This window comes from Diadema antillarum, unplaced genomic scaffold (genome assembly GCF_040938485.1).
Source record: "Diadema antillarum isolate AM-2024a unplaced genomic scaffold, OU_Dant_1.0 seq00000105_RagTag, whole genome shotgun sequence".
In the NCBI taxonomy this organism is placed as follows: domain Eukaryota; kingdom Metazoa; phylum Echinodermata; class Echinoidea; order Diadematoida; family Diadematidae; genus Diadema; species Diadema antillarum.
This window is the reverse complement of record NW_027271191.1, coordinates 999,893-1,144,071: the sequence shown is the minus strand read 5'-3', so window position 1 is coordinate 1,144,071 and position 144,179 is coordinate 999,893. Positions and strand designations below refer to the sequence as shown.

Sequence of the window (144,179 nt, the reverse complement as noted above, 5' to 3'; positions counted from 1 at the left end):
TAGTTAAGAAAAACATAAAGGGAAAATAACAAACCCAAAGACGTACGGAAATATATGCATATGATAAGTGAACAGAGAATGAAGGAAAATGGAGATGAGAGCGAGAGGAAGAAAAATGAAGAGAAAGAGGGGGAGAGTGAAAAGACACGTTACAGATAAAGAAGTCACAATCTGTTAAAAAAAAAAAAGGCTTATGCAGTAATTAAGAAAAGGACGAAATATAGTCATCTTAACATGTGTCATCTATAACTACAAAACTTAGTTTAACTAGAAAGAACTGCCCTCTTTTCATACTTTTCACAATTAAATGATCCACCTTCGTTTTGGGTATTTTTCTGTGTTATCTTATTAAGCAGGTCTATTTCTTTCGCTGTTCATTCAGAGGCTGCAATGAAAAGGTAATAGAATTCATAACCACTTTTATTCACACAATCTTTGATTTTAAAGTATTTGAATATCTTCCAGAAACTGCTGGGAATTTGTGATTAGCACAACGGAATTTGCATGAAAATTTCCCTGCGAATTATTCCAGTGTTGGAGGTATTTCTTAAAATGAAGCTCCTGCTTGAAAATTCGATAGTGCAAACATTGGGGATTAAAATGTCTTCTATACATCACTGAGCCACTCTTCCTTATAATTTTCATTTAATCTGGCGCTAACTAAATTTTTGCTTCTGCTAGAGTGAGATTTGATGCTTGATTGTACCAACTTTCCGTGAAACCTAGGTTGTCAAATATCTAGATTTTTAAAATATTTTGGGGTGTTATTTTCCGATATTTGTAATCGAATCAGGTCGTTTTTACATAGGGTAACGTTGTGTCTTGGAGTTTGCATTAATTAGGATTTCGGGGTGTCATTTTCCGATATTTGTAATCGATTTAGGTCAGTTTCACATAGGATAACGTTGTCTATTGGCCTCGGGGTGTCATTTTGCGATATTTAGAATCGATTTAGGTGGTTTTCAATAGGATAGCGTTGTGTTTTGGAGTTTGTGTTGAGTTTGCATTAATTAGTATTTCGGGGTGTCATTTTTCGATATTTGTAATCGATATTACGTGGTTTTCACATAGGATAGCGTTGTGTCTTGGGAATTTGTGTTGAGTTTGCTTTAATTAGTATTTCGACCTTCAAAGTAATCATTAATCATTCTGTTCTACATTTTCCACATTTTAAAAGCAAAATAGAATCTACGTGACATCTATTTGGTAAAAAAATATCTTAATATTTCAATACAAATGATTTTCCGCATTTTAGTTGACTGTTGAGATGAGATGCTTGAAGAACTGAAGTAAACGTGACGTTAGTCATTCGTAGATAGGATGGATTTACTTGATCGATATCTGTTTCGAGACGACTAAGTGGCCTACAAAGAGCCAGGTCCAGGTGCGGTAATTCTCCCTAATTTTCACCGCTAACGGTTTGTATTAGTTTGCATTAAAATATTAGTAATTTGCGTTAGTTTGCATTAACTAGTAGTTTGCATTGAGTTTGCCTTAGTTTGCATCAGTTTGCCTCAGTTTCCATTAGTCTGCGTCAATTAGTAGGACGGGGCATTCGGCTTTACAATGTTGTTTGTGAATATGGACAGGGAGGTGATACCTCCCTGTCCATATTGAAAAAAAAAAACCCACACTTTTATTAGATTTTTTTTATGAACAAACAAGTCAGATATCAATTGTGAGGCAATGACAATGTCCTCGTCACATATTTCTAATGTGCTTGAGACGGCCATTGCAGTTTTGGAAAATGCAATAAACTTCGATAGTCATAAGCTTTCCATTCTTTAATTTCTGGATTCAACTTCTACCAATATCTGCTTGTTTGGCCTTACTGTTCTGCCTAACAATACCACATTATTCGTAACAGATAGTTTATAGCGATGTTAGCACTCCCGAGGGCAAGCCGCATCACATGGTAATAGTATAGATAAATCTGACTTCAGAGCACTGTAGCTTAAATGACAGCCGTAACTGGGGGCTTCCAAAGAAGAACAAAAGCACTTTCAATGGGTTATGAGATGAGTCAGGTGCGTTGCAATGTCAGTGCATGAATTATCTTTTGTCAGGCATACTTGAAGCCCCCAGTTAGAAATTACCAGAAAAACAGTACCCAAACCGAATTGGTCTATACAAGTGCCTCACATACTGGCAACCGAGAATTATAGTGAGCATTGATTTCGCATGATATCAAAGAATCTATTCTCCGTATAGAATCTTTTATGACATTCGACATTGCAAGGGTTTATCTGACAGGGGGTTATACCATATACGTGCAGTTTATGCTGAGTAATGGAAAATCTTGCGGAATCGCTGATTCCTTAGCTATTTGAAAAAAGCAAGTACAGTAATTAGTCACTTATAAACTGTGGAACGATTTATTCCAAACCCTTATACACTGTAGTATAAATGGACGAATAGCAAATGGAAATAAATGGACGAGTAATAGCAAAATGGACAATTAGAAATGGTGTGTTTGATTCAAATGTTTATTGCAGACTCTTTATGTCTGGAAAAGTACCAAACATAGCATGTTTGTTAGGCATTATAGATTCAGGAATTCATGCATGCTGTTGGTATGTATATAATAAGACTGGTAGTAGCGCAGATATGTAGCTGTAAAGATTGGTCGAGATGCTTGCATCGGCGGAGAGTATGAAATTTTGTTTCTAGAGGTATTTTTGGGGCGCTGATTTAAAGAAAAAAAAATTGCCGGATCCAAGAGACATGACCACTGGGTCGGCCAGAATCCTGAATTCCAATATCATGGCCGCTATGAAGAAACAATTAGGGCTTAAAAATTTTTGTCTTGGCTTCTAAATGACTTGTGGCAATAATATTTCATGCACAAGGGCTTTTGGACATGCTAACTTCAAATTCATGTGACGGATGGATTTGAAATGTCTGACAAACATATCGAAAGGCAGCCATCTTGAATTTCAGTGTGCATGCCGCCTCGACGAAAAGTTGAAAATCCCCCTATCTTAAGTTTTATTTGACGAATGTCGCTCCGTGCAGGGAAGAATTAATGAGATCTATCGCAGGTGTTGATGATTTGCTTCGACGAAACACAGCGTTCCTGTTTAAATATGCATAGTTCCTCAATCACAGCAAACCGGACGAGCAGCAGTTCGAAGCCCCTTTCAATACCTTCGGCAGCAATGTGGATAGAGAACCGGACACGTGAACAAAAATCTGTTAAAAAAATTTAGGCATACTTCGGATTGTTAACTGTAACATGATACTTAAGTATACACATAAATCGGGTCATGCTTTAGCCAATTACATTTCATAATCAGAAAGATTTCACATTCAAGTTCTAAACTTCCCAAACGAAGCCATTTTGTGCGCAAGGTAGTTGATCGATTTTTTTATGAAGAAAAACTGAAGGGATTTGTTCCCTGCCATATTACCCCCAAGTCCCACACAGGATTTCCACATTTCTTTTGAACGGAGGTCTCCATGATATATTCAAACTCTGTAAAAGAGCGGCTTAGAGCACAGTCAAAGACAAGGACTGTGGAATGTCTGTAAGCATTCAAGAATTGTCATGCAATGAATCTACGAAAAAATTGCACAAAGTGCGAAGAGATTTCGCTCCTTCTCTAAAGGCATATCGAGATAACGAATGCCCAAACGAATTTAAAAAATGGAGATGCGTTCGGATCCGTTGCTAATGCTTAAGAATGGTTCGTAAAAATAAACCAAGTTTGACGCTCTTTATTTCCAGTAGCTACTTTCGCAGAGATAAGCGGGAGCAGGTGTTGTTGTTGTTGTTGTTGTTGACATGTTCAAAATAAAAGTCAGCTCCGGCGTATCTCTGCGAATCCCTGTACAGCAGAGCAACAGCCCCGAGCTTTACATGCATTATGCGCATGATATTCGACGGTCGAAAGGCTTCATTTGAATAAACAAACTTTACCCGCTTTGGCAAATTACGCATTACTTTACGAGCCGGGATTACCCGTCATTGACAGTAGCATGGGGGTGTCAGAGGAGAAGAAACGAGAATCTTTTCTTTTTCCCATGCTCCATGCCGCCGAGAAGTTATGCACTCTACCGCAGGTGTTGATAAATTGCTTTCACCTAAGACAGCACTTCTGTTTAAGTATGCATCATTCCTAAAATACAACATCCTAGCCAGTAGCAATGCGCTGCCCCTCCAATATTTTCAGCAGCAATTGTACAATGTGCAAAGAATATAAATCTCTATAGGACACTCGAAGGAATGTAGTAAAATATGTACTTCTTTAACTCTAAAATGCGACTAAACAGGCAGAAACACGCAATTGCCAAATACTAAATTCGAAAGATTTGATAATTGAGTGTTAAACCCGGCAAACAATATTATGCACTAAATATACGCAAGATTGTTGAATATTACCTTTTTATGAGATATTAATATTCAGTCCGGAGGTATTAATAACAAGGAGATTTGAAGAAGAAAAAAATATTATTCCATACACGATTACCACCAAGTTGCATACAAGATTTCAAAATTTCCTCTGAAATACAGTTAAAAATTCCCTAAATCAAGAACCTCTTCTTTGGTCTCCATATCCAAACACTATGGAAGAGCGGCGTGGAGCATGGAACATCAAAGCCAGTGAAATGCTAAAGCTGGTATTTCACTGAGCGGCGAACGTTTGCGAACGTAGCGAATTTGAGATTCGCCAACTTTTCTGACGAATGTTTGCGAAAAATCAAGGTTCGCTTCTGCCATTAGCGACAGTTAGCGACTTTTAGCGATGTTTAGCGACAATTAGCAACACTTCAGCGAATGTTTGCCAAAGTGTTTGTGAAACACCTAACTGCAGGTGGCGACTATTAGCAACTGTTAGCAAATGTTAGCGACAATTTTGCAAATGTTAGCGACAGTTTTGCAAATATTAGCAACTGTTTGCAAATCCTTTGAGACAATTTGCGAGTGTTCTGGGACCTAGAAAAGTACCAGGCGATTATGTATAGTCAGACCCATAAAACGAACGTACAACCTTCCACTGAATTCAGATCTCTTGTGACATCCGTTCAAGGTGGATTTCCATTATATGGAAATAAATTTCTTCCAAGAAGAGGCTCAACGTGTTGCTATCCTTGAAGAGCTGCTTTGTCAGGCTGCTGCTACAGCTATCGTGCAGCATAAGAGAAGGAAGATAAAGAAAAACAAGAAAGGAAGAAGAAAAGAAAGACTGTTTGGGTCAGAGAGTGATTGTTGCAGAGGACAGACTTTGGTCAATATGAAAAGCTTTTGTAGCAATTACATGATGGAGATGTCAAGAGCTTCAAGAACTTTCTTAGAGTGGAACCTTGTCTGTGTCAGAAGCTTTTTATAGGAACCATATGCTTACTTGTTCGCTAGCAGTGGCGAATCAAATTAAAATGTTAGCGACACCGTATTACGACCGTTTGCGAATTCTTACGAATGTTTTGCGAATGTTTGCAACTGTTAGCGAAAATATAAATTCGCAAAGGTTCGCAAAGAAATTTTGAACATGTTCAAATTTTGAATTTCAGTATGCCGCCTCGACCAAAAAGTTGAAAATCCCTATTTTAAGTTGTAAATGACGAATGTCGCTGAAATTGGTTGCACATAAGTATTATAACACGCTTGGTTAGGAAATGGAATAATGTGATCTGTCTGACGAACGGTTTGCCCGCCATTTTGAATTCCAATATGGCTGCTAAGACCAGTATTACGACTAATTACATAAAAAATATAATAGGAGCTGGGGGGGGGGGGACTGCTGATTCAATTTGCATTGGTGAAGAAAAGGATTTCGTCATGAGGGCAGGGAGTAGGTCTACACATCTTGCTCCTTTGGTTATGTCAACAGAAGTTGGTCTCAAAGGCAACAGGCGCCGATAATTGCTTGAGTAATCATAGAATTCCATTTCTCACAGTTTGCAGGATTCATATGACAGGCCCCATGTAAAGTACAAGCTGTGTTGATTGCGTAACATAGTGTATGAAATCTGCTGAATCTCTGGTTGTTAGCACTGGAGACGACAAGGAATTTGTCTTGAAGGAAGAGACTTGTTTACTTGTTTTCCTCCTTTGTAATGCTCACCGTTGCTTGCCTCACATAACAACAGGCAGTCAGAGTTTGCATGCATTTGAATAAAATTCAGCTTTTGAAAGCATTCACTTAACTAGAAAATGTTATCTGCACTCAGTTTGGTGGCGCAGGCAGGTGGTTACTAGAAAAGAAGTGACATCTCTTCGCGATTTTGCAAATTTATGCGTAGGCCTATTGTGTAGGATGACAATTGAAAAAGTAGCATTTTTCTGGCTTTCGTGTTTCATGTTCCAAGCCACTCTATAACGCCTCCCTGTTTTCCTTCAGTTATGTAGGCTGTCGGCGGTTATGATGGGATCCAAGTAGGAAAGCATGTTTAAAATATTATTGTAACGCTTTTGACAGAAACTGTAATTAACGGGTGATGAATGTCCATGGTCAAAGCAATTCAGTATAAAACCTGCGATAGAGCGTGTAACATCTGAACGATACGGAGCAATCTGGGGGTATAAAAAAGAAAGGATAGATTGTTTAAATAACACCTCTCAGACGGACGTAGTGATAGGCATCTTTCAAGAACGGCCGATTTCGATCGCACCAATGAAGACACGGGGAATTGTCCATATAAGGCACCCAGAGGACATCTTGTTCCTTCTGTATTGTTCATAGTGCCTTGCCTCACATAGCATCAGGTGGCGGGAGTTTGCATGCATTTAAATACGATTCAGATTTTGAAAGGAAACACTTGACTAAAAATGATAACCTCGCCCAGTTTGTATACTTGGGTGACTTTAGGCGTTTTCACATCAGCCCGATGAAAATCCAAGCTCGAGAAATTTTTCGCGATTGCGAATCAGAGCGCTATTTCATTTCTTATTCACATCAGCCCGAAGAGGGGGTAGCCCGAATAGTTAAAAATTTTAAAATAGCTAATTCGACAGCTGAGTATGTGCAAACAGCATCAGTAATGTGTGTGCCCTCTCAAAAATTCCTCATGATTTGTGTGCAGTTTGCCTCGATCGATCGGGTCACACACGCTAGGCATAATTGATTCATCGCGCTAATTTCTCGAGTCGTTTTCATATTATCAAATAGCGCGCTACTATCCCGCTATTTCAGAAATTTCCCGAGTTGGAGTCGAGAAATATTCTCGATCAGAGCTATACAATTAGCGCGCCAATTTGGGTTCACATTATCAAATAGCGCGCTATTTCGCTATCGGGAAAATTTCCCAAGTCAGAAAATAGCGTGCTATTTCGAAACATCGGGCTGATGTGAAAACGCCTATTGAGAAAGTGCTGATTTCGATAGCACTAATGAAGACACGGTATTTTTTGTCATTAGGGCAGTGAGTGATCAGGTTGTCCCTTCGTACCGTCCGTAGATAGGATCCTGCCTCACATAGCATCAGGTGGCGGGAGTTTGCATGTATTTGAATACGATTCATGTTTTGAAAGCAAGCACATTAATGTTAACCTCCTCCAGTTTGGATCCTTGTGCGACTCTTTTTTTTTTTTTTTTTTAGAAACTGCGTGATTTCGATAGCACCAATGAAGACACGGAATTTTGTTAATGAGGCAGGGAGTGGTCACATTGCCCCTTTTGTAATGTTAGTAGTAGCTTGCCTCACATAGCACCAGGTGGTGGGAGTTTGCATGCATTTGAATACGATCCAGGTTTTGAAAGGAAACACTTGACTAAAAAATTGATAACCTCGCCCAGTTTGGATACTTGGGTGACTTTGAGAAAGTGCTGATTTCGATAGCACTAATGAAGACACGGTATTTTTTTTTTTTGTCATTAGGGCAGCGAGTGATCAGGTTGCCCCTTCGCACCGTCCGTAGATAGGAGCCTGCCTCACATAGCATCAGATGGCGGGAGTTTGCATGTATTTGAATACGTTCATGTTTTGAAAGCAAGCACATTAATGTTAACCTCCTCCAGTTCGGATCCTTGTGCGACTCTTTTTTTTTTAGAAACTGCGTGATTTCGATAGCACCAATGAAGACACGGTATTTTGTTAATGAGGCAGGGAGTGGTCACGTTGCCTCCTGCTTGCCTCACATAGCACCAGGTGGTGGGAGTTTGCATGCATTTGAATACGATTCAGGTTTTGAAAGGAATCAACTGACTAAGAACGTTAACCGTACCAAGTTTGGGTCGTGTGATAGGCTACGCCTACTTTGAGAAACTGCTGACTTTGTTGGCACCAATGAAAGCACGGCATTTTCTCGATAAGGCATCGATCGAGTGGTTAGGTTGCCTATTTTGTGATGTTCGTAGTAGTTTGCCTCACACAGCATCAGTTAGCGAGAATTCGCATGCATTCGAATATATTTCGGCTTTTGAAAGGAATCATTTGACTAAGAATGTTAACCGCACCCAGTTTGGTTCGTGTGATAGGCCAGGCCTACCCTAAGAAACAGCTGATTTTGTTCGTAGCACCAATGAAGACACGGTATTTTGTCAATGGACATTTTGTCCCTTTTGTATTGTTTCTAGTATAGTCTGCCCCAAATAACATCAGTTGGCGGGAATTCGCATGCATTTGAATAAAATTAGACTTATGATTGGAATCCCTTGACTAGGAATGTTAACCGCACCCACTTTGGGTCGCGTGACAGGATATATTGAGAAACTGCTGATTATGTGAGCACCAATGAAAACGAGGGATTTTCTCATTTGGGCGTTGAAGAGAGTTTTTACTCCTGTCATTGGCTAGGGGGTAGAGTCAGTGAAAAGTATCAAAGGGGACAGCGTGGATAGAGACCAGCCTGTATCACCGCTGGAGGAGTCTATGCTACATGGAGGAGTCGTGCATGCTGAGGAACGAGTCATTTTTCCCTGCAGCAAGGCATCCGACATCATACCGGTGAGGAGCGGGGAGGACCACACGGCCGTTTCGTGGACATCATCTCTCCCAGGAGTCGGGCAGCTGTCTACTTTGGCTCCTTTGTACCGGCATTCAAAGCGAATATAAGTAAAACACATTTAACACTCTTCTTTATCTATCTATTTATTTGCTTCACGAAATATCTGTAGACGATATAGATCTATGGTCTTAGTGAGGAAAAAACTACACACAATGTGTGCATCCAATGCTTTTTTATGTTTACAAGTTATGTTATGTAACATTGTTTGTGTGGAAACTGTATTAACTGGTTACTTATACTTTTTATACCTGTCGTATCAAAGGTGAATGCTAGTCGACAAGCCCACCATGCCGAGTGTCCCAACAGCCTTTATGGGGGACGTGCAGCCAGTGAGACCAATCCAAGCTCGGACACCTGCTGGACCGACCACGGAGCCATCCCCGGCAGCAAACACCAGTCCACCTGTACCCGCCACGAATGGGCCATTAGTAGTTTGTCTGTGTCTTTTAAATCTATGCTTGCAATATATTGTCACTTGTGTTACGGTATAGGGCGTGTCCAATATGCCACTTATCTCTTTTATCTCTTGTACAGGTTCCGTAACCATTCATAGAATCTAGCAGTTAGCTCAAGTGGACATCATTTTAGCAGAATACGGTTTTAAGCGGTGATAATGTATTGGTTGTAAGCTCTCATTGCCTTTTGGTTTTTGAATTCCATATTTGGGACAGAAATCATAGAAAATTGTTATGCTACTACATGCCATGTGCCACCGTATCATCTATATCCTCGACTTCCGTTTGGTTTTCTTTTTATTTGAAAAAGTAAAACTAAAAAAACAAGTGAAAAGTAATACCGATTCTGATCAGTGTAGTGAGATGTAGATTGCGGAAAAGTTTATGATTGATATCATGTTTTTATGTCTCTAGTTAATACTTCTACGGGTTACTTGTCCAGTCTACGACCCAGAATGCCGAGCATCCCATTGCCTTAGTGGGGCATACAACCAACGAGACTAATCCACGCTCAAACAACCCATTACTAGAGCTGACCATAGAGCCATCTTCGACGGCCGGGGCCTCCCCTCCCACTTCGCATTGGTTAGCACGGTGGGGACGACTTTTACGATCCCGGGTAATGCATCTAAAGTTTTTAATAAGTGACTTTGCTGTCTTTTTGGGGACTGGCTGTTTCTTTGCTTCATCGCAGATAACTTTATTCCTTTGATAGAATCTGAATGATCTTAGAAGGCAAATGACTGCGAATAAGCTTCGCTTTTAATTGTAATTTTATATACTTTCGGGTGGAACTGCTGTTAAAACCATTTGTACATCAAGCAAGGTTAGATATTTAGATCAGATCCACAATCCATTTTGGCATTTCCTGACAGACGATATAAATCTACTAATATCTTAAACCATAAGACTGAATGGAGGCTCTCCAATAAACGAATTTAGACCCTATTCTTTTGGTTTTAATTCTCTTCCCAAGAAACCAACAAAATAGCTGTCGACGTGCTTTGTGATGCATGTCCTATAACGGTATTCACCATTGCCTCGAGACATTTGGCTGAATAACACGACTTACCCTCTAATAACGACAGCTTCACCTTAAGACTTGAAAATCGCTCAATCTCAAAGACCTGCTCAAGCATAAAATCTTTAGTGGAAATGCAGATTGCTTCATGGACTTCTTGTAGATATCTTGTACAGTTCATTGCAATAAAGATGAAATAACGTTACGAAATGAAAATTTAAAAGAATATTTTCAGAACCTGTTTGTCTTTATTTTCAGAGTGCCCAGATTGAAATGTGACATCCATCTCATTTTGTATGCAGAGTATATAAGATGAAATATGTCAAAAGTGCAGAGTGTACAGACCCCAGGGTGTGTGTTGTCAGAGTGCCTATCCAGTCAGCACTGTGACAGCACACCCCCTGGGGTCTGTACACTCTGCACTTTTGACATATCTATCTTATATACTCTGGCATACAAAATGAAATAGAAAATAAACTTCATTTATTCAGGCTTCTAATTTCGGGAGAGTTGTGAAGGTGTGAAATGTGACATCCACTTCACTTTGTATACATCACAGTATACAAAATGATTTCAAAATATATTGTGTGTTGGTGTGTTTGCGTGGCGTGTCCCATATCACGTAGTAAACAAGACTATACAAAAAGATATAGAAAAATATTAATTTCTTAAAGGACACAAAGACTCGACCGGACAACACCATGTCCCATGTGCCACATCCAGGGGGTGGAGTTTAAACAAGATACACTCTTGCTTACAACCATCCACTAAGTGTGGCAAATTTTTGATACTGGGTCATGTCAGCTCGAGTGTTTGTGTCTTTTAAGAAATTAATATTTTCTATATCATTTTGCACATCAGAGGGGGTGGGGTTCAGAGGAAAGAGTGCACAGACCCAGGGGGTGGGGTTCAGAGGAAAGAGTGCACAGACCCAGGGGGTGGGGTTCAGAGGAAAGAGTGCACAGACCCAGGGGGTGGGGTTCAGAGGAAAGAGTGCACAGACCCAGGGGGTGGGGTTCAGAGGAAAGAGTGCACAGACCCAGGGGGTGGGGTTCGGAGGAAAGAGTGCACAGACCCAGGGGGTGGGGTTCGGAGGAAAGAGTGCACAGACCCAGGGGGTGGGGTTCGGAGGAAAGAGTGCACAGACCCAGGGGGTGGGGTTCGGAGGAAAGAGTGCACAGACCCAGGGGGTGGGGTTCGGAGGAAAGAGTGCACAGACCCAGGGGGTGGGGTTCGGAGGAAAGAGTGCACAGACCCAGGGGGTGGGGTTCGGAGGAAAGAGTGCACAGACCCAGGGGGTGGGGTTCGGAGGAAAGAGTGCACAGACCCAGGGGGTGGGGTTCGGAGGAAAGAGTGCACAGACCCAGGGGGTGGGGTTCGGAGGAAAGAGTGCACAGACCCAGGGGGTGGGGTTCAGAGGAAAGAGTGCACAGACCCAGGGGGTGGGGTTCAGAGGAAAGAGTGCACAGACCCAGGGGGTGGGGTTCAGAGGAAAGAGTGCACAGACCCAGGGGGTGGGGTTCAGAGGAAAGAGTGCACAGACCCAGGGGGTGGGGTTCAGAGGAAAGAGTGCACAGACCCAGGGGGTGGGGTTCAGAGGAAAGAGTGCACAGACCCAGGGGGTGGGGTTCAGAGGAAAGAGTGCACAGACCCAGGGGGTGGGGTTCAGAGGAAAGAGTGCACAGACCCAGGGGGTGGGGTTCAGAGGAAAGAGTGCACAGACCCAGGGGGTGGGGTTCAGAGGAAAGAGTGCACAGACCCAGGGGGTGGGGTTCAGAGGAAAGAGTGCACAGACCCAGGGGGTGGGGTTCAGAGGAAAGAGTGCACAGACCCAGGGGGTGGGGTTCAGAGGAAAGAGTGCACAGACCCAGGGGGTGGGGTTCAGAGGAAAGAGTGCACAGACCCAGGGGGTGGGGTTCAGAGGAAAGAGTGCACAGACCCAGGGGGTGGGGTTCAGAGGAAAGAGTGCACAGACCCAGGGGGTGGGGTTCAGAGGAAAGAGTGCACAGACCCAGGGGGTGGGGTTCAGAGGAAAGAGTGCACAGACCCAGGGGGTGGGGTTCAGAGGAAAGAGTGCACAGACCCAGGGGGTGGGGTTCAGAGGAAAGAGTGCACAGACCCAGGGGGTGGGGTTCAGAGGAAAGAGTGCACAGACCCAGGGGGTGGGGTTCAGAGGAAAGAGTGCACAGACCCAGGGGGTGGGGTTCAGAGGAAAGAGTGCACAGACCCAGGGGGTGGGGTTCAGAGGAAAGAGTGCACAGACCCAGGGGGTGGGGTTCAGAGGAAAGAGTGCACAGACCCAGGGGGTGGGGTTCAGAGGAAAGAGTGCACAGACCCAGGGGGTGGGGTTCAGAGGAAAGAGTGCACAGACCCAGGGGGTGGGGTTCAGAGGAAAGAGTGCACAGACCCAGGGGGTGGGGTTCAGAGGAAAGAGTGCACAGACCCAGGGGGTGGGGTTCAGAGGAAAGAGTGCACAGACCCAGGGGGTGGGGTTCGGAGGAAAGAGTGCACAGACCCAGGGGGTGGGGTTCAGAGGAAAGAGTGCACAGACCCAGGGGGTGGGGTTCGGAGGAAAGAGTGCACAGACCCAGGGGGTGGGGTTCAGAGGAAAGAGTGCACAGACCCAGGGGGTGGGGTTCAGAGGAAAGAGTGCACAGACCCAGGGGGTGGGGTTCAGAGGAAAGAGTGCACAGACCCAGGGGGTGGGGTTCAGAGCTACAGTGTGCCACGCCCCGATATTACATTAATGCAACCTATGACGTCATTTATGTGAAATTAGTTAAGCTCCTGGCGTCATTATGAATATCAAAATTAGTGACGTCATTTATTACCCCTTTCACTCATCAATACGTCCTATTACATTATTTGTTTTTATTTCATTCCTCATTCATTTTAGTAATTTCTTTTTTTCTGTATCCTACATTCATGTTTCGTAACTCATCTATCATTTTCATGTTCATATTCCATATTCTATATTGTCTCGAACAATACCCACAAGTTATGACACCCGAGACATACTAATACTACTTCCCTTTCCCATCAGCATCATTGAAACGGATCGATGTCCCTGGGATCATTGCTTTAATTGACTGAAATCAAAAATATTGAGAAACACAATATCTACTACATTATATATGGAAATAAAAGCATATCTATTTACGTGAATAACAACTACAACAAAGTATTGATACCACTATGGTATTTTAAAAAAGCCAATAACAATAACAACTAAAACTAAAGCCCCGCTTGATTGACAGAAAATGTGATGGAAGGATAAGAAAGAGAAGGAATAAATGACACAAATTGAGATTACAAGGAAAGGAAGAGATGAAGAGGGGAGCGGATATCGAACAGAAGGATTTAACATTTTAAATATATCATTGTTGTGATATTCTATTCCTAAATTGTCTCTTAAATCAAATGATAGACTGTCGATGTGTCAAATAAGTTGCATATAAATTTGTTTAGTTTTATCTGTTGTTGTGAAGAAACATTAATGGAAGTACTAATATACAAAGGCAACTATTAATATAGCTAATGTGATTTTGATTGTTTCGGTACAGCAATTGTCAGTTATTTTGTGGGAGACATATTTTACGACCAACTGCGCTCAGGAGTTTGCATTTCAGAACCTGTTAATCGAAGACACCTTCCTTTCACGTGTTTGCAGTGCTGTGATTAGTGGAAAGTTAAAATTTTACTTCACTCAACAGCCCATATTCTTGGTATCGGAGTCCAATGTCAAGTCATATTTCACGTTATCAATTCAATAATGCAAACAGAGTTGCAAGTAACTTTGAAAATAATTATACATAATAACTATAATAAAGTAAATGAGAGTGAAATACGATTGATGAAAAGAACAAAGAAAATGTACAGAAATATAAAAAATGCAGAACTATTAAAACACGATACAGGGAACCAAATAAAAAAAGAGGAAAATATGACGGGGGGGGGAATATAAGGGAGGGGGATAGTGAGAAGGACCCAAAACTGATGACATGAGCACAGCTGTACAAATTTAGAATGAAAGAAATACGAGTCACATATTATAGTTGAGAAAAACAACGCGAAAAAAAAACAAACAAAGACGTACGGAAATATATGTATATGATAAGTGAACAAAGAATGAAGGAAAATGGAGATGAGAGCGAGAGGAGGAGAAGTGAAGAGAAAGAGGGGGAGAGTGAAAGACACGTTACAGATAAAGAAGTCACAGCCTGGAAAAGGCTTATGCAGTAACTAAGAAAGGGACAATAATCATCTAAACATGTGTCATTATATAACTACAAAACTTGGTTCAACTAGAAATGACTGCCCCCTTTTCACAATAAATAATTGATCCACCTTCATTTCGGGTATTTCCTGTGACATCTTATTCAGTATTTCTTTCGATGTTCACTATAGGAGGCTGCAATGAAAAGGTAATGAAATTCCCCACTTTTATTCTCATCGCAATGGGAAAAAATCTTTAATTTCTATAGGAATTTGATTCCTAGAAATTAAAGGAAAAATTCTTAGGAAAGTATGTGAATATATTGAGGGACCCCTAACACCCCCTTCATCAATGTTTTTGTTGGTTGAGATCTGGCAAACGATGGCATTCTGCAAAATGCAAGACAAACCGATATCTGAATTCTTTCATTCCATTTGCAATTAGACTTTTTAATAGTACCCGTTAACTCATTAGTAGCTGAACTACCCGAGGCCGCCCGTGAGGTTGCCCCCTTTAATGGGCTACCAGAGGCTGCCTGTCCGTTATCTGATAATTTTGTTTCCACTGTTTTCACGTGGAATACTACTGTCATTGAGTAATTTGAGTTAGGTTAGGGGTCAGCAGGAGTTTGTCGGAATTGTTTCTGTGATGAGCGGGTGTTTTAGTGGAGTTTTGGGCTTTCAAATGGACGAATTGTGATAGATAGGGGACAAATTTGCGGTGATTTATGGTTTGGAAAGTTGTCGGGTTGGGACGGTATTGTAAAACAGTGAAACTGCACTGAAGATCCCACGTTTGCTTGTTTTTAATCACCATCATTATCATCTCAACGACAACATTATCGCCACCTTCATTATCAGCTTCACCATCATAATCATTGTCATTTTTACAGTCATTGCCACAGACGGGTCATAATCATCATCACCTGGGATCACCATCTTGGGATTTTACAGTTTTTGGATTTATGATGTAATAGCTGATGATGTTTGATATAGATTATGTTATTTATGAGCTGTTATACCTCAGCTTCCTTTTCCATTCTTATTTTTCTTACTTTTCTCTACCGTTACTCCTCCCTTCATATTTTTTTTCTGGCAAATTGACATATAATTACAGTATATTTGTTATCTTGCATCTCTCAGTATTGTAAAGTGATTATGTTCAATATACAAATGGTGGAATGTAGAAAGAAATGTAGATGGTGATATAATCGATCACTGTTATTGTTTTTGTATGTGTTAATTTGCTTGTTGTGTCGTATTTTAGGGCGAGTTGGTTTGAGTTGTTTCAGTTTATCGCGGGCTGAAATGGGGGGGGGGGGTGAGACTGGGAACATAGCAACAGGGAAGGTTTCTGGAGTTTTGAACATCATGCCAATTGAGTCGGTTTTATGCCACGTTTTTATACGATTGTTCTTTTCAGTTTGACTTTGCATGCATGTTCAATTATCTATTATTTATCATGTACTATTTCGTGTTTCTCTCTCTCATTATATATATATATATATATATATATATATATATATATATATATATATACATATACACTGTTGGTCATAAAGGTGGAATATTTTTTTCCCCAAAATTAAACGGCATATCTATTACAATGTGCTTGGAAAATAATATGTTTGATGTATATCAATCACTTAACTTTGTTATCTTGCCGCTTACACACTTTCACAGTGATTTTTAACAAGTATATGTCTAAATTACTCTTAACTATGGGCATGAAACAACATCGATACTATTACAAAAGAAACTTTATCAACAGAATATTTGTTTTAAACGTCGTTCAATTTTCCAGAAAACTTGTTTTGTGATTTCATTGACAAGTTCACATCAAATTGAGTCATTATTCTTAAGATTTCACATTGGGGTGGACATTTCGGGTATGTCCACTCCGGGTATATCCGCCCCTAGCACGAATCAGTGCGCGTAGGCGTTGTGGCATGCTGTCCACCAGGTTGTCGATGACGTCGACAGGTATGGCTTCCCACTCTTTCCTCAACGCAGCTGCCAACTCCTGCAGATTTTGAGGAATGACCTCTCTGCCGTTGATGGCTCGGCCTTAGGGCATCCCATTCATGTTCTATGGGGTTCATATCTGGCGAACAATCTGGCCATGGCAACTGCTCAACTACTCCTCTACCTCTAGGAATTCTCTAACTACAGCTGTCCTGTACTGTCTAGCGTTGTCATTTTGCAGTCGGAAATTGAATCCATACACATGTCTTTCATATGGAAGGCAGTGGAACTCCAATATCTCCCTGCAGACAGCGGCGTTCACCTGATAAGTAAACGCCACTAGTGGTGCCACCCGGTACCACTAGTGGCGTTTTTCCTCCGTAATGGATTCCGGCCCAGACCATCGCTGGGCCTCTTCCATCTTGGGTTGTCTCGTAGACACAGTCATCCCGAAGGCTTTCCCCAGCTAACCGACGAACTCGCTGTCTCCCATCTCTACGGTCAAGGATGAACTGGCTCTCGTTCATGAAGATAACGTGTTGCCAATGTCCCAGTGGAAGCGTCCTGAGCTGCCTGCCCTAAAAGGAGACGAGCTACCCCTTGGCGAACCGCAGGCGTGGACATCTAACCAATCACCGTGCTCGGGAGCCATGTTGTATCAATCTGAGATTGACTGTTGATCTTGAGACGTTGATTCCATGATGTCTCCACCACAAGTGTTGAAGACGACTCGAGGGTAACTTCCGGTTTTTACGGCTAAGATTCAATTCAATTCAATTCAATAGTTTATTTATTTCCATCATCACAAAGAAAAGAAAAGAAAAAGTTGACATAATCCAAAGTGATACAATTTTTTTTTTCATTTCTCTTACACTCGTCTGATAAAGAATTTTTTCAATACAATATAAAGTATATTATACACGAATGATGTCGTAAAAAAGAAACAATACACTTTGTCATGGCAACAAAAATAGTAAATAATCACAATGATGGAAAACAGTGTTCCACTAAAAAAGCCACGTTTGTAAAACGTGGAACACTGGAACAAAACAACAACAGCACCAATTTGTTATACCAATAAGACATATTCATTTTAAATTCTTCTATATACTATTGTACATTTTACTCATTGATATAATGATGTTGATACTATAATGAACAATACTTACTAGGATTTTAGGATGCAAACGTATAAACTATATAACATATCACATTTGTAGCACAGACACTATGGGGCCAGGTGTGCCAGGAAAATTGAACGGAAAGGAAGATATGCAATCGGCCACAAAAAAAAAACATAACGACGACGACAACAACAACAACACAATACACAGAAATAACAGAATTTGAGGAAATGCACTCAGACAGATACTGGACAACGAAGAACGAGGAAAAAGGAGCAGGGAAGAATAGAGAAGGAAAAGGAGAGGGATGGAAAAGGTCTGTGGACACACTACAAAATCTCAAGGAAAAGTGAAACATGACGGGTTTTTTCACTGAACAGAATTAACTGGTATATTTAGAAAATAAACATTTTTTGAGTTTATACTTAAATGTAATTAACTTCACAGATTCTTTTAGATCATTATCTAAGCTATTCCAAAATCTGGGTCCGGTATAAACAAATGTATTTTGAGTGTGTACAGTTCTAACTAAGGGAAGATGAAATTCTTTAGATTGTCTCGTGGGATAATTGTGTACGTGGCTGTTACGGTGAAATAAAGAATAAAATATTTTGGGTAGATGATTGCAGTTGTAATTAAACATAAATTGACCAAGTTGAAACAAATACAACTCTTTTATTTTCAGAATTTTGTGCTCAAGGAAAAGCTTGTCAGTATGTGCTCGGATATGAAGGTTAAAAACGATTCTGAGCGCCATCTTTTGCAGAAGAAAAAGTTTGTCTAACAATGTCGAATATGTATTCCCCCAAGCAAGAATTCCGTAATTCAAGTACGGCAATACCAAACTTGAATAAAGCGTAATCAAAGCCGAAGAAGGAAGATAATATTTCAATCTATTCATTATGCCTATGTTACGTGCAATTACTTTACATATATTGTTTATGTGACACTTCCATGATAACTTATTATCAACACAAACACCTAAGAATTTAATAGACGAAACCTCTTCTAGGGGAGTAGTGTCAAATATAACATTACCTGGTAATCTATCTAAAGAATTACTGAAAAACATATACTTTGTCTTCTCAATATTCAGTGACAATTCATTTGCATATATCCATTGTGAGACATTCTTCAATTCATCATTCACTGTACTAATCAAAGTATTAGGGTCAGGGTGGGAATAAAAAAGATTGGAATCATCCGCGAATAATATGAAAGAGAGTTTATCTGAAGATCTATAAAAATCATCAATGTAAACTATAAATATCAGTGGGCCTAACAAACTTCCTTGCGGAACACCACATTCTATTTTCTTCATAGAAGAATCAAAACTGTTCACATGTACATATTGAAATCTGTCAGATAAATAACTCGTAAACCATTGCAAGGCTTTTCCGCGAATACCATAATGGGATAACTTAGAAAGAAGTATACCGTGATTAATCGTATCAAAAGCCTTTGAGAAGTCCAGGAAGATGCCTATTGTATGCGAAAATGTATCAAGTGCATGTGTAATCTTTTCCACAAAGGTAAGTAAAGCGTGGGTGGTGTTGTGATTTTCTCTGAATCCAAATTGAAAATTCGTAAATATATTACTCATATTGAAAAATTTTACAGTTCGGATATATACTATTCTTTCCAAAATTTTAGAAATTAAAGTTAATAACGATATTGGTCTGTAATTATTGACATCATTTTTCTCCCCTTTCTTATATATAGGTATAACTTTGGCAGTCTTCATTTGACTTGGTACAAGCCCAGTACTAAGTGATAGATTAATAATATATACTAAAGGATCTATTATTTGAAGAATTATATTTTTCAACAAATAATTATCGATTCCATCACAACCTGGGCTTTTCCCTTCTTTCAAATTATTAATAATATCAATAACTTCTTCATTACACGTAGGGTCAAAAAATATAGTTTTAGGATTAGGTATATCTAAAAAATCAGAAAACACTTCATTAGATGAAGGGATACTTTGTGATAAATTTTTCCCAATCGATGCAAAAAAATCATTAAAAATTTCGGCCATACCAGCAGGTACATTGCTTGAGGTATTACCCCATCGTACTTCTGAAATACTAGATGCATCATTAGATGTATTCATAACATCTTTTATTGTTTTCCAAGTATTCTTAATATCATTTTTATATTTCATTATCTGGTTGACATAAAATTTTCTCTTTTGTAAACGCAATAAATTAGTAAGCGTGTTTTTATAAGTCACATATTTTTGTCTGTTTTTATCCGTAGGGTTACTCCTGTATTTATAAAACAAATTATTTTTTCTATTAATCAATCTTAAAAGTGATTGGGTTATCCACGGGAGTCTTGGAGTTCTTTTATAAGAACTTTTCCTTGTGCAAAACGGAATATGTTCATCAATTTTAGAAGTGATAGTTTTCATAAAATAATCATAACACAAATCAAGATCGGTATTATTGTATACAAAAAACCAATCAATATCTTTTAAACTATTTTGCAAATTAATAAGATTATTGGCCGTAATCTTACGACGTCTCTGATAATTATTTTGCCTAGGAGATAACTTAATTGGCACTTGTGTAAAGATTGGATAATGATCAGAGATGTCAGATAAAACAATACCAGACTCGGGAATTGGGAGAATATTACAAAAAATATTATCAATCAAAGTGGCAGATCGGTCAGGAACACGGGTCGGCTTAGAAATTAACGGTAATAAAGAAACAGACATTAAGGTTTCTACAAATTCTTGCGAAATATGTTGGGAGTTACATTTCATAAGATCAATATTGAAATCACCCATTAAATATACATGTTTATTTGTAAAGATAGAGTTCTGCATTAAATTTTGTACATACAACAAAAAATCATTCGGATTCGATCCAGGGGGTCTGTAAACAACTCCAATCAGTATTTTTTCCCATTCGGGTTTACCATTTCAACAAAAAGAGATTCAACTACATCAGTCATGACATTCAATTCTTCGTGGATAGAATATTCAAATTTGTTGGGGATGTATAAACCCACGCCACCATCCATTCTTTCTTTTCTATTTCTGTACACGAAATCAAAGCCGGATATAGAAAATAAATGACTTATATTGGGAGTCAACCATGTTTCGGTCAGACCTATAACAGAACAGTTATTACCAGAGTTTTCTAAAAATAATCGCAACTTATCAAAATTTCTACTTATGCTTCGTATATTCAAATGAGCTAACAAAAGATTGTCATCATCACTATTCATAACATATTGTTCATACTGATTTACAGTCAGATAAACACATGATGAACTTTGCACAGGATCTTCAGGATCAAAATTATATTCAAATTCTTGTGCTGAAGCATTAAGTTTGTTCGATATGTATGCTTCATATAAGGTGGAAGTTTTGTTTTCCTGCGCGGACGTAAAAGAGCGCCCAACTGTATCATAAAATTCATCATCGTTCACAGAGTTGAAAACAAATGTTGGATTAGCCATAAGTATAAAGAAAATCACACCGGAATCGACAAAAGTTCCACTTAGACCTAGACCTGGAGATTGTAGTTATGTGGGAATGTACAGACCTGGAAGAAGAGAAAGAGAAACGCATATACACAAACATGAAACACATACAAGAAACACACACATGAAGCACAGACATGAGACACAGACAAGACACGAGAAACAACAAGGACGCAGACAAGACATAGCCGAATCTCAAAACCTCAAAAAGTCATATCTTACGAGTATTCAGATTCCTGGATTAAGATTAGCAACATGCTCAATGCATATTCTGATTAGCTAACATCATGCTTATTAGCGTAATCAAAGATAATTACCCAAGGTTGAGAGAGTGGCAACCAAGTTTAACTAGTTTACTGCATTGTTAGTTCCCATCTAACAAATCTAAAACCCCAGTCTACAAAGACCTTGTACATACCAACTTTTCCAGGTTATATACAGTATATGGCATATGACACCATTTGCTGGACTATTGTACATTGTACATACATAATTGTGTTAATTATGTAATCATGCTAATCATGATATTTAAGACAGTTACATAGTTTGGAAGTACAAACCAGTGTTACAGATGAATTCCTGGTCTTAAAAAAACCCTTGAAAATCGTATTATACGTGTGTTTTCGGGCTTTCTGCAGTGAAATTAAGAACATAGATTATGACAGATTGCGCTAATTAGCTGAATATGCTATTGAGACTAATAAAAATGATTGCCAAGGCTGCCAAGATACCAAGCAAGCTCAGATAATTTCAGTACCCATCTTAAGAATGAATCAACCACAGCACCAACAAAACCTGGGCTTAACAGCATTTTGAGGTCATATCAATGGTATATAATACCATATACTTCACTATATTATGCGTATGCAAATACGCTCATTGTGCTAATTACGGTATTTAAGGCACTTACATAATTTGAAATTGAAAATTAATGTTATGAATGGATTCCTCGATATAGAAAACCCTTAAAAAGTTTTATTTCCCATATTTTCTGGTTCTCTGTATCAGAATTAGTAATATATTACATATTTTATATATGGTAATTACGTAATTATGCTAATTAGGCTAATAAAACAAGTTGCCCAAGGTTGCCCAGGTGGCAACCAAGCTAAATTTACTCCAATACCCTTCTAGAACACGAATCAACAAGAAAACCTTGTTCTTAAAAACTTTTCCAGGTCTAAAAAGTTTCTACTCGACTACTAGTATTTCGGGGTGTCATTTTCCGAAATTTATAATCGATTTATGTGGTTTTCTCATAGGATAGCGCTGTGTCTTGCAGTTTGCGTCGAGTTTGCATTAATTAGTATTTCGGGATGTCATTTTGTAATCGATATTACTTTGTTTTCACATAGAATAGACCCTAGGATAGCGTTGTGTCTTGGAGCATCCTAGCAGGGAGCTATGGGTGAGACCTTCCTGCTTGGAGTTTGCGTTGAGTTTGCATTAATCAGTAGGTCGGCCATCAATGATCGATCATTACAGTCCGTATTTCTGCGCTTCATTCTGTTTCACATTTTCTGAATTTTGAAAGCAAACTTAAATCTAAACGACATCTGTTTGGTCAAAGATATGAATTTGATGATTTTTCAATAAAATGGTTTTTTTTTTTCGAGTTTTTGTTGACTGTTGAGGTGAGATGTGTGATATACTGAAGTAAACGTGACGTTAGTCATTCTTCGATAGGATGGATTTACTTGATCGATATCTGTTTCGAGAGGGCTAGAGTGGCCTGGGAAGAGCCAGGTCCAGGTGCTGTAATTCACCCTAATTTTCACCGCTAGCGGTTTGTATTAGTTTGCATTAATTAGTAATTTGCGTTAGTTTGCATTAATTAGTAGTTTGCATCGAGTTTGCATGGAGTTTACATTGAGTTTGTATTAGTTTGCGTCAGTTTGCATTAGTTTGCATTAGTTTGCACTAGTTTGCATCAGTTTGCATTAGTTTGCATTAGTTTGCGTCAATTAGTAGGACCGCTTCAAATGGGTGAACGGTGGGGTTCCATGCAGCCAGCACGACGCCTTCACATTTTCACTGGCCATTAAGTATATTTTATATGGATGCATGGAAAGTGAATGGATTCTATCGATCAGCTCACCACTGGATATGATTATTTCTCTGTGTCATGGAAAGCTGAAATGAGTATCAGAGACTCCAACTCTCCCGCCCAGTTTCGACGGGAGATCTCCCGCCGAAAGCCCATTTTTGCAAAATCTCCCGTTCTCCCACTTGAGAGTTAATTTCTCCCGCTTGAAATGATTTCTTACTTAGTGCCATCGTATGTTGAAAAATAAGCCTGAGATGGCACGGGAGAGCATCTAACTGTAGAACTCTGGCATCTCTGGACCCCGGCCACAAGGAACTTCGCGCACATCAAGTTGGAGTCTCCCGTTTGCTAGGGATTTCAGGCCCGCGGGAGAATCTCCAGATCAGAAGATGCTTGGGATTGGAGTCTCTGGAGTATGTAACGTCGATCAAGAAAAGACACGTGCTGTTTATACGGGAGCACTTTTTAAACGACCCTCTGAAATTGTTAACTGATAAATAAGATAAAGAACAAATTGATAAATTAATTAGACATACTTTGATAGCACGGGGACAAGAAAACAGAATCAAACGTAGGGCCTAGGACTATAAATAAAGGTTTGGGTACAACTGGCGGATATCCGTTGCATATATGGGCAAGTGCGAAAGAGTGGAGTCACGAGATGTGCAACATTCGTTGACACTCTAGAGGCTTATACTTTGTACTTTTTGTTCTCACATTATTTTGTAAAATATGTATATGATACCGAGTTCACCTCTCTTTCATTCTCTCTTCACTCATAATTCGTTGCCTCCATTCAGCCGAGTTAGAAGAATAAAGGGAATTTGGTTTGAACTTGAGAAAGGTGAGGCATTGGTACTGCCACCGCTACCTTATTGAATTGGTTTAAATAGCACAGGAATAGTGCCGCTGCCATATAGGTGACGCGGATTCAAACCCCAGGCTATAGTTCCTTTCCACTTGGCATTCAAAAACCGGTATAGGTGCTCTACGATCTTATTCACAGAGAGTAACAGAAAAAAACCCCTAGCTATTAGGCTGTATATCCGGTGTAATCTAATCATTTAATTTTCTCATAACAATACTCAATATTCTATAATGCGACGTGACATCACGCTGTGAAAAATATTGATATTGATTATGTGGATATAATGACAAAAATAATATGTTGATCCCCCTTATGATGCAATACAGGTATATATATATCATTTCGATAACGGAATAATTGTGGAGACCTTTTTACCTATTTCTGTCCATCTCAAAAGTTTCAAAACAAAGATATCACGACATTGCAATCTGACTCACGTATTACTTCGAAGTACCCTTTATCGACTTTATTTGGAGCAACAACCATTGATCTGTTTTGTATGTCTTTTGGTAATCATGCTATTGTACGGAAACAGGCAAGTTAAATATGGTCTGTGATATTTAGGGTAGGGTGCACTCCAATGTCTTTTGTCAATCAAATTAGTAATGTTATATAGCAGTGATATTGACAGAATGCATAGACAGAATCTTGGTCTGGATTTTTTTTTTTTGTGTGTGTGGACGGATCCGAGTAATCTTAAGAAAAATGCTAGAAAGTTTTATCATGTAAAATGTATAACACGTTCATAGATATTCTTTTGGACACATAAAGAGTGATAACCATGATGACATATCAACACAATTTAATGAACACGCATTTGCATTGCATAAGATACTCTAAGTGCTGTGCTAAATATGTTCCTTGAATCAGCAGCGTCATATCAAGACTTCTCTGTTCTCACAAGTAAAAGACATTAGTCTTTAATAGATTATTTATCTTACTCTCTCTTTTCCTCCTCTTCACACAAATACATGATGAGTTGCCTTTTTTTCTATAAAAATCATCCGTTAACGTGCTTATTAGTTTCACGCATTTACGTCACCATCATTCTAAATGCCGGTGTCACGATGTTTTCTAGATAAAAAAAAAAACACGTGTTTTAAAACAAAATCGTCGTTGGCGTCCACTTAAATCAACTTATTTCACTTCCTAAGATATACAAGTATATATAGGGATATATGAAGGTTGGTGACAAATCCGCTCAGAGTTTCTTAAAGAAAGCCAAGTGGTCCAAGTCTTCACTACCAAGAAATATTGAGATATTATACTTAAATATCATGTGAAAATATACCTTTAAAGGGGATGGCTAGTAACTGATCAGTGGGAATCAGTGGGAATGCTGGGGGATGATCTGTTCCAATCCTTGTGGGATTCATTTAAGAGTATATTGTTGTGTGAAAATTATTTGCTTCAGAATGGTCTCATATTCAAGTAATGTGCAGTTTAATGTTTCCAGGTTAGCATGCCTGTACAGTGACGGGGCGATCGTTAACGGCTCGTTAACAGAGTCGAATTCGGGAACAATTAAAATGTCGGGAGAGTGTAGAGCCAGCATTAGTTGGAGAAGTATCAGACACCATCCTCTTCGCGAAGGCCTTGCTACTGAGGTATTTTGACAGATGACCTTTTTTTCTTCTCTTGTTCTGTTCTGCAAAATATCAAGATGACATGCGTGTTATTGTCATTGGTTAACTAATTGCTCCTTATTGTTCTTTGTAACTTTTATCATACTGATCTGTAACGTTAGGCTGTTTATCATGACAGCGAGTATCAAAACCTGGGAAAGGACTGTATATACTGCGTCTTCCTCAATAACATTTTTTTTTTTTAAATCCAAGATAATACGTCTTGATAACCAATTGGATGTTGGCTTTTGTGTCTCTCTGCATGTTTCCCTGCTATAGAGAAATATGATCTGGGTCCCATAGATAATGGTTTTTCGTGGTATTTGATCTGCTTTTGCTTTTCCTGTCAAAGACCATGTTTTTGCCAACTAGTATCTTCCGACAGTTCAGAGTTCAAGTTTTCCTTGTAAGCAAGTTCATGTCACAACGGGGATTTTCGAGTACTTCAGTATATAGTTCCGAATGTTCTTCCGACTTGCACTGCAGATCTAACCCGTTCTCATTTCACCACGAAAATCTCCATGTCCCATTGTTTCCCTTTGACATAAGTTTTCGTTTTCCATATATACTATCTTACATGGTGGATGACGTATAAAGTAGTGTCATCTAATGCGTTTACTGTCGACAGGCATCACAACGTCAAGTCCTGACTGAGTTCTCTTTTCTCCGCCATGGACTTCGCTTCCCGTTGGCGATCGCTGATGCAGTATAATCCTAATTTAGCTCTTCTGTCGTCGCACGAATGGGTGCTCTTTCGCCATTCATTTTAGCCACTGAGACAGCGCATTCTTTTGCTTTCCACAAATCCAGTTGAGACTACATATAAAAAAGAAGAAACGTGAGAGTCTCGATGCAAATTCATGAAAAGTTTTTTAGTATAAGTATAGATTGATACATTGATTTCACAAAATTACCATACGACAATTGAATAAGTAAAGGATTGAAAAGTTTGATTTTTGCTACCAACGAAAATAACTATAGTCAGATTTAATAAAGGTACAAATCAAATCATTGCATCTAGACTTATCGTTTTAATTCCGTGAGCGCTTTCACGTCCGATCCTGGACACTTCATCAGCTTTGGTGGCATCAAAGACCAGGGCCAACTTCAAAAATAAAGATGTGCTCATCCTAGACAAGGAACCTCAGTGGTTTGAGGGAGAGGATGGAGGGGGGCGGGTGTCCAGAAAATCGTCCACTACAACTCCGAGAATCCAACCCTTAATGAGGGTGGGGGGACTGCGATAAAACCTCTCCCGGGTGTATAGAGCTCTGTCATCCGGAGAATTACTCGACGACTATACTGACTCCGAACAATAACGTCGGCAGTGCGTCTGCACCAATCGGCTACGATGTCTTCCCGCTACCAAATCAGACGAGCTGATGAAGCGTCCATGGTCGGACGTGAAACCGTTGTCGGAATTAAGATAGCAAGGCCAGATGCAATGATTTAATTTTGTATCTTTTTCGAACGTTACCTGGATGAATCAGAACTTACATCATTGTTATAGATCGAGTAGTAAAGTTTTTTTATCTGCTAACGTTGTATAGCCTTTGGCAAAAACAGGGGATTAAACAGCGTATCATTCAACATGCATGCAGGATTTATAGTTGCGGATATAAAACTGTGATACCGTAGTATTGCATGCACTGGTGATTTGAATAAAACATAATAGGGCCATTACCCTACTCTTTACTTCTAAAGAAATTACATTTCATATATCTTTGTTACCAGATTCTTTCGCTAGGAGGAACAAAGATGTATATTTTCTTACCCTGGACCTTTGGGTGTTCGTCAAAAGTACTGTCTCTTCCTATCATTATTGGCCGGCTCTGAGTTCCATGATGCGGCAAGTGACCATTATCTCCCTTTTCTCTCTTTTCCCTCTATTTCTCGAAGGAAGAATCTTTACATGAGCTTCCTCATTGGCTCCTTAGGTTGTGCTGCCTTCTTCACCGCAGTCATCACTGCAACTTTGATTGCATCCATTCTTGAAAGGATCACATCCGCCGACGACGGCCTAAGCTGAGGCTCTTCCTGAGTGCATTGCACTCCGAGGGCTTTCAGATCACTTATATTAGCTTCACGTCCCATTTCGGAAAGAAGCAATCCCATCGAGAAGATATCCGTTTGTGGGGAAGCAAGACGTTCATGGAGAACCAACTCAGGCGCGAGAAATTGATACAGCTGCTTCCGTCGGTAGGCATCCTTGCTTTTCACACTAACGCTGATACTAAATGGGAATCCAATCGTCGAGACAAGTCCAAAATCGATGAGGACGGCATGCCAGCGACACGCGTGATACTCCAATAGGATGTTGTTACCCTTTATATCGTTATGGAGTAACCCTCTTCCGTGCATTTCTCTCAGTCCACGGAGCATATCAATTGCGATTTCTACCATGTTTACCGGAGTAACAACCATCTTAGGTGGTTTGAAGAGATTATGAAGAGGGTATACCTTGCCATCACGTGGGTCTCCTATAAACTGGAGTACCAGGCACATGTCGTCTCTGATGTTTATGACGCCATGCATCTTTGGGAAATAAGGGTTCCCTGACAGGAGCTGGTGTACACGTGCCTCTTTCTTGGTGCGGACCTTACTCAGGTTTTTCTCCCTCGAGACCACTGACGGCATGAAGTACTTCGGAATGATGGGTTGCTTCACAACAACAGCGGATGAATTTGAGCGAATGCGAGAGATCGAGATCTGACCGTAGCTGCCGCAATCAAAGGTCTTCAAAATAGATTTGTTACGCACTCCATGGCTACAACCAAATGGTTCAAGGTGATCTGTGTTGAGTGTCTTGTAGCTGGTCGAAGCCGTACTCTCAATCACCAAAAAGTCTCTGAGGAACTCTTCATCTCGAGGCGCCGCGGTTGGGCTCATGGGATGCCGGTTTTCAAGTCTAAAGAATGCATGAAAGTTAGATTCATTCGTCACTTAGTGTCTGTCACAAGGTGTCCTCACACTGTATAAAAAATAATTGAAATTACTGGATATTGCGTCAACCTGGCTATTTATGCTGTTATTGGATACACCAGGTTGCTGCTTTTGAAACCGGTTTCTCAGCGCTATGACTAAAGCACATGGTTTAGGTTTGTCATGTCAGTGGTTTTTATTCAAGAACTGAAAAAGATATATATATATATATATATATATATATATATATATTGTCAAAGCCATCATGTCACGAATGATTTTGTGTCCTCAGATAGACTCTCAAGAAAATGTATAAAATGCATTTCATTACACAACCTGCAAAAGAGAAACCCCTGCACACAATTTGAAATTATATAAAAAAATAGCAAAAATTTCAAGGTCAGCTCTTCAGGAATGTACTCACTTGGTAATAACTCTCAGTAGATCACAGCTCATCCTACGCTTCTGCGAGTTGTCAAATTCAAGGTAGGCCACTTTCGACCTGAGGCTGCTACAGGTGTTCTCCAGCTCGACAACCCTTTTCTCAGACAGAACCTTGAAATTTTCCAGTTCCTTGACCTTAGTTTGAAGATGACCCTTCTCCTCTTCAATCTGCTTGTCAAGTCTGCTCCTTCTCTCTAGTTTATCCTGGAGAGCCTTGACTTCATTGCCAAGCTCCTGTTTCTGGAGCTGATAGTCCCCGATGGTTTTCTCCTGCTGGAGCTGATAGTCCCCGATGGCTTTCTCCTGCTGGATTTTGTCAGCCTTGAGCTGTTCTAGCTTCTGCCGAAGCCTTGCCCTGGTATCCTTGAGACGAATAATGAACTCCTTGGCCCTGGTTCTCTTCGCTGACAGTGATTCAATCTGGGACTCGAGATTCTCCGTCTTCTTCTCGAGATCTCTATTTTTTTTTTTTTTTTTTTTTGGTTATGAGTAGAGAAAAATGAAATGTATATACACTGGATAGTTATATTTGCGTATTAGGCAATTGTCATGTCATGACACATGGGTATATGCTACTGCATGTAGACAGTTGCACTAAAGTCGCACAAACCATGTTAGGTTACATAATTTCTGGGATTCAGATATCTGAAGTGGATGAATACATGCACAGACTTTCCTGCCTCTAAAATGTGAATATGCATGTATGTAATGTACAAACGTAATGTGTTAAGGTTTTGACTCTCGGTATTACCTTATGGTGATGCTCTGTTCCTTAATCTTCTTCCGAAAAGCCATCTCTCTTTGCCACCCATCGATGACCTGTCAGTAGAATACAAAACTACGGAAGTCAACTTGTCTGTCTATTGCTGGAAATCGGGTGGAAGTTGCTTGTGACGAAATGTGATGCAACATGTAAACAGGATATGTGAAAAGTTTTTTTTTTTCCAGTGATTACGCACATTAGATAAGATACAACTAGCAAACCAGTCTTAAGTCGAAAAATGTATTTCCCCCGTGAAATACATAGTCAATATTCTGCACATTCTCAGTGACTTTCATTATGAACCATTGCATAAAGGTTTAATACCATCCTAAACTGTATAATTCTTTGATGTTTTGGAATTAAATCATCACTATTCTCCTCCCGTTCTTTGTCACAGTGATCACATTGTACGTCGAAGACAATGACTTCTGCTCGATAAATGTTTCAATAATTCTCACCGCACATAATGCCAATCGTGGAATGATTACCGTTTTTCAAAGAGTAAATTATATCCATAACATTATCTTTAAAAAAAGTTTATTTTTAAGCGACATGGTACATACGAGTATAGATATATCTTGTCGAAGGACTCATAGGCACTTGACGGGATTCGAACTGACTACCTTCGATTGAAAGTCAAGACTCCTATCCTCTGCCACAGTGCTAAAAGAATCAAGCAGTATCATCGTTAATACTATTATTATTATTAATCACTTTTGTTTCCTTCAGTTTCTGAAGTAGAAATGTTCTGTTCATTATAATCAGGGATTATAATCTTGCTTGCATTTCCTTCACTGATGTACCAAAAACAAACAGAAGGATTTTTATAACATATCATGATTTAATACAAATTTTAAAGGGATTGAAACATTTTCTAATCTGTTGATTATTCTACCTCTTTTATCATGAAACAACATGGATTGTTCACTTGCAGTCTCTCAGACAAATTCTCATCGATGATTACACCCTTAAATCTGTTGTTTTGTATCCTTTTTAGGGAAGTTCAAACGATTTTTTTGACTGGATGAATAATTCTATTCCAAAAAAGTAAAACCAATCCATTGATCCATCTCCTTGCATAATGGAGTTGGGGCACTGTAAGTTTCAGTTCTTTTGTCGTTGTTTAGATTCAGTGGCGTATCTAGGGGGGGGGGGAGGGGGCAAGGGGGGCACGTGCCCCGGGCGCCACTCCTTGGGGCGCCAAAAATGAGAAAAACGGGAAAAAAAACGAAGAAGAAGAAGAAGAAAAAAAAAAAAGCCATCCCCCGGAGGGAAGGAGGGAGAAGGGGGGGGGGGAGGCAGAAAACCAAATCAAACAAGATAAAAACAAACCATGATCATGACGCGGACAAAATGGCAATGTCTATTGAGTTCACACATGTCATTTTATATTTAGCAGGCAAAATATTACACGTAGCAGCGGCTGCAATTTCTTTCGTTCTGAAGCGATCGCCAATTGGATCAAAAGAGGGCGCTGACGGTTTCGAACATGGGGGGGGGGGGGCGCAGAAACACCAAATCAAGCAAGATCAGAACAAAACGTAATGATGACGCGGAAATATACAAATTTCGGCTCACTGGCTTGTTCTAATTTAGAGTATTTTTTCAAGTCCTCAGTTTGTTGGTATAAATCGTTATCTATAAGGCCGTCACTATATCTTGATTAGAATTGTAAGATTTAATAACCAAAAAATGACAAGAATTCCATGTTTTGTAAACTGAAATACACAAATTCTCGGCTCACTTGCTGCGCTCGCTCGCCAAAATTTATCAAAACTTATCACATTTAAATCACCCTCAAAAGACACATTTTAAGTGCTTGAAAAATTATATCATGGGCATGGGGATGGGTTGGGGTTGAACACTTTTTCAGAAATTTTCGCGCTTGCCCCGGGCGCCGTTTTCCCTAGATACGCCACTGTTTAGATTGTTGCTGGTTTCCTGGCTTGTGTTAAAATTATGATAAAATTATAGATGAGTATCAACCGGTGTACCACCGGATTCAAAGGGTTGTATGATTCTCACCTTAGTGGAGTTCCCACCCATTAGTCTGTCGAGAAACGCTCTCCTCTTGGTTTTGCTTGCCCTGGTCTTTGTGGACTCGAGGACATCTCGCAAAGGGAGCAGCTCGGCATGAAGGTCCTATCAGAGTTTCGGGGTCAATTTACATCCCATTACTATTATTTTCATCGTTTTGTTAACTGTAAAGCACTTTTATAAAGGAGTTCTTAAGCGATAATGTTGTTTACTTGCACTAATCCCCGCGTGGCTTCTTTTTTTTCTCCAAATCGATAATTGACAGCAGTTACTGTGACGAAAAATCTGTTCGCTCCGAATATCGACCTCGTTTTCCCAAGAAAGAGACTCCGATTCGATGCTGTGTATTCGTCATTTTGTCTGATGACACCGTGATAAATAAACCATGGAATACAGAATATATACGTCCCTGATACGTACAAGAAGAAAACAATACAAGTATACATGACGCATCACAACAATATCACCATACATTCTTGTGAATTGAATACTAGGCACCCATATCAAAGCATATCTTCAGCCCTGGCATGAACATCGAAAGGGAGATGTAAATTGAGATGTAGAACTTACGCAGTCACTGAATTTCAGATATCGCAAAAAAACAAAACAAAACAAAAAAAGTAATACGAATACCAATTGTTCTTACTCTTACCTCCATCTCCTGATCTTTGGATTTCAGCAGCAAGGTCAGATTATCATTTTCCTTCTCTTTTGCGTCAATCTCCGTCTGAATGTCATCAAACTTCTTTCCGATCCTGTTGAGAAGGGCCAAAGATTGGGTGGTCTCTTTGCGCGGGACGATCATCTTCTCAGCAAGGTCCTTGATGAACAAAAGGCAAAGGAAAAAACGCCGTCAATTTTGTGATTTAGTTTGAAGGGCAGAAGAAATGGCATAAAGAAGCAATATCTTCCTTTATCCGCTTACTGCTGTTGTTTTGTTTTTCTGTGCTGCACATTGCTAAGGGCATAGAATCATGATAGGTAGTATTGCAAGCATCTGGGGGTGTAGACTTTATAAGCTTGCTTCTAACTGTCTAAGTATAGGTTCCATCATATGTCTTCAGCATTTATTCTCAGATGACAACTTTCATAGATCGACCACTATGTTCTATATGTTTGCAATATTCCATTATGCCTCCTATCTGGATACCATGTTTTATTTCATTCTGTTATATTTGATGTATTTCTTCACCGATAAATCTGAAAATAAATCGAAATTGAAATTGAAATTGATTGCCTTCAGCCTTTATGTATCCTTGGCCTTGAAAGTGCATCAGAAGTGTTCAAACTCGAGAAATTCACTTGAAATGGTGTAGGCTTGTCTTTGAGATTGTCCCTCAATGATTATGAAAAAGGGGAGATGTACAATTCTCATTTCAATTACATTATCATACAATTTCTCAAATCAAATGCCAATGAAAAGTAAGTTTAGCAATTCACCTTTCAAACTCAACGGCCATTAGGAAGAAGACTTTGAAAATTGTCCGAAGAATATTGATATGTTCATTGACATGTCAATTGATGTAGGGGACGCCATTTCATGACTAAAGTGCGAAGAATGAAATATAGCAATATTAGAAGGGAACATATATTACACATAGTACGTCTAGTCCCGTTTTCAGGGTTTATACACCTATTTTTTTAATTGTCCAATTGCTTTGTTCTTATTATGTGATGGACATTGACTCCGATTTTCACCTCTATGCGTTTTGATATATGGTCGTCGAAGACTTCATTTACTGCCATTGAAAAATAGCAAAGAGGGTGCAAACTTACCTTTATCTTTTTATCAATTCTGGTGACTTTCTTGTCAGTAAGGCTATATTCTCTTTCGGCATCCTAAATTAAGAGAAAGGTCGACAGAGTTGAAATCCTACACAGAGCGGATCCACGTTTAAAACATCACGCAAGCATCTCTTCACATCTGACTCGATGTAACGTTAGCACCTTCTCACATACAGCACTATGACTCACTCGTTTATACTCTCAATCTTTTGGTAATTACTTTGTCACTGGCAAAATATCCCAGTGTCTGAAAACGATTACATTGAGTTATGGTCTCATTTCAAAATAAATAGATAAATCTAATGCAGTGTGTGATCTAAGCGACAGATATTTAAATGTTTCCTTGAAAAGAAGGAAGGAACGATGGATGTGAAATTTGTCTACCACACACGCACACATACACACACACACACTAGTGCGCGCACATACATGCACACACAAACAACCAAACAAACAAATCCACTGCGAAAGCATTATCTTCATATTGAATTTCATTCCAGGGTCCCGTTTAATCAAAAGACATAATCGATTATGAATGTCCTTACCATGCACACAGGCTGCCATAGACTTATGACAGAAATCAACTATATAATATACATCTATTGATTATATCTCTTCATAAAACAGGGCTCAGATCACATAAATTTCCATAACAAGGCCCACCTTGGCCGTTAACTTAAGTTCTCTGTTGTCAGCCTCCATCTCTGTCCACTTAGACTTGAGTTGGCCGACTAAGTCTTCAACAGTCTCCACCTCTGACTCTATCCCAAGAATGTTTTTCACGCAGCTGGTCAGCAACTATATTAGAGAAGGTATCAAAATGATGATGGTTGAAACGTGCTTTAATAGGACGGACTTCAATGTTATCTTTATGTACTTTGGGATATATTTTATAATTATCTTTTTGTATAATAATATTCATTGTGGCAGCAACAGCAATGTCGGAGATATTCGAAGACATCCTTCATATTTTCCCCTAGCTATTCAACAGAATTCATGAAAAGCTTCCTTATCTGGGCAAATGTAAACAAGCAATACAATGAGTCAATTTTATACCCAAATTCAAGAATGAGTCAATTTTATAACCGTATTCAATTAACAAACAGCAGCAAAGTTTGTGCTTCTTGCCATATGTATGTTCTCTCTGACAGCTAGAAATGAAGATTTTCTTCGGCTATAGCAACTTATCGAATCAGTCTCTGAATTTGTATACAAAATGTCTGGAGTTCAATTTTCGAACGGCATGGGAACGATAATCAATAATAAAACACATTGTTCTGTACCTTTGTTTTTGCTTTGGCAGCCTTCAAAAGCCGCTTCCCCTTGGCCTTGCATTTAGTCCTCATTTCAGTGCAGCGGGTCTGCAGCGTGAGCCACGCCTCTCGTAGCTGGCTGGCTGCATCATCGGCGCAGTAATCTGAATCACCGCAAACTTCCTTAGCGAAAGCTACAAAGTCCTATTATCATGACCGAAGAAAGAAATTTATCACGTTTTATAAATCATAATAAGCACACAGTAAGTTCCCCGCTAGCATTTTTGGATATACATGTATCTCAAAAAGTATTTTACTGATTTTCATAATTCAAACGGGAATGGATAGGGAATTTTATTACTCATGATATGAATGGCATATCATTGTCACAAAATATCGTCATTGGAGTGAAAAAAAAGCATTTTATGTCAAAATGCATGTGAAAAAAACTTGCACTACCAAGGTTATATGAAGCATATTGTGTACATTTCCTTTGCAAGTTAGCAAATGACCTTTTCAAATTGTTAAGGAATTCTCAGGAATTTATTCAGGTACAATGTACTTCCCTATTCAACAGATGTTATGCATACTCTTTAAACATTAGGCATTTTCAATATGAAAATGTTGGTCGAAGCCATGTGCTTTTTAATTCCAATTTGGGTCAATCACATTAATGTGCTTATGGCCATTTTGCACTATGCGCTCAAGTTGTAGATCAGTTTGTTGAGGGAAATGGCATCGAACGTATCCCTGACTGCAATCCAGTACACTGTAGAGAATCTTTGGGATACCATTAAGCGGAAAGCGAGCAAGAAGGTGAAAGATGGCACTTCACTACAAGAATTTCAGCGCATCTTGCAGAGAGCATGGGCCAACATTGAGCAGCGCCAAGTACAAACTTTAGTTAACAGTACAGTTGTATGAGGAAGAGATGCCGGCTGGTCATTGAAGCGGATGGTGGAAATAATATTATCAATTATTAGATATTTCACTGTATGCTCATTAAAAGAAAGAGATAGAGAAATATGCAATAAACCATGCTTCAAAGTTCAGAATCATGAGTGATTGTTTGATTACTTATGTAAAATTCAATGCAAATCACTAAAGTGCAACTTTTTTCCCCATGCATTTTGACATAAAATGCATTTTTCACACCAATAATGATATCTGGTGGCAATGATATGCCATTCCTGTTATGAGTAATAAAATTCCCTATCCATTCCCGTTTGAATGATGAAAATCGGTAAAATACTTTTTGAGATATATCCAAAAATGCTAGGGGGAACTTACTTTTTTGGTTGAGTGTATATGTATCTATATACATAATATATGCAATAATCAAAGCAGCTTGACAACTTGCAAAATAAGAAGCATAATTTACTAATTGTAACTACAAACATGTACTTTGATAGTCACCCCCTGCAGGATGAAGCATTGGTATTTGATATTACGAACTTTCGTGGTTGACTATTTCAATAACCGAAGGTGCTTTCTAGAGAACTGAGGAATATATACATCAATGGTAGCATAAGCTCGATGTAAAATATAACATCTCGCCTGTAACTTTGAGCTTGTAACATCAAGGCGATTTTCAAGGTCCTTCGTGGCGGTATTTTGCTGCTCCTTCCAGCCAAGAAGTCTCTCTGCCAATCCGTCAGTAGAGATGCTTTCTGGTTCGCCAGTAACAACTAGGCACACTTGTCGCAGAACCTTAAAGTAATGATTGCAGCATTGAAGTTCAAAAGATGCATTGACAATTGTACAGAGCAATTACTGTGTTGTGAATTTGACAAAATGTATACTGTATAAAATATAACAAATGATAATTGAGACATGCAAGCACACGAATGTACTATAACATTCTAGGCACATCATGTTGCCGGAAATATGATTTTGAACAACGTTATGTTCCAATATAATGTGTTCATTAATTTGTCCCTAACTCCCCCTCTAATGTCGAAATGGCGATTTTTTTTCCTTTTAGTGGCTAATATTTACATATGACGCAGGGGCCGCAGTGGTGATAATGATTTACAAATATGATACAGTATAAGGGAAATAATGCAGGAAGAGTGTAGTTTCTGGGGATCATGGTAAGATTTCTTTTGTATACGATTTCCATAATTGCATTGTTAATAAGGTTTACATTACACAAAGTCTTCAGTTATATACCATTTATATGATTTCGTCAAATAAACGTGTTACACTATCACTCACCTCATGTTGCTTGGCCTGATTCAGGAGCTTGTTTTCAGCTTCCTGAAGCTTTTGTCTCAAAGACGATAGTAGTGACTTGGTAGCATTGAAAAACAAAGGATGGCTAAGTGGTATTAGAACATAATGCTAGACTTCATTACAGATTACCAGTAGTGCGACACGGGTATTGGTCACAATATACATAACTAATTCTCAGTTGTCGAGGATGCTACTCATCACTTCCTCCTCCCTCTCTCCTCAGTCCCTTGCTCCTCTATTTCGACAAGCGACTGCTCCCACTGGCTGATTAAGTATCAGTATACTATGTGTAATACGTCATTCACATTTTAGAGCGCATATTCTTGGTAAAAAGTAACAGAAAAATCAACATCTTTGTCGGAACTAGTATTTCGCTATCTTCCTCCTGTCTCTCATTCTCGTTGTTCGTTCTTTTGTTTCTTCTGCTTTAATCTTCTGCCATGTCATTCTTACATTCTCTTGTTCTTATTTTTTCCAACTTTTCGTATTTTTATGATTTTATTATACTTTTCCTCTCCTTCTACCTTCGTTACGGCCATTAATCGAATAACTCTCGTCTCCATTTTGTCTGTCTCTCCTAAAAATGTAAATACGTACGTCTGTATCGGTAGTCTCACGAGCATCGACAGCTGAAGTTTGGGCTTGATGCTCTCCTCCAGCCGAACTGTGGTGAAGTCCAACGGTGGGCTTTGCGATATTACCTGTCAGGGCAGGAGTTGAAACTTTCCCTCCACCGGCGGGAAGATTTCCCCGAGTCTCGTCCCCTGCCAAGGTTCTACGCTTGACCAACCTGTTGGCGCGACGTTGTCGCTTAGCCTCTGGGGTTTCGGCAAGTGGATGAACACTAGCCATCATTCCCTTTTGATAAACCGTGCAAAGTTGAACCAATATGACAACTTATGCAATTGGGAGACTCCTGATTCACGAATTAGACGATAGTATAGCTTTTCAAATGTGAATGATACTATGTTATGTTCATCATCCGAGATGGACACCAACGAACGAAGAACTGTCGTCTAAAATATGTATTTGCTAGCTAATCTCTCTCTCTCTCTCTCTCTCTCTCTCTCTCTCTATATATATATATATATATAACGAAGAATCAAGAAATAAACTAGTAATGCATTATTTCGCCAATAAGAATGAGTTTATTAAAGATTAATCAGTTAATAAACTCATTCTTATTGGCGAAATAATGCCTTACTAGTTTAATTCTTGATTCTTCGTTATATTGGAGCCAATACGTGAATTCGCAACATGTATATATATACATATATGTATATATATATATATATATATATATATGTATATAATACAATATCTGAGTGTCTTTTGATATGTGGATATAAGAATTTAACCACACATTACATCATGATAAAATGTCTGTGTACACCCTCAAGAGGAACTAGAAGGAAGACACTCCTATATGATACAATATCACTTTGTTCTGATATGAGAATGAAAATTCCATCAAACAATTTCTATAGTCGATGCTTACACAAGGATTGCAACTGGCTATCAGTTTAATACTTTGAACTAAGTTACTCTGTTCCAGGCCGAAAATAAGAAACCAATTATTTTTTTCAGTATTTTCAGAAATCTTTCAGCATTCATAGATGTGCGTACTAAAGTCTGATTTGATCTGTATATTCTCAATGTTTTACTGCTCACATACGTACTCGAGACACAGACAGGACCAGAGCAGCCTTTGGTGTTGACAAAGGTACTGTGTATACCATTGCCATTGGGAGAAGTGATTTAAGAAATGTTCGAGTTATCACATTTGATGCAAATGTGTGTAGGCCTATATATCAGTTGTATCACAAAACATCCTCTCATACCAAAAGAAAATTTCGCAATAAAGCCTAAGATGTGAGGAAATGTCACTATTTTTTCTCAATAAACCATAACTGTGGACGGTTTATTCTGGAAACAATTTCATTACAACTCTCATTCCAATTTTATATTTAACAATACATTACATTAACTGATTAACATTTTGACATTGGTTGTTTCTATCCCTAATTCACATTTTATAAGTAGTTTGAAGCACTAAAGCTAGGTTTTTGTTTCATCTGCAAATGCTAAATAATGTTTTCAATAACTGATGGACTGTAAATTTGAAAAGCGAATGAGGCCCTTTGGTTTGCAGGTTGACAATCGCACAAGGTTAGTTGTCGTTAGTATACGCGGAAGTGAACATCCGCATGCACCACCATGCACTATCTTCTTCGGTGTCGAAGCTTCTTACCTGATTATTAGTGTTAATATTTCAAATGGATATTATTTTCAACGTTGTCAAATTTATCAAGAAGAATTCGCTCACCAGTTTTGAAAGGATCGATGTAAGCCACAAATATAGCTAAACAAACAAAATTTCGAAGCTTCACTGTGAAATCTTCAAAACAATGCTATGCGCTGAAAGTGCAGACACATAATGAATCGTTTCCCTAGCTACGCGGGTAAGTGCCAGTACATTCATGCGCATCCCCTGCGCGCGTATTATTGTTCACGTCATGAATGGACTTTCCACCAATAAGCTTGGGGCCACCAGTACGTATACTAGTATTCGAGAGTTCTCATTTTGTCTGTGACCGTCGATTTTTGCTCTAAAATGTACACACATGCCTAATAATAATAATAATAATAATAATACATTGTGCTTATATAGCGCATGTTACACTGAAGTCTCTATGCGCTTTACAAAATTTTCTATAATAACAATACAATTAGAAAATACATATTATGTAATACAATACAACTGACTACAACAACAATAAAGAAATTAAGAAAAATGATCAAAGTATTGATTAAATAAATACGTCTTTAGTTTAGTTTTGAAAGTCTCTTGTGTTGGTGCGGTGCGAACAGAGTTGGGTAAGGTGTTCCATAGGGTGGGTGCCATGACAGAAAAGGAACTTGAGCCATAGTATTGAGTGTTGAAGCGGGGGGCTTGAAGAAGTAGTTGGTGTTGTGACCGGAGAGCACGAGGAGGTGTGTAGACGTGGATGAGGTCAGAAATGTAGGATGGAGCTTCACCAGTGAGTGCTTTGTATGTGAGAAGAAGTATTTTGTATTCTACACGCTTGCAGACAGGGAGCCAGTGGAGGTTTCTGAGGAGAAGTTTGGTACTGGTGTGTGTGGTCGCCCTTTCTGTGATTCTTGCTGCTATGTTTTGTACCCGTTGGAGCTTAGTGATGGTTTTTGCATGTGCGTTACCGAGAAGTGCATTACATGCGTCCAGTCTTGACGTGACAAAAGCATGAATAAGTCTGAGGGTGGTGCCACGATCTAGGACAGTGCGTATTGGAGAGATCTTCCTGATAGCTGCCATGGCGGATCGGCAAGTACTGTTCATCTGTGATTCTCGTGATATAAGGTGTTATCAATGAAGACTCCCAGGTTCCTAACCTCACGTTTCTCCTCAATGACTGTGTCGCCTACGGTCAGTTCGACTCCTGGGGGCCTTTCGAGGAACTTAGAGGATAGATGCAGAAGTTCTGTCTTATCATCATTGATGACTAGTTTGTTTCGCATCGACCAGGATTCAAGAGAAGAATTCAAGAGTAAAATTCGGGTAGTCTATACATCGACTTTCACTTTAAAAACTTTGCCGTAGTGTCGAACATGCAATATCAATACACACCTTAAGACTTACAGGCCATCCCTATATGTAGAAATGTATCTCTATGGCCTGCAATATGAGCATGAAACACACCCCTTTTAATGATCATTTCTGTCATGTGAATTTGTTTTCATTATACGTAGGCCTACTAATGTTTGAATCCTTATGTGCACATACAGACTTGTACTACTTTTGTCCAGTGTAAATGAAGGCATCATTAGTGCATGGGAATGTTATTTTACGTAAGCGATCAGGGCGGAAATCAAGTTGTCTGTAGGACAGAAGATGATGTTGAAACGAATAAGCATATCAAAATACGTAAACTGCAATACATTTCTGATACCACAGTGACAAACACATTTCTCTCCTTTATTATTAACGGTGGGTTTGTGGTGTCGCAGAGGAAAGAGTTCAATGATCTGATTCTCAAAACTTTTGTTGTCTAAGAGCTAGGTGCACGGAGGATTTAATCGACTGGCTGTCACCGAAGAGGTCGCCCGTTAGAAGGTCATGTCTGGGTCATGTTTGTTGTACTACGTGAAGAAGGCGGCTGATGGGTTGAGAGATGACGTCCTTTCACCAAGAATGCCGAGTCTGTCTGTGAAAAGTGATACATTGTACTACGGCACTGGTGAGAACCAGTGCCGTATATATATACATGTACATATATATATACAGTATATTATATATACGGCACTGGTGAGAATCTCTTTGAATGCGACCAAAGAAAGAGGTTGAATGCGACCCAGAGCCTTCGGTGTGCGAAGCCGCGCGCGCGCTGTCATAACCCCTACCAAATCTCTTTGACCCCTACCCACTGATGTCTACCCACTGACCTACCACATAGAGCTGCGATACCACGTGTGATGAGTGCACCATCCGATGTTGCAGCTGCAGCTACGCACGCTGATTGGTTGAAAGTTTCAGTGTACGAAATTTGGTACATACTGTACTTTTATCACAAAATGCAGTGTTTGGCTATGCCTTCCACAATACCATTTTTTAGTGCCTTTGACTGAGTTTATTTCTGCCTCTCCATGAGCGTTATTTCCTAGCTGTTAAAAAAAAAGAGGTATAGTGATTACTTTTAGCCTACCCGTTGTCAAGAGGACCATGCATGTAGACCACATTCCTCGTTATCGCAGGAATATTGTTAGGCCCTATCGGGCTCAAAGACGCGAAATTGTGTGGAAAGTTACAGTGACAGCAAAATTCCTTCGATCATCTTTTGCTGGGAAATATGACTGTGTGGTTTTGCATGTTATAATACTTCTGTTTACAATAAAGCCGTTTATAGTTTTGTTATCGCAGACAACACTGAACAAGATCAAAGACATAGCATTTGAAAATATTACCCTTGCTTGCATGAATTCCTAGCAGCCTAGACTATGAGTTATATAATTCGCTTGGGCAAGATCTGTCCTTGAAGGGATAACTCCCCCCCCCCCCCAAAAAAAAAAAAAAAACCAACCAAACAAACAAGAAAAAAAAATCAAAATAGAAGGGTCATCACACATTGTCACTTCGTCTCGTTTATCATTTGTTCAAATTGTGTAAAGTTTGGACAGATCACTTGGGGTGTTTCACAAGAAGCTATCCACGGTGGACTAGAATATAGGCATAGATCAAGCCAGTGGATTCCCTGTTTAGTTTTATCAGCCGGTCTTTCAGCATCCACTTATCAGGGGCGGACCCAGGAATTCTGTAAAAAAAAAAAAGGGGGGGGGGGGGGGGCAACTAACATTTCTGGTGCCACTTCCGGGTTTCATTTCACCTTTTTTCTTTTATATTTCTTTTGTTTTTAACGATAAATATTACCAAAAGGGGGATGCGTGCGCCTCTTGCGCCCCCCTCTGGATCCGCCACTGAATGTTTGCTGAAAATTATTTTCTGACTTATCCTATGAATCTTGCATAGGTCTTCAAATTTTGCACGCGGGCTAGCTAACGTAAAGGAGCGAGATTGGCGCGACAAGCTCGGATGACGATCGATCACTCATGATTGATAGGATGTTACGAGGCTCGAAACTGTCATCTGGACTCTTTGCAGGTTATATGGTATGGTCTATAAACTGTAGTTAATTGTAAGATCATGTGTCTGTTTTTAGTCTTTATTTGACAATTATTGAAGACCACGACAAGTAGTAAGCTGTTCAAAGTAAAAGCCCTGATTTGAATGCATTCTACAATGAACTGTATTCATGCTGGAACTGTGACACTCGGGTTAGTCCGATACGTTGATAATTGTGTCTTCTCCGGTTCAGTTCTGAACTTCAGCCCAAGGGGGCATTTCATGAAGCATATTGGTGGATATTTTTCTGACAAATTGTTACAAGCTATTGAAATTCTTGCATCTGATTGGCTGAGATCCAATCAAACTGATTTGTCCGACAATAACTGATTTGTCCAACGACTTTGTCGGACAAAGTGCTTCATCAAGTGCGACAATACTCTGCAAGAGCTAGAGGGATGCACTAATTTTGGAAGAAGAAGATGAAATGCCCCCAGTTCTATGATACACAGGCCACAGCCTCACAGGCCTGTCGCTGCACAGAGGTCTCACGACATCTGGTCGGGCTGGTGAAGGCATTTGCTGGCCACTTCTGTTTAAAGCGTAGCCTGACCTGACGCCGTGCAAAGCACGGCTCCGCGATCGCGCAACCTGACGTTAGCTGTAGAATAAGATTTAGTTTTTATTATTAGATGGTAACATTACAAACTAGTTATTGTAAACGTAACTTGGTTTGGAAAGAGAGAGAAAGATGTCGCTGTTCTTTGCATATATGTAAACTTTCAACGATGATTTGACTGTAGCTTGCTGTACGGCAGTCAATCGAGGCAGTCATTTATTACGAAATAGCTAACTGTTACTAGTGTTTGACTAACGTTAGATCTATACAATGTACAAAATCATATCGACCCTTACTCAAGACAAAGGAAGACACTTAACACTCAGTTGACTTTACTTTAGAATGGAGAGGAACTACATGTACTTAAGTTCTGTAGGGATCTTGTCTATGGCCTGTTTCTAGATGTTTTGGTATGGATTCATAAAACACAAGCAAATTTTGATTGGTGAAACTCCTGGAATATCTCGTTTAAGAATCCATTGGGAGAGTTTGAGAAGTAGATTAGAAGAACTCCCTGGCAAGTTCTTGGACTGAAGTGATCAGGTTTGTTTTATAACACTTCGGCCTAAACAGTAAAGTTGAAAATTGGATGAAAAGAGAGACACAATTTTTTTTTTTTTTAAATAGTAAATCCTGTGGCTATTCATGTAACAAATTAGCTCTTATTTGATTTTTTACATATAAGACCCTTTTTGAAAATTCTTCAGCACTTAATAAGGCCTTTTTGGGGGGGTCATTTCTAACAGCAAGTACATGTAGACCCCAAGCATCAGTAATCTGGCCTTCAGTGATATTTTTGAATATATCCAGTAGTACAGTACTCTCCGTGTAATCGGGTATCGCTTAATCGGGTACTCCGTTTAATTGGGTAGTAATGTCAAAATCAGTTCCAATGCACATTAAAATTACCTGATAATCGGGTTGCCTCTCCGCATAAATGGGTAAAAATTCTCTTCTAACCTAATTTCTAAGCACATTTTGTCGCAGATATAACACTTTAAGAAATCATAAATGTCAAAATTTCCACTGCTAATCGCATTCTCTGCTTCATTTGCAAAGAAGACCGATCATTTGGGGAGTGGTTAAACATGAAAACACATGTGCCAGTCCGATTTGCCACACGTAAACGAACATTACACATGTAGCTGGCACTCACAATTGCATAGACAGACAGTAGAAGTTGAACATACTTGCGCTCCTCCCTTACTTTATACTCCGCAACAACATTCACAATTACGAGCTAAGTTTGCAACGAAATTGAGGCCATGCACCAGCTCCATAATTTTGCTTTTCCCCAGTCACTTCTCAAAAAGCATCCCAATGTTCTACGTGACTAGTGCACGCAAAGAAACGTATTCATTTCAGAAAACGCCTGCGTGTTAGCGAGGAGTCCATAGTCAAACGACAACATAGAAGACATATTTGTCCATAAAAAGAGTGTAAATTATTACTTGTGACTGAGTTAGTGTAAGGTATGAATGATGTGCCGTGCAAGTACGCGTGTTAAGCATACAGTGTAGGTGTTTGGTGCAGTGTACAATGTGTGTACATACACATTGTGAGTGTCAATTGTGAATGAGACGTGTTCTTCTGTTAATCGGGTACTCCGCTTAATCGGGTAAGAAACGCTCTGCCCGAGCCTAACCGATTATGCGGAGAGTACTGTACTTGCAAGTTGGTATCTAGTGATCTTTTTCCTTCGTTTATGCAACTGTGTGTACTGCTGCTCAAAATTCAGTTTGACTTCAAGAGTTTAATGAACTAGGATGCAGATTTACAAAAGTGAGAATTTGAACATGTGTGTTTAGTTGCAATCATGGCTTTAATAGAAAGATTAGAGTTTCTTCTAACAATATCTGTTTTCTTCTTAGTATGAAAACTGCATTTATCACAGTATTATTAGCCTTTTCTCCAATGTAGTGTGCACTTATTTTGCTGTAAAACTCGTATAAAGATGTACGGAGCTTCAAGGTTGAGCTCAGTAAGTATTTAATTTTACTGACCCCATTCACGTGCATCTTTTGTGTACAACGAAAGAGTTTATGAGGCCATCAGAGCATGCTCTATTTATTCCTTGCGCCCAATGGATATTTCCATTGTTCGATGGCTCATGTAGTTGACCATGGAAAGGGAGTACTGTAAAAGTAGACATTTTTGCGGTGTTGAAATTTTCGTGCATTCCGCGCAACCAGAAACTAGCGCGAAAATAAAAGCATGCAAATATTTTTTGCTTGCCATATGTTCCCAAACTTACTGTCTTGATTCTGCGGAATTAAAAAAATGTGATTCTCTTCTGACAGTGCCAAGCGCAAAAAATTAGTTGCGCGAAAATAACCACTTTTACAGTACATGTAGGACCTACCTCTTGACTGCTTTCGCACAGGTGGCCTACCGACCTGTCCGTCCTCCGTGAACTACAAAAACAATCTCATTTGGGGGCATTAAAGGCTCTCAGAGAATTGCGGGGGAATGGGTAAAGAGGGTCACAGAATTGTGAACAAATATTTCTCTTAAAGGACAAGTTCACCTTCATAGCCATGTGGGTTGAGTGAATGCAGCAATATTAGTAGAACACATCAGTGAGAGTTTGAGCAAAATCGGGCAATCCGTTAAAAAGTTATGAATTTTTGAAGTTTCAGCTCAGTCACGGCTGGATGAAAAGACTACTATAGCTTGTGATGTCACATGAGTACAACGATAAAAAGAAAGAATAAAGAAAATTCAACATATTTCCATTTTTCTCCCATAACAAAAGAACACTCGACTTCTCTCTTTCAGAAGGCAGGGGAAATAATATTACCCTTAACATACGTCAGTAGCAAGTCGAAGAACTGTGCACTTTATTCTAAAAGTAAAGTTTTGTGAAATTCTCTTTTTATTTTCCTTATATAGTTGTACGCATGTGACATCATACACTGTAGTAGTCTTCTCTTCCAGCAGTGATTGCGCAGATACTTAAAATATTTGTAACTTTTGAACGGATTGTCCAATTTTCCTCAAACTTTCACTGATGTGTTCTACTAATATTGCTGCATTCTCTCAATCCTTATGTATATGAAGGTGGACTTGTCCTTTAAATGAGATGGTAAATTTCCATCAATTGAGCTCATTCATATTCTCTGTCCTTGTTATTACAGGCATATGACAGATACTGTTGACTGCCATTGGACATATGGAGCTGATACAGGGTTATGATGGGACTGTATCAGTTCCATTCATAACAATTTGTGTAGGCTTTGCATCTTTCCTGGCCCTCTTCTTCTTTGATGCTTTCAACATCACCCCACCTCCCTTAGAAGGCATATACTCCCAGCCGGGCAGATGGTTTACCTCAAAGAGAGTGTTCATATACCTCTCAATCTTACTGAGAAAATGGAGGAGCCACAGGCAGAAGGCACACGGAGGAAAGGTGGAAGCAGCCAGTGTGGGTTATGGACAGGCTGCTACGGCTACAGAGGAGGACATGGAGTTTATTACAGATGTTCCAGATAAACCCCATGTAAGTGCAGTGTTTTATTCCTTTGCATTCCTTTTTTTTTTAATATCAGAAATGTTACAATGTTTTGTATGTAATCAGCCCTTGAAGATACCCTACTTATCGCTAATTAACTTGAGAGACTACAGCCATTTATGTGACCTCTAACAATTAGTTTTATGATCAAAGTCTATGTTTGCTCTTTGTCAATGCTGCATGATTAGCTGTGTCAAGGAGGGTCAATCTGTCCATATAATCCTGCTCAAGTCCTTGTTGTACTGTACTCATGTGTAGTCAGATTCTTAGTTGCAGTTGTCTTTGACTTACACTACCTAGATCAAAACATGATACAACCTGGACTGGTGATCAACAAGTTTGAATATGTGGCTGACCTTGCATGCCCTCCACATCCATGAAAAAAAGAAAGAAAATGAAATTAAAGCAATCGGTGTATTGTAGTGCAAACCATTCAAAAGGCAGGGAAAATTCTAGAACTTGATTGCTTATACAGGGGAAACTCGGTATAACGAACACTGCTATAACGAGATATCGGTTATAACGAGGAAATTTTCTCGGTCCCAAATTTCCTTCCACACAAGTCCATGTAAAATGCTACTCTTATAGCGAGATCGGCTATAACGAAATAACTGCTATAACGAGATAAATTTTGTGACTTCCAAACAAAGAAAAACAGTAAATCAAACCTGCTATAGCGAGGTAAAGCAAAATGCCTTCGGTAAAGCTTTACTTCGCCTGTGCTATCATCTTCCGAGATTGTAAAGCTTGATGCGCCAAAAACTGTCTTGTACACACATAATCATTTTCTTCAGTGCACTCCAGCTAGCACTGCATGTTGTACGTGTAAAGTGTGTGTGCACGCACACTGATACATGCAGAAAACGTGGTGGGACGGCCATATGTATACATGACATCATCATGACGTTTAGCAGGTGTGAGGCAATCTGATGCTGTGATTGGCCTTCTACTTAGGGAATTCCCCGTCTTAACACACACGCAGTCATAATGTACATACAGAATGTGTCACATACACACACAGCATTGTGCAGACCATATTCAAGCTTTCCACACAACACACACCCATACGATAACCACATACCAATCCACAGACGATCTTGATACAATCGCAAGCTATATATATTTACAAATTCAAACACCTACAATTAATAAGAAACATATTCTTGATATTGGATTTCCTTGGCGAAAAACATCTTCTTACCCATAAAGGTGAGTAATTCCCTCACACACAATATCAAGTTATCAGTATTGATTGAAATATGATGGGTAGTCCCACATGTGCAAATTAATGTCATTATTTTATGCCTTCTTTTATGTCTACTGATATAACGAGATATCGGCTATAACGAGGAAAATGACTCGGTCCGGAACATCTCGTTATATCGAGTTTCCACTGTAACACATCATGAAATTGGATTGATATTCTATAGAAGTTTTAAAGTATTCACACACAAAGGCATTGAGGCACACTATGTCTTGATATATTGTATCATAAATGTATGTCTGTCATCACATCACAACATGACTAAAAATTGAGAGTTTGTTGAGACAGTCATGCGATGTGGAAGAGAGTGTAAATTTGCAGTGACAAACGTGACACTCACCAGAAAATGTAGCATGAGCAACCTGAATGAAGCTATTTCACCACCATCCTATTTTCTCAGTAGCATTAAATTTGAAGGCAATTCCTAGAAAGTGTAGTTTTCTAGGTAATGGTATGTAAGCAGGTGGAAATATTTTACAAGTAGTATACAAATAAAAACAATTTATATCAGTAGCAACTCGGGTTGTAATCTTGTAGGGCTTTTAGCAGTGCTGTTAGTGTTGAATATTTTGCAATGTGGATACCCGGTATTTTAATAAGTGCTCAATGGAGCTATAGTGCAAAGGATAACTTGCAAAGAATTCTTGGAGACATTTAAAAACAAAAAAGGACGATACTCTCCTCCATGTATAATCAAGTCCATTGAAAGTAGCCTGGTGCCCCCACCCCAAAATCAGAAAATAATTGTGTAAAAGTTTCCAGATTTAGCTCCAGCGCCCCAAGATTGTAGAATTCTTAAAGAATCTTCTATTATGCCAGAATTGCTTTGAGTGAATACATTAATGAGTGTACTTTCAAGCTGGTTTATGGCCGATCTATGAGTAGCCCTCTTGGGATTAGTACCAAATTAAGTCCCAATTTCACTTTTTAATCTTCTTTTTAAAGATGCATGTGTATGGTCAATTTTTCTATGAAATTGGCAGGTATTATTGTCAGTGAGCCAGAATTTATAAATGGACTCCATACCCTCACCCCTAGGCTCCCCAAAGCCCCCTAAGCCTGTATATTAGGTAATAGTCTGCAAGAATGCAAGGAAGATGAACTTGTGATACTAAGGTGAGCACTAGACCCACTGGGTCTCTTTTTGCAGAAGTTTCCAGTTGTTAGAATTAGTAGATATATTTCATTGTATTCATCATTAACATTGTTGTACCGATTTACCTCTGCACGCCACACTCCAATGTATTTCATTAGAAAATAGGATGTACTTGCAACTGTTGGTACATAGGTAATAATATTTTATATTTCTATCAATCTGATTCTCCAGGGTTTCAATTCTGTATATGCATGGGGCATCAGTCCTACAGGGGAATGGTTGGTCACAAAGGTGGAGCTCCATCCAAGGGGATGCAGAAGCTGCTGGTTTATTCTTGGCCTTCCAGGCATCGGGAACCTGGTCCTGCCTCAGTACCCAGACTGTGTGGTCCTGAAGGGAGATAAAGGGTCAGGATTTCGGGCTGGCGGTCTCCACATGGAGGTTGTTGAACCTATGAGACTGTGGAGGATTTCTTTCAATGGACTGTGCAAGTGAGTGGTGTACACTGTAGTGAATGTCGTCAACACAAGATTTTTATCTCTACTCTTGCCTTAAATTGTTGTTTATATGTTTGTTTGTTTGGGTTTTTTGGGGATGTGGGGGTGGGGTTGGGGCAAAGAGCAGACTAATTCTGTAGAGTTCAGAACTTGAGAAGGTCACTCTAAAGGTAAAAATTTTATAACTAATAGAAAATTATGTCTTGACCTGCTGACTATGATTACTGTTAGAACTAAAACAATGAAATTCTAACTAAGTACTGCTAAGCCATGACAAATTCTGTTTCAAAAGAATTTATAATCTGCTATGTATAATGTGGTCTATTTCATAATTTTGTATGAAAGGGAAATAAAACTAAGTCACTATTTGATATGCAAGTAATGAGCTGATGAGCTGGAAATAGGATAACTGGATTTTGAAGAGTAGAGGAATGATAACAATAGAACTCTACCATCACTTGTTAGTATAAGAGGTTAAAATCTTTTTCCTTAACTTTTGTCTTCATTCTGATTTCTATACCACTTCTTTCATAAAGAATTGGGAAACTGCATAGATGTGAATGAGAGGATTCCAAATGATCTTTCAAAACTTCAAAAAATGAGAAACAATTGTCAGAAAACAAACTATAATTTTATTGAATAGTTTCACTTTTAAAAGTGAAGTGATCGTAAAGACTCAAACTTTCAACAAACTTAGTTATCAGTATTAAATATTTAAACAGCCAAAATGTAGAGGGTATTTGAATACTCAAATTTCCACCTCACAGTTGGCCCAGCTAAGATTTTATGAAAATACAGTGATAACCCCAAATATAACTTACATTTTATTTATCCTAATTGTTGTGTACACATAATATGAGTCAAGTGTAGCTCCTGACCACTTACTAATGATATGCTGCCTGTATTTGTTGGTAGTTTACTGTTCACATTTTCCACATATCTTTTTATTATTTCATTTAATTTGTCAGGGTTGGCTTCCAGGAGAACACCAAGTCAAAAAGTGACAGACCTCTGATTCATGTTCGTTTCTCCTTCATGTGAGTGAGAATTGCTTTGTTTTTGTATGTCAACTAATAAGTGTATGCCCATTATTTGGATGGCTCACGATAGCCATAAATCTTTTGGCAAAGTTACCGACATTATTTTTCTAAAAGTTACTTTTGCAATTAACAATCAAACTGGCCTTAGTGGCCATCTGTCTTCAGCGGCCACCTACTGCATGCAGCTATTTACCCCCCCCCCCCCCCCCCCCCCCCCCGAGGAAAGCCATGTGAGAAACTCTGTTCAGAGCAGCCACCTGTCACTAACAATGTATATATATTCACAGTTGCCAAATTTCAACTGCTGCTTTGAACACATTGTGTGCCATCTCAGTAGGATTGATAATCCTGGGGTATGTTTCTTCGGCATATTCAGGTAGCTGTGCTCTTATGTTGATAGGCATTGTAGGTGATGAAGACATCAGTGACAGGAGGGAAGAACTTGATACACTGCATGCCTGGCAGTTTCCAGAGGAAACGCCTGAAAATTCCCCTGTGACTGTTTGACATATCGTGGTATGGTGCACCAAACTCACCACAGTTGAGACTGCAAATGTAAGGTTGTGGTTTTGTCCCTGTTGCCCATGTACTACTCTCCTTCCTGGTTCGCCATGTGGTGCTCTCCCGTTCAATCTTTGGGTCCAGGTGTTACAACCCTGCACTCATCTGCACAGATGCAGCGGGCAAAAACTCTAGCCTGCAGAAACGAATCCTGGATAATCTGCTTGTTTTTTCAAGACACAGGGAGCGTTTTACATCCAAAATAACTTATAAGTTGTGAACATGTCATTTAGTGTCCTGACAATGGTTGATGTGCTCACTGTGGGTTTCTCTTGGAGAGATTCAGCCAGATCATCCTTCATCTCCAGCAGCATAATTGGTGGATTTGCATTTCCAGTCTTAATTCAATTCAATTCAATTCAATTCAATTCAATTCAATTCAATTCAATTCAATTTATTTGTTCAATTCCACCAAGAAAACAAAGTACAGAAATTGTAATACCTCAGTATTGGGTGAAGACAAGAAATCAATGATTACACAAACATGACAGATAGCTAAAAAGAGTTAACATATGCTAGTACATGAGGTGGAAAAGATAGGAGTCCTGCTGAGAAGCAAAGCTTAAAAATTGCAGAAACTCCTATTTACAGATACAAAAAAAAAAACAAAAAAACCACCAGATACACAAGACTGGAAAATTCAGCCTGAAAACTATGTACAATATATACATACAATATGCGAAAATGAAATGATAATTGTGGGGGGGGGGGGAGGGGAGAAAGCACACTAACGGATGTTAAAAGAAAAAAAAATGTATTTAAAACAGAATACGGGATTGAATAATGGGAAGAAAAAAAAATAACTTGGACTTGGACACACAGATACAGGGACAAGAGTAAAGAGGCCTTCATTTTGACTATCATTTTTGTATTTCGAACCCTGCCTTTCTGTAGATTGTTTCTTCTGCCCTCCCACAAATAGGGAGCAATGATACACCTGATAGTAATTAATGCCCAGGTTATCTTAGAACTGCATTTGTAGTCTCTCTGGGATCTGAAAGCAGTGACTAGGAAGGCCCTGTCCTCATTGCTAATGCATCATGATTCTTTGATTGATGTTGTTCACATGACTAGATTAGATTGAAAAGACTCTCTTTTATATATCTATCTGGTAATCAATGAGATGTGTTTACCGATAACATTAAATCTAAAATGTGGTATAAGTAATGTTATTTTTCAAATGGACATCTTACAGACTTGATTTGAATGCTTCTATCATGAACTTGTTTCCCCATACAGTTGTATGTGAATATTTATATAGAATGGTGACAGATGCTTGGAGACAAAGTTGAATAGCCATTTACAAAAATGTGTGCACATTCAATAAATAAGAATATGTCAATATGAATTGGTTGTCACTATCTCACAATTTGTAGCAAAAAAGCTGCTGAAAACTGCTTATCCAATAGTGGCAAGCGAATGGAGTAAAATGGAGTCAAAAGGGGCCTGAGCTTTCGATCCTGGCAGAATCTTTGTCAGAGGCAAAATGACAAACAGGCAGGGAAAGCAATCACATAAGGACTACACACGACAAGAACAGTCAGGGGAGGGCTAGGGACACAGACCATTTAAGAAAACAAAAGGGGAGAGTTGGAGGTCATGGGCAAGGAGCCCAACAGGTAAAGGGAGGGGGATTAAAAGAGGGTGGACAGACAAAAGGCAGAGGAGGGTCATGAATGATCCAGAGACTGTTATGATTATGTGAAAACAAAGTTACTCATCTCATGAGAATAAGAAAAAAACAGTATAACACTGACCAAATTTTACAAAATCGTAACAACAGTAAGAAAATGTGGAAGAGCTTGGGGGAACTTACGCCTAAATCATCACCCATTTCTCCCAATACCATAAAGGTTGATGATGCAGAAGTATCCGACAATGCAAGTATTGCTGAAGCATTCAACAATTTTTTCATATCTAATGCTACTAAAATTACAAAAGACCTGCAGAGGAATACTTCTCAAATGATATTAGATGAAGACAAAGGCTTTGTTCCATCTCATTCTCAATTTAATTCAAGTATGATAACGAGAGATTTTGTATTGAGACAGATCGAGCTTCTTGGCATAGATAAAGCAACCGGAGAAGATCACATCGGCTGCAAACTTTTAAAGATGACAAAGAATGCTATTGCAGAATCTCTTTGCGATATTATCAACAAATCCCTGTCTACGGGAGTTGTTCCACGTGAATGGAAAAAGGCTCGGGTAGTACCAATATTTAAAGCAGGAGATATTTCTTCGATGAATAACTACCGCCCCATCTCAATCTTACCAACAGTGAGTAAAATTATCGAAAGGACCGTACATCAACAACTGAGCGAATTCATAAATGCGAATGATTTACTACACCCTAATCAATCTGGTTTTAGACCATTTCATTCCACATCAACTGCTCTTGCAAAACTTGTGAATCAGTGGTCTTTGAATATAGATAATAATCAAATTTCTGGAGTTGCCTTCATAGATCTTCGGAAGGCATTTGACACTGTAGATCATGACCTACTTTTACGTAAATTAAAGTGTATAGGGTGTAGCAAGACGACTAGATTGGTTCAAATCCTATTTAAGTGACAGACAGCAAGTGATGAAATTCAAAGGAGCCAAGTCCCACCCTTCAACTATTAAATTGGGTGTACCTCAAGGGTCAATTCTTGGTCCCCTTTTATTTTCAATATATGTCAACAGTCTACCTGAGTGTACTTCAGAAGGTGATATGTACGCTGACGATACGACTCTCACTGTCAGTGCTAATGACGCAACAGTTTTAGAAGAAAAGATAACTGTTGCACTAAATAAAGTAATGGGGTGGATTAAGAAAAATCGGCTCGTCCTTAACACTGACAAAACTTCTGTCATGATTATCGGCTCCCGTGCTAATCTCGGGAAAATTGAAAATTTCAGTATTTCATTAGATGGTAGTCGGATTAAAAGAGTTCAGTTCACTAAATGTTTAGGTGTTTTAATAGATGAAGAACTGAAATGGTCTAAACAAATCGAAAATGTATGTAAACGTACCCAAAAAAGTGTCTGCATGATAAAGATAGCGAAGGCCTTTTTGCCCCAACAATCCCTAAAATTACTTTATAATAGTCTAGTGTTACCACAATTTGATTACTGTCCTGTTGTTTGGTCAAACAGATTTCAATCCCATACAACTAAGCTAGAAAAAATTCAAGAGAGGGCAGCAAGAATAATTTTGGACAAAACATATGACACACCGTCGGCTGATTTATTCAAAAGTCTTAAATGGATGACACTAGACAAACGTTTTGATTTCAGCCGCGTTATGATGATATATAAATGCGTCCATAACTTAGCACCTTCGTACCTTCAGGTGCACTTAGTTAAGCCTAGTGATGTACATGAACATCATACAAGGCTAATAGACAGTGGAAATCTATGTGTGCCAAGATTTCGCTCTGATTGTCACAAGTGCAGCCCAATCGTATCCTCTGTACTTGAATGGAACAGGCTAGATCATTCAACTAGATCAGCTTCTTCCATATATTCATTTATTAAAGAGATTGTTTAAGCAAAGTTGCTATTTGTAAGTAACACACGAAATTCATTCTGGGCTTTATCATTCCTGTATAATAGCGTTTTTAATTGTTATTTCGGCATTCTGATGAACTCTTGCTGTGGCATGTACTCTTTTATGTTACTTTGCAATGTACAGTATGCTGGTATGTATCTACACTGTATTATGTCATCTTCTGTATGTGACCGTGCACCTCAAAACAAACATAAAGTCGCACACACTGATTTTGCGTGAAGAGTGAAAATAAGTGAAATGGATCAATCCAGCCGAATTTGACTTTTTCATATTTTCTGAAAGAGCGGGTCTTCTTTTACGATATGTTAAAATTTGGTATCATAAAACGGGCAGGAAAGTGTGTTTTTTAGCAGTTTATCTCAAACATTTTTGGTAGAATAGTGTGATTAGATGTGTCTATAGAGTCCCTTTTACATTTCTGAAAAACCTTTGTCCACAGTCTTCACTTTCAACTCTAATAACTTTTTAAAGGATAGTGCTACTGCTTTGAAAGTTGGCGTTAATTATGGACAGAATGTGTTAATGAGGCATGCTCAATTTCAGTTTAATCTGATAATCCCTTCATTGTTGTTACTCTGGTGGTTTACTTCCTATTTTTTGTCCCATTCATCGCACAGCCAGCACGGGTTGGTAAAGATTAAGCGCTTGAATAGACACTGTACTTCAGAGCCTCTTTTTTCAGTTCACACTTTTCCTGAGTTTGTGCATTCTTTCCAATATTTAGATAGGTAAGGAGAGTCCGTTTGATTTGAGTTATACATCATTCTAAAGCTTAAAGTCTGCTCTTTCAGAATATGGTCTTAACTAAAAATTCATGTCTGGCGACTTCTTGTTTGTTTTGAGGTGCACGGTCACATATACGTTTTGCTATTTAATGTACATATGTACAGTTGAACCTCTCTTATCCGGCCTCCCTTTATCCGGATCTCTCTATTATACGGATGCAATCTCGCCGTGATTTAAAAAAAATATATAATTATGGGAGGAAAGGGGGATTCCCAACTCCTAGAGAACTCCTACACAAACACACATGAATTACATGTACTTGATACATTTCTTAATGATTATTTAGGTATAAATCATCCCAAGAATTTATAAAAGAAAATGATTTCATTCTTGCAAACACGAACCTCTATTTTGGGGTCTGTTACTGAGTGTAGCAATGAAAAGGTTGCAGTATACGCATTACTACATGTGGTACTACAATGGGCTACATCAGTACATGTGTATGTATATTATGTACATGTATAAAGCATTGAGTCTCCCGTATCCGGCCAAATCCCTTATCCGGATGAGCCCGGGTCCCGACTTGTCCGGATACGAGAGGTTCAACTGTATGTTCATCATGGTGAATGGACTACCCTGACAAAAGATTATAAATAAATAAATGAATAAATTAATAAATAAATAAATAAATAAATAAATAAATGTGATTGCTTTCCGTGCCTGTTTGTCATTTTGCCTCTGACAAAGATTCTTCTCGGATCGAAAGCTCAGGCCCCTTTTGACTCCAATCTCATAAATTTGTTAAAGACAGTTTTGAGTAACGATATGTGAAAATGAATGACAGACAATGGAATTCTCTGGGAAAACCTATTATAAAAACATATGGTACACACTATAGTCATTCAAGCAGTGACAAATTATGGTGAAAGCAGAACACCTAATCTCTCTCATTTTTTGCATACAGTTTCAGGCTTGTACACCAGTTTCCATGTACATGTAGGTGCCTGTTCTATGCACATTTTGCTTCAGATTACTTTGGTCATTGAAGTAGCCTGTTTTAAGTTTTTGTTGTGGTACTCATCTATTACAGATCATTATCTTTTTTTCGTATGTGAATTGGTAGGTGGGCAGCTTTTACTCCTATCTTCAACTTTGATACTGACCTAAGTGCCTGGCAGAATGGTGCAAATGTTGCAAGGGAAATATGGAGCAGAGAGTTCTTTCACAAGTTGAAAGGGTAAGCAAGCAAGATTTTGCGCTGATACCTTTCAGTAATGCTGTCCTCATTCCTCCTTATAGAAGTCTCTATAAGTACAGGTATCAGCATTCTGCTAAAGTGCGTCATGAGAGAGATTTTCTGACTCAGGAAATAGATTCAGTGTGGCTTAAAACCTGGCAACTCATGCTGTAAATACGTAATGTATGTAGGTTTTGGTCATATTGTACTGACAACATTTAGACCCTTGATCCAAAGACAGCTAGAAGATAACTCAAACATTGGGAAACATTGCAGGGACATCCTAGCAATATCATTCCTTCACTTCTCAGTATGTAACTGAGAGGGTCAGGTTATAAAGACAATACAGTACTGAAACAACTTCAAAGCTGCTCTGCCATTATTTTGAATTGACAAAATTTCCAGTGAGGTATGAAGAAACCAGAAAACCTTGTGACCTTGACCGTGACTTCTTAAAAGATGGTTTCAAAAGAAGCATCAAATTGAATAATCTTGCAGAGATATATGTATGTTTGTAATTACAACTAAAAATTATCAACCATGTTATCCCTTCAAGAGTACACTTGACAGCCCACCTCAAGAAGAGAAAAGAAAAAAAAAAATGTTTTACTCCTTCCAGTTCATATTTAAGAGACTTTGTGGTTTGTGTGTACCCATGTACCCGATGATGTGCGGTATCACAAATGGTAACATTTACCTGAATAATCAGAGCAGGTCCTGTCTCAAATGTCATGATTTTACCTATGTTTATTTGGTCATGTCATTCCCAGCATGCATCAAACACACTATGAGCAGTATGGCGTGTTCAGGGGTATGGTGAAGGTTGAAGGTCAGGAGGAAAAACTTATCACCATGCGGGGGTTACGAGACCACTCATTTGGTAAGCTTGTTAAAATGAAATCATTGCTTATTATCTTTATTAGGTGTTTTGAAAAAAAAATATTAGGAGACAGATATGAATATTGTGCACTGGTAATATTTCTGCTATGTTATCATAGCAGATGGTAAATCATTGAAGGTGACAGTTGGTAATTGTTTTTCTCATCTGTTGATTGGGGGACTCCCTGTCAGCATACAATGTATTTGTGAATACAACTAATGCCTGTTAAAGTACACATCTGGGCAATTCCACGGTAACTGACGTTACACGTAAGGATTTTCATGAAATTGTTTGCCTTGTAGTTTTGTGAATGAAAGCACCTTGGGCTTGCAATTAGCATTGATGAATAAGTTCATGAGAATGAAGAAATAGGTGGAAAGTTTTTCTCTCAAACTGCATTTCTTATCACATAGCAAGTGAAAATGTGTCGGTAACTGACGTTACGGAAAAAGGACATGGGAAATTATGGTGTAGATGTAAATGGAAATATCTCATGTCCCTGACTTTTAGCCTTTATGTGTTTAATGTGGCAATACACCTAGGTTCTTAGGAACAGGTGTGCCAAATAATGTGTACTTTAGTTGTCTCCTTTTACCACCATGCCAATTTCAGTGAAGGCATGACGGTAACTGACGTTACGTAACTGACGTTACGCTTACATTTGCCATTGGGTTTACACATGCAAAATCATGATTGGGAATAGCTATGTGATATTTCATAATTCTGACCATTCAGAATGATTTGGTTGATATGGAGTCATACCTTGGTTCATCAGTCATAACATCTATACACAATGAAATGAAACAGTAGTCCATTTTCTTTGTGTTCTATGAAAACTTAAAGGTAAACATGTCAGTAACTGACGTTACGTAACTGACGTTACACATACTTTGCCGTGGGGTTTACAGAGAGCTAATTTATTTAACAGGTTATTACACTGCTGCAATGTACCAGTGACAATCCCAGGCAACTACAGCAACAAATTAAAACAAAATCTAAAGACACAAATAATATTGGGTGGGCCCTTAGGGGGCACCCCCCAATGCCATAGCACAGTTGGGCAAAAATAATGTAAATGCACAAGAGGATATTTCTTGACATTTGTCTGAAGATTTAATTTTCATTCAACATTTATGATTGCACAGAGCCATTAATAGATTAAGCAGTTCCAAGTATGAATATATTGACATGGCTAAGGGCTTTTTTGTTTGTTTGTTTGTTTGTTTGTTTTTTAATGAACAGGAAAGTTTTTATCTACATAGAGTGCTCCACCCATAATACTTGTAGTACTACACAAAACATGGATATTTTTGTGCTTGAAAAAAATATCAAAATATCTTTCCAGGTTATGGGGAAAAAAACATGTATCAACTCATAAATATGCACAAATACGTATGAAATCTATTGTGATATATTTCTCCTTCTTTTCTTTATTTTACTCCTGATGATCTCCATCATCAATTGATTTAAAATGAAAAGTGTCGCACTTTTAATATTTCTCTGTGAAGAAGAAAAATAAATGCTTTTTTGGTCAAAAGAGCATTATTGTTTTATTCCTAGCTTGAAGTAATTCAACTGTTTTTTTTTTCCTTTTCACTGATATATCACGGCTTGCAATCCATTCGAGATACCAAAAAATCGGACTTTGCAACGAAAGAATACTAAAATCAATATAAAAAACTCTTCCTGTTCATAATTATCATGTGTTGTATTACAAAATGTCCCTGCATGAATAGAATAAAGTAATCAACAAATACACACTGTATGAACATTTTTTTAAAAAAAAACCCTGAATCCTCTCTCACTTTGAGCAACATCAGTGTTAAGTTTCAAACAATAATGAGTACATGCCTTACGTACCATAATACAAGATGAGCCATGTTAACTACACCACACATTTAAGTGCAAGAGAAGAAATATCTGTTTGTGCATTTGCCTTGAGGTAGAAACTTGACTAAGCTTCCTGAAAAAAAAAATGCCAGCAAAAGCAAACATTGGTGAAGATTGTTAAACTGTTGGTATACAGCTGTGCAGAAGTTTGTTTGGGTTTTTTTTTTTTGTAGAAAATGTGGTTAACATGCAATCATGTCACTGATTAGGCCTACAAACTTTGGTAGCTTTATCATCCTGTAGGACTGGGAATGTACTAATTTGAGTGCATATATATTGCATGTGGCAAACTAAACTTCCAGATGATTTAACCTTAAACTTGTGCTGAATCAAAAATCGAAAGCTCAAGCTCCCCCCCCCCAAAAAAAAGATAATCATGGTAAATGAATGAATAAATGAATTTAGAAATAAAAAAAATATATATATATATCCATGGACATACCATGGTAATGACATCATTTCCTATGAAAGGGATTGCTGCTCTTTGTTGTAAGTTGACTTCCCAGATGTATTGAAATGGCCAAAAATCAAAAAATTTGCCTCAGTTATAATTACTGTCATGGTAACTGACGTTACATACTCGTGTATGACGTTTCGGTAACTGACGTTACACATTTTGTAGTGTTCATTTTGACTCTCCAGTATGCCAAGTATCCTTATTTCTGGTATTAAAATAAAGGCATATGGGCATACATTAGAAATCCCAAGTTACATCATACAGCTCACTTCCTTTGATGAATAAACTTAAAAATTCCTTGTTTTTGGTAACTGACGTTACATCCATCATTATCAAAGTAATTAACAGTTTTTATCAAATTCTTTAAAGCTACCAGCTTTTTTTTCTATCGTGTGGTAAAAGACTTCTCTGGTAACTGCATACATATGAAAGATTGTTGTTTAGAGTACTAATAAAGTAGATATACAGAGAGTAAGTTATGCGACAATACACTCTTTTCACCATTGAGTTAAAGGCATATTTTGGCAGCCATTTTGAAAATCAAAATGGCCGCTTTTATTGAAAAACATAATGATTCTTAAAACTTCAACTCAAGTACTGTCTGAAAATTTATGGTGTTTGAAACAAATATCATTTTGAATTTTTGGCACCTGTGTCCTAGTTACCGTGGAATTGCCCATCTATATATTTTAGTGGCATTGAATATATTGGTTGGAGCATGACACTTTTCGCATACTTGCAAATATGATTGTTGGCTTTACATTGTCTCTTATACAAAGTGGCATGTTTTACGATATGATTAGTCTGGACTCTGTCAGTCATTAGTGCCAATGACTGCTTTTCTACAACAAGGCAATGCAATGTTTAAAAATATAAAATGAATAGGGAAAAAAAAAAAACCACGGAAAGCCAACCCTTTCCACCATGTGTGAAAATGTGAGACATACAGTTCATATTCAGTGAAGATTGCACTTGGCATGCTGGAACACTGTCATTGCAGCCTTTAAAGCAGGTGATTGATGCTGAATGCAAAATGCACAATTGTTTGCTGATTCTGAATTTATGTCTCTGGCCCAAATGCCCAGTGATGAATGTTTCAAACAACAGCTTCCCTTGCTTTTCCTGTAGTCAGAATTTGTAAATACCACAAGGTAAACAAGCTAAACAGATGAACTTGCAAAGATGTTTTATGCAGAAACTAATCACGGGTACATCAGTTAAAGCAGTCCACAAGATTATAATTAATTAATTCAGTTGCATGCATTGTGTGCATTTTGTTTGAGTTTGACCATCATGTATAGTGTACTTCACATCTCGCTTTAGATAAGGTTTGTGTGGGGAATTTGCTTGTGATCACTTTCAATTTTCAAAATGTTCTTTTTATGCCCATGTTCACACTGAGTGACTTTCCATTATTTTGCAATATTTTGTTATGTTTCCCTACATGTCTTCACAAATTCATTTACTTTTATGATAAACTTTCTGAATACACCTCAAACAGACTCTAAAACATTTGTTCCTTTTTTCATCACCCTCATAGGTGTTCGTGACTGGGCTGCCTTCTACTGCTATGTGCTTCACTTTGCTGTTTTAGAGGTTAGCTCTGATCCTTGTATTTAACTACAAGCTGCAGATGTATAATGAATTTTATTACCTAAATTGCGTTACTGTGTTTTCACACCACTGAACATTTTTTTTTTAAAATGTCTGTATTTGTTTGATTGAAATACATTTAGTAGTGTGTAACACAGTATTGTCCTTACACCAAGATGTATACAATGTTATCAAACTTTTGCTTACTGTATACAGTTAGAACACTTGAATAATGAAGGTAATGACTTTATGGTCATGAAGATCTCTTGTCATTCTGATGATTTTTTTTTTTTTTTAATAGATAAAAGACCATTTCTAGCCTCGATCAGAGTGATCATTGTCCATCTTAAGCTTTCATGATAGTGACAATGTAACAAGCAATCTTGGTTACAACTTACTTAAGTGCTGCTAGGGCTAAGCACAAAGAAAATTTCAATTTTTTGGAAATCAAAGTTATTGCAGTTACCATTGCAACATTAATGAATGTCACAGTTAAATGTTATTTTTGTTGAGTTAGTGGTATCGTGCATAAAACAGTTACTAGATGATGCAATCATCTTTAAATGTTGTCAAACTTGATGACTGGAACCAGTTTCTGACACCATTTCCATGAATTCTTCCCATTGTAGGATGGATGTTCGCTTCAAGTTGGTGTATTTTCTATCCCAGGCTATCTATCACAGTGAGTTTTAGAACCATCCTCTCAATCATCTCAGTTATTCTTAGATTTAAACCATTCTTTGTCAGCAACACTTACATTTGTGAGCGTATGAAGGTCATCAGGGACTAAATCTTAGCTTTCACTGGGCTTACCCGACATAGCAGCAGCTACCTTTTACATTAACAGAATCCATTAACTAAAGTAGACACAAAGAACAGCTCAAAATACAGCATTAGACCCAGAAACAAGTATGACTGTGAATGCAGTAGTAACTTGATTGCAACTGTTTTGGGAGACACACTATGCATATTCTGTCTTTGATATTGCTTTTTGTTGATTTTTTTCAAACAGAAAAAAATGTTTTCATGCATGTATCTAATATTGATCAAGAAATAAGCATACAAGTGATTATCAGGGTTGTATTCTTTGTTCGAGAGGGTCTTCACATTTATTGATTTCATTTCATTAGTGAAGCACATATTAGTGAATTATTTCATGCATGTAACACTTCTGTATATCGGTATTCCTCTCTTAGCTTGTCAGTTGGTTATTTGTTCATGCCAAATGGAGTGAAATGCCCTCTCAAGTCAGTGGACATCTCATTACCCAAGCTGATGCCTGGTAACCAGCCTCCTGACAAATACAGCTTTACATTCAAAGTTGAAGGTGAGAGTGAAAATTTTCATTAGACCATCATCTGATACTTTATATTTACATTAATATTTTGTTCAAGTATGGTGTATTGTTACATGAGCATCACATAACACATGACATTATTCATACACGAAACAAGAAAAAAAAAATCTATCTTTGTTTCTGTGGCAAGTGCCACCACAAAGGGAGGTTACACATCCTGTAACATTTTAATATATAACATGCCATGCATGGCATTTATTGTGTACTGGGACTTTAAATAGTCATATACCATGTATAGCATATATTGTGCATTTGATATGCATTCAGTACATCACACACTTTGCATATCATTTATTGCGTTTTCAAATATGGCCAAAAGAATGAAAACAAGCAAACAAACAAACAATTTATTCTTGGTGTGATATTGTAATGAGACTGGCTAGTTTTACAAGGTATGTGTGTAGTACAAGTGAATACTGAATTGTTCATCTTCATCCACATGAGCAGTATGAAGTTAGAAAATACAAAGTATGAATAAGAACTGATGAGACATGTAGTTCTAGGAATTATTCAAATTTAATGTACTCATTTCTTTGTCATGCTTGAGAACGCATAATACCAATCATTCCAACTTCATTAAAAAGCTACAAAATTGGTTAATTCAATAGAATTTATTCTGCGTAGGCTCCCAACAAGTGCAAGAGAACTTTAATATATTGCAGCGCAGATTGTATAACGAAGTTTTTTTTTTTTTTTTTAAACTCTTGCTTGGGAAATGGTGTAATTCTACTAACTAATTATTAAATCTAAATGCATCTAAATGTTTGCAGATTTGTCAACAGCAAATATAGCTTGATTTCTTTTCTTTTTTTCCTTTAAATTCCCTGTACTTCAGATTAAGTATGTGTCTCGTGGACAAAAGTCCAAGATCAAAAAATTTTTATGACCAAATGAGTTTTGGAGTTTCAGTTGTGAGAATGAAATGTGTTCAAACATAGAAGTATTGCTTATCCTAAGCACGTCTATGGGGAATGCATCTTATGGCAAAAGCAACTTGTCCTCAACGGGTTAGATTGCATTGTGAATTTGTATCATTAGAATTGTGCCAGCTAGGTGTGTGACCATGCAAGTCTTGCATCCATCCATTAATACACCGTGCAGATGGCAGAACCTTTTGGGTGAGGGTGGAGGCAGAGTCAAACCCTGTCTTCTACATGGGACCACGCTGGGAAGTGAAGATTCATGAGCGGAAGGCTAAATTCACAGTGAATGGCATCAAAGGCTGGGGGATCTCTGAGATTCTGCACAGGTGAAAGGAAGCTTGTTTATTAAAGGAAGATGTTTTATTTTCACTATTGCTGGCATGTTTTTAGGAAATGTACAAAATATCAATGATAAGGTCAGTAATTACATGTTAATGTTTTGGAATAGCAAATCTTTCATTATTTTCTAGCTCTTGCCATGTACCCGTTTGACCCTTTTTGGAAGTGATGAGTTATGAAGTGTTGCTTGTATTTTACACCATTCAGCAGGTCAAATTGCTCGCAAGATGGAAGTAATGCAGAAAACATGATTTTGATATCTATTCCACTTTTTGGGGGAACAACTTGTTGAATCCTCATATAGACTTGTATGACGCATATACGGGTTCCTCTGCTGTAAGTATTCAACTATGAATGTATGTAATTACATCGTGTATTATACTTTGATATGAAAGTTCTATGGGGGTACAAATGTGCTTTTCCATTTTGGTTGCATGTTGAAAAATTCATCACTTGCAATGCATTCTGAGAATACAACATTGATTTCACTGTATGGATTTATTTGAATAATTCAGTATGAATCTGAACTGTTTGAATGGATGACATGAATCGTGAGAAATGAGATTTTGTCAGCATAAGATTTTGATATATAGTGCACATATATACACTTCTTTAATTTTGTACAGGTATGATGGTGGTAGACCAGAGGAGTATGGCAACAGAACCATGTCTCTTTTCAAGGAGCCAGGTGGGATGTTGTATTTCTTGTGGAAATCGACAGAAATCACCAGATATGTTTCCTCAGGATACATGCTTGTTGTAATATCCCCCTCAGAGAAAGATGAAATAACTCATTGCAGAAGTTCCACTAAACAGTATTCTGAAGATTTTATGAAGCAGTCAGGTGATACTGATCAAATCTAAAATTTCAACATTGATAGAGATATTACAAGCAAATCTAAATATATTCCTACTGGGTCTTTCATTAAAAAAAAAATAATTTGATATTGGAAATCATAAAATGAAATGAGGAAAAGTGAATATATTTTAATTTAATTTCATCAAAGTTGATGTGTTATTGTTGTTTTACAGAACAATACATGTGTATGTTTGCCAAAATGTAGTGAAAATAATTTTGGCTAGGAGGTTTCGAATCCTGACACTACGGGTTCAATAATTTATGTGTACAGTCACTCATATTATGGAGCCTGATATGATATACAAAGGCAGAGAACTCGACCTGGATGCATCAAATCCTGCACTGCTAGTTTAATTTCAAATTTCATCATTTTCCTTTTTTTTTTCCATTATTCTTACCATTCAAAAAATGGTCCTCCCTTTACTGGCCAAAGTGTTTGGTAGAACTATTTAGAATTTGCACCATAGCATGTGGTATGAATATTCAAAGAAATTTCATATGTTCTCATATCTGTCCCTTGGCCCCTAATATAGAAACTGCATGCAGCTGCCCCTCTTGAAATCACTGTGCCTACAGCCATCCTGGCATGTGGGTGAACAGTGTAGCATGTGTTTGTGTGCATGCAGGTGCCATTTGGAAAAATGTGAGGTTAAATTCCACAAAAACTTAAGTCGTGGAAGGGTTATTTTATTTGTAATTAACTGGTTTTTAATGCCTATAACCAATTAAAAGCAATAAATTGTCCATGAAAAAGTCAGTCTGGTATTAACCTGTTGAATACAAGCTGATTTTTCCTAACAAACGTTTCCCACAGACACCCGCCTTGAGTATACTCGGGACTAGTCTTCAACCGTTAAATAGCATTTGGCTGTTAAACTTCCCACAATGGGTTGAAACTATTTCCTTTTATTCCAAACCTTATCTCTCATATAACTTACATCATGTCATCTTTACCTATCTGTGTCCAAAATGAGTGAGAAAAATTCATGTGATATATATACTGTTTTTTACAGACTGCATGTTTGCTTTAATTCTCTCGTCTTTTTTTCTTGCACTCTTCTTGTTGTCTGCGTAATATCAGAACCTAGCAAGGAAGACGCAGATCAGTTGGTGCTTCCATTTGACTCAGTTGGCTGCCAGTCCCCCAAACTTGTAGGGGGCAAAGGGAGTCAGCTAGCTATACTCACCCACCTGAGTGAGAGCTCACAGCCCAAGGTAGGATGACAGTGTACATCAGTTGGAAAAATAAAAGCCAAATTTAAATTGAGACCACAACTACCTGGTATGACAATTGGGCAATTTTCTAATCTACCTATTATGGTTTTCTTTTTGAGAACATTTGCAATGATGAGCAAGGGAGGTTTACAGAATTTGAAAAAAGAAAGAAAGAAGAAGAAGGAATCACTGAGAATATGGACAGATGCAAGCGTTAATTCGACAACGCAATATACAATTGTAGACATTACAGAGATTTTTATCTTATTTTGGATTAACTGGACCCCTCTTGCATGAATGAAAGACTTGGTATGATAATAAATAACTTCCTAGATAACACTAATAGTGACTGCCATTGCAGCAGCTAATTAATTGTAATTTCCTACCATCCCTGTGACTGTCAGAGTTCTTTAATATGGTATATATATTTCACATATGTGGAGTATCATAGCCCACTAATCTATACTATGTCTTAAACATACAGTAGGTCTAAGGCTGTAGAGCTACACTGCAGACAGGTGGCTTTGTAAGTAGTAATGCAGATTTGTGGCAGATTCTACTTTTCAGGCATATAAAAAGGGAGACGGAGTGTTATTACTAATTTTGCATTTGTAGATACGGCCATGCATGATAAAAAAGAAATCTAAAGATTGATATGCCCTCATTAGTCTTGATGATTTAACTAGCTGTTAATTCATGTATTCATAATTATACCACACTAATTTTCTTTGTGTTCTGTTGTGATTTTTTTCCGTTTTTGTCATTCTTTATTGGAGTATGTTGTGCCTCCAGGATTCTGTCTCACAAGTGCTGCATTCCAGCTCCAGTTAAAGGTAATTGCAACTGTGAAGCTTCTTTTTTTTTTTTTCTATTGCCCAGAGAGTGTGGGTCAAAATACCTACTTATTATTATGCTTTGAATGCTTAGCTCAATGCTTGGTCCATTTTACTGCAGTCTATGATATGTACATAGAGCATACACCAGATACTTAGTAGTATTTTGTGCAGTTATTCATTCTCCACAAAGTTAGCATCTTATGGAGTGGAAATATGACAGAACAATTCACTGTAGAGGGATAACTGGAAAAAAATAAAAAAGGTAATGAAAGTCCTGGTTTACAGATGAACTTTAAAGATTTTCAGGAATTTCACCACTTGGTACATGAATAACAGGCCATTGCACAGATTACAGTAATTTTAAGAAAATTCAACTCGGAACAAGTGCAATCATTACCACTTTGCAAAGTTATAGTGTTTGTGAAATTACCAGTTCTTCAGAAAGATCTGACTTTATTTGATCTCATGTGATTCATGGATATGTTATGTCTGTAAAGGGCAACTGACTTATACAGTCTATCTAAATCTTCTTTAGAAATGTATTAAAGTGCATTCCTTTTCCCTTAAAATTGTAAATTGCAGGAATGTAAAAGGAAGCAATAGGCTTTGCATGTATACTTATTATAACCAAATTCTTGACATATTTTGATGTTTTACTTTCCTGGAAATTTATGTCTTGTAGTCACACCCTCAACTCGAAGAGGCTATAAGTGATCTGACTGAGGTCTCCAGTTTAGTTCAATCTGCCTACCTAGAAGACACATGTAACAGGTAACAGTGTTGATACAGAGCTGGGTTTTTAACTACCTTTAATAAAATTTGCAATTTTAGCGAGAATTTAATTTGATATTGTTTGATATTATTTCCCCAAGTGATATCAACTCCATGCTATGATCCTGAAATAGAATATAATATTTGTTTTATAAAATAACTAGAGAAGCACTCTGAGAATGCAGACCTCCACCAAGCAGCTACTTTTCACCAATGACCTTGTTCTTCCATAGAGATCAGTGATTTCCACCCATACGTGCATGCTTAAAATCGCCCGATTTCCCAATATATAGCCTTTTGTTACATCATCAACCCTTAGCTGCACGGCACGTCTCGCCCTAGCAGAAACTATAGCATGCACTTCAGTGCACGTTTGAAACCCTAAAAAATGTGCAGCTTAATTTCCCAAGTTCATTGAATCTACCTGCCCAAATATTTCAAATCCTTCATAAGATCCATGAAAATTTCTTGATCACTGCCAAAATTTATACATCTGTTCCTTATGTTATTCTCAACCTTTCCTGCAAGTTTCATCCAAATCCGTTTACAACTTTTTGAGTTATTTTGCACATGGACAAACAAACAAAGAAACCAGCGGTAATGAAAACATAACCTCCTCCCATGGCAGAGGTAATAAAATACACTTGAATTACATTTTACTCCGTCGATCGCGATCATGTCAGCCTATTTACACACGATAATACTTTAAATAAATTTTTGGCTATGTTGTCATGGAAATTTGCACTGAGATTGCATGGACAAAGGTGACTTCTTGTGCTGTGGAAACCAAGTGTTTAGAATATATGAACTACATGTGGCAATTGAACCAGGAGAGGGTGGTTTAGCACTATGGGGTAGTCTAGTACTATTGGGCCGTTTGGATACTATTTTGTAATTATTGAATTTATGACCCCAAATTCAACCAATCAGAATTGAGGATTCATAAAATGAGGTAAATAATGCACATCATAAAATAGTGATAAAGATCCTAATCAAATGATTGGTTTAGAGATATCATCTTTTCTGTGATATGAAAGCCCTACTTAACATTTCACCAGGCATTAGTTTGCGCCTACACTAATGATCACTCATCCACTTTCAGCTGCATTGCCTGTGAATTAAAAATGCGTTGCGATTATTTATGTGTGTGGTTCAGACAGCTTGAAGCTGATGTGGACCTAGGAATCTTGTAAAAATGTCTGCCACAGAATTTATATCATGTCACCATTTTATAAAATCAAGTAATGCACATTACTTGGTTAGGTGCTAGAAAAATTATCTGCCTGCTGTAACTCTTGCACAGTGCAAAACACATTACTGAACTACTAAAAAGCTACTGTCAGGTGAATGATTCTTACTAATGCCCTGTGGAATTTACTTTAAAAAAAATATTATTTGTAAGATTAGACTCACTATTTTAAATGAAACCAGCAAATTTTGTTTCCTTAACCCTAAAAAGACTGGGCTATTTTGGTAGCTCGAAAGACGGGGGGGGGGGGGGGGGGGGCCTCAAGGGCCCCCCTTAAGATCTCGGCCGTGGATCGCGCGATCGCCGTGGAACTTTGCACAATGGTAGTGTGCGATGTAATCTACAAGATCGTGTTTTTAAATTTTCCAAAATAGTCTTCTTTTATTTTATTTTTATTAATTATGATAATTTATGCGAGAAATCAGAATCTTTCATCTAAATCAGTAGATAAAGCTCCAAAAGTGCTCATTTTTGGTATAGTTATTCTTTGTGGCATTCTTAGCAAATGTACTTGAAAAAAATTCGGTATCAATTTATTTCTTATTTATTTTATTGTTTCATGAATTTCTTATGTATTTCTTTGTTTTTTTGACCTTTTGTTTTATTGTTTTTTGTAACAAAATTTGTCACAGACACTTTTTGAAGCATAATACTCCTAAAACAAACTGATTTTAGCCATTGAGAGTAAAAATAAGCATATTTATATGAACCATGTGAAAATCACATTTTTTAGCCATTTTTGGCCTCACGTGCATGTACAAAAAGTCATGTAACTTCAGAACCGTACCCCCAGGCGTCACAAATTTTGTGTCAAAATGTGCGGGAAACTCAAAAGAAAAAAGTCATGGAGCATCGCGGCGAGAGCATTGCGTGTTGCAGAGTAATCGTGCGAAATGTCGAGGGGGGGGCCTCCGAGGCCCCCCCCCCACACAGTGCAGTTAGGGTTAAATGTCTGTTAGAATGACTTCCCAAAAATGAGTGAACAATCACAGTTATTTTAAATTTTGTGCCTCTTTGGTCTTTTAAGCTGGTGACTGTGAAGGAAGGCTTGAAACATTACATGTGTATCAATGAATACGCTATTTTCATTGAGTTTCTGCTTTCTCAAAGCTCCAAATGAGAAAGCCCATCCGTCAGCAAAGATTTTATGTTTTAATCCAGTAACTCATCCTCCATATAGCATTTGTATTATATCCTTATCATTGTCTAAACAAACCTACTGTAATTCATAATTTCGTATATTCATACCATCTAATTTTTGGAGACATATAAAGTAAGCATAGCATGTTTCCGTGGCTGCCTTTATTCAGGGTGTGTTTTTCGTCTTCATTTAGGGTATGTGATTTGTTTGAGAGGACACCGCTATGCGCTGAGGTAAGACGTGCCCTGAGGCTGGAGCTGGACAGACTCTTTGGTCAGACTGTTGGGCAGCGAAGATTTGCAGTCAGGTCCTCTGCTACAGGTCAGTCAGTTAGATTGAAAAAAGAAAATACTTGTCACTCTGTAAAGGTGATAAGACATGCTTCTGTGATGTGTTTATTACTACTGCAATCTGTAGTTTCCATGGTCCTCAGAAAGCCTAATGGCATTCATCATTTTCATGACTTAAAGGAGAAAATATGCTTACACAAAACAGATAATATAATACAAAGTCTTTCTGTATTGAAGGTTGATGAATACAGTTCCGTGACATTTGCTCCGTTGACAATTGCTCTCATGAAATATGTGCACGATAAGCCAAACGTAAATTCTACCCACAAACATAACCCTACCCCTAATCTTAATCCTCACATCAAAGTAAGACCAGATCAATTGTTGCAGGAGCAAATGTTGTGTCACCGATGACTACACCAATATTCATGAAAGTTATATTCATTTATCAAACTTCTGCCTAAGTGCATTGCTTTTTACATACAGCCAATGAAAAATGACTTTTTAATTCAAATCAGCTCATAATTTTTAGTAGACCTATGATTGATTAGATTTTCATTGCAACTGATTGACAAGTTGCCCTACATCGACGTAAATAAGCACTGAATTGATCAGTGTTTTAGTAGTAGCCATGATAAAAATATCATGGGCGTACATACTCGAGCAGGATTCAAACCTACGACCTGATTACCGGACAGGCGTCATCTCCACTAGACCACCGAGCTTTAGCCCGACAGCAAGTGTTGGTTCTAATCCTTACAGCATGCAGCGGGTACTGCTTTGTTATTCAAATTCATGAAATTCTTCCGTCGAGATGTTCTCGACGGAAGAATTTCATGAATTTGATTAGATTTTGTTTGTTTGTTCATATACTAATTGTTGGGTTTTCCCAGACAAAAGAGTGTATGGGTTGGTTGTGGATGGGAGGGGATGAGGGTGGGGAAGCCTACAGCTGCCCCGCTTCCCATGATGAATTGAACATTTAACAGAAATAGAAAACTCTGAGATAAACTTAATCGTAAATGGCAAAATTTCTTTGAAGTCATCACCATAGTCAGGAATGTCCCAACATAACAATGACGTATACACGATATATGTGTCCCTTAGATCATCACAAAACCACCTAAAAAGTTGCCAGATATGTATTTTTATTCAAGGGGCAGATTCTGAAAAAGCAGACTCTAAGCTTTAGAATGATGTATAACTCACACAAGTGGACTTTCCCAATCTATCTAAATAGTGAAAATAGTGTGCACTTTCTGGAAGAGGCTTTGAAGTTATGGGTCTATTCAAATTTGCTGTACTCTGTGCAAGAATGGGACAAAAACAGGGTTTAAAACTCTGTACCAACCACAATGAAGGGATTATCAGATTGAGCAGAAATTTTCCAAACTTATTATTCTATTCGTGGCTGATGCCAACTTTCAATGCAGGAGTGTGAATTTTTTTTTTTTTTTTAAACAAATGAAAAGAAGGGGCCTCTAAGACATACCTAATCACACTATTCTACTAAAAGTGTTCCAGAAAAACTGCAAAAAGTACAATTTCTGATTCATTTCATGATCCCAAACTTAAGAATTTTTGAGAAGAGGAATTGCTCTTTTAGAAAACAAGACAAAACTAAAGATTGACTAGGTTAACCCATTTCAGCTATTTGAATCCTCATGTACAATCAGGATGCTCAACTTTGTTGGTGTTGTGATGCATGGTCACATATATACGTGATGGAATTCAAAGAAACGGTAAGATGGATGTTCTTCCTTGCTTGTCCAGGTGAAGACACTTCTGAGATGTCTGCAGCTGGTCAGCTGACCACCATCCTTGGGGTCAAAGGTTATGACAAGGTATGGAGCATTTGATTAGAATCTGGAAAGGCATACATGTTTATTAAGGGAAACTTGCTGGTTCATTATCCAAAATAGGTACAGTGGTAGAAGCTTCTTTGGGGGTATCCAGGCCTGAGTTCCACTGCCTGTAATGTTGTGCCTGCTGCTGAACAGCCAGGTTGCTGGTGTTCCTAAACATCTGGTGCCTCCTTCACCTACTTCTCACTCCCTCTCTCTCTCTTGTAGCTCTGCTAGTGCTGTATAGAGTTCATCAGCAGCATGCTTCCTCTCTGCAAGGCTGGAAGTTAACTGCCCTTGGTTTTTAATACCCTGCTATCCTGTAGAGATTGCTTTGTGTGCCATGCCTCAATCCACCTTTTTATACCCCCGCCCTTCCTCAGTTTTCAACCGATTCCCATAAAACTTGGCACAGATGTGTGCCTTGGGTTGTAGATGTGCAAGACGTATTTTTTGACAGTACCCAAAAGTACGTTGCCATGGTAACGGCATATTATGGGAAAAAATGGGTACAAATCTTGCGTCGCGAACTCCTCCCACAGTTTTTGATCAATTTTTATGAAATTAGGTACAGATGTTCATCTGAATATGTTAATGTGCAAGACACATATTTCCGCAGTGGCAAAAAGTGCGTTGCCATGGTAACGGCATGTTATTGGTAAAATATAGGGCAAAATGCTTCATGGCAAAACTGCTTCATCAGTGTTCTTCCAATTCTCATGGAATTCATATTGAATGTTTGTCTTAGGATATAGGTCAGCATGACACATTTCTTGACAGTGACAAAAAGTATGTTGCCATGGTAACAGCTCACATATTATGAGCCAAAATGATGGAAAATTTTGTGTTGCAAACTACTTCCTCAGTTTTTGCCCAATTTCCATGAAACTTGGTACAGATGTGTGCCTTTGGTTGTAGATGTGCAAGACGCATTTTTCGACAGTACCCGAAAGTACGTTGCCATGGTAACGGCATATTAATGGCAGAAGATCAAGGAAAGATCTTGCGGATTTAACTACTTCCTCAGTTTTTTTACCAAAGCTTATGAAATGTTGTTTCGCGGGGGTATAACCAGTCGCTGTAGCGACATTTCTAGTTGTCTTTGGAGCAGTGACCACACTTGCATTAGTTGGCCTGAGAATTCCCTACTTGCCACATTGGCCCGAATTCACGAAAGTGGTACAAATGAAACCATGGTTTAAACCATGGACAAAAATTATGGAGCGCCAAGTGTCGCATGGAATATTGCATTACGAAATCAGTCATTTCATCGATGAAATGATTATTTTTAACGAAATGACAACATTTTGTAACTAAATTAACATTTCGTCCACGAAATGATAATTTCAGTAAAAAAACGGTCATTTTGTTGACAAAATGACCAATTTCGTAATGAAATATTCCGTGTGACACTTGGTGCTCCATGGTTTTTGTCCATGGTTTAAACCATGGTTTCATTTATACCACCTTCGTGAATATGGGCCATTCTGTACAACCTCTATGATTTTCTTGTACCTGAAAAAGAAGAAGAAAAGACTTTTTTTACTATATTAACACAGATATAGGAAGTACAAATGAAGAACATTCTGTATGGGTCACTGTCCTACACTAAATTATGCGCTGAATTGGAAGTAGGGCAATCAAACTACGATCATGTATGTAATAACTTGTCATTAGAATAACGACCAAGTATTTGATAATTTGGTATTCAATACAAATGCCTGCTGTGTGCATCCAAGTCCTGAGTGACAGGATATACATGTATATCAAGGTGACACTGACTATGTGCCAATCGCTGGACAACATCTTGGCTTGTTTCAAAGATGTCGCATGTAGACAATTCTGTTTAATCCACGTTTACTTTGTAGAATCTATATTTGTAATATGTAAAAAAAGATTTGACAAAACCAAGTGTTTTGACTTTGGTAATTTACACTGCAGATAATTGAAGCAGTACAACAGTGCTGGGCATCTCAGTTTTCTTTTCAAGCTGTACAGTATCGCAGGTAAGCCAGCTACAAGCCTCATTAAACACTTGGTTTGTTAATTGTTGTTATGTAAACAGTAGTTTAACCATACTTACAGTTAGTTACAGAACATTAGTATCTTTAATAATAATAATTATTTGACAAATTTGTATAGCGCAGCTACTATGTAAATGTACTCTACTGCGCTGTGATGTAACTTTACTTGTAAACTATGCTATATATATCTTGTGATCGTAATGCTTCTGTTTTCTATTGCACAGATAAAAAGGTTTGGTGTATAGCATCATACCCCCTGTTTTATTTTGCTGGACTTGACAGTGATGAAAGAAGTAATAATGTTTTGATGTGATTCTTTTGTTTGTGAGGATTCCATTAATACAATATGTTTTACATTATTCTATGGTAAAGAAAATTCATTCCATGTGTTGCAGGATGACAAGGTGAACACTTGTATTCTGTATTTGTGCTTTCTGGATGTAGTTTACCTCATGTGAAGATCTCTAATACTTTCCTCCATCAGGCAGAGAGGTCAGATGGTGGAGTCAACCATGGGTGTTGTTGTCATGGAGATGGTTCCCTCAGAGGCATCAGGTATGAAAAGAGCCCTCTAAGTGACTTGTAGTCATTGAACCACTACTGTGCTGATTTTTGTTGGCTGAAAATGCCCTGAAGCAGGATTTCATTGTTATGACAGAGAAAGAGACTGTTATCTATCAATGGGACAAATGTCCCAACCATTCTGAATTTTGAGGAAAGAATCTGAATTTTGACCATTCCCAGCTCTCGTTTCAAAAGGAATTTCCTATTTTTATTGATGATTTCACTACACACTCCTATGGAAACTGTTCTTTCTTTCCTATGTTTGAGCTATGAAGTCATCCCTATTTTTCAGTCAGAAAGGTTGGGAGGTCCGAATGGGATGTTCTTACATCCTATTCTGTATCTCATTTACATGTTTGTTTGTTTGTTTGTTTTTGCATCATCTTGCTGCAATGTTGATTTTGAAGAAGACCTGATATTGTGTACATATATAATGCACATTACATAGCATTAGTAAGAATTATCAACCTCATAGAATGTTTGGACTCTTTAGAAATTACGGAGGGTGATAAGAAATGAAGATTAAGAATCTAGACAGGTAAAGAAGAATGGATGAATAAACATAGAGAAACAGAGTATTCGCAAAAATGACTCACAATCGTTTAAGTCTTGCATTATTTCCTTGTGTGTGCTTCCGGCATGAGAATTAGAGAGAAGCAGTTAAAATGTGAAATTGTAAAATGATGTATTCTTCTTTCAAACAAAATAGGTGTACTCTTTGGACAAGACCCAGTGGATGGGAATCCAGCTATTGTTCTCATCAATGCGAACTATGGTCTTGGAGAGGTAGGTCTAACATTGACCGTGGAAAACTCTTAATGTGATGCTGACCTTATGTTTATCAGTTTCAGTGTTTTACTTGCACCAAGAATGTACCCTCAAGGTCTGGTCTGTTGGAGGGGGGGGGGGGGGCAGCAGAAATTATGTTGACAACCATGACACCTCCAATTACATCTGACAATTATTCTTTCATTACAGTCAGAGTTAGTTGAGTGTTAGTTAGGTAAACATTAACTATTACCCTGTCCCACACAAAGTGTGTATGGGTATCACTGTTTGCTCTGTAGCTGGGTCATTACAGTGATGATGTTCATACGAAAATGTAATGTGTTTGCTTCTCTGTCACAATCACTTTGTTGTTATTGTTCCGTCTTCTACTACTGCAACAAACTTCAACTCGTACCAAACTTGTGAATTGATTCAGTCTGTTGTGTCTGGTATGGCTGATCCGGACACCATCATGCTGCGCAGGAAAGACAACATCTTTGCCATAGAGAAGATAGAAGTTGGATCTAAGCAGAAAGCAATCCTGATGGAAGGTTAGTAGTTTACTTGAGTCACTGAATGGAGTTGTGTTAGACAAAAGAAACAAGCAAAAGCTTTGAAAAATAATGTCTTGGTAGGAAGTATGTACACATAATTTATTTATGTGATAAAGAATGATATATGAAAAGAGGCCTTTTACAAGGCTGAAAGCTGTAGGGAGAAAGAAAGTTTTTTTTTTTTTTTTTTAAAGTAACGCTTATTTAACAATATAAGCAGAAAGTGCACATATGCACATGAATCAGAATGCTAATTCTGCACTTCTATTACCATAGAATTACTATCAACCTTAAAAATTGATTAAAAAAAAAAAAATCAGTGCCAGTTCTACTTTAATTTGTAATTTTACGAAGTCATTGCTTAGTTGAAAAGCTGTATAGTTCACATTTAGAAGCTTGTAAGAGGCTTCTCCTATTGTTTTCGTAAATTACACATCACCTTCAGATTATAAAGATTTAACAGTGTACGTTGTGTACAAATATATGTTGTGTAATGTGGGATCATTGTTGTTTCTTATTTGGTAATGTATCAATTTTATTGAATTGTATATATATTTCCGTTTAATGATATTTATACTTCTTGACGTAATGGTCGAGTTGAAATAAGCCTTTGACTATGACTTATTAAGGCCAAGTGTTTGGCTTCTGAGAGGTTGATCATTGTTTGAGATTAATTGCAGTCATATTCAGAATTGTAGCAGAAGAGTCATTGTAATACAATGCAATTCTACTTCATTAATATTGACGATCCTCATTAGATGCAGGTGGAACTGTCACAACGGATATTACTTCACCTGAATCAAAGAAGGCTTGTATCTCTGACCAAGTTGCTCTGGATCTGGCTGAAATAGCCCTGAAGGTAAGGATAGAAACAACAAGTCATTGGTTCAATGTCGGGCAACAAGTCATTGGTTCGATGTCGGGAAGTGTTTACTTTGTCAACGCCTTGAGTGTGTGGAAGACTGGGTGCACCATTTGCCAGAGGCAAGCATGTCCACTGGGTTGCTTCTGGTTCGTCCTGTTGGAAAGTACAACATGAGATCTAGCATTTGGTACATTTGTACACATTTCCTGGTTGATATATAGTATGTCAGTGACATTAACAATGGTCCACATACTTTTTGATATGTTCTTTCTTGCAAGATATCTGCACTATACTCCAGCTACAAATGAATGGTGTTGTGAGGGCAAGATTGCGGGAACCCAAAACAATGAACCAGTTCTTATAAGAAGATACGTATACACAAACTAAAGGAGGAAATTGATTTATCACCTCTTACCTTGTTCTAAAACTTTATAAAACATCACAACAAATTGTGTAGCAGTATTGACTTACAATCCTAGTGACGACATTTGATATCATGGTCCCTTCATGGTCACAAGAAAATGTAGCGGACTTATTTGAATATAGTATATTTGTACAAATGGGTAGAAACATACACTGGCTAAAAAGGATTAAAGTGAATTATTGCCCCGTACCTTCAGTCATGAAATTATGCCAGTGACTTTGATATCTGCTACAATCCCAATGACAATGTTTAACATTACAGTCCACCAGGGTTGCCAGAAAATTTCACAGCATTGCCAACACAGAGGGTTATTTCCACTCAAGAACTTCCACCCTGTGATAGAGAGATAATGAAAATTGATCCTGCCACAACTAAATTTGATTGACCCTGGAGCTCCAATCCCCCCCCCCCAAAAAAAAAACACACAACAAAACAAAACAAAACAAAACAAAACAAAACAAAACAAAACAAAACAAAACAAAACAAAACAAAACAAAACAAAACAAAACAAAACAAAACAAAACAAAACAAAGAAAGAAAGGAAGAAAGAAAAAAGTACCGAGAATAGATATATTTGTGTGTGGGTGAATTTTAAAATTTAATTTGATTCAACAAAATATGAATTATACAAGGGAACTTACAACAGGTGACGATTTGGGTAAGCCCTGCCTTTTAAACAAGTTCAGTGTCCTCTATATGTTGTTGCCCTGTCCATTCAATCCTGATGGCATGAGCTAATTTTCTCATAAAACTCCCTTGCATTGTGTGACCCAGCAAGTCTTCTTGCAGTCATGGCAAAAAGGCACCAGCCCAACCCCACTATCAAATTACATACCAGTGCATGGGTCTCATTCCCTCCATAGAACAGGGCAGTTGCATCAAGTTTGAATTTGTCACAGAGCTCAGATGAGGGTCAAAGCCCCAAGCTCTTGTTCTTTTTGATAGCATTAAAATACAACTGAAGCCATTTTGCATTTTCTTTGTTTTATGTCCTGCTGTATTTGATAATGATTCTGACGAGAAAATGATACATTAAACTTAAAAGCTATTGGAGCTCTCTTTCTTTCTTGTATGTTGCAAAAAGGTTTAACATGTATTTACCAGTATCCCTTGACCTGTGTCTATGAAATTCTTGCTAGCTGGAAGAGAAGTTTGGTGACTCTCGGGACATTGAGTGGGCTTACTGCAAGGGAATCATCTACTTGTTGCAGGTAAATGCCTCGAAAGTCTAAGTGTTTTTGCTGAAGTCAAATAATTATTGATCATGTGTTATTTATTCACAGCCTGTCTTATTCAATAAGGGCTGGCATAGCATTGGTTGAGATGAGTATTGCGCTTTTCACTTAATTCGAGATACTAAGCAACCAACCACTATGAAATGTTAGAGAGCATTCCATTGTAAGAGGAATTCAAAATTTATTTGATGAAAATCAGTTTTGATATGGGTGAGATATCCAAAAACAAAGTAAAACAAAGTGATCCTGATATACAATATAAGGTGGGCTCCATCTCATAGGATACCTTTGTTTTGGATATCTTAGCCATTTCAAAACCATTTTTCATCAAATAAGCTTTGAATCCCTCTTAAAATTATGTACTCTTTCATATTTCATTAGAGGTTTCTCATTATCTCAAAAAAAGAAAAGTCAGAAACCTGAGGCTCCATCTCAACCAAAACGATACCATCCTTTTAGTTGTAGATGAACTATGGCTTTGATTCTCCTTGGCATGGTAATGGCATATACTATGACAGGAAAGAATCAGGGCAAAGTGTACACGACAATGCTTCTTTGGTTTTTAAACTATCCGAATGTAAAGCTGGACTTGAGGGAAATACTGCAGTTTGGAGTATCAATCACTTGAAGTAATTATGGCTGTAAGAAAAATGCTCTGCCGATGTCAGTATGAAACAAAGAGTGAAGTTGAATGTTCAAGTATATTTGATCCGTCATGTTTGTAATCCTTACCTGTGTGAGCTACACAGTGAACAGGAGTGCTGCATTTTATGCCTCAAGCACAAAGTAACTTGGTTTGTTTCAGCGCCACAGTGATATCGTGGCAAATTTCAAATCCGCCAATTTTTTTTTGCTAAGCAGAAGTATTGACTCCGCGAGTGGAGGTATGTATACAAGGTTTGAACATAAAGCAGTCGGGAACATGAAAAAGTTCTCATCCAAAACAAGTTCAACCATCATTGCTCCTTTGTGTTCCATGGTCTTTGTGCAGGCTCGTCCAATCACAACTGTTGATATGCTCACTGACTATGACCTCATGCATGAGTTTGATACCGGTCTCTCAACTGAGAATGAATGGTTAACAAGCTGCAACATCCAGTGAGTCTATTAACCAAATAGTTCAATCTTCAGTACATGTGTCAATAGGATGATATTCTTCCATCAAGACATCTCTCTTGATACCCCCATCAATGAAACACTCATTCATTTATATAACACATTTCTGACTTGCTGTTATTGCAGGGGCTCGTGCAATTAGTAGTACACATCATTCAAATCTCAATCCTTTGGTATACACATGTACAGGCTTCCAAGCAAATATGTTCATTATACATTATACCATCTTTGTTTCATGATTGGTCTGTTCTTTAAATAGTTTTGTGTGAACTCTTTCACTGAAATCTCGTATTATTTTGTATTTTATTATGTGCTTGATAGAGATTGTGCTTTGTTTTTTTTTAAAGAATTTGAAAATAAATTATGATTAAACAAGACAAAATACTGGCTTCCACCACATAACATCATGCCAGGGAGCCTGTATTAAAATGCATTGGTCTAATGTAGCTTGTTCTCTCTTGCAGCCAAAAAGGAAAATAGTTAACATGAAAGCCCACACTCACACAATATATAAACCACATGAAAGCTAAAAATGACAAAAAGCAAGTTACTAGCTTACAGTTGGTATATGAAGGTACAGCAGTTTTTGTTGAATGAAATATTGGAGTTCTTTGGGAGGAAAATACTTGAGATTTAAATGTGATATTATGATATCTGGTAAGGACAGTACAAAAAGTCACAGTGGTTGTTACATATCTTTTGATGTTGTTTTTTCTTTCGATGTAAATGACCTGTAGATGATGACCTGTGTAAATGATTTGTAGGTGTGTTTATTGTTGAGTGCATGTAATCTTATGGGATATTAAAAATATGTATCAAAACTGGTTCCTGCATCAAATCTCTGTCGAGAAACCTATTTTCAAAAAGCACATTTCATATTCCCCTGTAGTTATTACTGAAGACAGGTTGGAGTGTATTTTGATACAGTGGCATGAAAAATGTCATGATATGTGCTCTGAGTTATATTAGTATTCATTCAATTATCAACCACTGCTTGTTAAACTGCAGAGATGACTTACTGTAGAAGCAGAAATTTTAGTGCGAGTAACTTCTGCACTTGCCCCTATAAGATGAATTTCACTTGATTCTCTTTTTGAGGAATCAAGTTTGTATTACGTATGACAAGTTTTTATTTTGGCACTAGTTTCATGTTACAAGTACAAATTGTGTGAAAATTTCCACTTTGGCAGTACTGAAGTCAAACATTTTTTTTTGGACTATCATTAGCTCATGCCCTCATATATTTAATACATACATACGTACATACATACATACATTCGTCTGTGTGTGTGAAGGCCGGGCCCATTGTCATGTGTCTGCAGATGTGTCTAGATGAATTGCCATACTGAAAGGCCCATTCTGAACACTGAAAGCCCTTCTGGTAATTAAAAAGAGTAACAATTATTTGTCTCTCCCTTTTTACTTTTTTGTTGTTGGTAAACCTGAGAATTTTGATAAATAATAATGTCAAGGGAAGATGATATTAGACTAGTGGGCGTTTACTTACAAGTGTAAATGTGACATATTGTACTTCTGACATGTAGGTGGTGGTTGGGGCGGGGGGGGACTTTCACCAAGCATTGATGATATCAAAGTGTGTTCTCTTATGTTATCTTCTCCAGAGAAATGATGCCAGGTTCAGTGACTCCATTGACAAACAGTGTCTTCACCTCAGCTATCGACTGGAGTCTACAGGTGAGCCAGTGAGAATATCTTATCCACAGCCACATTGCATTGATACCTAAATTGATCCCAAGCATTGTGTGTCGCTGGCATTCAGCCTGTGAGAATCACTAATTTTCATACTCAAACACCAGTCAGGAGCTGATCGATATTCCTGTCTTCCCCTCAAACCTAAATTGATCCCAAGAATCAGATGTTACTGGCTATCAGCCAGTGAGAAGCACTTGTATTCACATGAAAACACCAGACAGGAGCAAATATGTTTAAGTAGAATGGAACTGGTAGAGCGCATACCTCCACCAATCAGCTCATTTCCACCCATGATACACTCATGCTGAAAATCGCTCAATGTCCTAATATAGAAGCCTTTTGTTTTTATATAAATCATCAGCTTCCAGCTACGCGGTGCCTGCCAGAGCAGAGCATGTGCTTTAGAGCGCATAGGCAAACCTCAAATATGTGCAGGTTGAACTCCCAAGTTCATTGACCCTAACTGTCAAAAGATTTAAAAAAAAAAAAATTGTCTGGCCTTAGTCATGTGTCAAGCTTCAATGACCTGGGGCTTGCAATTTGCAAAAATAGCAGCAAGATGGAAAACAAGAGCAAAACTAGCAATAGTGGAAGGAGGAATTAGAGGCAACACCACATTGTGCTGAGGATGCCAAATTGCAAAACAAAGGAAAAGGGTAGAGCAACAGTGGAGAGTGAGCTAGGGGTGTGTCTGCCTGTTATCTGCAGCATTTCAACCTGTATTGAAGTGCATGTGGGCATACATTGTTTGAGTAATAGAGTTGAATCAAGAATGAGGCCTACCTGTCCACACTCTGCTTACAAATCAAAGTGGTTTACAATAACAAGGGATTTCTTATATTCCCACACACAATATGCATTTCTTCTCTTATCTTTTTGTTTGGTAGTTGTTTCTACAAAGGGCTGGTGGCCCACCCTCAGTGTTTCCTTGCTTCAAATCCTTGGCAACATGCTGTGGAAAGATCTTCATTAGCCTTACGGTGAGTCCCCCATAACAATGATTACAAAGTGTGTGTGTTTTTTTTAAATGTGTGTGTGTGTGTGTGTGTGTGTGTGTGTGTGTGTGTGTGTGTGTTTTGCAGCGCTGCTCTTTTTACAATTCTTTTGCTGTTTGCTGAGCTGAAAGGCACCAGTCACTTGTATCAGCGGTGGCTTGAAGCATTGCTGCATGCATGAAACACCAATTTTTGTAAGACATTCATTTGATGTGGTTTGAATTTTGCAGTAATGACTTTCTGGAAACACTTCTTTACAAAAATATTTCTGATCCCAATTTTAGAAGTGCCCTCTGGATGATAAATCAGCATATGAATGCACATTTTGTGACCTGAAGATGTGCAGCTGTTGTCCTTGTTTTTCTCATGTCATGCCATTATCACATACTAGATTATGTAATATTTTGTTTTCTGAAGTAGGAAGTATACACTTGGATTTTTTTCTATTGAGTTACCTTTGCGCTATGACTACTTCTTTTTCCAATTTTGTGTTGTGTAAATTCACATTTTCCTTTCCCTCCCACTTCACTTGTTACTGTGCTATTGTCCTGATATTCTTCCACAGCCTACTGGGACCTGGAAGCATCATACACAATCCTATAACACCGACACTGCATTGAATTACTTCTTGACAGTTTGTTTGCTATGGTCAAAATTTTTATTTGATTTCTTGTATTTGGAAAAAAAAAACACCTCTAACTTTTTATGTCCTTTTTGTGCTTTAAAATTTTGATATGATCTGCATATATGCTAATTACTAATCACTAGTGATATTTATGGTGTTGGACATAGTAAATTAACCCTTGCGTTTGCTCCCACATATCAAAATGATAAGCTGATAAAAAAACAACAACAACCAATTACCATAGGTAATCTGGATTATTTCATGCAGAGTTACCAATAGTGATTTTGTTCAAGTGTGAGTTTCTTCAATTTGTCTCCCTCTACAAATGAAATTTGCTAAGATCACAACTGCTGATCTGTAAATTAACAAACATGTGAGAAAAAAAGGAAGCAGTGGGACTCAAACCTGTCATCTACTGCTTTCCGGGCAGCGACACTACCACCAGGCTGTCCCTGGTTGCCGGCAGTGACACAACATGTTTGTTAATTTACAGATCAGCAGTTGTGATCTTAGCAAATTTCATTTGTAGAGGGAGACAAATTGAAGAAACTCACACCTGAACCTTCACCCCTCTGAATGATATCTTGCTTTCATTTTATGATTTTGTTGTGTACAATATTTGCCCTGTTTTGTATTTATCATTAGTCAAATAAATACTCAAAAATGAAAACTACCTTTTTTTTTCCATAAAAATGATGTTGTATGCTTAGTATGTGTAGACTTCCTAAATTTGAACAAAAAATAATTTTTGTCATCAAAGCAATTATTCATCTATTATATATCTATTTATTCATTTACTTATCTACCATCGTGTGCATCAGTATGTTTTTGATTTGTAGAGGTTGAACTAAACGCTTATTCGTTTCAGGGTTGTGAATTGGTATGTGTTGCAAGTCCATGCTAGAACAACTTTATAGATCCATCAACTGTTTGGTGTATGGTCTGTAGAATCTAAATGCAGTAGGTTGCTTCCCACCTCCTTCATGTGGAAGTCGTGTAATTTGCCTGATTCACGACATGAACAGAAAATAAAGGAATCTTGTACATCAATACTTGTTTGTGATGCTAGATGATGCATTATGTCATACATGCTGTCAGATCTTTCAAGCATTCATTCATCCTTTATTCGAGTCTTGGGCCTTCTTCTGTCATTTTGCTTTTCCAGTATTAGTATTTGTGCCAGTGTGAGCTTGGTGATTGGGCTCTACTATCCCTAATTAATCCTAACCCACACCCAAACCAAGGCCCTCACATTAACTTTTCTGTGTTAGTGGCATTAAAAGATAACAAAAAACATAAAAAATTATTTAACCTTATGTGCCATGTTTGCATGCTGGACTCAGTCACCGGCAGGCAAAGTTCCCATATTTTAGTCAGACGCTTAAACCCGCCAAAACCGATTTATCAATCACCAAATACTGCAGTATAGTGAAAGTTTCAGTGGCGATTTCATTCCAGTCACACATAGCTTGCATTATGCTGAGTGAAAGCCAAGTGGTGGCCCCTATTTGATTTGCAATTAAATTCAAAGTTTCCCCTCACTGTTTTTGTGCAGAAGTTCACGCCATTATTTTAAGCTACTGGCCATTTGAAAGAAAAATAATCAGACATTTATCACAAAACATACATCATACTGCACAACTTTGCATTTTCTGTACAACTTTGCTAATTGCTTATCCAGTGTAACAGAAATTCATAAGGAGTTACAATACATGGATCTAAAAAGCAGAATGTTTTCCCAACCATGCGTACATTGCAGTTTTAGAATAATTTGGCACTCAGGGGTTTACACTGTTGCACATGAAGAATTAATGAAACATTGAAGTAATACAATAAACCAAAGTACATTGTAATTATCAATGTGAAAGTTAGCAGGTATAATAAAGTGCTTGAAATACCATGTACTTTGACTGAGAAGTAAAAAAGAAAATCATTAAGAAATTAAGGTGATTTAGTAAAACTTCCAAATGTTAAACCATGATGATTAGAAGTATATTTGAAAATTGGCAAGTATGATAAAGGCCTTTAGGTACCATACAGTTTGATGAAGTTCACTAAGTCCAACATTTTCAATACTGAACAACATTGAATTGAGGCATAATAATAATAATAATAATAATAATAATAATAATAATAAAAATAATAATGATATACATATTTATATTTTTTTTTCTCTCTCGTAGCACTATATATTAATAAATGATCGCATAACACACTGAAGGGGTTTCCCTACTTATATTTTTACATTTAGCCATGAAATCTTTATCTGACGTATAGAAAAAAATAACTTGGCTGAATTTGGCCACAAAAATTAGCAGCAATATGGCAACCTTGGTCACGGCTGCTAGCTGAATGTATGTAGTTATCAAGCCCTGAATCACAAGTTATTCTCCCCTTGTCTGGATAAGAAGAACACATACCAGTAAAGAAGCATGTACACTCTCACACATTTTGGCTTGATAAGGCCACCAATGCGTTACTTTTAGAAAGTGGTGGCTTCGTTTCTATTTCATGTGACTCTGTCCACTGTGTCATTGCAAATGTCAAGCCTTGCCCTAACCCTAACCCTTTTTGAAATGTTAATGTCTGTATATAACACATCTCAATTATTCATTTAGACTTGAAGTATATGTTTATCACTCATATCATTTCCCATGTTTACAGAAAGTTGCTGGAATGACGGTTGGGCAGAAGGATATGATGGAGATTGCCCTTCTTGGTCAGGTTAGTGGTAGCTACGTCCTGCTATCAGGAACAAAGAGAAGAGTTTTGTATCCCCTTTCAGAATATGTTTTAAAACGTTGAGACGTGCTGACTGGGAACTAACTTTGTATTCACAGCTTTCATACATATTCCTAGCTAATCAATACAGATCAAGCCAATTCTCTTTGGAAGTCATTATTAGTCTGTGCCAGTGATTTGTTTAGTGCTCATTTCACAATGTGTTGATGGTGATGTAGTATGTGATGCTAAAAGGTAATTTTATGATCACTTCAGTCCATTGTCATGATATTTTCATCTACTAAATTTTTTTTTTTTGATTTTTTTTTTTTTAATGTTTCCTATTACTTGCATAAAAGTTGGTGTATGGTATATTGTACTGTTGAATATGCACCTATTTTCTGTAAAAATTTATATTTATGAATTTTTGTTGCATATGGAATATAGATTAATGATCTTTTATCGTAAAAAAAAGTTTCATTTGTTCTTTCTGCATATTGCCATATTGTGCTTAGTAGCTGGAGACATCACATTCATTTTCAGACTCTGGAAGAATTTACAACAGCAGACATTGAGTCCTACCATGGGCAGTGGAAAGGAGTGACCCAGCAGATTATTGACACACTGAAGATGTTACGGGTGAGTAAATGTTTGTAAGTTGAAGTATTCATTTATGAAAGTGCTGTTGCTGAATGTTGTATGATTTATAAATACACATGTGTACTAATGCTGTTTTTAGAACTAGACTTTTGACTTAAAGACTTACCTTTCCCGCTGCATCCCTGGAGATGGATGGAATTCCCTATCAAGACATGAAGGTCTTCATATTCAGGGGATGATGGATTTTAAACGTTTAGGATATGCTACAAAATTAAACAAGACTTAATACTTCAGTTTGCAAGTATACTCATCCATGGATATATGTATATGTATCAGTCTTGTTAAAAGATCTCGTAGACTAAATCTTATACAGTTTCCATAGCCAACCTGAAGGGTAGCTTGTTATGATATGTAAGTGCACACCTCATACATTATTTACTTGTTATATGACATGCTCTTTCTCCCACACTGTTATCTATTTTCTTCATGCTCTGTCAACGTCTGCATCTTCTTTCTCTCCCTCTCCTACTTTTTCAGTCGGTTGAAGTCACTCTGTGTTGCAGCTGCTATCCTGTACACAAAGTCAAAATTTGATACATTATTCTGTGATTATAGTTGTAGTAAAAAGAGCTTATTTATGCATACTTAAGCAATATTTTGACCAGCTTTTCAATTATTCTGGTGACTAAACATTTGTACCTACTTGCATGTTTTAAGAATTATGCTTTTAGATGCCAGATATGTGCAAGCTGCCAAGTTATTTTTAGTGCCGTTGTCTGTGTACCTTGCGTTTCTTGGACAACTACTCCATGGACAATTGCCCTGCGGACAACCCTTAGACAATTACCCCAGGACAGTTACCGCAGGAAAGGGTTGTGCAGGGGTATTTGTCCAGGTGGTAGTTGATATCTAGATACATTGCTGATATAAAGATGGACAAGCATATTCAAGTTTACGTTCTATTTTTTCTTCACATAAACCTTATTAGCAAAATGAAACACACACAATAAACAGCCTTGTTTTCCTGTCTGCAAACCAAATATTGTGAAAGATGTTGTAGTATTGGTATGGTTTGGTCTGAGTCTGACTAGGAAATGTACCAAATTCTAGTTATATAATTAAGTAAAATATACTAGTAACAAACATAAAAAAGTCACACATGTGAAATAAACCATGTAGAAATCATTAAATGTGACATTTCTCAGAAGTGTGGAGTATGCCCTCTTCCATCCAATAACCCAGTCAATTTTATGTTGTATATATCTAGATATATGATTTTGTTTGTGCAGTTGCATATCTTTTTATGTATTATTGGTTTAGGTGCAATCCATCTTGCTAGTAAGAAAGCAGTAATGAATGACAGATGATAGTAGATTTTTATGGCTCTGCCACAAAGTGCCACTGGAGGCATTATGTTTTTGGTTTGTCGGTCCGTCCTTCTGTCTGTAATTGACTTTGTGGACAGCGTAACTTAAGAACCATTTGAGGTATCCAAATGAAACTTGGCATACACTTTGTATGTATGCATGAGTAGGGGAAGCTGTTACCAACTATAAGGTGCACAAGCTTCAAGTCAAAGGTAAAGATTTAATTCTTAACCTGTTGAAGACTAGCCCCAAGTATATTGGGGCAGATGTCTATGTGACATCTGTGTTATAGCAAAAATATCTTTTTGGAGGCATTCAGATATGTACACAATTAATGCTATCCTTCACACGAGTGAAGTTCAATAACTAAAGCAGGCCTAGCCCTATGCCAATAAAGCCTCAATGACACGAAAGTGTCCACTTCTTTGTAATGTGGAATGGGGCAGATAGGCAGTGATATAGGATTGTGCTTAGAATAATATTGTTACAAACAAGTATCAAAAATATGGGTAGGACTGCAGTGTTTGAAAAGACATCATTATGTAAGGAAGTTATTTTCAAATATGAGGAACTTCAAAGATCCAAAGGTGTGGAGCCATGTGATGCAGTCACTATGCTATTCTTTAAAATTGAAATGAAGCTGCCTGACTGTATGATAATGTGAAAGAAACTGATGCTAAGAAAAAGACCCAACAATACTAGAATCCATTTATGCATTGGTTAAAATGTAGTACAATGTGTATGTCTGTGTTTGACCAAAACCAATATAGACCTCAATTTATATGCAACATGAGCAGTAAATTAAAGTAATGAAGAAGCTACATGGAATGTTCAAGGAGTGCTAAAGGTTTTTTCACATGAACCTGATGCCAAATCTCTTGTCCAGATCATATGGACAGCAAAGGGAGATGTGGATCGCCTGGAGAAGAAGCTGGAGACCTACCAGCTGAAAGACTACAACACAGCCTCTGAGATGTACCAGGAAATATCCAGCACAATACCAGATGTCTATGAGGTAACTGTAAGATAATGTTTAATTCACTTTTTTTTTTTTTGGTAGTCATAGCTGGACTATGCTAAGTAAAATTTTATTTACATTTCTTCTTGGAAATCAAAGTAGAAGAGAAATTATGATATGACTCATATGTACATTCTAAATGCAAGATAGCTGGAATTAAGGCTAAATAAGGTTGGTTGTTGCGCTTATTTTTTAAATTGCCAGTACATATATGCTATGACAAGCATAAGCAAATTCCGTTATATACATTTTGATCAAGATATTATGATTCTCAGCTATTCCTGTCAATGCTAAACTGGGGACCAGTGTGTACATGTTATGTACATATGTATGTGTATGTATTTAGTAAATATAATGATTTGCACTGGCATAGCCAAGGGGGGGCGATGGGGGCGGTCGCCCCCCACCCCCCAAGATTTGGACCGGGATTTGGAAGGTGGAAAAAAAAAATGCAAAAAGTTCTCTCCGTGGAAGGGGACACCCCCCTCCCACACCCTTCCCCCCCCCCTGCTTGCTTCACTCGCTCAGGCTTGGTCGCTTCGCTCCCTCGCATACTAACACCACCACCACCCCCCCCCCCCCCCAAGATCAAATCCTGGTTATGCCGTTGATGATTTGTCATTGATAATTTTTTTTTCAGGCTTGGAGGGCATCCATGTTTCTCAGTTCAATCTCTGGAAAAAAAAGAACTGAGATAACATAATAGTGAGTGTATACCATAATAGATACATAACGCATTTCATAAAATGCTTATGACAGGACAATACAACAGTGTCAGGTATGTGGCCAATGCTATAACACAATTTCTGATCATCACAGGTGCTGTTGTGAATATATATCCAGTAACTTCCTTACAGTGAAGTCATTAAACATCCTATGTTACTGTAATAACATTTGACAAATAGTTACCATGCAAACTGATATTTGCACAGTGGTAAATTTTACTAGGATTCTTTAGAATTCTACTTGACATACCAAGTCCCAGATTTGTTTGTCAGATGAGTTTACTCCTTTGATATTACTGCTTGAAACATGAATACCACAATATTGTAACTCTAATCAATGTGCTATCCCAAGTTAGGTACAAGCTAGTGAACAAGATTGTCTCCAGATTCACAAGCAGCACCCCCTTGTGGTATTACATTTTATTAGATACTTTTGAAGGTTAAAAAAAGATATACGTTCTTCATGACAGTAACAAGGATGGTCCGATTTGAATCCTAAGCAATTGTAACATTGTGCCCTGCTTCATACTGTCATTGTAGGATTCCTCCACAGCATTGCATCCACCACTAGACTTCTTGCTTCACTTTTCCCCTTCTTTTGTATAATTTTTTTTTGCTCAAATATAAAAAATATATAATCTGCCTGTTTTGCATTGCCAGTTAAAACTATGGGTCTATGTGCCTCCAATGATACTATTTCCTTTGGAAATATATATATATATATGTATATATATATTTTTTTTTTTTTTTCAGTCACCTCTACCCATAGTTTTAACCAGAAACTCTCAAGGCAAAGTATATTTGTATAATATATTATACAGACAATTCTGTGTTCTTCCTTTAGAGTGGCAGACAGTGCATTACTCAGAGGTGGCTATGATGCTTTCCAGCTGTCCCAATGTCAAAAGTGCTGATGTTCCTGTGGCTCTGGAGGTAAGACCAACAGAGATTATGCTGTTTATGTGTTTGATACTAAAGGTACATGTAATAGAAAAAAGGGAGGGTGTTTTAAATGTCTGGTGAATGAAGCCATATTGGAGCCTGATTGGAGAATGAAAAAGAATAGAAATACATTACATTATGACAAACTGGTGTTTTCATGAACTTACGGTACCTCCAGGGGGGCATTTCATGAAGCGTTTTATCAGATATTTTGTCTGACAAACTGTTAAAAGCTACTGAAATCCTTGCATCTGATTGGCTGAGAGCAAATTTATCTGACCAAGTTGTTGGACAAAACACCTCCTGGAATGCCCACCTGAAGGGCACTCCCTACTCCACAGCTGTTCCAATGAGACATCTGCTTGCAAAGACAAGAGGTTTGACTACACATTGTGGTGCATTCATGCATGTACATAAATCACAGGCATTTTGGTGAATTCAAGAAAAAATGGGTTTTACTCACTTGCCTCGCACATTATTTCTGGCATATCATCATGTATCACACATTTTGAAGTCCTCAGTCAGATACATTTATTCATTTATTTTTTTTTTTGTGTGTGTATGTGTTTTCAAGTTTACATTAGCGTAGGCACCTTGTCTTGTACTGTCTTGCTCTTGGCGTGTGCTTAGTACAGTGCTCACCCAATAATTGGGAACCACTTTGTGCAACAAAATTCAATGTAACAAACCTTTTAAATGCTATTTTTACGGCTTAATCATTCACAGTGGGAAAAATGCTATTCTGAATACAATGCTATTCAGAGAGATTTCTTTTTCTTGTAAGGAAATACTCATCACAAAAACTCCATGAGTGAAATTTTAGAGCTTATACCTGTGTCATTCTTCTATTCCTGTGATTTGATCAGAACATAGCCAAGGCAGTTATCAGTGAGGGAAAGGCAGACTCCTTTCCAGCATGGGAGCCACAGTCAGCGCTAGAATGGCTCATGTCACCAGAGAGTCAAACAGCTGGTGCTGTCTTCAAACAGTTCATTCAGCAGCAGGGACACAGGTGCATCCGTGAGGTGAGAGAGTTTCCTTGTCAAACTAATACATATCATGTGGTTAAAAAAAACAAACAACAACAACTTCATCAGCATATATGGGTAAAACCTGTTGACCCACAAATATGAAGTCTGCTCATCCATCAGTATGTTGCTTGTGGCTGCAGTAAATCACCAGATAGTCCCTCCAAGCCATAGGCATTCCTGATCATAGGTGGTTGATGTAAAAATTTAACTGTTCTGCTAGTCCATGGAGGTGTGTATGTATGTGGTGTGTGTGTATGTGGTGTGTGTGTATGTGTATTACAGTCACAGTTATATTTACAATTATTTGGAACAATCATCTTTTAACTTGCTTCATGGAGCATAAGAATCACCTTCTTAGATGTGGTTTTGTTGAAAAGATTGTTCAAAATAATAATTAGGGAACACGTCATGATAAAAATGGATAGTTAACTCCCAAGCAGTAGTTTATAGCAAAAGATGAAGCTGATATGAATGGGTGGAATAAAGATAAAGCATCTGCATAGCTGCAAGGAATTGTACAAAAGAAACATCACAGTTGTTTTTACTGGACAAATTTTTGAGAACCTTCCTTGTCTAATTTCACAGATGAGAGTAAACACACTAAGATATATGTTAACATATGTAGACATATTATTTTGCAAATATATCTATGTTTAGTTACACATTTTGTTATCTTGCTCATTGGAAATAAGTGACTGTACTTTTACTTCTCAATTTCATAGATTTGATCTGAAACTGGTTTGGATTATTCAAGCCAGTTCAAAGTGAAAATTTGCTAAAGTCTTATCATTATGAAATACTCAACATTTACATTATGTGAAATATTGTGGGTTTTTTTTCAGAACTCAGGGAGAATACCACTACTTCAATGGACATTAAAAGGGATGCCACAAGCAAAATTTTGGACAAATCAACTGAAATATAATTTTCAATACTAGTGTACTCTCAGTTCCTCAAAGACTATTTTCTCATTGCTTGTCTTGTGTATATCCATCTCTCTCTCTCTCTCTCTCTCTATCTGTCTGTGTGTTTGTCTATATTTCTCCTATTATCTGTCATTGTCTCCCTCTACAGTCAGAGTTTAGGGAGCCATCATGGAAGATGCAGCCTCTGACAGTCATTCCAGTTATCCAGGTCAGTGGTAATTTGTGGTACAAGAGAATATCCCTTTCCAAGCAAGGCACATATAAGAAAGCATTTTTGGTTTGTTCTCATATGACAGTATGGCATATATGGCAGTATGGCAGTATGACTCACATCATGTAATACTATAAGTTACCCCCTGCTTGTTCACAAAATACGGGCAAATATCTACGGTCTGGTGCCATATTCCATGAGGCCGGAGGCCGAATGGAATATGGCATCAGACCGTAGATATTTCCTGTTTTTCGTAAGAACAAGCAGGTGGTAACGATTTCATCTTTTTAAGTGTAAGTGCTAACCTTCGTCTCGCTGATTTCCCCTCGTGAATGATGTTGAAATCGCCGGCTGTCAGCCATGACCATGTTGACTTAGGCCTACGTCTCGCGAGCTGATTATTGTATGCGTGCATACAAATACGTAGACGCCATAATATACTGCAGTATCCAGATATAAAGGCAAAGACAGCGCGTCTAGCTAGCTCGCTCAGGCAAAGACGCACATCACCTGAGACACGCTGTCTTTGAGGTTGCTGTTGTCGTTTATCAAGCGTCTAGTGGTCTCAGGTTATGTGCGTAATACACTTGAGGACCGCACGCTGTCCATTTGTTTTGTACAGGATTAGCACGCACTTCCCTAAGCGTCTTTGGTACACGTGCAGCTAGCTGTGTAATATCATGACGTCATATCATGTAATACGGAATATATTCAGTGGTGGATTTAGCGCATGCGCACAATATGACCTTATCACGGAATACGGGATATATTCAATGGTTGATTGACCAATGAGATTACAGAATTCACGATCACTAAAAGATAATACATGAGGCCAAAATTTTACTACAGAATATTGATGTTGTTTCAAATGTACACTGTATCAACATCTGCTGTTATAGATTTGCATGTAAAGTACAACGCAATATTGATGAACAAAAAAGCAGGAATGAACAGGAAAACAGGAAATACAACAGGAAAGTGCTTGGAGTATTATCAGCAAGAGAAAAAAAAGCCTTTTAGTATAACTGAAAATTATACATGAAAAATGCAAGAATCATTAATTTGAGAAAAAAACAAATTTATTCCTTGTCAAATGTTTCAGATTTGACAATAATCATGTGACAACGGGACGTAGGTGCCTTTTGTTACATCGTTATCTACTACGCCAATCGGAACTCAGATAATACGAAGCACACTAGTATGTGGCACTTGACGCTGGCGGTAGTCACTGCAACATGCAAAGATAGTGCAGACAAGGTTATCTGGCTTTCGCTGATTTTGGTTCGGCACCAAAAATGTTCCTCATATCTGCACTAATCTTTGTGTTTGTTTTGGGTGGTTTGGTGTTTTTTTTTGCCTGAAATTTATCTCGCAATAAAAGAAACTTTGAATTCTGATGGGATAACATGAGAAGTTACTAGGTATGAGACAACTTCCCTCATGAAAAGAGGATTCTCATTGTATGTGACCTCACTTTAACAGGAATCCCAGTATATCATCAGTGTTGAGATATCATATAAGAATTTGTCAAAATTAGTTAAAGATTAAAATACAGTTCATTTTGTATGCAGATGATACCAGTATGCTTATGTCTGATGATGATACTAATATTTTATTGTTACGTTTTAATGAAGAGATTCAAAAAATTCATGATTGGCTTCTTATGAATAAATTAGTTTTGAATGTGAAGAAAACTCAATGTATGATTTTTACTAATAAGAAAATTAATATACAGAATTCAGCAATTTATATGAATAACAATCTTACAAGAATTACGAGTTCATTGTCATTTCTTGGCGTCATTATTGATAATGAATTATCTTGGCATAAACATATTGATTCAGTCTGTAATAAGATTTCTAAATGTATCGGTATCTTATACAAATTAAGATATTTTCCTCACAATATTTTATGTATGATTTATAATGCTATTATATTAAGTAAACTTCAATATGGTAACATTGCTTGGGCAAATACATCAAATTATTCTATGGTCAGACTTTTCTGTCTGCAGAAGAAAGCAGTAAGAATTGTATGTCACGCCAATTATCTTGCCTCCACTAAACCTCTTTTTATGAAATGTAATGTTTTAGATATTTTTGAATTGAATAATCATAATATTATTGTGTATTTATGTATTTATGTTTTAAAAAATTGCATTCCCCCGAGTCTTTCGTCCTTGTTTCAGTTAAATAGTGTTATTGACTCGTATTGTTTGAAAAATCCTCTGAATTATCATTTACCTCTTAATAAAACAAATGTTGGTTTATATTCTGTTTTGTATAGAGGACCTTTAATTTGGAATAATTTGCCACAGGCAATTAAAATGAGTCCATCTTTAAATGTTTTTAAACAAAGATTTAAATTATTGTTATTGGAAAAAGAAAAGTAATCTACGCATTCGGATATTAGTATTACTCTGTGTTTGTTTGTTGATTGTTTGTTTTTTGTCTTTTTATGTGTCTGTTGTAAAACATGTATTTTTAATTACTTTGGTTTTAATTTCTGTGCACATTTATTTGTTCGACTTAATATGACTTTTATTATAAATGCTTTTGTTATGGTGGCAGCTGCTCATAAAAACTTTGTTTTTCTTGCTGTCTCCACATTCTGTTACACTTGTATTGTCAATTTTAGTTTATTTATATACCTTGTCTGAATGTTTTTTATCTGTTTGAATGAAATAAACGCGAATTGAATTGAATTAAAATTGTGTTAATTCATGTGCATGTCATGTATGAATGCTAGTGTTCATTCCCACTTTCATCTACATTTTTTGACTCCCCTGTCTACAGTCCCTGCTCAGAGGTAGAGATGTTGGTCGAACCAAGAAAGAACTGAGTGTGGGGGATACCCTGAAGCAGCTCAAGGTGCCAGTTACCATGATGGAGAGGTAATTATGGTCGTGCGATTTATAGGAGACAAATTGAAGAAACTCACACCTCAACCTTCAACCCTCTTCTTAATATTCTCTCGCTTCCATTAATATTAATGCCATTTCCATATTAACTTACTATAATACCCTAAAACTTGACCTGGACATGAGTGGGGGCCAGAATATGGTTTCATCAGTTAGAAAGATACAAGTTGATAGAGCATGTCACACCAGAAAAGCATGATGAATCTATTTATCACTCTATCTATAAACCTGATTGAAATAATTATGTAGTTTCAAATTGCATAGGTAGCACAGAAGACTTTTTTCAATTTCCAGGAGTTAAGCATCTTTTGTAATGGCCAGTGTACTGTAAGACCAGTAACATTAGTGTCGTGAAACTTTTGCAAATTGGAGCTGATATTGTTTTTTGCGGTATGGAACTTTTGCGATTCGACCCTTGCATTCAATACATTGTGTAGATACACACTTTCACATTCAATTTACTTTCACAAATCTTGGGTCCTTGTGAAATTCATAAAAGTTTCTTGTGTGCAAACATTTCTGGTTTTACAGTAACCCACCTATGCACAGAGCCCTTCAATGAAAGCGATCAAATCAGAGGAGAGCACTGAAATATTACCAGTGAAGAAACTGCGATATCTACTTAGTGTGTGGTCTGTGGAGGAAGATGTCTCATATTCTCTGACTTGCATCATGCTAAGATCTGACAGTGTGTAAATTTCAACTGGCAAAGATTATTGTGAGCAGTCAGAATCATTTTCACAATCTTGACCAACTGTCAGGCAGAGTGATAACTTATTATATATTACCAGATATCATGAAAATTGTAATATATACAAGTATATTTTATTGGGTATCTCGATGTTCCATACCTTATGGGGGGGGGGGGGACACAAAGAAAATGTATTTTAGGGTATAAGTTTATAATTGTACTATGCATTATGTGTGTGTGTATAGAATGATTCTTCGGTACTTCATACCCAAGACACGTGAAGCTGTTGGACACAGAGAGTGGGGAAAGGTAGAGAGCTCTTCTTTATTTCTCCATTCTATTACTCACTCTTATATGGACAGAAATATGTCGATAATTGCCAAGATAAAACTTTGACATCTTGATGTAAATTACTTGTCAGCAAAAAGTGCAAACCACAAGTTTGAATTAACTCATTTCCGTGTAATGATTACATTTTGTCATAAAAATGCTAATTGGCCTAACTTTAATTTGGTTGATCAGAGGAATATACTGTAGCTCTGTCACTTCCACCACATTGCTGTTTCACAGGCTGGAAGAAACCTATAAAGGGGACTTTAGAGAAAGGCTATGTAGACAGAGAAAGGCAAAATCCATAGGCTCTGGAAAAATTGCTACAAAATGTTGGATGCTGCATAACTACTTGCAATAATTCTATTTCTTGTTTCTGAGCACAGAATTTGCTGTCCTTGTTAAAAGTGTTTTGTGATAACTTTGCAAGGAAAGGACTGACAGAAGCAAACAGTTGTATAGTATACAAATGACGCACAGGTCTTTTGTGCGTCAGTCGGAATATAGTGTGCATAAGCGGTAACTATGGAATGCTTAACCACGAGGCGAAGCCGAGTGGATTTAGGCTTAATTCCATAGTTACCGCATGCACACTATATTCCGACTGACGCACAAAAAGACATGTGCGTCATCTGATTTATAGAATGGGTAATTTTCTTGCCAAAAACCCATTTTTCTATCATGTTACCTGATGACAAAATGACTGGATGCATTTACTTTTGGCTTGCCGTAAACGAGCATGCATCAGTTTTTACTGGACGCACGGCCCGCCGTGCAATTAGTTTTTACTGGACGCATGGCCAACCTGAGTGCGCGAACGCTTGCTTAGTGCCGCGAACCTTTGTTACAAGTACGCGTACTCTTGAAAAGTGCACGATAACATGTTTACCACTGTGACTCAGCGTGCGGCCAGTAAAAATCAACGCATAGCTCTCGACCAATCAGATCGCAGGATTCTCGCTACCCATTCTATAATACAACATGTTATCTCTTAGTAGAGAGTGATGTGTGGAAATCAACATGCTCAGACAGTCATCAGTTTGCCTAATATTTGTGTCTTTTATGTCAGTCTCTGGCAGTCAAGATGCACAATCACCTGAAAGAAGGTTACTGGAAGCTTGGCCACTTGATGCTGGAGGAGGTAATTGTAATTTGATTTCTCTTATCACATGAAAAGAATTCAAAAATAAGATTTGTCATTATTTTGCAGAAATAGGAATACCACCTGTAATATCATACTTATTCTTCATGTATCTAGAAAAAAGATGACAGTGTTATATTTGTGATAAGCCATAATCTATAGAAAGCACACAACAGATGAAAGAAATTTAAGCAGGTTTTTCAGTCCTTAATTTCAACAAAGAGATAAATTGTTACTGCATGGGACTGATACTAGTTTTATCCAGAACTGCCGGCTGCTGTCTGTTACAATATTGTGTCTTTCAGGTGAAAAATGTGATTTTATTAAAATTTGATTCAGTGTGCTTAGTATGTACTATTTTCCAATTTTCAACCAAACCATCGCCCATATCATATCTCTCACTGACAGTGTCCATTAGATGTTGTATGTTAGTATGTTGTCTTTTTTGTTTTTGTTTTTGTTTTTGTTTTTTTGTTTTTTGCAGAGGTTTTAAGTACTGATAATGTCACTTGATATGAATGATATATTTCTGTCAAGAAATAATCATTAAATCTCATTATATGTATAGGAACTACCAAACTGTTTGCAAAGACACTGCAAGTAATTAATGTGATATACCAATTGTTTGACAACAGCGTAATATAATGTTATTATCAATATATGATAATACTGTAGATATGCTTACACAAACATGCTCAATAATGATTAAAAGTTAATTTCCCGTGATGCAGTGATTTAGGTTCCCTTTTTATTTTGCGTTTATTGTATTTATTGATTAAAAAAAAAAAAAACTCGTATGCTTTTATTTCCAGGGAAGACTGCCAGACAAGGACCTAATCTTCTTTTTGACCCATCGAGAGATAGGCCTACTTCTGAAGCATAGATCTCCACTATTGGTTTCAAAGTGAGTAGAATGAAGAGAGTGAATATCACAGCTCTGAAAGGGTCACTTATATCATTATTAAAAGGTGAAGTTTTAAAGTACAAATGCTGGCCCATTACTGTATAGTACTGTATATGTACACTTGTACGTAAATATATTGATTTGAATATGTGTGTTTTTTTTTTTTTGGGGGGGGGGAGGGGGTCAAATGTATTTATTAGTGTTTGCAGCCTTTCCTATAATTGCAATATTTAGAAATTTATTGCCTTTGAATACTTACTGAGGTGAAGAATATAATTGTTCATTACAGTTGCAGAGATGGCAGCAAAGGAGATGGATTGTTGTGGTTATGACCTAATACCAGTAGTTAAAGGACAAGTCCACCTTCATATACGTAAGGATTGAGAGAATGCAGCAATATTAGTAAAACACATCAGTGAAAGTTTGAGGAAAATTGGATAATCCGTTCAAAAGTTATGAATATTTTAAGTATCTGCGCAGTCACTGCTGGATGAGAAGACTACTACAGTGTATGATGTCACATGCGTACAACTGTATAAGGAAAATAAACAAGAATTTCACAAAACTTTACTTTCTGAATAAAGTGCACATTTCTTCGACTTCCTACTGACGTATGTTAAGGGTAATATCATTCCCCCTGCCTTCTGAAAGAGAGAAGTCGAGTGTTCTTTTGTTATGCGAGAAAAATGGAAATATGTTGAATTTTCTTTATTCTTCCTTTATATCGTTGTACTCATGTGACATCACAAGCTATAGTAGTCTTTTCATCCAGCCGTGAGAGTGAGCAGAAACTTCAAAAATTCGTAACTTTTGAGCGGATTGTCCGATTTTGCTCCAACTCTCACTGATGTGTTCTACTAATATTGCTGCATTTACTCAACCCACATGCCTATGAAGGTGAACTTGTCCTTTAAAATCAACATACTTATCTTCTTTAAAATCTAAGTTCTGATTCTTAGATTGCAAAATTGTATACATCTCCCCAATTAGGGCCTATCCCAGTTAACCCCAATATTAGCATGCATGAAACTTTTGTGACTTTCATGAGGAGTCAAAATTCTTGAAAAATGAAATGCATGCAAGATTTTTTCTTCTACACAATGCATTGATTGCGTGTGGCAATTTAGGAAAGTTTCATGATGTGACAAAGGCTGTTGGCTCCGTTTGCAAAAGTTTGTGGTTTAACAGTATACCAGTAAGAAGTGATGGTGGTAGTGAAATTAGGCAAATTGTTGCACATTAACAAAGGTTCCCTGACAGAGAAATTTAATACCCGGATATCTGATCAGGAGAATTGAAATAGAAAAGGAAGTTGATACTCAATGTTATCCCACTTATTCTGCCATGAACAGAGCGATACGTCGTAGGAAACTTCTCCCATCCCAGAATGCCATCAATTTCCCAGAGATCTTCAAAGGAAGTCCACAGCCAGTGAGTTACACTCTCTTCATCCTCATTCAAATCTGTCTCACCTGTGCCTGCTATTCACTTCCACATCTTTGGTCTTGAATGCAGACACGTCTAAAAATACCTTTTATGATTTTCCCAGAAAGTACTGATATGTAATTCTTTTAAATGCTGTGTTAGTGCTAACAGTGTTGTATACTTTTTATGCCTCCGCCAACGAAGTGGCCGGAGGCATTATGTTTTCGGGTTGTCCGTACGTCCGTCCGTACGTCCGTCCCGTTTTGTTTTTGTCGATATCTCAAGAACTGTGTGGTGGTTTTACATCAAACTTGGAATGAGGGTATAACCTGGGGGGATAATACTTTGTTTGGATTTTAGGGTCACTGGGTCAAAGGTCAAAGGTCACAGGTTATTTTGTGAAAAAACAGGTTGAAAATTCATGTTTTTCTCCATATCTCGCAAATGGTTCAAGGTATCTGCATGGAACTTAGTATATATGCTTGTTCCAATGGGCAGTGATTATCTAATGAAGTTGGGGGTCATGGTTCAAAGGTCAGGGGGTCAAAGGTCACGGTCAACTCCTCAAAATATCACTACTTTCCTTATATTTATGCAATGCCTGAAGTTTTTTTTTTTTTTTTTTTAAACTTGATGTATACATGTATTACCCAATATATATTCTGTGGGAAGTTTCTTGCCAAAAGGTCAAAGATCAAAAGGTCAAAGGTCAAGTGAAAGTGCTGAATTGCACTTTTTCCTCCGTATCTCAAAAGTAACTCAAGGTATCATCATGAAACTTACATATTTATGCATGTTCAAACCTAACAGTGATTCTCTTTGGAACTGTGAGGTCAAAGGTCAAAGGCCAGGTTTAGATAATGCTATTTTCCCATTTGATACTGAAATTATACTTTTTCTCAATACCTTGAAAATTACTCAATGCATAGACTTATAAAAGGGTCAAAAGTCAAGTAAAAATCATCAGTTCCCCAAATACCTGCACTCTGACATTTTAATCATTCATCCAATTGAACCTAGTTCTAGGAAAGTGAACATTCAGCACATTTGTGTCAAACCTGTCATTTTAATATTTTACCAGTTGTGTGAAACTGTCATACATTGTCAAGACACTGTACTATAGACCTGTTAGGAGAACCATGCATTATGGGGGAGGCATATCAGTCGCCGTAGCGATATATCTAGTCTTTTTTTTCAGTTTGTGTTGCACTTTGTTGAGTGTGAAGAATACACAGTCATTATCTCAGTGAAAACTGATGCATACACACACCTCAATAGGCTAAACAAGATGTGTGTCATACATATTTGCATGTGTTACACTACTTGAGCCATGACAACTTACTCCTAATATAACATCTATGCAACTCTGCCTTGTAAAATTTCTGCTATGCATTCAATTTGAATGTAAGACAATAGATTATTTTTATTTGGTTGGGTATGCATGAAAGAATAATACATTACTCAAAACTAATGAATTATGATAGTTACACTTTGACAGCAAGAGTAATAGGTCAGTGTTTATACAGTCATTTAAAATCCATTTGCAGGATAAAGAAGGGAATGTACTGCAGTCAAAGTACACGGCATGAGTTTGCAGAACTTCTACATTTTCAGTGGCGGATCCAGGCGGGAGCGCACCGGGCGTGCGCCCCCTTTATTTTTTGTTAAAACAAAACAAATGAAAAGAAAAAATGGTGGGGGGGCACATGCGCCCCCTTTTATTTTGTAAAGGCCCCCCTTTTCGGAATTCCTGGATCCGCCCCTGATTTTGATTATCATAGCTATCTCTGATCTTTCAGATTGTAGTCTAATTTAGGTATGCAGCATGTTTGCATTAGTAGCATGCAAATTTTGTCAAAACTCAGGTTTTGTATTGTTTCCATTTTAGATTGAAGTACAAGCAAAGACATCGGCCCTTGTGACACTGACAGGTTAGTGTTTGTTCCCTAAGATGAAGGAGACTTGCTCCTCGGTGATGTTCATTTTTAACACAAATACGATGTTGATTTTGTTGTTGTTGATGCTGTGGATTGTATTATCCTTATGGAGAAGAACACATACTATTAGCAAGTTCTTATTTTTTCAAGATACATGTTGATTTAATGATGCAAAAAGATTTGTAAAACACTCTGAAAAATCTGAAAATATAACAGAATTAAAAAGAAAAGGTTAATTCTTCTTTGATATTGAAGGCACACTTGATCTACTTCCTTTAGAAAGCATGAAGAATTATATGCCTTTGTGCACATCTCATCAACAGGTTGCGGGAGAAGTACATTTCATTTAAAACTAACATTTATTCCTTCTACCCTTAAGACACCATATCCCCTATTAATCCATTTCTTTATCTAAACTCAGGTCTTCCAGTGTGCCAGGGGAAAGTGCAAGGGACTGCCAAGGTTGTCACCAAGCTAGAGGATGCTGGTCTGATCCAGGTATTGTATTCACAGTATCTATTTGTTTGTTTCTTTATTTTTTTTTTTGCTAAATATTATCCACATAATCATTTCAACATCTCTTGCAAGCCTGCATATCCAATTTTGTTTGTTTGTTTGTTGTTGGGTTTTTTTTTTTACATACAACTGTAGGACCCAAACTTGTTGTTTGTGTACTGATATAAAAAAATAAGATGTACACTAGTGTATTATTACAGTGGTGCTGGTAGTGTGGTGGGAGAGAGGGCAAATAAAAGAAAACAAAAAATATAATATGTGCATGTTCATCTTAAAAAAGAAGAGAAAGATTAAGTGATTGATATTTAAAATGGCTCGTCTTTAGGTAATAGAATATATACAAACTTATTTAGATTTTAACCAAGAAGCAGAGCCACGAGGCAATGCCCCAAAGATCCAAAGGTTTTGATTGTTAACCAGTTGAGGACGAGTCCTGAGTATACTCAGGCAAGTGTCTATGGGAAATTCATGTAGTAGCAAAATCAAACCGTCCTCAACGGGTTAATATCTTCTCCAGATAAAGTGAGGCACCCTTGTGGTATTGTTTGTAGATATATAGGAAAAAGGTAACAGTTTTCATGGAGTTTTGCTTGGAACCATATATGAAATTAACCCTGTCATTAAAATTGTTCTGTTCTGAATTGACAGGAGTCATCCATAGTGTTAGGTAATACAGTTATTCAAACATGAAATGACTATGAATAGCATGATCTCCTGCATAGCATGAGGTTTAATTGTAGTCCAATATTTTCTGTAGACAGGAGACATCCTGATTGTGGTGTTCACTGATGTTGGCTGGAGTCCTTACTTCCCCCTTATAAGGGGATTGGTGACGGAACGTGGAGGTCTCATTTCCCATGGTAAGGACAAATTTGATTTTTTGTCCCCGCCGTACGAGTTCGAGCAGGGGACTATGAAACGGGCTCCGTACGTGTGTGTGTCCGTGTGTCCGTCCGTGTGTCCGTGTGTGCGTCCGTGTGTGATCAAAATGTTCAATTTGCTACTTCTCTGTCATTTATGAGCCGATTTTGATTCTGTTTGCTTTATGTGATGGCACTAGGTGAGGGCTTCAAAACTACTACACAGAATTTTGACCTTTGACTTCTTTGACCTTTGACCTTGATTTTTGACCTATATTGTACATTGCATGGCTACAAAATGCTACTCCTTCGCCATTTCTAACCCGATTTTGATTCCGTTTGCTTTATGTGATGGCACTAGGTGAGGGCTTCAAAACTTGTACACAGAATTTTGACCTTTGACTTCTTTGACCTTTGACCTTGATTTTTGACCTGTATTGTACATTTTGCTACAAAATGCTACTCCTTCGCCATTTCTAACCCGATTTCGATTCCGTTTGCTTTATGTGATGGCACTAGGTGAGGGCTTCAAAACTACTACACAGAATTGTGATCTTTGACTTCTTTGACCTTTGACCTTGATTTTTGACCTATATTGTACATGGCATGGCTACAAAATGCTACTCCTTCGCCATTTCTAACCCGATTTTGATTCCGTTTGCTTTATGTGATGGCACTAGGTGAGGGCTTCAAAACTTGTACACAGAATTTTGACCTTTGACTTCTTTGACCCTTGACCTTGATTTTTGACCTGTATTGTACATTTTGTTACAAAATGCTACTCCTTCGCCATTTCTAACCCGATTTCGATTCCGTTTGCTTTATGTGATGGCACTAGGTGAGGGCTTCAAAACTTGTACACAGAATTTTGACCTTTAACTTCTTTGACCTTTGACCTTGATTTTTGACCTATATTGTACATGGCATGGCTACAAAATGCTGCTCCTTCGCCATTTCTAACCCGATTTCGATTCTGTTTGCTCTATGTGATGGCACTAGGTGAGGGCTTCAAAACTTGTACACAGAATTTTGACCTTTGACTTCTTTGACCTTTGACCTTGATTTTTGACCTGTATTGTACATTTTGCTACAAAATGCTACTTCCGGCGGGGACATATATTACGCACCACGTAATTTCTACTTTTCCTTGTTTGCCTAGTTTTTAAGTATCTTTGTCACATGCTTGAAAAATTCCTTAAAAAGTTCAAATGTTTTTTTTTTTTTTTTTAGGGGGGGGGGGGGTTAGCACCTGACAAAGGCATATATAGGTGGGACTAGCAGATCCCCCTGGCATCTGTCCCTCATCTTTTGCCCATTCAGTATATCTCCACTACCCATCATGGGTTTCCCTGAAAGATTTACGTGAAAGAAATATCTTTCCAACTGCCTCTCCAATTGAGATCAAACTTGGGTCTGAAATGCACTTGACAAAATGCTTTTTTTTTTTTTAGCTCACCTAAGCTAAAGGCCCAAACGAGCTATTGCGATGATTCATCATCTGGCGACTTCGTGTGTCGTCCATCATGCACAGCATACAACTTTCTTGTGACTGGGTGTGAACACATTAATTGCAAACTTTTGCACCCACACACTCAGCAGAAGCTCTCATTCCACATGGTACAGACAGGAAACACACAGCTCAAGCCATGCTCATGAGATACCTGCTAAGATTTGTGTTTCTGTCATAAAAATCTCTTGGGATGGGGGGTCTATGAAAATGATCAACAAATGGCTGCTCTCTTGTCACTCAGAAAGCATTCACCCATAAGGTCATGTAGCAATATTTGCAAAGACCTCTCATGGCTGTGAGGTAACTGTTTTCTACGAGCCATTCAGCAAAATAAGTTTCTAAAATTACCAAGCATCATAGTGGCCTGTACACTCCCTTCCTCCATTGTACATTTATTACAATGTCCATTCTCTATACTTCAAGTGGATGAAACATAATCTGGCGACTTACTTGTATGTATCAGGCAACCATAAAAGAAATATTTGATGATTTAGCAAGAAACCTTGGCTCAGCTCATGCCCAGATTGATTATTTTTTTAATGTCAATGCCAACAGTGATATATGTGATACTGTAAAACCAGAAATATTCATGTGCATTTTAATTTTGGGAGAGCCTAAATTCGTGAAAATTAAAAGGCACACAAATATTCATGTCTACACTATACATTGAATGCTAGTGACTGTTTGTGAAAGTGTTTGTGAAAGAAAATGGGCGTCTGCGCCAATATGAAAAAAAAAAAAAAAATTAATGCCGAGAACATTTCTAGCTTTTCAGTTGTGTTTTGGTGATGATCCCTTCCTGACATTTATCATTTCATCTCACAATCAATTTGTCACAGAAAACATCCGAGACTCAGAACTTTTTCCTCTTTTTTAAAGGTGCTGTGGTTGCAAGAGAGTATGGTATACCATGCGTTGTCAATGCAAAAGGTGCTACTTCTTCATTCCAGTCAGGTAAGATTGAATGCATTTGGAGTCAACAATTTTCCATATCATCTGTCAGAAAGACGATACATGCTACATTTTTGTTCTGACTCGTACAATATAATGGTAGTTGTGTTGATTCATTCAAACAGGTAAATGGTGTAAGGTGTAATTTGAATGGTTTAGATGGTGTGAATATTCTATACACATTTGTTTTCGTCTTATTTTGTCCTTCATACTATCAACTTTTTCACACCTATACAAAGGACTACATAGGGTGTTACCACTTTGGCTCCCCTCTAACCACTTTTTTACCCCGGAAGTAGCAGTAGAAAATAATAGAATGAAACCTTCGAGTGTGGTAAGGCCTTTGTTTTTGGGCTGAAGACTTTTTTTTTTTTTACTTGTCATCTGAAGAAACCCAGAAGTGGCACCAGCAGTTGTGCTGAAGGCCTTTTTTTTTCTTGTTAGCTCTTGAAACCCAAAAGTGGCCCCCCCCCACACACACACACTTTTGAAACCTTGATGCTGACCATACTTAACTTATGCCAGTAATAGGTCAATATGGATATTTGTCCCCGCCGAACGAGTTCGAGCAGGGGACTATGAAACGGGCTCCGTACGTGTGTGTGTCCGTGTGTCCGTCCGTCCGTCTGTCTGTCCGTTCCGTCTGTCTGTCTGTGCGTCCGTGTGTGATCAAAATGTTCAATTTGCTACTTCTCTGTCATTTATGAGCCAATTTTGATTCTGTTTACTTTATATGATAGCACTACATGGGAGCTTTGAAACTTCTACACAGAATTTCAGTTGTGACCTTTGACCTTGACCTTTTGACCTATATTGTACATTTTGCTTCAAAATGCTGCTCCTTCGCCATTTCTGACCCGATTTCGATTCCGTTTGCTTTATGTGATGGCACTAGGTGAGGGCTTCAAAACTTCTACACAGAATTTTGACCTTTGACTTCTTTGACCTTTGACCTTGATTTTTGACCTATATTGTACATTTTGCTACAAAATGCTACTCCTTCGCCATTTCTAACCCGATTTCAATTCCGTTTGCTTTATGTGATGGCACTAGGTGAGGGCTTCAAAACTTGTACACAGAATTTTGACCTTTGACTTCTTTGACCCTTGACCTTGATTTTTGACCTATATTGTACATTTTGCTACAAAATGCTACTCCTTCGCCATTTCTAACCCGATTTCGATTCCGTTTGCTTTATGTGATGGCACTAGGTAAGGGCTTCAAAACTCCTACACAGAATTTTGACCTTTGACTTCTTTGAACTTTGACCTTGATTTTTGACCTGCATTGTACATTTTGCTACAAAATGCTACTCCTTTGCCATTTCTAACCCAATTTTATTTCCGTTTGCTTTATGTGAGGGCACTACAGTCTGTAGGTGAGGGCTTCAAAACTTCTACACAGAATTTTGACCCTTGACTTCTTTGACCTTTTGACCTTGATTTTTGACCTATATTGCACATTGGCTACAAAATGCTCCTCCTTTGCCATTTCTAACCTGATTTCGATTCCGTTTTCTTTATGTGATGGCACTAGGTGAGGGCTTCAAAACTTCCACACAGAATTTTGACCTTTGACTTCTTTGACCTTTGACCTTGATTTTTTACCTATATTTTACGTTGGCTACAAAATGCTACTCCTTCGCCATTTCTAACCCGATTTCGATTCCGTTTGCTTTTTGTGATGGCACTAGGTGAGGGCTTCAAAACTTCTGCACAGAATTTTGACCTTTGACTTCTTTGACCTTTGACCTTGATTTTTGACCTATATTGTACATTGGCTACAAAATGCTACTCCTTCGCCATTTCTAACCCAATTTCGATTCCGTTTGTTTTTTGTGATGGCACTAGGTGAGGGCTTCAAAACTTCTACTCAGAATATTGACCTTTGACTTCTTTGACCTTTGACCTTGATTTTTTACCGATATTGTACATTTTGCTACTAAATGCTACTTCCGGCGGGGACATATTTTACGCTCCGCGTAATTTCTACTTTTCCTTGTTTTACTTATTATTATTTTTTTAAACCAAAATTTAGAACAAACTTTAGGGGCAGATCCAAGGAGAAAGGGGGGGGGGCACAGAATTTTCTGGTGCCACTGCAGTCGAAAATTAAACGCAGTGCACCCCCTGGATCTGCCACTGGACTTCATTAATGTGTACTACTGATATTTTTGCATTCACTGTATATACATATGTATTTGAGGTAAATTTCCCTTTAAGAGGTACATTCACATGTAATGTCACAATTCTTTGCACTACAGCAGCATTTACTTAAAGACGCAAGTTTAGCAATTTTAGCAGGGGTGATATAGAAGGTAATTCATTCTGTTTGTATTTCTGATTTGCAAACACTGTAAACATGGATTAGATATTATTTTGCTTAACATTATCATGGTATTCATTTTAAATGGGTTTGGATATGATTTATATCTCTAAAGAGAGGTTCAGATGATGTTTAACTGAATTCACAAGAATCTACATATAAATTAAACATTTAACATAACCTATTTGTTTAAAAAATAATCCCTCAGTATGATTTGTGATCAAATTTTAAAAATCACTGTTACTTTCTATTCATTGTTAACTTGTCTGTGGTCTGCTATAGTCAACTGTAACTGTATGTAAGCATTGGTTGCTATCGTAGTAGCAGCACTGCCAGCAGTGTTCAGGGGTAGATCTACGTCCAATGATACTAGGAGTGTGGAGTCAAATACATGAGAGTGTCCAGTTTCAATTTCACTCCATTTTTTAGCATTGAAAATGCAAGGTCAAAGCCTCCTTTTTCCCGCCATTTTTTATGTTCAAATTCACACAAATAATGTACTCCTTTTGATCATTCAATAAAATTTGAATTTCTTAGAAATGTAAATTAAATGTTCTCAGATCCAGATTACATGCATGCCTGGTTAAAATCATGTCACACATTCATGTACACACAGCACTATCATCTAGTAGCGACAGCAGCTACACTAGGTGCTCAAAATGCACTTTCTCAATGTTGCCTGTTTAATCTGTTTAGAATTACTTGATATTTATACATATGATAAAAGATTAGAAGTTATCATTATGATAAGATTATCATTTTTTGGTAACAAATTATCTGTTCTCTTTTCTTTTACCCTCCATCATAACAAAAATTACAGCTTTGTGTAGCAACATCAAATTATATCTAGGTAGCACTACTTAGTGTGGAGCCAATTGTTGCTAACTTTTAATGACTGAATCACTTATTTCTACAGACTTGTATGTAGTATGTGCATTCATAAACTGATGTAAATTCTTCTCATTCATCCAGTCGAAGTACAAGATCAATAATTAGTTGAATCAAGAAACTGGAAAACAAACTCACTGTTGCGACGTTTCGCCAATTATCAATTGGCTTCTTCAGGCGAAATATTCACCCGAAGAAGCCAATTGATATTTGGCGAAACGTCGCAACAAAGAGTTTGTTTTCCAGTTTCTTGATTCAACTAATTATTGATCCTATGTGCATTCATGATTGTTCACAGCAAAGTGAGGCTACCAACGAGACAAAATTTATGCACAAATGCAGTCTAGGGCACATTCTATTCGCAATGGATTCAAGCAAGAACTGTTACCTTATTTTATTCTAAAAGTGATAGTAAGGCATTCTGATGGTCTTGTGTTAAATGGAACAGAGGTAGAAGCCCCCCAAAAAATTTCAAACTTTCAAAGAATAATTTGCTGGAAGTCATCCTAACCTCTGCATTTAGTGCAGTTGAAATTTGAATTGATATGTTATAGATCTGTCATTGTTACTGAGAGTACTTTCAAATGGAAGCAGCCTGTGTGATGGTGGCTTGTGGTTTGAAAAATGTGACAGTAATAACCTGAACATTTTTAGCCAACCTGAAGTTGGGGATTTATTGTCATCTTTTTTACTGATCTATACCAGGTGACCTTGTGGAGCTGGATGGAACCAGCGGAACTATCAAAAAGCTAACATCTGTGGTTAATGAAACATAGGTCTTCCTAAGGAGAGCGTGAGGATATTAATGCACAGTGTTTTGCTTATGCGTTTCTTTTTTTTGTCCCCGCCGAACGAGTTCGAGCAGGGGACTATGAAACGGGCTCCGTACGTGTGTGTGTCCGTGTGTCCGTCCGTGTGTCCGTCCGTCCGTCCGTCCGTCCGTCCGTCCGTGTGTCCGTGTGTGCGTCCGTGTGTGATCAAAATCTTCAATTTGCTACTTCTCTGTCATTTATGAGCCAATTTTGATTCTGTTTGCTTTATATAATAGCACTACATGGGAGGTTTGAAACTTCTACACAGAATTTCAGTCGTGACCTTTGACCTTGACCTTTGACCTATATTGTACATTTTGCTACAAAATGCTACTCCTTCGCCATTTCTAACCCGATTTCGATTCCGTTTGCTTTATGTGATGGCACTAGGTGAGGGCTTCAAAACTTCTACACAGAATTTTGACCTTTGACTTCTTTGACCTTTGACCTTGATTTTTTTACCTATATTGTACATTTTGCTACAAAATGCTACTCCTTCGCCATTTCTAACCCGATTTCGATTCCGTTTGCTTTATGTGATGGCACTAGGTGAGGGCTTCAAAACTTGTACACAGAATTTTGACCTTTGACTTCTTTGACCTTTGACCTTGATTTTTGACCTATATTGTACATTTTGCTACGAAATGCTACTCCTTCGCCATTTTTAACCCGATTTCGATTCCGTTTGCTTTATATGATGGCACTAGTTGAGGGCTTCAAAACTTCTACACAGAATTTTGACCTTTGACTTCTTTGACCTTCGACCTTGATTTTTGACCTATATTGTGCATTTTGCTACAGAATGCTACTCCTTCGCCATTTCTAACCCGATTTCGATTCCGTTTGCTTTATGTGATAGCACTAGGTGAGGGCTTCAAAACTTCTACACAGAATTTTGACCTTTGTCTTCTTTGACCTTTGACCTTGATTTTTTACCTATATTGCACATTTTGTTACAAAATGCTACTTCCGGCGGGGACATATGTTACGCACCGCATAATTTCTACTTTTCCTTGTTTTCTCTGACTTGGAGCCAGGGCATTTCAAAATAAAAAGGTGCAAATGCACTTGTAGCAGAGCACTGAATGAAAATCAGGTCAAACAGTAATGGAAATTGCTCAGAGTTTAGCTCTTTACTTGCCTGCCCAATGGATTTAGATCATGCAGTATTGGATTCCCTAAAATTATATATTTTGAATCTCTATCTGTCTATCTGTGTACTCTGTCAAACTTTTACCAAGCAGCATCTCAATGAAAAGTGTTGATGCTATATACCAGTGGGCAGCCACTTGATGTTATCATGTAATGTATGTGATATGCCTTACATTCATACCTCCCTCATTGTACATGTATACCTCTGGTAGATACAAAGGGACATGATAAGATACTACTCATTGGTGTATCTCAGGTACAGATGACTGCCAAAAGATAGCGTGACATATCTCTTTGATTTTACTGTCAATGAATGAATTGGTCCCCACATGTAAATGAGGTGTTCAGTCTAGAGTTGATAGCTGCTATGTATTGTTGAATACTGCCCAGAGCCACAGTACACATGTATGTATTTAGGTGGTGGCCATTATGTGCAAAGTCTTATCATATATCTCAGGAGGAAATTGGTTGTGACCACATAAAGCAGTGGCTACTACAGTATAGACGAATTGCCACTTCAGTGGTTTGACTATAAGTCAAACAACTGTCTGACAAAAAAAAAAAGAAAAAAAAAAGAAAAAAAAAAGGTGGGCTTCAAGTCTAGGTCTGTGTGTTTAGTGGCAAAATAAAAGACCGAAATCATTTCTTTATTTCATTGGTATCCAAACATGTTGAGAATTCACGCATTGCCTCCAATAAAATGAAGAATCAAGAAATAAACTAGTAATGCATTATTTCGCCAATAAGAATGAGTTTATTGTTTTCAAATTTTCGGTGGCCTCCACCTTCTTCAGGAGTCTCGACAGGGAATGAAGGGTACCATAACACAAATTGAACATGAATACATAGTAATTGAACGTCATTGTTATGTAATAAACTTGTCAATACTCTCCTCCTTATGCGTGCTTTGACTACATTGCGTCTACATGGCAACACCATTGTAAAGGGTGCGCACTCTCATAGCAACCAATTCTGTGTATGAGTGCGCACTCTTCATGTTCAATTTGTGTTAATCTTTCAAATGATATATGATTTTTCCATGTTGGATGTCCCTAACATGCAATAAATTATGAAATGTCCAACTTGTAGGAATGCCACTTTTGAGAAAACTGGCTTTGAAGGTAGGGGCTTAGTCAGGTGCATCAAGTCGCCATTTATTGTTTGTGGAACATAAACAGGATTTAAAAGTTGAAGGCATTCACTTTGAAGGGATTATCAGATTAACCTGAAACTTAAACCACTCACTCACAATATTCAATGCATGATTATGCCAAAGTGTCAATGGTGACTGTTTAAAAGTTTCTTAGGGTTTACATATTCACTTTCATAAAATGTCTTTTGGAAACAATGAAAACCAACTTGAGACAGAAAAGACATGCCTGTGTGAAAATGGGAAAAAATAACTTTAAATATATCAGTACCCTGATAATCAACTTTTTGTGACTTGGTAGAGCATTGTTCTGTGAATGTTTTCTGAAAGTATGAGAGTGTGAAGTTCCTTACAACTAGAAATAATGATAAAAGGAATATTCCAATCTGCACCAAATAGTTTAAGCGTCTTCTACTTAGATTGATAGCCGTCCATCGCACCAGTTTCCATATTTTTGTGTACATCTTTGTGCATAGTATATGTGTGCTAAGGCTTGGGCAGCTGTAGCTTTGTACCATACATTTGCCCTACTGGCTAAGGATTGGCTTGGATCAGGCAGGCGATGCATTTCAAGCTTGTCAGCATTTTCCTATTCATTTACTACTTACACAACTTCAAAACTTTGTAACATGATGCAGGCGCACTCACTATTCAATGCTTGATCAATTATTTACACTATTTGCCTATATGTCATGCATGCTATCAGTTTTATTGTACTGTACATCGTATGGGCATAGATATGCATGTATACAAAAACACAAAATTTGAAGGAACATTGGAGTCTCCATTGCATTTGTTACAGATGTCATACATACGGGTATATTCAAGGTAAAAGGGTACATTTCAGGGATGCTCGGTTATTTCTGTATTCAGTGTGCATTACCACCAGGTACAATATGATCTTTGAGAACACTTGATTGAGAGATTACTTTTTGCCCAAAATTGCTCTAAACAAGCAATATGTTAGAATTTATGCCAAAATTTTATTTTGGCATAATTCTTGTTTGTTGTTGTTGTTGTTTGGGTTTTTGTTTGTTTTTTTTTGCCGAAATGAAATTTTTTGAGTGAAGGTATGTTACACTGGACTGACATCTATGTACCAACATGAAGGTCAAATCATTAATGTTCAATGAAAATTTGTTGTTTTGCAACTGAATGGCTTTTTACTAAATAGAAAAGATAATAACAGCCCTTAGATTCTGTTGAACACAGCTTTTTATACAATTTCAAGACTTAGTGTGAAACATACATTACGTGGACTGATAAAACTGTTGCATTTTTGTGTTCATGATTGTGTACTAATTTTCACTTTGTGTTATTGTCTATCTTTAGCAGTACTGATTGAAATAAGCCAATAACTTCCTTACAAGGTTCCAGGCAAATATGTCTTTTACCTTTGAATGTTTTTGTTCATTTTTTACCTTTATTTGTGTTTTGGCAGTGGAGAGTAGATTTGTTGTTGCTGCAACAAGTCTTCTGGCAGTCTTTGCACTGCATTTCATGAGTGGAACAAATGATGCTTGATCATTTCAAATACATGTGTATCATATACATGTGAATTCAAAGTAAAAACAAAAAATTATTTGTCTCATATGAACTTAATATTACATTCTGTGCCTGCATTAGGACAATTACCCACAGCTAAATACTGGTTAGTGATATGGTTAGAGTAAAGATTAGGGTTAGGTTTAGGGTTAGACTTTAGGTTAGGTCAGGATTAGTTTCAGGATTAGGATTAGGATTAGGGTTACGGGAAGGGTCTGAGGTGATTGTCCAGGGAGTAATAGTATTAATTGGACAAATTACAGGTACGTAGGCTTCTAGAACAATAATTGTTCTAGAAGCCTATGTGCCTGTAATTTGTCCAATTAATAAATATCCTGATACCTTTTGCATATCCTTAAATTATACCTGAATTTGAAAAGCTGCAAGCTATCGTATGTGGGGATTAAGATTATGTAAGAAATGTTACCCTTAACATCTGTGATTATTTGCATATCAAACTCCATAAGCAATTAAGATATACAATGTATGTGATCATTCAAGAGTAGGTTTCCTGATGAAAATATTGCACGTGGTGGTAACCAAAGCAAATAATTATAGATTGTTATCTGATATGTGAGCTTGTTTAATTTGTTCAGAAAGTTAACATTTTATTGCCTATCATACATGTCATTAATTGATTTATCTTCTAAGTCACATCATGGTATAAAAACAAGTCGCTTGTTTTTTGAAGTTTATTATTCTTTGTAGAAATATGACGAGTTTGTTTCACATTTCAAGGAAACCAGTTTGTGTGGTGTGCCAAAAATGCAATAGAATTTTACCAACATGCTTATTTGGTAGTTGAATGTGAGCCTACTTGAAATTAATCATTTTATAAAACTAACATGATAACAAAGAGAGAAATATCACTTGCCTCATTCTTGATAAAGCGAACTGATGACAAGGAAATGATGTAATAAGGAAAACTGAGATGATATTATAAGAATATAGCAACAAATTCAAATATATTTTTTATGTTGAGAAAAATGAAAAAGGAGAAATTGAATGGAAGTGCAATATTGAAAGAAATGTATTTTATTCATTTCTAATTCATTGAAGCTATGCATCTATATGAAAACTATAAGAATATGCATCAGATGTATTGGACAAATTACATGGGGCTCTTCTTTTTCTATCGTGAAATTGTACTGGTTCTATTCTAAGTATATTCATTGGTAATGCAAGAATATGACTTACCTACTACAATTTAGTAGATGCTTGTAATCCTTTGGTAAGATCTCAGATACATCATCAGATGAATAATTCATTCATGTTGACAATATTACATGTAAATTTGGTAGTATGCACACACCAAAGGAAAGTCTCATTTACGTACTTCCATACAAGATCATTTGAATAAATGCATACAAATCTACACTCTCTGTATTTCTTAGTACAGTTAACACTATTTGCAGTACCTTGTGTCCAAAGTCAGAGTTTATCAAACATTGTATTGTCAAAGAGATGTAGGTGTTTGTAGGTGTATAACAGTATGTATATATACTGTGTATATAAACACTGTAATATAATATATGTGTGTGTGTGTGTGTGTGTGTGCGCGCGCGCGTTTGTGTGTTTTGATTGTTGATGTACGTGAAGCATGTATACGTGTTGATATGACCGGTAAAATGCTGATTGAGCTAGATGTGGTCATGGAATATAAGCTGCCAGATGCTGTGCAGACTTCAGGAACCTGTCTGGTATGTCATTGTGATGGATGTGATAAGGTTATGGCGGGCCGTCGGAGCCATAAACGAGTACAGCTGTGTAATTATACAGCCATGGGATTGGTGTAAGAGTTTAACCAATCAGAACGCACAAAATTGTACCACTTTACAACTCTGCAAGTATGCTGCTGTGCAACTGTACAGCCCTGGAATGCATGTATTCCAAGTGATTTTCTGTTCCATCATGTTATTGTGCATACTTGACAATGGCTGAGCAGCCCTTTCTCCCAAACGAAGGTTTTGTGTGTCGTCAGTGTGATGGTGAATCTCCTCTCTTCTTTCCCGATGTTGACTGTACTACCAAGGAGGTTCGAGAAATGGAGTCACAACAGTCTTATTTGCTTTGATCTCATGCTCGAAGCCGCCACTCAAAAATATTTGAAGTATGTGTCAAACTGGATCTGCCGCTCAGATGCGAAGACAATTGACTCGTGTCTCATTGCATAATCACCAGCCACTTTCTATGGAGGACATGTCTTTGTGATGGTAATTACTTTTCGCTATCCCTACTTACAAACGATGGGCGGTAGACAATGGTAAAGGCACGGGGGTGCGCGAATAGAAATTGCTCAAATATTGCTGAAATAGATATCAAAATTACTCGACTGTACGTGTCTGTACGCTAATCTGACATTAATCTATAAAGAACTATACTTGAAGATGATACCATATTAGTTTCATTTGGCGGAAATATGGAGAAAAGTGATAAAACCGGCTTTCCATGAGGGTAAAATTTCAAACACTCACAAAATACAGCTAAGATTTACACTTTTGCACATATTTTCGAACGGAATTGACTTTTGTTTTATATGCTTTATCATTAGGTGAAATTTCATTGCATTTGATATATAAACGAGCAGCATATATCCGATATCATGTTTGCGTTAAAAATGAATCTTCAGATTGCTCAGAAAGATGGAGGCTTCAAGCATCGAACATCAAAGGCACAAATGCGCCTGTGGAATTCTTTTGTCCATCCATAGAAAACTGACAGCTGATTGAATAATTATAGTCAGTTGTAACTCCATCTCTCGAACCTCCTTGGTATTTCCAAGGTATCCATAGCCTCCCGACTCCTCCTGACTATGTATTCGTAGGTCTCGGGTCCTTTGGTGTGTGGAGTGAAGGCAAATGATTCTTGGTGCAGCCGCTTCAATGTCTTCATGTCGATTATGCGACTATAGTTGATGGCCAATTTTGCCCATGTAGCTGATGACTCTTAGCTATGGCCGCTGGTGAAGTTTTACAGAAATATAGTGCTTTGAAGTAATTGATTTAGGCCTAATTTGCTACGACTTAGACTGCAATATGGGCCTTAAGTTTAACCTGATGTTGGTTGAAAATTATCCAGAGAGTGGTTCTGATCTACACACATCAACCTAAATGATCCCCAAATCAACGTCAAGAACAAACAAAACAAAACAAAACAACCAAACGGGCATTTTTTTTTTCTTCTATACAAATTCTGGATGGCATATCACTTTTCGATGCGTATTATCCAGTATAATTTCGGGATTTCATGAACAGCACACAAATGACGTGTTCCGTCATTCTGCTACTATGGCATGGATGATCATACAGTGAAGATCTTTGTAAGGGCCTATTACAATGCAAACGCATAGTGTCATTTGTTAATCATAATAATATTATGAGGAGTAACGAAACACGCAAGTTATGCTCAGTTTAGGGAGGTGCATTCCAATGTCTTGTTAATCAAATTAGCAATACAACAGTGATTGACAGATGATATTGTCATCGATTTTTCGGATCCGGCCAATCTGAAGAGTAGTAAGAAAAAATACAAAATGCAAGGCACATAATTATTAGTTACTCTTTTGGTGACGTAACTGATGGTCAGGGAATCATAAAACAACACAATTTGACATGCATTTGCATCGCATAGGTCCTTTAAATATCCAGGAGTAGCAAGGTAACGCAGGGGCCGCGCGCGGAACGGGAGTTGGGGGGCTTGAGGTAACTGCACCACCAACTTTTGGCCCGTAAAGAAATTGTACGGTAAAACAAGAAAAAGTATTCGAGATTGAAAAAAAAAACACACGATCGACTTTCCACCCCGAGAATTTCCCCATGGAATTGGGGGGGGGGGGGGGGGGGGGAGGGGGGATTCCCTTTGACCAAACCACTAGCACCCCCTTCCAGTCAGTATAAACGTTCCGACGCCACTGCAAAGTACACCGATTAGGTTACCTGAAGGTCGAAAATAATTTGTTTATAGCATTGGTATTACACCGGACTCGGCTACTCTGTCGCCGTACCCTGTAATTGGAATAATTGTAATGCGCTTTGGCCTTATCGTGCTTGTCATGTAACCCAATAAGAAGCGGCATTCACCAGTGGCGTAATTTTATTTTATCATCATTTTTTTTTTGACACGTGGGGAAGGTGACAGTGACGCAGAGTGTTATGGCTTTGTATGTAATGTCTATATTTGTGTGTGTGTGTGTGTGTGTGTGTGTGTGTGTGTGTTTGTGTGTGTTTGTGTGTGTTTGTGTGTGTGTGTGTGTGCGTGCGCGCGCGCGTGGGTTTACTTTATATTATGCAACAACGCATGTTTATGAGTGTATTTTTCTGTATGAATTGATGTTGAAGATCATTCTTGTCGGATGGTTGGGAGAAGTTGATAGTTTTGAAGCGCAGGTGTAAGTTCGGGATGATTGAATGTACCGCACAGTCATTACCAAGGTAATATGACACAAACCATGCACATGAGAAAGGGTATAGGCCCTATACGGTTACTTAAAGTTTATTGTCTGAGCAACCCTAGTATACAAACCAACGTTACTGTTCAGTATCCGTTGATCATGTGAATTCTTGTTGGCTTGATTTTGCTACTCTTTGTCAGTCATAGCACAGCATAATTGTGTCGGGAGGAATTATTTATGACTGACTTTTATGGATGGATGCTTTTCTTTTCTGTGGGATTAAAAAAAGATATTATTATCAGGGAGACGATTGGTATCGATTCCATGGGACAGGGAAGCGACCAAGGGGAGGTCGGAACATGGTTAGGGCTATCCCCCTTCTTGATCAATTAGTAACACTCGGCAGTTATTTTTAAGTAGTACGACATCGTCAAATTATTTGTGCATGTAGGCCTACTATAGAAATGTGATAATCGGCGTAATGTGGGCACGTTGTCGTGCTTCGGCGTTGCCAGTAGAGGCTAAAAGACGGACGTACACTTAACATTAAGACGTCACATTATTCGCACGCAAATGCACACAAAATTCGAGTACGCTATGCATACGTAAGTGTCGTTGAGCGTTTATGATTCATGTATGAGATACTTGTTTTAGTCTGTAATTGCGAAGGTACAGAGTGAGCGAGTTTTTTAAAGTTTGTATTCCCTCTTTTACGTGAAAAAGGTAGAGTACCTAGTGTAATTTGCATGCCCTTCGTAGAAATTATAGCAAGAATGGGAGGCATGATATTCATGAAGCATTTCCTGTCCCCCGTCCTTTGAACCCAAGTATGAATTTGCTGAGCCTTATAGAGAAAAAAATAATTATATTATTCTATATTCGGAAGTACTGAAGGCGAGATAGCATTTTGTGGTAAAAACAACGAATGTTAGACGAAATGAGATTTCTTCTTGTACGAAATGAAGCTGCAATTTATCTTAGGGCCTGTTTCGCCTTTGAAAAAAAAAAAAGAGGAAACGGTGATGGCATCTTCCGTACTAATAAAGAGCCCATTTCTTTCTTCTTCTTTTTTTTTTTTTTTTTTTTTTTTTGCACGAGACGAAAAAATAATGATAATATGTGTGCATGTGTGCATGTGTGTGTCTGTGTGTGTGTGTGTGTGTAAGAAGTCAAGTTTAAGGCGAATGTTGCTCTATACTTTTCTCTTTAAACAAGATGATATCTACCACATAATTACTTGCTTCACAATGAGACACCGCGTACGTTTCGGTCAGGATCGATCTCTCACATTATGATATATATATATATACACTTGTATAATGCGAGGTGATATATGTATTGTATCTCTTATATTTGGTACTGTATAACATGTGTGAGTTGATACAGCGTGCAAGTTATACAGTTACCCATTTACCTTTCATTCATTTTAACAGGAGTTAAGAAGCCACAGGGAATATTAGATTTGAGTTTATTGTATTCTCTTTAGGAAAAACATTTAGAAATTTCTTCCTTCCTTTCTTGTTTTCTATCTTACAAAATGAAGAAGAGGTAGACGGACAAGAAACTAGAAATCAGATATAGGATGCGGTCATGCAACAGTTCTTTAATTCAGACGTCAAAATGAGGCATGTATAAGGTTACGAGTAGGTACCGTAATGCCTGACTGGCTAACAACATGTCTTATATCACCGCAAATATAAGATTTAAAGACCAAAGTCCCTGGTTGACAGCGTTGGCAATGCTCGGGGTGGTTGCAATTAATTTCTGACCAATACAGACAGACTCAGTTTGGCCAACGTTGGCAATGGTTAACAATGGTGGCAGTCGGTGAGCTAACATTGGCTCAACATTAGCCAATATCTGTCTTCTGTCACTGGTGTACGATGCATGATAATCCCTTGATCCATTATCCTACTCTCCTTTCACAAAATCAATTTCATAATTCTTTGATTATGTCTCTTGGAACAACACTATTTTGTAGGCTATACGTGTTTTGACATCCATGACTTTTTCTTATTTCCATTCTGTTAGATCTTTAATCGAAAGCGAGATATAGGGCACGAAAAAAAACTTATATTTTCTTTTTCTCTTTCTTTCTTTCCTGTCTCTTTTCTGTTTTTAATTACATTATGCTGTGTGAGGAATTTCTCGTGATCTTTGAGCACTAAAACAGAATGGTAAGGGGCGTCACAAATACCCCATAGCTGTTTATTATTATCATTATTATTATTATTATTATTAATATTATTATTATTATTATTATCATCATCATCATTATCATTATATCATTATCATCATCATTATTCATCCATTGGAAACATTACGAATGTTTAATACGTTAAGCTGTGCGTTACTTGCCCTTTTTTCTTTCCGTTTTGTTTTGCGTAGCTATAAGCCGGCTTTGTCATCTCCATTACTGAAAGTATTGAAATAGACCATCGAGAAAGGCAAGAAAGTAAATGTCTGCCCTAACGCTCATACATTTCCTACTACACAGCAACCTGCATCAAACTTGTCATAGGCCCTGTGTCCATTAACCACACAGACCCCATTAAGGGAGAGTTGTTTCTCGCTGCATACTGATATAGGGCAGTTTCACTTGTAACTAAAGTAGCCAGATGCCCGACGGACATATATGATCTAACTTTTAAAGGAGAAACATATACCATATGAGCAAACACAATGCCTTTCTTCTGCATGTAACATAGCTTTTCGGTGGTGTTCATAGGCACGACATGCACGTTTTTTACTCGCTACACCCTGCAATGTGAATTACCACCAGTTGTGTCCCATGCGTGTTTTCCGCTGGAGACGAGTGATTTCGAACGAAACGACTCCAGAAAACAAATGTCTTTTCTGACCCATATGCACCCGCTTCCTTTTCCCAATATAAAAAAAAGATGGTAGCACTTTGCCAAACAAGAAACTTTGCCTGTTATAAATAGTAGCATGTGATACTGACATTATCAATACGGCCAAGTATTCTCACCGGGGGAATCGTTTAAAATTTCAGAATAATTGCACAGGAGAATGATCCATTTACCGATAATGTCATAGAATTCAGATCATTTCTTAACAGGCTAGTTTGTTCTTAGAATAAAAAGGGAAACAGAAAATTGAGCGAAAGTTTTGAAGTAGTAAGAAACTGAAGAATAAGAAAACAAAACAAGGCAAAATATTTGCAATTGATCGTGGAAGCCACAACTTTGTCAACCTAATTGAAAGCGGAATCTGAAATCTTTTGTAACGGGCGGAGAGAAAAGGTGAAAGTGGCAAGGGCCTGTTATTTCATGAATGATATTACGAAAATGAACAATGTTTTGACCGTCAAAGACATTGTAAATGTTAGGAGGATGGAATATCATGGATTTGATCAAACATGCTCACTTTGTTTACTTTTACCATGAATTCATTGTATTTCATCGCAATCAAAACGTAGACATGGCACTAGGACATTTCGTATAAAGTTCTTTCAAGGCAGTGTTATGTGTATATGTTGCTACTTATTCAACATGCTTTTACAAGAAGAAGACATCCCGTTTGTTAGCCTTTTTTATTGTTTGATATCCCCAAGCCTCTCTGTGACGCTATCAAAATTGTCTGTCTTTGGTTCACGGCGTTGTGAAAGCAACCGTCCTGTATTTCCCCCGGGAAACTCTCAGAGATTTAATAAATCAGGAAAGCTGAACCATAATTAGATCCTGCAGCAAACTGCGGGGACGCGAAGAGAAAAAAAGATGGTGAGGGAGAAACAGAAGATAAAGCACAGACAAATTGTTCGATCTCTAGAAACGATGCGGTGTTTAACGCGCTTTGTGTTTTTGTCTGTTTAACTTGTCTTGTTTTGTTTGATTGTACTTTGACGTCTTGCTGTCGTCCATGTTGTCTGTCAGTTGTAGATCATCCTACGAATATCGAAGAAATCGTACGAATATATCAAAATGCAATTTGTAGCCACTAATGGCGTGTTCTTTGGTAAAAGAATGTCCAGCGACCAACATTAGAGCCATTTCTTTTATGAATATGTATATGATATATATATATATATATATATATATATATATATATATATATATATATATATATACATATATATATATATATACATATATATATATATATATATACATATATATATATATATATATATATATACATATATATATTATGAACGAGGAGAGAAGTAAAAGGTTTATGTAGCCGAGCTGTAGTAACTGGCTCTATAAAAATTGAGCAAGTCGCATCAAAGAAGACAAGGTATGCTCTGTCTATAAAATGATATGAAGAATTTAAAGGAAAATAAGACAGATATTATTCTGGAATGCACTAATTTCAGTTACTTTCGGGACCAGAATCACACATTTCTGGATGGAGGTTGATATACGTCTACATTGAAAAATTTCAAGAATTTAAAGGAAAATGAGAAAGATGTTTCAGTATCCTGAAATACGTTATATCAGATATTTTCGGAAACTGAATTATAAATTTCAAGATGGAGGTTAATTATGTGATGTATAATCAAATGAAATTTATACACGGATGCAAGTGTTGTTCGCGTGTGAAGTTCGTCCAGTATAAAGTGAATGCATGGGCTGTGTAGGAGTTATACATTGCAGTGATACAATTATGACTACAGAAAGCAGTAATTTACCTTTCATAAAGAATGATACGCCTTATTCACGCATCAGAGATCGTCATTTCGTTTCAAACAACGACATTTTTCAAGGCCCCTCCACATTTCGGAGAGTCGCGTTTTTACGGTCAAAAATCCAGGTCCAAGTAAGAGACCCCGCTGTGCAGTCAGGCACGAAAACGCAGACATATCAATACACATAATCAGGGAGATAATTTCACGATTAACTTGATAAAAATACATAGTGAGTATCTGAGCAGTGAATTCCTTTAAATTTCCTTTCGCAATGAGCGCTTGCAGGTCAGAGGGATGATTCAATGAAATTCAAATGAAATGTATTCCCGTCTTTCATAGTTGACTGAATCCATTTTATATTTCTCGCTTTGTAGCATTTCAGTCGATGTAACGCTGCTAGATATGCGAGATAACTCTCAAGGCGAAATTTTGATCGAGAAAATGCATTTATTACTTTCTTCCTCGAGGGGAAAGTTCTATGCATTGATAGGCCTAATGGATGTTTTGACGTGCCATTACTAATGGTACACACGCAATGAGTTAGCTATGAAAGGGGTTTTACAGTTTTAACAAAATGGCTGTTATAGAGTGAGAAACACAAATGCATTCCTTTAAGGTTGAAGTGTCATATCATGTGAACATGTAAAACTGTTTCGTCTCATACTCATATACTAAACGCCCACTTTCATTACGAAGTGTACGTTTGTATTTCGTGAAGCGAAAGTACAATGGATTCTCCAATCAATAGAAAGAGTATAAGAAAATCACTTCCTTTTTCCATTCTAGTACGCAATAATGGTATCAGTTAAATTATTGATTAATGCTTGATATACATATTGAATGTGAATACAATCAATAAGTCAATGCCCTGATAGCTCTCCTAAATCAAATGAACATTATGCCAAATCATGGCGATTGTATTTTGCGGTAAGGCAATTTCAAACACGACATGCATGAACAGTGAAGAGGTAATTGTGCTGACTGTGATATTGGCTTATCATGAGAATTAAGGAATGATCATGAGGACGAACGCCATTAATCGTAAATGATATAAGCCTCCATTTCTTGAGATCAATTCTACTGATGAAGAATTTCTATGTTGTGAGATGTGGGGAGAAACTAAAAATGAACGACTATTACACAGTACACCCTGAATTTAACTTCCTTCTTTAAAGGTTTTATTCCGATCACATTTGATCTGTCTTCACAAATAGATATATTAATAGAGGATGAATTCTTACTGGTATTTGTGTATATATAGCCGTAATAGACGTCATTTGTAAGTTGGACGCAGGTTCGAATGATCAAATAGAGACGTGTGACTAATTTTTGCATTTATCATGCAAATGCAGTAGTCACTTCGGACAAAAAGTTTTCATTCCACGAAAGCATCAATATATTGTCCTTTAAGGGCCGTCCAAAGTTATTAGCGTTGTTGATTTACCCTTTTGTCAATGAATGAACTTTAATATTCATGTGATATGTCAAAAGTCATTTCATCAAAGAGACCGGGACAAGGAGGAAGACCTCACCATTCATCTCCACGCTGTTGACGATACAGTCTTCATCTGTTTAGGGGTTTGTTTGGGCTTTTCTCTTTGAAGTCAGTTTAAAAAAAAAATAATGCTCGCATGTGGACTAACTTGACCAGAGTCAATCTCAGAGGCTAGGAATATTAAATGGTTTAGATTGTCAAGATAGCCATCAGGAAGCCATAGACAGAGAGCGTAAGTAAAACAAAAACAGCTTGAATTTTAAGGAGAATTAAATAAAAATCATAACAAAACCATGTTGTCTTCTGTTGAGGCATTTGAGAATGGTAAATTTATGAAGGTAATAGAGTTGCTAGAGATTCCTTATATACTGGAGCCCAGACCCATGGCTACCATGGGCCAAATATTTCTAGGAGTATGTATGCATTCCTGTAAGAAATAAACATATATAATTGTACTTAAGTTGTTCGCAAGGCCACTAAAAAGGCGGTTACAATGATTACTGTCAACACACTGTCAAAGGTGCTCAACAAGGAGGTGTCATTCTTTCTTTTATTTCATTTGTACCCTCGACCACACAGCAATTTCAAAACCACCATCGCCACCGAAGATATTCTTTCCTCGGTTTGCCAACCATTATGAATGTATCATGTTGTGACCTATGTTATGCCCTGTTCCCTTACGATAAATGAAGTCAAGTGTTTTTAACACCTCTTTCAATACTATTCATTTCACATATTTTTCTCTTCGTTTTTGCCCTTAACATAGACTCCCGATATTCTTCATTATTCTTATGGTATATATATATTTATATATATATATATATATATATATATATATATATGCTTTGATGTGTTTTTGCTATATTATTTGAGTAAATCGAGACATCGCGTATCCATCGATGTAAAATGCCAAATTTGTAAATACACTATAGGCACAAAATGAACAAACGCCAGCATTACCTAGCATGTCGTGATAATGTTGCAACGCCGACGCCTCACCATCACGACAATCTATGCGACATCTGAAGGCCCTGTAGACAGTCATATACGTGGAAACAGCGTCTCCAAACATAAGGAAAACTCGTCTCATGGATTTCATCAAGAAGCTAGGGCAACAAGTATTGTAGTCCAGTGATCATGGAAGGTCCGAGGCCTTCGATCTACGATCGCCTATACGAGAACGTGGTCAGCCTTGTACAGCGCAGGAGCATCGAGCGCTTCATATGACACAGTATATTGCATGCCGTCACTGACAAAATGTGAGTGGAACCATGCTCCACCATGTCCACGATGATGAGAATGGAGCGTAGCAAACAGATGGAGAATATGGTGACGAAACATAGTGTCTGTATACACTAACAGCAACGACGATGATTCCACGTTAACATTACCGGAGACTCCTCCTTTTAAAGCTGCAGGGAAAGCAAAATACATGTAATCTAAGAGAAAGAAAATAAAATCATTGAAGAAGAAGTGAGATAAATCATTTTATATAGAAGCTAGAAAATATGAGACACTCATATGATTTGAACGTAATTGTGACGTAAGGAGGGGATATGTGATACATTCAAACTATAAAAAAAGTATTTTAATGCATGATTGTTAAAAAAAAGACATTATCTTTCTTACAAAAACATCTTTTTGTCACGAGACAGGGAAAAGGTATTTTCAAATGAATGGAAAAGTTTTGGAGTATACTTGTACTATCATGGAACGAAATGCTCAACAGTAACTATTTCAGTTATTCAGAATTCCTTATTGATGTCACTGATACATATTCCGAAGGCGTCAGTGGATCCATTGCACTAAGATTTTGTAGCAGTTATCTTGTTTATCAATTAACTTTTGACTGTTAATTAATGATATCGGATAGGCAGATAGGGGGAGATTGGAGTTGTGTAGAAAATGCAAAGATGGACACAAATTAAACGTAACATTCATACGTACCAAACTTTAAAAACCCACTTTTTGTTAAATTTCTGTACTCTAACAACATAGCTAGTATGTAGAAAACAAATTTCGAGAGATCAAGCAATTAACCTTGAGGCACATGTCACGCAATATGATATGCTCACGACTGGATTACTGGTTGGTTTCTGTGACACAAACTCTACATATAGATATCAAACCATTTTTAACATGCAATCATACTGCGGTGACAATGTTAAGTTTCATGCGACAAAGAGAGAGGGGGGAGGGCAAAGGCTTTTGGAAACTGAACTATTTCTTTCTTAAAGATGAAAAAATAAACATGGCATAAGGACATTATCAAAAGGTTAAAACAGAATACAACAATCTTGGTAATCAATGCAAGTGAGAAATGGTGAGCATGGTTAGTGTATATAAAAGAGTTCAGCATTAAATACATATTTGATTTCTAATAAACGAAAAAATATATATTGAGAGTATTGATTAAGAAAGCTATGTAAGAGATGAAACAAAGATAAACGCACTGAAAATATAGATAAGATCATCGTTTGAAACACGAAAAAAGACAGATGGTATTGATATCAATGTAAATTTGCATATCATGTCAGATCAAGAGCGCGGTGGCTTGATCATGGAGAGTAGCTTTTTACTATTTTTTTTTTCAATTTGAACATGCCAAAGGCAATAGAAAAATAGATTGTCTTGATATCAATAGTAAGATTCTTAAAGACTATGAAAACATTTTGGAAAAAAATATATGATTTTTATAGCAAATTCTACTCAAAACATGATATCAACTCTCGTAGCAAAGACTGCATGGGCACATTACAATTCAATGTACTGACCAAGGAGGATGCAAAATTAATGCAAAAGTTACCCACTACCTACCCTTTCTTTATCATCGTAGCAGAAATTTTAGCAGACAAAATTAAACAAAATACGATAATTAAAGGTATTCAAGTACATCAAACTGAATTAAATATTTTAGAGTTTAAGGTTACTCATAGAAAACTCAGTATGCCGATGATAATACATATTTCGCTGATTTTGTTAATTCTGTAAAACAAGTCATGAAGGAAGTAGAAATTTTAGGCGAAAATACAGGTCCCAAAATTAATCGGTCGAAGTCCAAATTTTTTAGATTAGATATTAAATATCGATGCCCGGAACACAGTGTTTCATGTCTCATAGAGGATGCCACAAAATGTCTTGGCGCTTATGTTTGAAAATGTTATAAAGTGGTAGAAATCCTTAGCTCGGAAAATAAAGTGCGGAAAAAAGTTTTGATTGACGGAAAATTAGAAAATCGGCTATGTAAGGAAATGTAACTATCATTAGTCAAATTGAGAAGTACTGTACAATGTATACAGCTACAGTAGTCCCTTAACCTTCAACATAATCAGATTAAAAAAAAAATGGTGGTGCGCTGATGTGTTTGAGATTAAATTGTACAGAAAAAATGATGTATAAAAAATATGCAAAAGAAAAAGAAAATGTGCGTTTAATATTGACCTCATTTTCTTATGGTTTGAAGTAGGGCACATAGTAACAATGTTTAACTTATATGATGTAAGATATGAAATTGTTTGGTACAACAGCAATATTCCAGTATAGAAATAAAGTATTTTTTCGACTTGACTACAGAAAGGGTCTTTTGTAGTGAAGCAGGTTACGGAAAATGGAAAGCGGAAAGATATTAGATGCATAAGTGTCGAATCAAACAACTGCTTGCTTCACTTTAATTATCCAAGCATTAAAAATGCATTCCCTAACCTCTGACCACAAAATATAGGTAATAGCACACAGATCTCATCACCGATACAAACAGAAGAATCTAATAGTTTTCAACAAGTGATTAAATCAGTGTTGAGAAAACCACAGGTATAATCACTTCCAAATATTGTTTTTGGATAGAAGCAAACAAGAATCCATTTGTTTGTATTCTTGGCAATATATCAGAGATTAACCTCAACTGGCACAAAATGCTACAGTGTAAATGTTACCAAATTAATGACAAAATATGACAATCTAAGTTTAAGGGTTTGCATTTAATATCACCCAGGTATGATAATTTGTTTCAATGGAGAATTCTGAATCAAAATATATGTAATTTTCGTAACTTTAAAGAAATTATAAGTATTTTCCTTTTTGTTTGACACGCAAAAAAAAAAATCAAATTGTCCTTGAAAGTAGTCTCATGTTCATTTGGATTATTTCTTGTATTTGTCATTCATAAAAAAGTCATTTTCAAATATGATATAGGCAACAGAAAATGAAACTTGTCAAATCCATTCTGAATTATGCTGATTGTATTGTTTGTAGGAATTATGTCAAAGAAAGGAACGAAGGAGATAGACGTCTGGTAAATGTAGGCCTACATTATCAATCAAAAGATTTGAATACGGGAATCAAATTTTTATAGCAATTTGAACTGAACCAGGAAAGATTTGATGAGACCGGATCAGAAAAAAAAAAATGATACGCAGCTATTTCGATTGGTTACAGTAATATGTTTTGAATTATTTTCTGTCAAAATAATTATTGTTATTATCGGCATCAAACTGCGATTCCACATGTTTAATTTGACTGCTATAAACAATAATATCAGACAGATATTATAACTAGTATTACCTTTATGTATGGAATTTTTCAAGTTCATTGGTTTTCGTGAATCAGTGAAATTGGTCACAATTACATTTCCATGTCCTCGCAGAGGTAATGAAGTCATCACACGACACGTGTCAGACTGACCTATCTATAAGACGGTCTTTATTTTTATTGATCTTTTTTAAATCACATGAACTGAATAAGGATAAGATGTATCCCAATCAAATCAATGTAGCTTTGCACTAACCCAGCACGTTGACTTTCTGGGGTAAAGAGGTTACAGTAACTGTTGTTAAGATATCGATCAAAACATATTTTGATTAAGCTTTTGTGTATTTAGCATTGCTGGAACAATTACTATATAGGATGAAGTGATACCATCGCCCATCTTCGAAGTTCCAATTTGTGTGTACATTGTATTTGAACTGTAAAATGCCATTTTTCCATTTTCATGTAATGTCTAACACCTTCGTGTGACTTTACTCTATTCATATGAATACATATATGAATATATTGTAACAAAATTTGGTTGAATCGATTGTTATTAATTGCTTCCAACTACAACTTGTTAAAATCGATTGTAATTAATTGTTTCCAATTACAACTTGTTAAAATCGATTGTACGTTTAACAGTAAAAGAGGGCGTCCTATTTATTTCAACAGTAGTGCCGTATACGGTACTCTCAATAGTCGTTGTTATGGGATAATTAATTATCATGATTTAAACATTGATGTTAAATAATTAGTTATATTGTTGGAAATTTATGAGTTGGCACCATCGTAGTATTTACATGTTTGTTTTAGCCGTCGGTACATACCGTTAGATGGAACGATGAACCCCAAATATGTTTAGAATCAATAATTATGTCGAATTTACTAACCATGACATGATAATAGGTTATTTGATCGATATCCGGAGGATTCGCTCTGCACTATAAGGCCGTGCGGGATTGCATCCTCTATCCTTCTTCTTGAGGAAAGGAAGCATATAAACTGGCCGCTGTCCGACTACGTCGCCAGCAAGTAGCCCGTAGCACTAACAGTACAGTAAGTGTTTGCATGAGTTCATTTGCTTTTGTTTCATTGCTGCTTGGAAGCACCAAGTAAACTGTTTATACATTCATTCAACATTTGACTCTTTAGACTCTTTCTTTGAGTTTGACTTATAAAGCAAGTAGTACTTGGTGGTGGCACAAGCAGTGGAGTTCTACCAGCAAGCAGCATTGGATTTCGGGTAGTGGTAATGTGACTTGTCGCATAGTCCGTACCCAATCCAAGTTCCAGTCGTCGCCGTTGGATTTCGGGTATAATGGTAATGTGACTTGTCGCATAGTCCGTACCCAATCCAAGTTCCAGTCGTCGCTATTGGATTTCGGGAATAGTGGTAATGTGACTTGTCGCATATGCCCGTGCCCAATCCAAGGTCCAGTCATCACATTACCTTGTGCCACCACATAGTTGTGAAATGTGTTCCACGAGTTGGTAGCAAAACATGGTAGCAGAACTTGGTAGCAAAACATGGTAGCACAACATGGTAGCAGAACTTGGTAGCAAACCTTGGTAGTAGAACTTGGTAGCAAATGTTGGTAACAAAAATAGGTGTACCAATTTAACATCCTCAACAAGAGACGCTTGGGAGTGAGATACGTTAAGTGATGATGAACTTGTATGTATGCCGCTTGTGTTGGTGAACTGCTTCTGACCCAACATGTTACATGGTAGACATAGACTAGTAGTTTTAGTAATTTAAAAGGGATCGTTGTAAACTGCAACAAAACGAACCCCGCCTACTCGGCCATCCTGACACGGCTCGCGGAGACATTTGTACAAACAGGCAAATACACTCTCTTAATTCACGACAAGAAGGCGAGTTCGTCACACATGGTGTCAGGAGTGGGATCCCTAGTTAATAATTTTAAGATAGGTAAATGTAATTGAATCTGTTACCACGATGGCACACGGAACATCATTATTGGAACTTTCACGTTTGCTGGAGAGCCGAATAAGTGAAATCGACGACTTAATCATCAAGGTATCTGAGTCGGTACGCAAACAAACTGGAGTAGCACCAACTTCGGTCATGTCTAATTCACGCTGCTCACCGATGACACTTCATGGAGGGAGCCCTAACCCGTCACCACCGTTACGCCCGCCAGTAGTACAACCTCAGTTGTTTGGAGACTCAAATGTGGATGTAGAGTGGTCGGCTCCGCCTTCATCGAAGCTACTTCAGAAGCAGTCGCCTCCACCACATACAAGTGAACAAGCACTGGGATGTGGGGAACAATCAGATGTTATGCCACACCAGTTTGTTTCGAACTCACACCAAGCAGGGCCATCATATCTACCGACAATGCGGCAACGACAGCTGACTGAACCAGGATTGTCACGAGTAACAATGACTCAACCACCTGGCCCAGCACCTCCCTTGGAAATCCGAGCGACAAGTACTCCGTGGCGACGCCCAGAGCTGTGGGACCAGGGACGCCACTATGTTGTACAAGGCAATAGAGCCCACAAGCCAGCTGTGACACCAGATCGATATGATGGCAAGGGACCAGTGCTGGATTACCTCAGCCATTTCGAAGCCTGCGCTGGTGTTAATCAATGGACAGAAGAAGAGGCTCTCCAATACCTGGCTGCCAGCCTCAAAGGAGCTGCTGTCAAAGTCCTAGTTCAACAGACGGGACGTCATTTGACGTATCAAGAATTGGTTAACCGCCTCAAGCACCGGTTTGGCCCTGTTGGACACTCGGAAATGTTCTTGGCAGAATTGCGCACCAGGCGACGCAAACCCAAAGAAAGCCTACAAGAGCTTGGGCAAAGCATTCGCGAACTTACAATCATGGCTTATCCAGAGTTCGGGGAAGCAGGCCAAGACAGGTTGGCTCGGGGTCACTTTCTCGATGCCTTAGTTGACCGGGAAATAAGAGCTGGCCTCTTCCGCGCCCAACCAACTACGCTCGATGAAGCAATTCAAGCAGCTCTGAATACGGAGGCATTCCTGCGAATGGAGAATGACCGCCGACAGTATAGCCGAATGTTGTCACCACAAGATGCAAAACAAGACAATGCGGTCACAAAGGACGAGGCAGCAGGTGACATGCCCATGGAAACTACTGCAAGCAGTGCCATCCCCATGATCGATGCAGTCAGCGATTTGATTAGAAGAAGAGAAAACGAGCAGCCAACACCCTTGCCTACCAAAGGGGCGACAATGAAGCCTGATGCACTCCCCCAAAGAAAGCAGAAGAAAGAGGACAGTAAGCTGGCTCACGACAGAAAGAGCACATCCAAGGAAGATACGAGTCCTGCCAGAGCCGGACGCACCCATGCTAACAAGGGAACAGGGTCATCTCAACTACCACCTCTTAGCTCCAGAGCTAAGCCCGTACCATCCACATTCCTGAAGGGCCTGTTTGTGGAGACGAAAGTAAATGGGAAGGAGGTGATGTTTCTCATAGACAGTGGCTCATCTCAGTCATATATCTCAGAAGCGGTGTACCTTCAGATGAGACCGGAGCGAAGAACGCCACTTGAAGCAGTAACAAACATTGTCTGCCAAGCAGATGGGTCTCAGCTAAAGACAAAAGGGCACGCAACAATGGAATTACAGCTGGGCTCCTACATCTTCCATGTGAGCTTGGTGGTGGCTGATATTAAAGCTGATGGTATACTAGGCCTAGATCTGTTGATGGGTCTGCGAACCACGTTGGACTTCCACGCCATGCAACTGCACACACCATGGGTATCCCTCCCGTGTGTAAGCCAGGAGAGCCAGCACCACAGCTTCTGTTGTCGCATTGCTGTCAGCGAGACAAGCACCATACCCCCCTGTCACGAAGCAATACTCTTAGGGTTCCCAGCAAAACACAACAAAAGTATCCCCGAGGGCTTCGCATTATTGGAGCCACCAGACAACCCAACTGAGTTACTGCAAAAAGGCTTATTGGTTGCTCGGGCAGTTATCTCGACTGACTCGGGAATTCTACCAGTCCGGGTGTACAACCCAACAACGACGGCACTGACGTTGCCAACAGGAACAGTGGTTGCCAACCTAACCAGCATTGCCGCGAATGACGTGGAGGCCAATCCTTCCAAAGAAGGCATATCCCAGGGTTGTGTTCCCACACATTTGGAAGACTTGTGCCAACGCAGTCTGGTGGAGATACCTCCAGAAAAACATCACTCGGTATGTGAGCTTCTGAGGGAATACTCAGATGTGTTCTCTACAGGCCCAGCAGATCTAGGAAGGACAACCTTCGTGCAGCATACCATCAACACAGGTGATGCTAGGCCAATCCGCCAGGCTTCAAGACGCCATGCTCCCGGACAACGAGAAGAGATAGCCAGACAGGTTGACGACATGCTGACACAAGGTATCATCGAACCCACTGCCAGTCCCTGGGCATCAAATGTTGTTCTGGTCACGAAGAAGGATGGTAGTAAACGGTTCTGTGTGGACTACCGGCAGTTAAATGCAGTAACCGTAAAGGATGTATATCCTCTGCCACGCATCGACGACACGTTGGACGCCCTGAGCGAAGCCAAATGGTTTTCCACATTGGATTTAGCTAGTGGATACTGTCAAGTCCAGTTAGATGAAGATGCCAAGCAGAAATCGGCCTTCATTGCCAACGGTGGGTTATATGCCTGGCGAGTGATGCCCTTCGGACTTACAAACGCCCCGGCAACCTTCGAGCGACTGATGGATCGGGTTCTGGCAGGGCTGACTTGGGAGGTCCTTCTCGTGTACCTAGATGACGTTATCGTCTATGGAAGAACTGTGGACGAGGAGGTGGCAAGGCTTAGGATTGTTTTCGAACGACTACGAAAGGCAGGCCTGAAGTTAAAGCCATCAAAATGTCATCTGTTTCAGAGAAGTGTCAACTACCTCGGCCATGTCGTGTCAGCTGACGGAGTTAGCACCGACTCCAACAAGACGAAGGTCATAAAGGAGTGGCCTACCCCTAAGACGACAAAGGAGGTGAGGAGTTTCATCGGCCTGGTGTCTTACTATCGTCGCTTCGTCCAAGGATTCGCAACCATTGCCAAGCCTCTGCATGAGCTAATGCAGAAAAACAGACAGTTTCACTGGACCGATGCATGCCAGTCTGCATTCGAAGAACTGAAGATGAGACTGACATCTCCACCAGTCTTGGCATACCCTAACCCAGATGGTCCCTACATACTTGACACGGATGCAAGTGACACCGGTGTCGGAGCCATACTTTCCCAGGTACAAGGGGGCGTAGAAAAGGTCATTGCCTACGCGAGTCGCAGCCTACACAAAGAAGAAAAGAATTACTGTGTAACAAGAAAGGAACTACTGGCGGTAGTATACTCCCTGCGACAATTTAGGCAATACCTCTATGGACGACATGTAACCATCCGGACAGACCACGGTTCCCTCCAATGGCTGGTTCACTTTAAGGATCCACGGGGCCAGCTTGCTCGCTGGCTTGAACAAATTTCAGAGTATGACATTGACATCCAGCATCGACAGGGCCGCAGCCATGGGAACGCAGACAGTTTGTCCCGTCGCCCATGCAAGCAATGTGGGCGTGTAGAACCAGATGGACAACCTGAAGTAAGGGTGCTTACTGCTAGGCCGACGGACAAACCTGTTGGTAACTTACAACAAGAGGACTGTGACATTGCCCCAATATACAAGGCAAAGCAGGCGGGCCTCCTTCCTACTTCTCAGGAGGCTGCAGCATGGTCGGAACCAGCAAGAAGACTACTGGATCATTGGGAGGCCCTAGAGATCCATGATGATACTCTCTATCGCCGCTGGGAATCATCGGACGGAAAGGAAACAACCAAACAATTGATCCTTCCAAAGCCCTTGAAGGCCGAGGTAGTGTCCACTATCCACTCAAGTGGCCACTTTGGGTTGTCCAAGTGTCTGGGGAAAGCAAAACAGAAATACTACTGGGTTGGCATGGCTGCTGACTTCAGATCAGAACTGAGAGAGTGCAATATTTGTGCCAGAAGGAAGTCCCCTGCAAAAAGTGTCAAGGCCCCATTGCAGCAACGCATCAGTGGTTCACCTATGGAGAGGATTGCATTAGACATACTCGGACCACTGCCAGTCACCACCAATGGAAACAAGTATGTCCTCGTCATCGGGGATTATTTTACCAAATGGTGTGAAGCCTACGCCATCCCAGACGAAAAGGCAGAAACAGTAGCAGAACGCATGGTGACAGAGTTCATCTGTCGGTATGGCGTACCAAGGCACATTCATTCTGACCAAGGAAGGAATTTCATTTCTGAAGTCTTTACCGAAGTCTGCCGGCTGCTAGGAGTAAAAAAAACTCGTACAACAGCATATAACCCGAAGTCAGACGGACTGGTAGAGAGGTTTAACCGTACACTCCTTGGCGTGCTGGCAACTCTCCTCGATGCAGAAAACCACGAACGGGACTGGGACCAACTCCTTCCTTTTGCAACTGCGGCATACAGGAGCTGTCCTCAAGCATCGACCGGCGAAACCCCAAATATGTTGATGCTGGGACGAGAGGTTCTCTCCTTGCTGGATGTAGCGTTGCTTTCCCCCGGAGAAGTGGCTCCAGAAAAGACAGAGTATGCTTCTGCGTTACGGAGACGCATGGATCAGACACATGAACGTGTGAGACTGAAGCTGAGCACAGCGGGACGACACCAGAAACGTTATTATGACAGGAAGGCTGTGCCCGCCAGTCCTGAAGTAGGGACCTTTGTGTGGTTACGGAAGAAAACACGTCAGAAAGGACAATGCCCAAAGCTGCAAGTCCGTTGGCTAGGACCATACCTTGTCGTATCACGACTTTCTGCAGTGACATTCCGCGTCCAACGTTCCCCCCGTGCCAAGTGTGTGGTAGTACATGTAGACAGACTTAAGCCTTACATAGGAAAACAGCTAGAAACCTGGACATATCCTGAGTCACACGATAATACTGAACAATAGTAATGCGTCCTTCATGTGAACTTGAAATACAACATATCTGATGAAACTAATGAACTGTTAATATTTATGTTTTTCAGGCATTCAGGATGTCTCAGAGAGAAGCATATCAGTGCGGACTGTGTGACAAAGCATACAGCAAAATAGCCTCGCTCAAAAGACACGTGACTGAGGCACATGAGAAAAAGTTCCGGTGTGACCAGTGTAGTTTTACGACGGGTAGGAAGACTACTCTTGAGAAGCATGCCGGGACCCACGCCACAGCGCCATCACGGGTCTACAACCACACACCCGTGTTCTCGGGAAACGCTAATGGCCCACGGTATCCACGTCCTTTCAATAATTCGCACAACCGTTCCCCTCCGAGATGCTCCCGGGACCCAAGGAGGTCTGCCAGTCCTCCTCGCTCTTCTCCAAGACCACCTGCCAGTCCTTCTCGTCCTTCTCCCCGACCGCCTATCAGCTCCTCGAAATATACATCTCCTCGTACCCAGAGCCCCTCACCAGTGCGACGTACCCGGTCTCCGGAGAGACCATCCAACCACCAACCTCGATCCCGGAGCCGCTCCCCTTCGAGGCATGATCGTCCCCCGCGTACTCGGAATCATTCGGGCACTCCGTGTCTGGATGAGAGGGAAGACTTTCCCCATGTCAGCTTCTTTGCATCCAAGGGGCAGCCCGGACCGAGTAGCAGCAGGGAAGAAGCACCATCCACCGCTATTACACCGGCGTTGGAGGTGATAGACCTTTGCACATCGGCCCGACCGCGTCGCCCGCAGAGTCCACCGCCTGTCCAGAAGCATTGCACCGTGGCCACACAGACCCCTCCGGAGGGAATGCTGCGGCACTACATAAACGGAGTCCGCAAAGATTGCAGGGAGGATATGCAGGAGACGAGAGCAGAAGTATTCACCCTTCGACCAGGCTACCGGCTCCTCCGCACGACAGAGAGACTGTTCGCTCCACATGGGGAGATTGTGGAGGTCATCAAAGAGGAATTCGTTATGGACAAGTAGTCATATTGGACAGCTTGACAAAGAAAAACTGTAGCTGTAACATTGTCATATGACTGTACCTAGACTTGTAGTTACCAAACCCACAATTGATCTCGTAGTTATACGTTCCTGATATCTGTTCTATATTTCTCTTAAATTCGGCTCCAGGGACGAAGCCTGCATGGGGAGGGCAGCCATGTAACAAAATTTGGTTGAATCGATTGTTATTAATTGCTTCCAACTACAACTTGTTAAAATCGATTGTAATTAATTGTTTCCAATTACAACTTGTTAAAATCGATTGTACGTTTAACAGTAAAAGAGGGCGTCCTATTTATTTCAACAGTAGTGCCGTATACGGTACTCTCAATAGTCGTTGTTATGGGATAATTAATTATCATGATTTAAACATTGATGTTAAATAATTAGTTATATTGTTGGAAATTTATGAGTTGGCACCATCGTAGTATTTACATGTTTGTTTTAGCCGTCGGTACATACCGTTAGATGGAACGATGAACCCCAAATATGTTTAGAATCAATAATTATGTCGAATTTACTAACCATGACATGATAATAGGTTATTTGATCGATATCCGGAGGATTCGCTCTGCACTATAAGGCCGTGCGGGATTGCATCCTCTATCCTTCTTCTTGAGGAAAGGAAGCATATAAACTGGCCGCTGTCCGACTACGTCGCCAGCAAGTAGCCCGTAGCACTAACAGTACAGTAAGTGTTTGCATGAGTTCATTTGCTTTTGTTTCATTGCTGCTTGGAAGCACCAAGTAAACTGTTTATACATTCATTCAACATTTGACTCTTTAGACTCTTTCTTTGAGTTTGACTTATAAAGCAAGTAGTACTTGGTGGTGGCACAAGCAGTGGAGTTCTACCAGCAAGCAGCATTGGATTTCGGGTAGTGGTAATGTGACTTGTCGCATAGTCCGTACCCAATCCAAGTTCCAGTCGTCGCCGTTGGATTTCGGGTATAATGGTAATGTGACTTGTCGCATAGTCCGTACCCAATCCAAGTTCCAGTCGTCGCTATTGGATTTCGGGAATAGTGGTAATGTGACTTGTCGCATATGCCCGTGCCCAATCCAAGGTCCAGTCATCACATTACCTTGTGCCACCACATAGTTGTGAAATGTGTTCCACGAGTTGGTAGCAAAACATGGTAGCAGAACTTGGTAGCAAAACATGGTAGCACAACATGGTAGCAGAACTTGGTAGCAAACCTTGGTAGTAGAACTTGGTAGCAAATGTTGGTAACAAAAATAGGTGTACCAATTTAACATCCTCAACAAGAGACGCTTGGGAGTGAGATACGTTAAGTGATGATGAACTTGTATGTATGCCGCTTGTGTTGGTGAACTGCTTCTGACCCAACATGTTACATGGTAGACATAGACTAGTAGTTTTAGTAATTTAAAAGGGATCGTTGTAAACTGCAACAAAACGAACCCCGCCTACTCGGCCATCCTGACACGGCTCGCGGAGACATTTGTACAAACAGGCAAATACACTCTCTTAATTCACGACAAGAAGGCGAGTTCGTCACAATATATATATATATATATATATATATATATATATATATATGAGTACATATATATATATATATATATATATATACATATGAGTACATATATATATATATATATACATACATGTGAATATATATGAATATATGAACATATGTATATTATACATTATATAATTTGAACATGTGCAAATGCATGGCATCGCTCTTCATTGGGTCAAAAGGAGAGGGGGATATTATGTTACGCTGCCTGTTATGGGCTTTTATCACATGTGGAAATGAAATTAGAATTTTAGGCTGAAGTGGAAGTACGACATCTCATTGCGTTTCAGAACAAAAGAGGTTTTTTTTTTTTCAGGTACTAAACTGCAATAGATGCAGTATCTGCGAGGTAACTGCGTGTTTTCGTCTTTTTACACTTTCATCACTTAGTACCATCAGGAATATCGATATTAGCCATCCCATGGATCTACTATATTTTACCATGTCATCAACTATACTAGAAATTTTCGGCAAGTATAAGCCCTAACCAAACTTGCGCCTCATCTCTGTAAAACTGACTGTAGATCATCAGTATTTTCTTCACGAACTGCATGATACGCACAATGATGATTTCCGAGTATCAATGTCGAAACGCTAACAAAGAAAGAGTCTTACAACAGCTTACTTTTTTTGTTTCAATTACTTTGTAATCAGTTTATTAGAACTTGTAATAATAATTCTGAGAATGAAATTGCATTTAATATCCATGGATATGAGACGTTCTTCCACTGCACTATGGCATCGGGGATAAACACAGGTGATAATTACGTAGTCACTACCTCTTGGATATCATGTTTGTTTGATCTTTGATTTTGAATGATACACAATCATGACAATGTTTGCATGAACATTCACTCTGCATGAATTACAGGTTCTCTCTCAAGAGATAGTTTCGACATCTCTTCACTTCTTCGAAACATTAGGCGACTAGGACGTATTGATCATACTGTTAACTGTAATATCTAATTGTGCAACCTGTATTGTGTGTTATGTCAATTAAATTCTGAGCAAGACAGGGGAATTCGATAGGTTTACATACTTCTCACCAACTTTAAAAAAGTGGCTTTGCTTTATCCGTCTTGCGAAGCGATATACAGCGGCCTTTCTCGAAATGAAGATGGTTAGTTTAAAGATGTGATGTTCTTTCTCTGTCTTATTTAGTCTCATGAGTTGTGAATAAATGATTAATTTTCATCGCTTGATTGTTTTGCTCTACCAACTTATTTCAGCGCAAATGACGTCATATTTAGATAGCAACATAGCACTGGTATACGTGTTGTGCATTGTTCTCATGGCGTGGTTCTTGAATGATAAAATAGCTATTTACACGAAAAGTCCAAAGAATCCATGGCAGAGCAATAATGACACAAACACAAAACTATAAAGACTAAAATAAAGAAGGTCAATTACTATCGTCAGATCATTTGATATTTCGTAAGTTTTAAAAAAGTATGGTCATATTCAGTGACTATAAAAAATCAACTCCATAACAAAAATTGATATCTTATCAGGACTTTATAAGCTTTGTCGAAAAACTCTCCTATAATTTCCTCCTGTATTTCGGAACCCTTGATTTGTCTTTGTCTCGTTACTGTGGTTAAAATTGCGCAATGACACATATGCTCTTAAAATATAACTGTACAATCATGATACAACTGCTGAAATCAATATCTGTGTCATAATCATCTGAGTGAAATCGTTGGCGTTCTAAACACAAATACACCGATGTAGGCGTTCATCGTGCATGTGATTCTGCGCAATAGCACATTAGAAACTCGCCCAAAGGTGTAAAGAGAGGCGAATTAGTCTTGTTATCTGTTGTCTACAAGCACGAGGAGGCACCAACGCTATTAGTTAAAAAGAGACACCTTTCAGACTAATGTCATGAAGAAAACGAAGCGCGACACTTGGGATATCTCTGCCCTGTCCAAAAATCATCAGGTAACGTAGGAATCATGATTAGTGCCTGAAACGAACACTGACAATTTTTGTAAGTTTATACCGCGCATATGCTAAATGCTTACAATCTGCTCATCTTTCGTGTATTAGGATGATGGATGAATAAGCTTTGAGCACGTTCACTGAAATTCTTCAATACTTATGGAAATCTATGAACTAAGCTAAGGAAATTGGAGATAATGATCTCGAGGTTAGCCAATCATTTGGAAAGGAAGAGACGTTAAACCACTAACTCTTGGATACAGCTTGGTAGATTTGCTTTGAATTCTTTAAATCCACCAGTGATCCGATTTGTTCTGAACGATGATGTTAGCACTACTTACAGCCTCGACAACACTCTAAACTCTGCCCCGCTACTCCCGCTCTGATGTCAACGGAAATATCGATGGGGAAACAGTTTTGTTTTTTTAATATCGCCTTGGAATGACAGCCTCAGATTATTCGAATCTGAGTAATGAAGAACGTGGAACGTATATCATCATTACGTCATTTTCTCTTCGCAATGGGGGCGATCCAATATAGCCATGGCAAGCACAATGATTAACCATGCAATCCGATTGGATTATTTACAATATATATATATATAGACTACCACAGACCCTTTTATTTCGGTCTCTAAGTTTGCCTTTGAGCCAACACACAAAAAGGATTTCGTACATAGCTTGATAATCAAAAGTCTACAGATGTCGCTGGTAAATGCGAGGGTTACTGAGAGCACCTGCTTCTTTACATGTAAGTCCAGGAATATATTATACAAACATTGACTCGAAGTGTCCGTTGCAATAATCAGTAAGTTTCGGTGACACTAATAGGGGGTGGGGCCCCTCCCTCACACCTGAGGCCGCCATGGTTACCAGCGTAAGGCATAGCGGGTCCGCGGTTTTCGCTTTCTTCCACTACTCTTCTTCTTGTGTCCAGGAGTTCGAAGCGCGACGCGATATCGTTGAGTGTAGATGTCGCCAAGCTATTGCGACGAGGTTGTGGGAAGAAACTTTCAGTGGTATAGAGCGTGTGTGCCTGTATTCCTCCCAACTCATGGTCCGACTCAGAACGACGACGACGCTGAAGTCGAATTGCTAAGTCCTCCTCCGGCATCATGCCAAACATTGGTTGGCCAAACTTCGACGGGAGACGAGGAGAACGTGACGGAGGAGAGTCGTTGCAACGCGCAGGGGATAGTGATGTATCACGCTTAAGAGTCACAGGCATAACTGAAGGTGTGCTGTTTCTCCGACCACGCCCAAATAGACCTTCCTGGATCGGTTCGAGAAGCGTCGGGGCCGAACTGCGTCGCGATCGTCGAGCGACACCAGGTGGTGGGTGTAGGTGAGCGTTGATTGCTTCCAGTTCATGCTCTTGCATAACGCCACCGTCAGCACCGAGAGGCTCTTCCTCTCGCAACTCGGGCAACTCATTGACGTGGTGGTTAGAATGTTCACGACTACTTTGTCTTTGTGCAGGCATGACGTCGGATACAACCACGCGGCGTCGACTGTTTGGGGACGTACGCGGAAGCTCCATTATGCCGTCACGTTTCAAGAGTTCGCACGAACTGCTGGACATACACTGAATATGCTCCTCCTCTGATGAGCGACACAGACCTACACCCTCCATAAATCTCTTCTCATTTCTTAGGGAAGTATCATCTGGTAATGAAAAGCTCCTTTTCTCCATTGTATACGTTGTTTTTAAAGGTCCCTTAGATATTTGCCAGAATTATCTATCAATAAAACCTGTCGAAACGCTCTTGGTAGTTTCTCTCCCACTGCGTTATATTTTGCATCAAAAGCCACCCTCTAAATTGCCAACATTCTTTTCATTGAACCTCCGCTATTGTGACTCATAGGAAGGTGTTGATAGATATCAGAGGAGGTGAAATTAGATTACCACTAATATGTTTCCAATCCAGACCATGTTAATGTCTGAGCAGGGCGATGCCGTCGCGACGTGGAGGCGGGGGTGATGGACTGATTGTGGAGGGTGGGGAAGCTTGCTCCGTGGCCGCGAGGCAAGACGCGTTAAGAACGCAGCAAGAGAACACGAAGTACTTAACGCGCCTCTTGTTCACCTGATCATGTCGACCGGCAGAAACAAATTGCATTCACTAAGAGCATCCCGCTGGGCCACAGCGTACAGACAAGAGTTTAGGAGGCGGGAAACGTGTTTTTTATTCATGAGGATTACTCCTGCCCTTCTTGTTAGACATGGCATATCCAAGATGGCGGGTACCGTAATTGCTCAAATACGTTGCTCATGAGAGCCTCGCCCGTCTCACTTGGCGACCTGCTGGTACATGCGGTAATAGGTCACAGCTTTCACGGCCTGCAAGTAGAAAGAGAGGGTTGGGGGAAAAGGAACAAATTAAAGAAACGTTACTAACTCTTTTCAGCAAACATGGTGTATTTAAAGAACAACATTTAACATTAAAAATGTAGAAACTTCATTGAAGACGGAATTAGGGGAGCGTGCATGAGGTATACACATCAATCAACAAGTGATGGACACAGCATCAATCCTTAATCACAAATCGATCTGCAAAACTAGGAGTCTTATTTTTTTTCCGTTGAAGAGAAAAAAAAATGAAAATTCTATAACCCCTAACTCTCGAAGATCTCGATGAACCATACAAATTTTGTATTGATATTATGTATGAATCACTTACACCTAATTTAATTCAACTCGAAAGTCCATATTGAGTACAAGAATAATATATCGAGTCAGACATTATTGTTTGCAAAAAACAAAACAAAAAAAATGAATGCACAATCGATTTATTATGAGGTACAATTTCTACTTCGATCGACCAGAACCTGTTAGGTTTATGGTTTATTCATTCAGGCTGATGAAGATCCGTGAACTTTACAACGACGCAAGGGACTGAAATGTAACGTTTGCAGTAAAAGCCATGATCTTATTGTAACAAGACATAAAAAACCACACATCTTGTGCTTTTTTTTTTGTTCCCAGAGAATCAGAGTGGATGTCTTAAAACATCCTCATAAAAATTCTTGAAGATGCATTGCCATTGTGGACAGATGATCATCTCAGCTTCAAATACATTTCGAGAACAATAATAAACGCGAGATTATGAGGTTACTACTATTCATTGCCCGTCATACTACTCTGAATTGTATATGCTTTGTGTGTCAAAGTCTTAGTTTTTATTTTTATACGTGTGTTTTGCCATAAAGGACTGTCTTTGTTTGTAAGGAATATAGTTTGGTAAGTCTTCTTTAAAAAAGGGTCATTTTTTTCTTAAACCCATGCATATTCTTCGGAAAAGCCATCTAAACTGCACACTACCGAAGTCCAAAACCTAAAGCTATAATCATAATCTGCATTCAGGAATAACAGCGCAAAGATTTCTTTTCAATGTTTTGAAATAGAAGGTTGGGGTGGTTTTTAGTTTGTAAATAAGATCAGTCAGAAAACGGCTGAATGGTTACATTCATTGTGATTGAATCCTCGTTACGGCCACTTCGATATAGAAGCGTTGTGGAAAATTGAATCAGTCTTTGGACACAGCAAGATCGGGGTCCGAGTGCAGAAGT

General features: G+C 38.2%; 2 protein-coding genes across 2 annotated transcripts; one reads left to right on the top strand and one right to left on the bottom strand.

Annotated features, from left to right (window-relative positions):
* The first annotated feature begins 42,804 nt into the window (after nucleotides 1-42,804).
* LOC139726922 (rifampicin phosphotransferase-like) lies at nucleotides 42,805-110,211 on the top strand. Its single transcript, XM_071637911.1, has 43 exons — nucleotides 42,805-42,886; nucleotides 46,596-46,957; nucleotides 49,561-49,820; nucleotides 50,795-50,863; nucleotides 56,832-56,945; nucleotides 57,716-57,825; nucleotides 61,713-61,768; nucleotides 62,395-62,447; nucleotides 62,962-63,092; nucleotides 64,224-64,371; nucleotides 65,011-65,072; nucleotides 66,325-66,458; nucleotides 67,235-67,291; nucleotides 67,977-68,065; nucleotides 70,649-70,776; nucleotides 72,519-72,589; nucleotides 74,531-74,595; nucleotides 75,098-75,168; nucleotides 75,887-75,963; nucleotides 76,382-76,496; nucleotides 77,258-77,358; nucleotides 78,928-78,999; nucleotides 80,015-80,121; nucleotides 81,762-81,834; nucleotides 82,740-82,832; nucleotides 86,137-86,196; nucleotides 86,737-86,832; nucleotides 89,047-89,175; nucleotides 89,819-89,859; nucleotides 90,650-90,693; nucleotides 90,748-90,836; nucleotides 91,712-91,870; nucleotides 92,951-93,010; nucleotides 95,809-95,906; nucleotides 96,870-96,933; nucleotides 98,024-98,095; nucleotides 98,908-98,999; nucleotides 100,352-100,430; nucleotides 102,313-102,355; nucleotides 102,783-102,859; nucleotides 103,635-103,737; nucleotides 106,127-106,201; nucleotides 110,117-110,211. Exons 2-43 carry the CDS (start codon nucleotides 46,631-46,633, stop codon nucleotides 110,185-110,187), a joined length of 4,035 nt encoding a protein of 1,344 aa, XP_071494012.1. The 5' UTR covers nucleotides 42,805-42,886; nucleotides 46,596-46,630; the 3' UTR covers nucleotides 110,188-110,211.
* A 31,153-nt stretch (nucleotides 110,212-141,364) lies between these two features.
* Nucleotides 141,365-142,302, bottom strand: LOC139726921 (uncharacterized). Its single transcript, XM_071637910.1, has one exon. It carries the CDS (start codon nucleotides 142,300-142,302, stop codon nucleotides 141,415-141,417), a length of 888 nt encoding a protein of 295 aa, XP_071494011.1. The 3' UTR covers nucleotides 141,365-141,414.
* Between the last annotated feature and the right edge of the window lie 1,877 nt (nucleotides 142,303-144,179).

Excerpts from the sequence above, each read along its gene's own strand:
- LOC139726922 (XM_071637911.1), top strand. The coding sequence starts at position 46,631 with ATGGAGCTGATACAGGGTTATGATGGGACTGTATCAGTTCCATTCATA. Across the intron at positions 46,958-49,560 it reads ATGTTCCAGATAAACCCCAT|GGTTTCAATTCTGTATATGC; the intron begins GTAAGTGCAGTG and ends CTGATTCTCCAG. Across the intron at positions 89,860-90,649 it reads CTCAGTTCAATCTCTGGAAA|TTTTCAGTCACCTCTACCCA; the intron begins AAAAAGAACTGA and ends ATTTTTTTTTTT.
- LOC139726921 (XM_071637910.1), bottom strand. The coding sequence starts at position 142,302 with ATGGAGAAAAGGAGCTTTTCATTACCAGATGATACTTCCCTAAGAAAT.